This window comes from Sesamum indicum, linkage group LG6 (assembly GCF_026168435.1).
Source record: "Sesamum indicum cultivar Baizhima isolate 11 linkage group LG6, ASM2616843v1, whole genome shotgun sequence".
NCBI classification, from domain to species: domain Eukaryota; kingdom Viridiplantae; phylum Streptophyta; class Magnoliopsida; order Lamiales; family Pedaliaceae; genus Sesamum; species Sesamum indicum.
In genome coordinates this window covers 5473450-5596189 of record NC_142662.1, presented here as the reverse complement: position 1 = coordinate 5596189, position 122740 = coordinate 5473450, and the positions used below count along the sequence as shown (strand labels likewise).

General features: G+C 34.1%; 14 protein-coding genes and 3 long non-coding RNA genes across 27 annotated transcripts; 6 read left to right on the top strand and 11 right to left on the bottom strand.

Moving 5' to 3' along the window:
• The first annotated feature begins 3007 nt into the window (after window positions 1-3007).
• On the top strand, window positions 3008-5910 carry LOC105165091 (putative LRR receptor-like serine/threonine-protein kinase At4g31250). Its single transcript, XM_020694228.2, has 3 exons — window positions 3008-3763; window positions 4243-4801; window positions 5096-5910. The coding sequence occupies exons 1-3, from the start codon at window positions 3094-3096 to the stop codon at window positions 5763-5765; spliced, it is 1899 nt and encodes a 632-aa protein (XP_020549887.2). The 5' UTR covers window positions 3008-3093; the 3' UTR covers window positions 5766-5910.
• Window positions 5911-6043: 133 nt separating this feature from the next.
• Window positions 6044-11540, bottom strand: LOC105164947 (U-box domain-containing protein 34). Of its 3 annotated transcripts, none has more exons than XM_088881122.1 (10): window positions 11400-11540; window positions 9694-9791; window positions 9412-9533; window positions 9013-9227; window positions 8854-8929; window positions 8424-8709; window positions 8029-8130; window positions 7534-7962; window positions 6514-7269; window positions 6044-6346 (listed from the first exon to the last, which is right to left on the bottom strand). In XM_088881122.1, exons 1-10 carry the CDS (start codon window positions 11434-11436, stop codon window positions 6299-6301), a joined length of 2169 nt encoding a protein of 722 aa, XP_088737248.1. In that variant the 5' UTR covers window positions 11437-11540; the 3' UTR covers window positions 6044-6298. The 3 variants fall into 3 exon arrangements, with proteins under 3 accessions (XP_088737248.1, XP_011082095.1, XP_011082098.1); XM_011083793.3 differs by lacking the exon at window positions 11400-11540 and adding an exon at window positions 10120-10997; XM_011083796.3 differs by lacking the exons at window positions 9694-9791; window positions 11400-11540 and having other exon boundaries at window positions 9013-9243.
• Window positions 9494-12395, bottom strand: LOC105164946 (Nucleotide-diphospho-sugar transferases superfamily protein). Its single transcript, XM_020694524.2, has 3 exons — window positions 11400-12395; window positions 9694-9791; window positions 9494-9533 (listed from the first exon to the last, which is right to left on the bottom strand). The coding sequence occupies exons 1-2, from the start codon at window positions 12368-12370 to the stop codon at window positions 9785-9787; spliced, it is 978 nt and encodes a 325-aa protein (XP_020550183.1). The 5' UTR covers window positions 12371-12395; the 3' UTR covers window positions 9494-9533; window positions 9694-9784.
• A 9299-nt stretch (window positions 12396-21694) lies between these two features.
• LOC105164948 (uncharacterized) lies at window positions 21695-24251 on the top strand. Its single transcript, XM_011083797.3, has 2 exons — window positions 21695-22072; window positions 23598-24251. The coding sequence occupies exons 1-2, from the start codon at window positions 21905-21907 to the stop codon at window positions 24159-24161; spliced, it is 732 nt and encodes a 243-aa protein (XP_011082099.1). The 5' UTR covers window positions 21695-21904; the 3' UTR covers window positions 24162-24251.
• Window positions 24252-24779: 528 nt separating this feature from the next.
• Window positions 24780-27159, bottom strand: LOC105164949 (bZIP transcription factor RISBZ4). 2 transcript variants are annotated; one of them, XM_088881750.1, is made up of 6 exons: window positions 26962-27159; window positions 26136-26247; window positions 25831-26005; window positions 25675-25750; window positions 25443-25568; window positions 24780-25339 (listed from the first exon to the last, which is right to left on the bottom strand). In XM_088881750.1, the coding sequence occupies exons 1-6, from the start codon at window positions 27157-27159 to the stop codon at window positions 25103-25105; spliced, it is 924 nt and encodes a 307-aa protein (XP_088737876.1). In that variant the 3' UTR covers window positions 24780-25102. The 2 variants fall into 2 exon arrangements, with proteins under 2 accessions (XP_088737876.1, XP_088737877.1); XM_088881751.1 differs by having other exon boundaries at window positions 25831-25993.
• A 1644-nt stretch (window positions 27160-28803) lies between these two features.
• LOC105164950 (uncharacterized) lies at window positions 28804-32614 on the bottom strand. Of its 2 annotated transcripts, none has more exons than XM_011083800.3 (3): window positions 32123-32614; window positions 31989-32043; window positions 28804-29421 (listed from the first exon to the last, which is right to left on the bottom strand). In XM_011083800.3, exons 1-3 carry the CDS (start codon window positions 32464-32466, stop codon window positions 29395-29397), a joined length of 426 nt encoding a protein of 141 aa, XP_011082102.1. In that variant the 5' UTR covers window positions 32467-32614; the 3' UTR covers window positions 28804-29394. The 2 variants fall into 2 exon arrangements, with proteins under 2 accessions (XP_011082102.1, XP_011082103.1); XM_011083801.3 differs by having other exon boundaries at window positions 28804-29400; window positions 32123-32612.
• On the top strand, window positions 29404-31187 carry LOC110012202 (uncharacterized). The gene is made up of 2 exons (XR_002287373.2): window positions 29404-29543; window positions 30707-31187. It is a non-coding gene; the product is annotated as an uncharacterized LOC110012202 (long non-coding RNA).
• A 4138-nt stretch (window positions 32615-36752) lies between the features above and the next one.
• LOC148787659 (uncharacterized) lies at window positions 36753-39297 on the bottom strand. The gene is made up of 2 exons (XM_088881042.1): window positions 39285-39297; window positions 36753-38677 (listed from the first exon to the last, which is right to left on the bottom strand). The coding sequence occupies exons 1-2, from the start codon at window positions 39295-39297 to the stop codon at window positions 36753-36755; spliced, it is 1938 nt and encodes a 645-aa protein (XP_088737168.1).
• A 113-nt stretch (window positions 39298-39410) lies between these two features.
• Window positions 39411-41730, top strand: LOC148787658 (serine/threonine-protein phosphatase 7 long form homolog). The gene is made up of 4 exons (XM_088881041.1): window positions 39411-40175; window positions 40269-40475; window positions 40557-41000; window positions 41084-41730. The coding sequence occupies exons 1-3, from the start codon at window positions 39411-39413 to the stop codon at window positions 40791-40793; spliced, it is 1209 nt and encodes a 402-aa protein (XP_088737167.1). The 3' UTR covers window positions 40794-41000; window positions 41084-41730.
• Window positions 41731-44433: 2703 nt separating this feature from the next.
• Window positions 44434-47748, bottom strand: LOC105164951 (uncharacterized). The gene is made up of 3 exons (XM_011083802.3): window positions 47158-47748; window positions 47014-47071; window positions 44434-44705 (listed from the first exon to the last, which is right to left on the bottom strand). Exons 1-3 carry the CDS (start codon window positions 47607-47609, stop codon window positions 44643-44645), a joined length of 573 nt encoding a protein of 190 aa, XP_011082104.1. The 5' UTR covers window positions 47610-47748; the 3' UTR covers window positions 44434-44642.
• Window positions 47749-57910: 10162 nt separating this feature from the next.
• LOC148787657 (uncharacterized) lies at window positions 57911-59725 on the bottom strand. The gene is made up of 3 exons (XR_016066224.1): window positions 59632-59725; window positions 59056-59119; window positions 57911-58133 (listed from the first exon to the last, which is right to left on the bottom strand). It is a non-coding gene; the product is annotated as an uncharacterized LOC148787657 (long non-coding RNA).
• Window positions 59726-60593: 868 nt separating this feature from the next.
• LOC105164953 (uncharacterized) lies at window positions 60594-64005 on the bottom strand. Its single transcript, XM_011083803.3, has 3 exons — window positions 63358-64005; window positions 63214-63271; window positions 60594-60873 (listed from the first exon to the last, which is right to left on the bottom strand). Exons 1-3 carry the CDS (start codon window positions 63807-63809, stop codon window positions 60817-60819), a joined length of 567 nt encoding a protein of 188 aa, XP_011082105.1. The 5' UTR covers window positions 63810-64005; the 3' UTR covers window positions 60594-60816.
• Window positions 64006-64136: 131 nt separating this feature from the next.
• LOC148787656 (uncharacterized) lies at window positions 64137-73092 on the bottom strand. The gene is made up of 2 exons (XR_016065976.1): window positions 72253-73092; window positions 64137-69223 (listed from the first exon to the last, which is right to left on the bottom strand). It is a non-coding gene; the product is annotated as an uncharacterized LOC148787656 (long non-coding RNA).
• A 16023-nt stretch (window positions 73093-89115) lies between these two features.
• LOC105164954 (L-arabinokinase) lies at window positions 89116-97954 on the top strand. 2 transcript variants are annotated; one of them, XM_011083804.3, is made up of 29 exons: window positions 89116-89569; window positions 89697-89804; window positions 89909-89977; window positions 90076-90159; window positions 90401-90477; window positions 90873-90939; window positions 91445-91502; window positions 91593-91660; window positions 91757-91819; window positions 92313-92366; window positions 92467-92569; window positions 92654-92763; window positions 92893-93012; window positions 93587-93643; window positions 93813-93985; window positions 94079-94247; window positions 94337-94420; window positions 94670-94795; window positions 95012-95142; window positions 95219-95300; window positions 95446-95533; window positions 95715-95758; window positions 95835-95930; window positions 96019-96095; window positions 96174-96368; window positions 96614-96779; window positions 96936-97007; window positions 97163-97366; window positions 97511-97954. In XM_011083804.3, exons 1-29 carry the CDS (start codon window positions 89480-89482, stop codon window positions 97631-97633), a joined length of 2958 nt encoding a protein of 985 aa, XP_011082106.1. In that variant the 5' UTR covers window positions 89116-89479; the 3' UTR covers window positions 97634-97954. The 2 variants fall into 2 exon arrangements, with proteins under 2 accessions (XP_011082106.1, XP_088737777.1); XM_088881651.1 differs by lacking the exons at window positions 89116-89569; window positions 89697-89804 and having other exon boundaries at window positions 90089-90159.
• Window positions 97955-98299: 345 nt separating this feature from the next.
• Window positions 98300-100309, bottom strand: LOC105164955 (AIG2-like protein D). Its single transcript, XM_011083805.3, has 5 exons — window positions 100046-100309; window positions 99336-99408; window positions 99067-99159; window positions 98740-98823; window positions 98300-98647 (listed from the first exon to the last, which is right to left on the bottom strand). The coding sequence occupies exons 1-5, from the start codon at window positions 100180-100182 to the stop codon at window positions 98504-98506; spliced, it is 531 nt and encodes a 176-aa protein (XP_011082107.1). The 5' UTR covers window positions 100183-100309; the 3' UTR covers window positions 98300-98503.
• A 3224-nt stretch (window positions 100310-103533) lies between these two features.
• On the top strand, window positions 103534-107917 carry CRY3 (cryptochrome 3). 2 transcript variants are annotated; one of them, XM_088881519.1, is made up of 14 exons: window positions 103534-103963; window positions 104192-104331; window positions 104434-104658; window positions 104755-104880; window positions 104980-105054; window positions 105507-105623; window positions 105724-105770; window positions 106171-106247; window positions 106423-106498; window positions 106645-106714; window positions 106824-106947; window positions 107129-107178; window positions 107265-107521; window positions 107608-107917. In XM_088881519.1, exons 1-13 carry the CDS (start codon window positions 103564-103566, stop codon window positions 107490-107492), a joined length of 1755 nt encoding a protein of 584 aa, XP_088737645.1. In that variant the 5' UTR covers window positions 103534-103563; the 3' UTR covers window positions 107493-107521; window positions 107608-107917. The 2 variants fall into 2 exon arrangements, with proteins under 2 accessions (XP_088737645.1, XP_088737644.1); XM_088881518.1 differs by having other exon boundaries at window positions 107265-107917.
• Window positions 107918-108129: 212 nt separating this feature from the next.
• On the bottom strand, window positions 108130-120994 carry LOC105165093 (ABC1 family protein). 5 transcript variants are annotated; one of them, XM_088881515.1, is made up of 21 exons: window positions 120741-120994; window positions 120363-120552; window positions 120168-120265; window positions 119537-119650; window positions 119173-119400; window positions 117932-118018; window positions 117279-117368; window positions 117056-117182; window positions 116865-116962; window positions 115513-115681; window positions 115248-115369; window positions 113766-113894; window positions 113590-113688; window positions 113437-113494; window positions 113280-113355; window positions 113080-113209; window positions 112243-112400; window positions 110983-111058; window positions 110457-110651; window positions 109780-109873; window positions 108130-109122 (listed from the first exon to the last, which is right to left on the bottom strand). In XM_088881515.1, exons 4-21 carry the CDS (start codon window positions 119609-119611, stop codon window positions 108263-108265), a joined length of 2871 nt encoding a protein of 956 aa, XP_088737641.1. In that variant the 5' UTR covers window positions 119612-119650; window positions 120168-120265; window positions 120363-120552; window positions 120741-120994; the 3' UTR covers window positions 108130-108262. The 5 variants fall into 5 exon arrangements, with proteins under 5 accessions (XP_088737641.1, XP_088737642.1, XP_088737643.1 ...); XM_088881516.1 differs by lacking the exon at window positions 120168-120265; XM_088881517.1 differs by lacking the exon at window positions 120168-120265 and having other exon boundaries at window positions 120446-120552.
• Between the last annotated feature and the right edge of the window lie 1746 nt (window positions 120995-122740).

Sequence of the window (122740 nt, the reverse complement as noted above, 5' to 3'; positions counted from 1 at the left end):
AAAAGATGAAGAGACAAAAATTTAAAAACAAATAAAACTTGTATATAACCGTAAAATTTAAATTTAATAACTAATTAAATCATAATAAATTCACCGTCATGGGTTCTAATCATACTAGATATATGGGTATTTTGTCTTACTTTATACAAATTATTATAATTTATTTATGTTAGTCATATTTATATATTGATCGAATTAGGGTATTATTTAATGTATCAAAATGAATTATTAAAAATTATTTATCATTATTAATAAAAAAAATATATTACAAGTAATCTGAGTAATTAATATTTTGCTAGATACAATATTTTGCCTTTCGTATTCATTCACTGTTGTTTGCAGACTTAGTCGATAAATAAATTGATTTTTGCTTCAAAAAATTCAAATAAATAAATAAATTCTATTCTAATTATTTAAGCTTTAAAATGTGATAAACATTTAAAATGATATTAAAATCAAGAAAACATAACTTTTCGTATTTGAATTTCACACCGACTCAATAGGGAAAAAAATTATATACAAGATTTGACAAACAAGAATAATACTAATACGTGAGAGGGCATATCAATTGAAAACGTTATATTAAACTATATATTTTTAATAATTTTAATTTTTTTTAAAAAATGTGGTCGTTCAACATCGTATGTTAAATTAATTTAAAAAATTAAAAAGACCAATATATATATATATATATATATATATAATATGTAGTTTATGGATGGATGTATCCATGCATGGCCAACCAACACATCCCACAAGAGCTTGAAACACACGAATGTCAAGGTTCATTGAACCCGGACGTGTCTAAAAGCGTGTTTGATAACCTAGTAGGGATGTTGTTTACGGGGGACCGGCGATTAAAGCGTGTGGGGTGAACCTAAATGAAACAGTAAACAACTTACACACCGATGTAGGTATCTTTCACAAATTCCCTTATCATCCATTGAATCTAGACACTTTTTTTCCAGATTATTATTAATTAGGGTGGACTAATTAGCTCCATACCCATTTAAATTCTCAATATTTGATATTTTCAACCAATTTTTCACTTTTATTTTAGGAATAATTACACTCTGCTCTTATCGAATTTGGTACAAAATTACACTCAAATCCCTATAAATTCAAAAATTATATCTAGTACATTTTTTTATCTAACAAATCAATTAACCTGATAGAAAAATATACAAAAAATTTATTGATATTAAAAAATAACAAAAAATTTACATCGACATAATAACTTCGTTCTTGTAGACGAAATATGATCCGATGAAAATGCCCTTGAATATATTTATTTCTTCTTTGGTGCAATTCATAGTCAAATTCAATGTATAACAAAATTAAATATTTTAGTTGTTATGTCAATCAAAATTTTTCTATTTAAAAAATATGAAATTTTCACAATAATATTGTCTAGACCCACATAATTTGTTGTGAATTGAAATAATTTTGACCATTAATTTATAGTAATAGGTCTAGAATTAGTAATATACAGAGGTACCTGCCTAAATTTTGAATTGGGCGTCTAGGGCCAAGTTGGGTTGTCCATTGGGCTCAATTATTTGCTCACAATAAATCCCTACTCAACTTCGAGGGTATATGAATAATTAGTGTAGTGACCGGTCTTGTTGGTAAGATTTAAGTTCATAATTACAAAATTATGTGTTTGAGTCGAGTCGAGTTTCGTGAATGTGAATATATATTTATTTTATATAATAGTTTATTGTTTTTTTAATTTATTATTTAATTAAAAATTTTGATGCATCTGATCAATCTTTGAATCAGTCATATATTTGACCAACTTTTGAATATGACTGTATCGAATTAGATTGTTTTGTGCGCGTGTAACTTTTATTTTTTATAAGCACACACCCAATACATTTATGTACCTACCCAAATTTGATCGAGGACCTATATAGAAAATCTTGAATCCAACTCGCTGGTCTATCCCACAAGGAACATTGTTCTTTGTGTTTATTATAGCAATAATCCACTTTCGTCGAATTGGATGTTTGTATCGAAATTGTAATTAATTCAAAATTTAATTAAATATAAAGGACAATGACACCATCCTCTATTAAATTTTACGTACATTCTCTGTAATTTGAGAAAAATTATATTTACTATCTCCGACGCCTATTTTCGTCTAATAAATATATTCCTCCGTTAGTCACAACATATTAAATTTGCTGATATTAATAAATAATTTAATGAAAATCCATTTAATTGACTTATTCCAAGTCATTTTTTTTTTTTATCAAACTATTTTTATACATCTTCAGCTGTTAATACATATAAGAAGGTATATCTTCACCCTTATAAGGGTAGTTTGATTAAAAAAAAATATTTGGTTTACAATAAATCAGTTGTAAATAAATTAGAGGTAGATACGAACTTTCGTTCATTTTATTTTACTTGCATCAATAAATCTAATGAATTCTGACTGACGGAAGAAACTATTTATCAGACGAAAATAAATATTAGGGGTACTAAATATAATTTTTAAATTATATAGGGGTACATATAATTAAATCAAACATCAAAGGAGGGCAATGTAATTATTTTTAAATATAATTAATTCAGAAACTAATTAAATATATTGATAATTTCAAATCTGACAAAGAAAATAATGAATACGAAAAATTATAATAAGAATAGAAATTGCTATAGTTCAAGAACAAGCATATGAGTGACAATCAACAACACTATCCACATATAAAAAATTTCAAATTCCAACATATTATTGCCAAGTTAGCCCCCCCCCCCCCCCCCCCCAAACAAAAAAAAAGAAAAGAAAAGAAAAAAAGAAGAATTTCAATGATCTTCCACCAAAAATTAAAAATAAAAACATATCATTTAAAAATTAAAAAAAAAGGGAAGCCGGCCAAGAACAGCTAATCCAGAATTGTTCAATCCCACCACTCCATATCTTGCTTGATGATCTTCAACCACATCATGCCCTCCTCTCCCCTTTAGCATTTCATCATCTATCTCCTCCAAAAATCCTTCTCCTGTTTCTACATCACCTCCACTCTTCCAAAACACTCATGCAACACACCAAACCTCAAACTTCACAAAAATAAGCATCATACAGTGATGATCATGGCTACTAGCACTCAATACTCTTGGCTTCTCATCCTCTGTCTCTTGTCAGCATGCCTCGTATCAGCATCATCAGACGACACGGCCTATGCCAACTCCCTTCTCAAGTTCAAACAATCTCTGATTAATGCAACCATGCTAGATGATTGGAAAGAGCCAGTTGTTGACAAGTTGTGCTCATGGAACAAGCCTAACTGGACCGGCTGCTTGTGCTGGAACAGTTCATTTATAGGCCTAAGGCTAGAGGGGATGGGCCTAGGGGGCAAGATAGACGTCGAGTCTCTTTTAGACTTGCCATTGTTCAGCTTAAGTGTGATGAATAACAACTTTTCAGGGCCATTTCCAAGTGATATGAACAAGCTTGGGAAGCTGAGAAGTTTGTATTTGGCGAACAACGGCTTCAGTGGTGAAATTCCTGATGGTGCATTTTCAGGGATGAAGGCCATCAAGAAAGTGGCACTAGGCAACAATAAGTTTACAGGGAAAATTCCTGTTTCGTTGCTGGAATTGCCGAGGTTGGTGGATTTGCAGCTGCAGGATAATCAGTTTGGAGGGAGGATACCGGATTTTTGGCAGAAAAGTTTGAGAGTGAATTTCTCTTACAATAAGCTTGAGGGTGCCGTACCTGCTGCACTTAGCCACCTGAATGCAAGCTCATTCTTAGGTAAAGTGTTACAGTTATCTATATATTTTCCTGTTTTCCTTTCTTGGTCTTAAGTTTTCAGTTTTCAGTTTTAAGAAATTTGATTGAACTCGGAATCTTGATCAAGAAGTTCTTGAGTGATTTCATAAGTCCTATGAAATATTTGGGTTCTGATTTCCAAAAATTGCTTCAAAGTAAGTTCTCGGGAGAGATATGCAACTCGTAGGCACGTCCTTCCAATTTAATGCAAAGTCAAACAGTTGCTGAACAACAATATATAAATACCCTTCACCTCATGTATATTATTTAACTTGTACAAGTAATATATTTTTAGTGCTTTTCCCTTGATCTTCGGATATCACTTGTTTTAAAATATACCAATATCTGTACAGAATATTTTAGACAACTTACATTACTATGTTAGGTTAACATTTTGAAAAGTACTTGATTTCTTGCCCTTACACATGTAAAAGTTTATTCTTCTTTACTTTTTTTATCAGGAAATATTAACCTATGTGGTAAGCCTTTAGAGCCATGCAAACCGAGGAAATCCATCCCGAAAATAGCCTTCATTGTAGCCGTCGTCGTGGGAGTTGTATTAGCAGCCTTTATGATACTCCACCTCCTCTGCCGTAGGCGAGCAAAACCACTACAATACGAAAAATCAGTCGACAGTTTCCGCATGGAAGGTCCGGCTTACAAGAAGAGCAAAAAGGACAAGGAGACTGAACATGGAAGAAAGCTGTACTTTGTGAGGAATGAGTGGGAGAGATTTGAGTTGGAAGAGCTTCTTGGAGCATCTGCTGAGGTTTTGGGGAGTGGGAGCTTTGGCTCTTCTTACAAGGCAGTGGTCTTCAGTGGACAAGCCTATGTTGTGAGGAGATTCAGGCAAATGAACAATGTTGGTAAAAAAGATTTCTATGAGTACATGAGGAGGCTGGGGAGGTTGTCTCACCCCAATTTGCTGCCTCTTGTGGCTTTCTATTACAGGAAGGAAGAAAAGCTTTTGATCACTCAATATGTTGAAAATGGCAGCTTGGCAAATAAGCTCCATGGTAAGTTAAATCTTTTCATATATTCTTCTATTCCCTTTAAAAAGATAATTATATAAAGCCCTTTCGACATTTGGGATATTACAGAAGAGCGCCTCAGTTTTGAAAAATAATGCTGATACCGTGTAACGGTCCATGTTTTACATCTGCTGCATGGGGTGTCAGTGTAAATTTGCAACATTAAGGAGCTTTCTTTAATTTACCTAAGCTCCATTTTCAAGTTGCCAGAAGAGAATGTAAGAATGTTTGTCTTTCCTCATTTTGGTGATCTCAACACATTTGAATTGTCCTGTGCAGCTAGAAGATGTCCGAACGAACCTGTTCTTGACTGGCCTACCCGCTTAAGAATAATCAAAGGTGTTGCAAGAGGATTAGCCTATCTATACAAGGAACTGCCCACAGTAACTCTCCCTCATGGCCACCTGAAGTCATCAAACATTCTCTTAGACAGCAAATATGAACCTCTCCTATCTGATTATGGATTAGTACCAGTCATGAACAAGGATCATGCTCAGCAATTCATGGTAGCCTACAAGTCGCCCGAGTCCACTCAAAAGGACCGTGTAACGAGGAAGACAGACGTCTGGAGCCTCGGGATTCTCATACTTGAGTTACTGACAGGCCGGTTCCCAGCTAACTACCTCAAACAAGGCAAAGGCCCCAGTGCAGATTTGGCTACATGGGTTAACTCTGTTGTGAAGGAAGAGTGGACCGGTGAGGTGTTTGATAAGGACATGAATTCAGCAAGGCATGCTGAAGGGCAGATGTTTAGGCTTCTGAAAATCGGGATGTGCTGCTGCGAGTGGAATGTGGACATGAGGTGGGATTTGAGGGAGGCAGTCGAGAGAATTGTGGAGTTGAAAGAAAGGGACGACGATGATGATTATTACTCTTGTGCAAGTGAAGGAGACGTGTATTCTTCCAGAGCAATGATGGATGATGACCTCTCGTTTTCTAGCTTGAGAAGCTAGAAGCTCGTGGCAACCATTTTACAGTTGTTTACATGGTTTCTGCGGTAGTAGTAGAAAGGTAGATATGCAGTTGGTGTTTTGCTTATCCATCATTTTGATTATACTATTCGTTTGTTTATTGTTCTGAACAATGACACAGACTGTATCCATGACCCAGTGAAGCAAAATCATTTGTTTTGTGAAATACAGGAAATAGTTTTTACAGTACCAAAAAATTATTCAACTGTACCATGATCTTTTCCAGGACAACATATAAATAATAGAACTGGGAGGTGAAATAGGAGAAACGAAAATTCATAAATCCTCTTCATACTGTTTAGAGTCTTCAGACTGTCTATAGTGGCTTAAGAAATCAGTAACCATCAGAAAACATGCACAATTTTGCCTAGTGAACCTTAAATGTTTAGATCAAAGTACTTGGCTAGGTAAACAGAGCAGCATTCAGCTTACTATTAACAGTCAAAAATTGTCGCTTCCGTCTTTGTGTACAGCTAATACTATGTTTTCAGTCAACCGGTACTTGCTACCTTCTATCAGCCCCCAATGCTTGATTGTGTAGATGGCGGATAACTCATATCGTCCTGCAAAAGTTTGTAATAATTTATGTATTTCATGCATGAATTTGCCGAGATGGTTTACAAGTTTTTCAGAATAGTATGCCCACTTCTCGTAAATGTGAATTATTCCCTTTATTTATGTTAAGTTTTAAGAACAATGTAAAGATCACAGATCATAGGCATTGACTTACTTTAGACATGGAAACTTGACTATAGCAGGGTGAGAGAGGTGTGCAGCTTTGTGAAGAATTATATAAAGATTCTTCCGCTTGCTCTCTCAGTTTGTTCAAATATGGAAGCACGACTTTACCAAGATCGGGCCTGTCTTTCCTTCTGAGTTCAGAACACTTGAGTGCTAATTTGGCAAACTCTAAGGCTTCTTCAAGAGGCCAATCAGGAACAGATGGATCCAACATCTCACGAAAAGCCCCTCGTTCAATAGCTCTCTCAACGTGATGAGTCAGACCCATTGGTGGCTTGCCCGTTAGAATCTGTAAGAATATGATCCCTAGGGAGTATATATCAGATTTTACACCCAGCATACCAGTTTGCTGATATTCTGGATCAATGTAGCAGAAAGTTCCAGCTGTGGATGTCATCCGATATTGAGTAACATTGTCAGCCACGGATGGAGGGACGAGCCTAGCCAAGCCAACATCACTAATCTTACTGACATAGTTGCGGTCGAGCAGAATATTAGCGGGCTTCAAATCACGATGTACCAGTGGCTCTGGTTTTGTCTGGTGGAGGAAAAGTAGGCCGGTTCCGATTTCAGCTGCAATCCGAAACCTATGTTGCCAGGATAACGGTGGAGTCTTACCACGCTGGACTAGACAGTCCTCTAAGCTTCCATTCGACATATACTCATAAACTAAGCAACCATACTCAGGACAGGCACCTAGAAGCAGGACCATGTTTGGGTGCCGTATGCAACTTAAAATTTCTACCTGTCATGATATGATGAAATATTTTTTATAGGGTCAAATAACAGAATAGATGGGAATAGTTGCATGAAAATGGATCCTAGAAGTCTAGAATGCTAGGCCACGCCAGCAAAGCACCATCGTCAAAATAAGATGTGAGAAAATTTTACCCGCCACTTGATATCTAAACTTCACTACTGCACCGTATTTATCACTTGTTTTTTCTGGCTAACTTATGAAAAACCATGTTTGATCGCATGAAAAAGAGAGGTTATTCCTCTTACATACCTCTTGTTGAAACTGTGATCTACCATGAGTAGCATCAGGACGGAGGACCTTCACTGCGACTGGTGTATGGTCCAAATAACACTTGTATACCGGCCCATAACCCCCTTCTCCTATCTTTCTAGATTGTGCAAAATATTCGGTAGCAACTTCAATCTCCTCGATTGTGTACTTCCTGTACCTGCAATCTGGCTGAGACAGAGAGCTGAGCACCCGAGTCTTCTCTTCTGCCTCTTTTAGGGCCTTCATTTCCGCATTGATTCTCTTTTGCGCTTCCAGTTCTGCTATTCTTTGAGCTGCTTCAGCATGCTCAAGGGCTGCTCTAGACTTGGCCTTTTCTTTTTCCGCAAGAGCCAGTGCTGCTTCTTCTGCTAGTCGAGCCTCTTCTAGTCTCTTTTGTTCTTCCATTTTCCAACGCTGGAGCTCCTTTGCCTACAGTACCATAATATTAGAATAGGGATAGGAAAGTTAGTACAGAGCAAAAGAAAGTTCTCATGCCTTCTCTCGAGCTGAGAGTGCTTCCTTGCATGCTGTACTGTACATATCCATTGTTTGCTTGAGTTCCTGCTTCAACCTTCTCATTTCTGCTTCTACTTCGTCCTGTATTTCAGAGAATCAACTTTGATATATGAACCAATTATTTCACTGTGAGGATTGTCTATGGTGCATGTGCATAGCAGCAACGTGACATTTAAACTTCTGGTAGTTTTCTTTATTATTTGTGTTTTGGATAAACTTAAGACAGCAAAAACATTGTTTACATCATAATCCATGCTAATATCGTACATGCTTGTACAAGGGTTCGCAATTTACAACTTACTATGGCATTCATATAAGTGAAAAAAGTAAAAGCTGAATGTAAAGCTCATACTTAGAAAGACAGCAACCCTTACCATTGTTTGTCCACTGAATGCTTTATCAGGCTCGGGTGAAGCAGCAAGGTCTAGTGGTAATATGTCCAGGGATCTACGTCCAGTGGTCCAAGAGTCATATCCTTGAGAATCCACATCGGAGAATCCAGAAAGCCGAGGAGGGGTGAGACTTCCTTCAAAGCTCTCACTATATGTCGGATATACATCAACACTCCTCCTCCCGGAACTGACAAATGATATGTCAGTCTCCGGTGTAGAGAGTTCATATGCTTTTCCATTAGGAGCCCTCCGGTGAGTGAACGGAGACCTGTTTGCAGTGTAAAAGATAGAGGATTTAAGTGTCAATCTAATGGTAAACATCAACGTTAGAATTATCTTCTATCTGTGACCCCAAATACACTTGGATCTTAGTGAATATCACTGATGCTATCAGAAACCTAATATGACATACTTGATGAAATTTGAGTCATTTTGCCTTGCACGCGGAGATGGCTCAGATCCGGGCCTTGAGTGGCCTGTAACGGAACCTGCAAAGAAAGCATCCGAGAGCTCATGATTGGAGGAGCAGAAGAAAAACAACTTAGAATCGTACTTCAGAATAATGACTAACTTCTAGAATTGGCACTGGAGCCCATTGATTGGTCCATTCCATTATATTTGCTATTGGCTTGAAGCATTATCTGGTTGCGAAGCGGGCTGAGGATGGATGGGGCTGGGCGGCAGGCTGCCTTTGTGGATGAGATCTTTCCTTTATGGATGACATATACAGTACAAAAATCTGGCACACCTTTTAGTACAGTTCCAGCAATGTCTTTCATTTTAAATCTGCTCGTTTAAAGGGCTGCTCGATTTAGACTTTGCAGTTAACTTGGACCAATAATTTCTGAACTAGCTAATATTTCATGTTACAATTTGAAGAAAAACTTAGCTGGAAAATATCAATCTGGAAGTATAGAAAGAGAATTAATTAGTTGAATATTATTGCAAACTTCAATAGAGGAACGTGTACCTGAAGATGCTGCCTTTAGCTGTAGCCCCGACAACCAACATATCAATCGCAGATTGCTTAACGAACTCAATAAGAGATCTCGCTACATCCGTGTCATCCAGCACCACATCATAACATTGTATCTGACAAATGGAAAACAAGCAAATTAGCACGTTATAAGAATAAGCACTACCAGAGAACTGCTTTTCCATGTTGCCGCTTTTTCATATTCATTCCACACTGAGAACAGAATTTTCTCATGTACAGTATAAATTTGAATGTGATGGAATCTTGAATACCCACGTCTTTGCGTGTGCAATAGACACGGAAAGGAAGGAACAGCTCCTTTAATTGTGCATCATCTCCAATTTCGTCGGTGATATCAGAGTTATTGCTAGGCCCTGTGCGAAAGAAAGGAACAGAATCCACATGTTCAGCGCTATGGCAATTACAGGAATTGTTAGCTTGAGCAAATGAAGAGAAGAAAGGTGGAGAAAGACCACTGCAAATGCTTCATTCGACAAACCAAAACCAGTTTGAAATAGCAAGAACATTGGTGTCGGCATAATTCGGAAAGGAAAAATTGTATAGCAAATAATGAGAAATACAGAACAGAAACTCGGAATGAAATCATTTATTTCAACGTAAGCAATCCAAACCTCCATGCAAACACACATAACACATACCAAAGCATGCATAAAAACACATAAAACAGGGCTACATGATTACAGGAGCCAGGCAAAGACGGCGATGTGGTTAATCCTGTCATAGAATGTCTGAGTTTGACATGAACTAGAATGACAGTCTGGCCTTTGCCAAGAAGATTTTCGACGGCCCACTTGAGAGCTACTTGGCTGCCCTTATCCTTGTCTATTGCCACGGCGACCAACCTAGTCATTGGAGGCATCCTCTCCCCAGAATTCGGCTGTGGAGGCCACATTTCTTCTCAAATTGCTGACCTTTATTTCTCTTCTTAAATCAAAAACTGAATAATAACCGAATTGATATACTCTCTGTCTTGCATGAAATATGTGATCTGTTCGGAACTTGTTCCTTTCTTGATAATCTAGAAGTTCCAAAATCAAATGTTCTCGACACAAGAACTTCCAGATGTTTCACAAACAATATTTGGATTCCTTCTTGATTCAGACATGAAAGAAAATTTTCCAACAATTCAGAAACCTCTCTGCCTCTCACTCACACAGACACACACTCAAAAATCTCTCTCTCTCTCCTCCCTTGTTTTTTTCCACTCAGATGTGTAAGGGGAGGTCCATCTTTGGCGGGTGTTATTTGACTTCCCCCAACTTTTGTTGGGAGTGTTTTTCCTTGGTTATTGTTGCCTACAGTTGTGGCAAGACACATATCCTTAATAGTAAGGTTGTAAAACAGAAAGCCAAGGATTTATCTAAAAAATAGAATTAGAACTGAAGAAGCCAATATATGCAATTTTTCTTCTCTTTCCTTCGGACAGAACAACTTGAAAATGTTCAATTCTTTTAATATAGGAAAAATAGCCACAGCCCACCAATTTATATTCAGCTCCGCTCCACTACCACTGTCATGACTAATAATCTTTTGCTCTTGAACTTTTCCGTTTTGTTTGTACAATTAACTTATTACATTATGATTATGGGAAATGCAAAAACTTAGGATAAAGTTATTTGAGATTAAAATAAATAAACAAATAATTCCCGTAGGTTTTTTCTTCTGATTTAATAGAACTAGTCACAATAAAGATTGAAAAATGTATGTATTCTGCCAATACAGGCAGAACATAAACCAAGTTTTTCCTATAAAAAAACAACAAAATTATGCTTTTTTACTTTTTTTATATAAAATATTTACCAAAAACGTATTTGAAATCATTATTATTACAACAGCTGTATCTTGCAGGATAATAACCAAGCATAAAAATGAATTTTATTAAAAATAATTTACACTATAGTCACATTTGTGATCCAAACTACAGCAGGAAAAAGAAAAGGATGAAAGCTTGAATCTTTCACCTGAAATCCTGTTGATCACAGAGCACCAGCTTCCCATTCTTCTCACACAATCCCTGTTCCCCTACATCATCCACCATTTTCCCGTAACTATACTTCAATGGCATCCTCCCCAAAACCCTATGGAATTCCCTTATACACCCTCCTCTCCTCTTCCTGTGCTCCCTTCCTCTACTGCTCAGACCCACCTCCTTCACTCCCTCCGAGACGCCGTCGTTCCTTGCATCCCCATAGTCCCTTAAACCGCCGCCCTTCACCCCTACCATCACCGGCCCTTTCTGGGCTTCCTCCGCCACCACAAAATTCATCAAAATGTCTTCGCAATTATTCATATCCTCCACTATCCGTCTAGCCTCCCCGTATTCTTCATCGCACGAATATTTCTCAAGGTACTTGATGTTTAAGATCATGAATTTGGTCAGTATTATGGAGTATTTTTCCTTCTCCATGGCGTAGATCCAGGTCCTCGATGCGACATCGTACGCGTGCGACCTGGCGAAAAACCCGATTGCCCGATCCGGATCGGACTTCCAGACGGTGAAGGCGAAGGAGACGGAACTCGGGTCGGCTTCTATGTCGTCGTCGCAGATGAGTACGGCTTTAGTTTTGATGATTTCCCAGGGGTAGAATCTATAGTTGAGACTGGAGGAGGGCGTCCGGAGGACGGCAGCGGAGAGGTTCTGCGTGAGCTGCGAGAGCGTATGGGAAGAAGTTGAGGGGTTGCACCAGAGGAGGACGACGGCGGCGACAGATGGCGCGGCGGAGTAGGCGGCGGCAATCGAGTGGAGCAGCGGAATCCGGTGCTCCGAGTAGCCACTAATAACTACAGTCATTTGGTCGGAGCGGCGGGGTCTCGGGTCTGTGTTCCTGCATGGGGGCGGGTCGGGTGAGCGCGGGATTAATCGGGACGAAAAGACGAAAAGAGACAGATCAGTTGCTAAAATGACGGCTAGTAAGACGGCGCAGCTGCCCATTTTTGTTTCACTGTTTCATTACTCGCTTCTGCTGTCTTAAAAACGTCCAGAACCCGGTGGCAATTTCGTTATTAAGGAAACAAGGGCCATGGATGCGATTTAACGCTGAAAAATATATCAAAATTAATCGATATCTTATTGAAATCACTCGATAAAAATTCATTTAAATTCAATTTCTTAAAATTAATAAATAAAATTCAAACAAAAAATTTTGTGATATAAGTTTTCGAGCTCGACTTGAACTCGATTTTATTATAATAAATAATAAAATATATACTTAAAAATAGTAAAATACTTCATCTCAATTTATGTTTGTTCCAACTAAAATTTATTTGAATTGAGTAGATTAATACTCGAATCAAATTCAAATTTAATTTGTCACATTAGATAATAATTTAAATAAATTTGGACAATGATGTGTCCGATTTGACTTGAAACATTTACAATCCTGCTGTAATTATATATTAATTGATCAGATTAATTGGACCTCTAATCCACTCATTTTGGGTTTAATTTATGAATCTAGATGGCCCAACTTCAAACTGAAGCCCAAACATTTTAATCTTTAATGGGCCTAGTTGGGCCGACCCATTTAACTGCTTCATATTTTCCTTTTTACAAATAAAATAATAATATAACTTTTATTAGTTTTATTTTGAGAAATTTAAAATATATACGTCGATCAATGGCGTCGCTTGTTTTGGATGTACCTCGATTTGGAGTAATTAAGGATCTAAACCTAAAAGGATATCATTATTATTATTATTATTATATATAAAAAATTGATAAATATATTTGATGCGGGTAATTTTTAAAAGACCAAATTGCTCCTATTTCTTAAAGAAATTTACAGTAAAGTATAAGATCCGTGCATGAAGGCGGCCCGGCCCGATTCGCCTGACTCGAACCTACGGACTCGTCTGTTTTAACAGCCATTGGATCACCTGACACCAGGACACCCAGATGATGCCACGTGGCACCTTACCATGCAGTACCGTACGCTATAAATACCTGTATTTATGAATATTCATGGAAGTGCATTTATCACATTTTCTGATTTCACTACCTCTCCACTGATCGCTTTCGAACCCACTTTTCTAACTTAAGCATCGGAAGGCCTTAACTTGGGGTTATCCAACAAGCCTAACGTGCATTCTATTCTCACGATCCACTCGTTGGAAACTCGAAAAGGGATTCAGTGACCCAATCTCAGAATACCAGATTCAACGACCCGACACAAGTTGGGCGATCTGTAGTAATATTGATTTGATTAATAAATTAAATTGCAATAAATTGACATTTAGAAAGAAAAATACTCTTTACATTTATTAGAGATAAATATTCATATATTTGGTGGGATTTAAAATCATTAGTATTTGTTCCACTTTTGACTAACTTCACTGCTTAAAGTTAATATTTTTTCTTTATTGCAATTTCTGGTTGCAACGTATTTGTACCTCCACTTAATAGTGGAACTTTCCTTTTTGCTCAAAGTCGCTAATTGAAACGAGCCAATTAGTGGATTTCCACGTGCAAATCACGTTTCCATTAATCGTCTATCTATCTACAATATAAAGCGCTAGCCCAAAGATTTTGGCAGTCTCCATAAAAAAACGTTATGTTGTATATATATTCTAGGTCTTTTGTGTTTTAGCTCTACGTCGGCTGCTGTGATTAATTACTTAGTTAATTAAATTAAACAATAATTTTTTAATATTCACGATTTAATTCAAGTGGAAGGAACTGTATTTTTTTGTATGATACGTATCATGTCGAATCAACTTAAACATACACTCATGATAGACTCACGACACAGTAACTATGACGTAAACTGCGCTCTTCGCAACAACGCAAGACTCCTGTTGTGACTGCATGCAAAGAGAATTGCTATGCTGATCGTTCCTCTCAATTTTAAGCCCGTATTTAAAAAAAATTAATAATTCGACCCATGTGGATGTAACTTACATATTCATCAATGAATAAATTTCAATTCAAGTAATAGAATTAAAATCTGGCAATCAAATAATTAGGACCATAACTTCCACACTAAATCAAGACAAAAGGAAAGGGAAGGCCACGACAACATGAACTAATCAACTCACTTTTAGTACAACTAGTGCTCAAATAAAAATGTTAACATTGGGAAAAACACACACACAAAAGTGATAGTTAATGGATCTCCAATCAGACTCTATAACTGAAAAATTAAAGGGGTGTTAATCTTGAGCAAAAGTCTCCCCGCCCCCCCCCCCCTAATAATAATAAATAATTTAAATTAATAATTACCTTCAAACTAGATAGAAAAATAATATGAAAGATTCTAATTCGATTCGGGTTTGACCATACTGGAACTAATTATACGACAAGTGTAATACACTGATCGTGTGATACAGTTTAAGAAAAATTGAACAATCTCATGTCAAGTATGTCATACCTGGCATATAATTTGTTTGGTTCGACCAAATCCGATTTGATCAGTAAAATTTTCTGTAGACATATATATACACCTATATTTGTGTGATTCAAACTCACAATTTTTTTAGTATTACGAGACGTCAACCTTACCAATTAAGTGACGAGCAAAAGTCTCCATGAATACGTGTATATTTTTTTATTCTCTTTTTATTAGTAGTTTATTTTCAACACATAATGAAAATTGCCAATGACAATTTAATTGTACTTTTTAATAATATAATAAAATATAATGATGTGATAGATTGTCGAATAAAATTAAAAATACATTTGAAAGGTTAGCTTTAATAAATAATAAATAAGTTAAACACACGTGTATGTCACCATTTGCAAACCATAAATTAATGCAAGATTTAAAGAGGTTCAATACGTCACGTATTTTTTTTTTATAAGAATAATTCAAATAAATTAACTAACTACGTACTTTTCTTGATCAATATGTCTCGTTTTATATTTTGATTTGTATATTTGTAAATAAGTGTAATTAACCTTACAAATTATATATACTTAGGTAATGTTTTTATATATTTATTTTTTTAATAAGTAATAAGATGTAAATTAAATTGATGTAGAAAGAGGGGAGACAAGGACGTGTTTTTTTTTATTTTTTATTTTATTTTTTAAAAAAAGAGAGTTTTGAGTTGGGTAATGAGTCATGAGAAATTGCATGGTATTCTGTGTTGGCCACTTCTTAATTTGGTTTCTACATTTTTCCAAAAATTTCTCTTCTAATTGTTGACTCGGAATTTCACTCATGTCCATGTCCATTATTTGTCTACCAAAAATATCAAGAATTCTCATTCTTCTTCCTCTTCCACCCCAAACCCACTCACCCTAGCCATCATAAAAATAAAAGATATACCATATATGGAGAGAGAGATCTTAGGCGATTCGAGCATACTGAGCGGAACCCGAATATTGTAGCTAGCTTAATTGTGGAGGATGTTAGACAGCGTGTACTTGGCATTATCTTAGCTAGCTCTGTTAGTACACATGCACTTTATAAATTGTGGCGTATCCCTTGGCCTGTCGAAGGAAACACTACTTGATTCATGATTGTTGTACTATATCTTTTTCTATTTATGAAAATTACATTTACCGAAAAAAAATAAAAGATAGCGGAAATGTGATTAAAATTATAATTATTTTTGAGATTGTAATTATAATTACAAGAACATTCCTATTCACTGTCAAAAGTTTACAATAGTACCCCCCTAAGGAGATGTACCTATAAAAGTATTTGTGTGTTTAAACCTAACATTGATGAATGTCAATATAATTTACCATAAAGGACAATATGGGAAAAAACAGTACTACCATCATCAATAAATCCTCATAAGGGTTAATCTTTTTGATGCGTGGTATGAGTTCTTGTGGTGGAGTTTAGAATCTGTTCTGGTAATATGTGTGGTACATCCAAATGAGTATACACGATAAATAAAAAATACATGAAGTTGTGAGGGTGAGAAAATTGAAAATTAAGAAAAAAGATAGAAGAATACGCTAAAATATTTGATGAAATAGTTATTAAAAACTATCTTTTATAATAATAAAAAAAAAAGGAGTAATAGCAAACAAAAATTCATGAGATACCAAAAGAGTGTTCTCACAGATTAAGAAAATAGGGGTAAAATAAAAATTGAATTAATTTCATTTTGTCATTCAAATTATGACCGCTTTTACACTTTGGCATCTTTTTTTTTTATCAACTTATCATCTCAACTTTTACGAAATTTTGCACTTTTTCATTTATAACTATTTCTCCACCAAGTTTTTTTTTCAAAAAAAAATCACATACAATGCATATATAATATTTGGATTATATGATGTGATATTTTTCATATATGCACAGCATGTGATATTTTTCCTATAAAAAAATCAGCAAAAGTCAGTCATATATAATTAAGTGCAAATTTCACAAAATATTAACTTTCGAAACATAAAAACGGGTATAATTCTAATGGCAAAAAAAAAAAAATAATTTACCCATAAAAATTTTATGATACCTTAGGGGTGCCTTATGATATAAGTAGTTAATTGATGGTCTTCCATTATAATTCACATTAAATTATTCTATTAAATCGATCTTAAGCAAACATAAACGTAACACAATTTTATAAATCACGTAAATCTTGCGTCCTGCAATTATTTATATATATATATATTTTTTTTTTCTATACACATTTGAATTTATAAAAAAAATATTTCCTAACATTCTTGCCAAATTTAATTTTTTTTTTATTGTGCTATTTGTCTTTTCTTTTTTTTTTTTTTGTAATAAAGAAAAGGAAGACGTCATTAATAGTGAAAGACTAAATGGGTAGTCCAATCCCTTAATCATTGAGTTCTATCTTTGACTATTGCTTTCTTAAAGTTATTTTGGTAATAAATTGATGGCTAAAAATTTGGACACTGAAAGAAGCTTTTTTTTTTTTTTTTTTTGGGTCTTTTAATTTTATTTTTTTTTGTACTAAAAGTAACTTTTTCTTCACTACTTTTCTTAGACCTCTTTTCCAATTCACTTTATGATATGATAAATGTAATACCAAACAAAAATAAAATAAATGTATTTAGGATATACTCTTCAACAAATTAATGTAATATATGTTTTGAGCAAATTAATCATATATACAGTAAAATCTTTATAAATTAATAAACTCTCTAAAATAATAAAATCTTCCGGTCCCGACTTGGGCCTTTGTAAAAAATCATCAAATTCGATAAGATAATAAGATAATAATTTTTCGAAAAATTCCTTTATAAATATTAGGTCCCATTAAAACTCTAAATTAATAATTCATGAATATTACAATTATAAATATTATGGTAATTTGCTAAAATATGAAGTCTGTAATGCTTTACGCATTTGATCATTCATGGATGATTTTGCGATGCCTTTTAGATGAGAAGTCATGGTCGGGTGTTATGAATTATTTTATTTTCATATTGAGATTTATATATTATATGTTTCATTCATCATGCATGAATTTATTTTATTGGCTATAATAGTTATTCAAGTCCAATGCATTAATGTAAACATGTATATTTAAGTAATTTCAATGAATTAAACATGCGTTTATGAATATAATAGTTAATTGTATACAATGAATTGATATTATACATGAATATATTTAATTAGTTACAAAGAATTGATTGATGCATGAATACAATCAATGAAAACATATATGAATTCATTTATTTTCAATACATATGTACTAAATTTGCTGAATTTAAAAAGCCTATTTTTTAATTAATAAAATATTAATTTATCGATAAATTAATATCTTTATAAATTAATAAAATTTTATGGTCCCAAAATTATTAATTTATAAATGTTTTACTATATATATATATAATAATATTACACCATACATTTCAGTCATCAATAATTATAATAACTAGCGATTCAAAATACGCTAGATATGTGTGTATAATTTAAATTTTATTATATTTATTTTGATCGAATGAAGAAAAGAAACATAAAATAAGTACGCAACTGTTCATAACTAATAAAATAAATTAATTAACTTTAGAAGTGTACGAATATAAAATTATTACTGAAAACAAATAACAAAAAAGACAATTCGTGAGGAAGAAATAAGTAAGAGGGTGTTTGGCTAAGTTTTTTTTAAATATTTTATAAGCTCCCAAAATATCTTATAAGATATTTTAGGAGCTTATACGATATTGGATCTTATTTTAAAAATAAGCTCTTAAAGTGTTTGGATACAATAAGATATTAATGCTTACAAGATGTGAAAACGTCTTACACGATATTAGGGTGTGTGGCATAATAAGATTTTTTTATTGGTAAAATGATTAAAATGGGTATAGTACTGTTAGAATCAAATAAGTTGTTATTTATTGATATATTTAAAAAAATTTAAAACACTTTTAAAAATAATACACATTAGTTTAATTCAAAATAAAAATTTAGATAATCTTTTACAATAAAAAAATTGACGAATCATTATCTAATTTTTTCAATAAAAATAATATATATGTACATTCATGCTAGTAGAACATCAATATAGGTAGATAGTTTATATTTTCTTTGTTAATGCAATTATTATTTCTAGTCATATAATTTATAATGTCTTGAATTTATATTTTTCAGTAACTATGATATCAATACCAATCTTATTTTCATTTAATTATAATAATTTATTATAAATAATTGAATATTTTCTCTTTCTCGAATGTTAAAAAAATAAATAGTAATTTTTTTTTAAATTCTAAAGAGGAAAATTATGTGTGTGTGTGTGTGAGAGAGAGAGAGAGGGAGAGGAGAGTGTGTGAATGAGGATATTGTGTTATAACGTATTAATTTTATATAACTTATAAGAGTTTATAAAAAAAGTTATGAACGTTAACTTTTTTTTTAAAGTATTTATAAAATTCAAAATATTTTATTTTGAGATCTTATAAACTTTTTAAAAAAATTATTAAATACTTTATTTGAGCTTATAAACTATCTAACATCTTATAATATATTTTTTGGAGATTATAAATTTAGCGAAACATCCTCTAAGTTAAGAGGCAACTCACATTTGGCCAACCATAATAGCAGGGGCCTCGACTTTAATAAATAGTATTGATAGATACAACATTAAAGCTAATTATAAACAAGTATTACTAAAATAGCTATTTATATACGTCAAAAAAACCCCACTCATTAGTAGAATTCAAATTCATAAACTGATTTTTATTGTTACTTAAATATACACCAGCAACTGAAACATCGATGCGTGCCTGCCCATAATTTAAATTTTTATTATCTTTATTTAATTAAATAAAAAAAGATAAATAAATTATATTAAACACGTATAACGAATAAAAAAATTATTAATAAAACTAATTAATCAAAAAATATGATTAGACAACTCACAACTTACCAACCATGATAGATACTCTACATTCTTTTTTTTTTTTTCCCAGTTTTTTTTAATGTGAACTTATCGTCTTAACTTAAAATTTTGCACTTGTTTAACCTAAAGTTGAAAAAAGAAATTCAATACAAAAATATAAAAACAAGTAAATAGTAATTTACCCTTTTTTTTTTAGTAAATAGTATAGATATATGTTTGATATAATTAAATATAAATAATCTCTAATTAATGGGAGGAGATATTAATAAAGAAAGTGCAAAGCATGAGAGAATTATGCCTCCTTAAATTGGAACTTTCCTAATTGCATACACAATCATGATGATTTGAATCTAGCCACACATGATGCTGCACAAATGGGGTGTGTATCTCCATCCATGCCACATCATGTACCATTCTTTATCTTTTCTACCATATTTTTATATTATTATATTTTATATTTATTCACATGTATAATTCTTTTTTATATGTATATTTAGGAAAAATTATTATTTTAATTCGCTAAGTATGTCTAATTTTAATTTTAGTCCGATAACTATGTTCATTTTTGTTTAGATCCAGTAACTCATGAAATTGCTTATTTTTACTTCTCTGACAGATTTTCGGACAATTTTACCCTTATGAGTGCATATGGATTAAAACTGCCTTTCAAAAGTTGCATAAGGGTAAAATTGTCCGAAAATCTGTCAGAGGACTAAAAGTAAGCAATTTCGTAAGTTAATGGACCTAAACAAAAATGAACATAATTATTGGACTAAAATTAAAATTAGACATACTTAACGGACTAAAATAATACTTTTCCCTATATATTTAGAGTAAACATGAATATTTATGTGTAAAACGTACATATGATATGATACGAGATGTGATACTAATTCCTAAAGAAAAAAAAATCGATCTGTAATGTCGATTCATATTCGATGTTTGTAAAACTGACCATTTATAAAAATTTAATTATTTTTTTCAAAATTAATGAGAATAAAAAAAGAATATATGTACAAATGCATATGCATAAATATATGCTAATTCTATTGGAATAATAAATCGAATATTCTTATTTTAGCACTTCCATGAACCATACCACAAGTTTATTGCATAACACCCCACAACATAATTTAGATACACATCAAAATTCATCATTATTTTAGTCATTTACCACTTAGAATTATTCTTCTCGATTCCATTCGTATTTATTCTCTTCTCAAACTATATATAAATTAATATTCCCTAACCTCAAATTATATAAAATATAATTAATTACCACGGGGCTAAGAGTAAAAAATATTAATAAATACTAATCATATATCTACAGTTTCACAACAGCTATATAGACTGAAAAATTTAATTCAAATAGGATTTGATCGAACCTAAATAAATTATATGAAAAATACAGTACACTTGCGGTGTGGTTTACTAGAAAAAAAAGTTACTATTGGTTACAATATCAGTGGCTATAACTAAAAAATCATGGTAAATGACTACTATTAACTATGGTTAAATAAAACTGATGTAAAAAACTAGCTTTTCTATCATGGAAGAATTATTTGCCACGGCTAAGAGTCATGGTCAAAACATTTGCCTTGCACAAATCAAATTATCTATCGAGCCATGAAAAAAATTCAAGACTACAGCCGACAACCGTTGCGCGCCGTGGTCAATAACTATTTGCTATGGCTATTTATTATTAATTATAGAAATTAAGCGTGGAAAAATGACCAATCACATGATAAATGTACCATACTTACTTTATGATTAATTTGATTCGATGGTTTTGGATATAAAAATTTATATTAACTGTTGGTTTCAGCAGACAAGGTCAAAACATTAAAATACATAACTAAAAATTATGATAAATACATTTGAGCATAATTAAAAATCATAACAAATGCTGCCAAACAGGGGATAAAGGTAGATGCACTCATACCTAAAGGCACAAAGAAAGAAGGAAGCCAACAGAAACCCCCACATGATTAGACCAGCGTCTGTAGTTTATTTCCAAAGTGGGGATTTGCTTTTTTTCGCCTCCTTCGCTTGAATTTCGGACTTTGCGTTCAAACAAGTCTACGTTCATTTTTCTTGCATGCCTATATAAATACACATGACTCCACCCACTAACTTAGCATGAAAACACACACACACCCCAAGAACACGCACCAAAAACACACACACATCGATCATGGAGTGGAGGAAATGTTATCTAGACGTGATTCTTGTGCCATTGGGGTTTTTTATGTGCATGGGATATCATGTATGGTTATGGCATAAGGTTCGAACCCAACCCCTCACTACTATCATCGGAACCAACGCTCGTGGCCGTCGTTTTTGGGTCTCCGCTATGATGAAGGTATGTGTAGTCGTCATACTCGTATATTTTTTCATTATACTCTATTCTTGTATAGTATAAATTGTTACGTCGATCTTTTTATATTGTAACTAAAGTACGAGTCATTTGAAGTTTGTGATTATTTTTCATCGAGTCATTGGAGGTCGGGGTGGAATTCAAAAGGCATACGTGATAGAGATTATTAATTAATTTTTAAAAGAAAAATACAGTACGTTGACGCGTTTTGCATTTATTTTAAATGGTTTCAAGAAAAAGGAAAGAAATACATGTAATTAATGAAAAATAAAGCACACAAACATGATTCTGAAATACAATGAAAAATCATCTTCTCAAAAGAAGAAAAATAAAAACTCTCATTCCACATTGTATTACCCAAAACTTTGTAAACGTATGTACTGTATGATAGTGGAGACGAGTCTGATTTCCAATACGGGTATTAGGTGCTGTTTGGCGCCTATCGGGAACTTAAACTGAAACAACGTTGTAATAATATTCTCAAGAGCTATTATTGTTGTCTTTGTTTTTTTAGTGGAATTGACGTGTCCAATCTTTTTGTTAGCCAAAACAAACGACTCCCACATTCCAATTCAATTCTCCCTTTATATTTTCTGTACCCCAAAAGGTAAATACAATATCTTTTTATAGCTTTTAATCCCACTTAGTATACAGTTGCTCAAGTGCAAGCTACGTAACCCGCATGAAAATAACACCTCCCTCAATTTATTCATTAATAATTAAAAAATTATGATACGTGGACAGTTCAAAATTCGAATTTATAACTTTATATTTGTAATGTCTTTCGATTTTAATTCTAACGGATAAATTAAATTGTCTATTTAGTTAATATTTATTATTTATGAATATTTTTTTTAAAAATAAAAAGAATGGAATAAAGATGACAATGAATAGAGGTTGATGGGTCGGCATCCACCAACTACATAAATGTCTCTATTATCCTATCTGTTTAGTGTAAAGCTAAATGAAAGATTCAAGGTGGACCAATTAGACTTGAATCTTCTCTAGTGGGTTGTGCGTGTGTATACACGTGCAAATTCCTGTCCCCCTTTTTCCTTAAACAGTAGTGCTACATGTATTTTTGAAGGGGGAGTTTTAATCTGAATCGGGTTTGATCGAATTTTAATTAATTATATGATAAGTGTAATGTATTTATAGTATGATTGATGTATATATGATTCTTAATAAGTGATCAATCACACTTGCTACGTGAATAGTTTGATTTCACTAAACTATTGAGTGAAAATTTTCGTTTTAGTGGTGTCGGTAATAAATTTTCTTTTTATTGAATTTGGGTCTGATTAAGCTCGATCAATTAATAATATAGGCTATGATTGACTTTAGATATATATGGCTTTGTGTAAGACTATTAAAATTGAGGACGAACATGTTTGTATTTTATTAAATTAAAATTTTAATATTTAAAATTTTATGTTCATATTTAATTTCGAATTGAATTAAAATTGGCGAATTTGATCTGATTATTTCTCCAAATTATACTGTGAGACAGGACAATGAAAAGAAAAACATCCTGGCCGTCCAAACGCTGCGTAACACGATCATGGGGTCCACACTGATGGCAACCACCTCGATCCTTCTCTGCTCCGGCCTCGCCGCCGTGATCAGCAGCACGTACAGCATTAAGAAGCCACTGAACGACGCCGTCTACGGCGCGCACGGCGAGTTCATGGTGGCGCTGAAGTACGTAACTCTCCTCCTCGTCTTCCTCTTCTCATTCGTGTGCCACTCGCTGTCGATCCGGTTCACGAACCAGGTGAATTTCCTGATAAACTGCCCGCCGGACACGTCGAACGGCGTGGTGACGGCGGAGTACGTGTCGGAGCTTCTGGAGCGGGGGTTCACGCTGAACACGGTGGGGAACAGATTGTTCTACGCGGCGCTGCCGCTTCTGCTGTGGATATTCGGGCCGGTGCTGGTGTTTCTGTGCTCGGTTACAATGGTGCCGGTGCTCTACAATTTGGACTTCGTGTTTGCTGCTGAGAAGAAGAAACTGCGGAGTGAGAATGGGAATGGGCATGAGCATGAGCACGAGCATGACTGTGGATCTGTGTAATGCCGAAATCAATCTCATTTTCTTATAATTAATGTGAATGTGCTTCAATCTGTAATCAATTCTACATCAAATTTAGAATTATTTTCTCAACTCTTTGTCATAATTATTGATTCATATGGAAATTCTCTCTCTAACTAAGCTCAATCAGGTTTATGCTAATCAATAAATTCCACTTTTTATGATCTTGAATCCAAACTAATGAGGCGTTAGTCCCATGGATTGGATTTTTTATTGCAATTCGTATTTCATCTACTATAACTAATTACGAGAAATGCAATTGCATCCCATTAGATATTGATGGGATCAAGGTAGTGCTATCGGATTGATTCTCGAGTTAAAAAAAATAAACTTGAAATCCACAATTGTTAGAGGCGTTGGGATCGTTCCCATATGAAACAATCTACTCCAAATTCAATGGCAATTCATTCAACTTTGAAATAGATATATTTCGAGCCTATGGATAAAATAGTTACGTTGTTAATCCAACACCTAAAAATTTTAGCAACCACTCCACACTATATACAACCTAATTTATAATACAAGATAGGTAATCAAGTATATATAAATATAATACATTCATCCACGTAGCTAAAAAGAAAAAGGAAAAAAAAAACACAATTCGAAGGAATATTCTTATGCAAATTAAGTCTAATTGTATTTAACCAATCACACAATAAGTGTAAGAAAAATTCTTATCCGAACCAATCCAACTATACACCAATCATATGACAAGTGTATTGCACTTGCCATGTGATTGGTTTGGTTCCGAACAAAAATTTTCCACAGATGTAATCCACTTGCCACGTGATTAATCAATCTCCCGGAATATAATCCACTTGCCATATAACTAGTTAATCTCTCTGAACTATACTGGACTCTGTTTGGAGTCTTTGGGCACCAAAAGTATGTAGACTGAGAATTACAAAGAAAGCTACATTACTTCACTGAGCAATGTGAGATTGATCAGAAGTCCACATATCGGGCACGGGAGATGCTGCAGACATTCCAGTATACGGAGAGTTGTCGTCTCCACGAGCAGAGACTAATGGAGCGACGTTGTCGATGCGGTTTACGTTGTAATTCATGTAGTCTTGGGGCGTGTTCAAGTAATTTTGAAGAAGGTGGCTCAAACTTGAGGTCATCGAGCCGCGAGCAACCATGTCTTCAGCTAGTTTCACCTGCAGAGTATAGGATCAAAGTTCCGGTACATGCATCTTGATCACCTCTCTTTCAAGCAGGGAATTCAAACATAAACATATTGAAGAAAACGACGAGCGGTACCTTGGCTCTCAGAGCTTCGACGTCTGATTTAAGCACTCGATTGTTTGTCGTAGCATCTTTGAACTGCTGAGTAGCATCGGCCACTTGTTTGAACAAGGATGCATGCTCTCCTCGTAGTTGCTCAACCTGTACAAACACAATTTTGCCAGTTCTCAACAAGCACATTGGATAAAGTTCATGACTTTTCTAGGGAGTTTCAGTTCATCAAACAATGCTAGTTTTTATGAACTACCTGTTGTTCAAGATCGGCTAAATGTGCTTGTTTTCGCCTTCTTGAACGCCGGGCGGACTCCCTGTTGGAAACCATCCTGGAATCGTGCACATTCTTGATATTAGTTTTCTTGTGCTTGAGTTCCCAGCATTCTGTATCAAGTTTACTAACATTTACCTTTTGATGCGCTTCATATCTACTGGATTAGTGCTTTGATCACAAGAGCCGGCTTCCGTCTCTTGACCCTCTTCGTCTGATTGCTCGTGTGATGAACCACTGCTAGCTCCAACTGCTTGGTTATCCCAGCCCGTCTGATTCTTGGTCGACATCTGACCATCAACTGCATAACACGCTATACTTCAGGTGTCAGGTTGTAATTTTTATCACCCCCCATGATGAAAATAGATAAAAGAATAGAGATCACCTAATACTGTGAAGCAACCATGAATTAACTTGTACAAAAACTAGAGACATTTACTCACCGCGTATGGCTGATTGGGAGTCGATCACCTTGGACTGATTAGGATAAAGATTCGGTGACAAAAACGACATATCTACCAACGAGGCACTACTCGATAATTCTTTTAGAACTTGCTGAAATTCAAGAACAAAGTACAAAATAAGCAAGTCTATTCACATGCAAAATGCATCAACTTGATGCAGGTGAACACACAGGAAAAATCAAATACAAAATCCAGGATCATTTTAAGACATCAACAACCATAACAATTCACATGTATGTATCTCTCAATTCTTTCTTCCCTGTTTGTTTTTCATTTCATTTTAATTTATTTTCCAAGACAAGACTGATTGACACTTCCTGAGTTCCAGAAAAAGAGAAGGGCCATCTCATCACTCATGATCAGGTTACAATATATATCCTTTATTATGTCTTGTTCTTATTGGTAAGAATTTGATATGTGTAATGCAACTTTTGTTAGTGCGGCTTATGTGTATGAGCATTACAAGTTTCTGCTTTTCAATTGCCAAAGTATAAAACACACTCATCAATTCACAAAGCCAACTTCACTTTCAACAATTTGACCCAAAAACACAGAAATATTCCCATAATAACACTATATATCCCATAAACAACCTATAAAAGAATGATAATTGCAAAAAAGTAAAATGTCATCCACAACACAGGAACATACACCAAGTCTAATCATTTCAAAATTTCAAATTATAACATCAACTGCAACAACTATTCTTGGCAGTGTAAAGCATTAAGCCCAGATAAAATCCCTAGTTAAGATTCAATACACAAAAGAGATATTACTTTTTCTTTTTTCAAATTATAAAACTGACCGAGTTTTTGAACGAAAAATGCATGTGATCGCCGTTCCCCATGGGAAAGAGTGCATGATCAGACGCTTCAAAGATGTCAGCTTTATGATGACTTCTGTTATCATCATTGGAGGCAAAGAGCTCCTCAAGTGCCAATTCTGAAGGGCTTCTCTTCATATCACTGCAACCCAAGATTGAAAATGCTTTCTTGCTGCCCATTATTGTCCGTGAGAGAGAGAGAGAGAGGAAAGGAAAGAAGTGTTAAGGGGACTGATTATTATATAAAGATAAGTTAAAAGCTTTGACAAGTATGGAAAATAAGAAAGAGAAAGAGGAGGTAGGTGAATTGTGAAAGCCGCCAAGCCTGCTTTTCTCATCAAACATAAAAAGCTACGAGTCAGTTGCATGGAAACGGATCAAAATTCTTATTCAAATTAGATCTGATCGAGTTTAGTTAATCATGCAATAAATATAATATATTTATTATATACTTTACCATTCTTCTTGAACTGTAGTCTGTTGATCATTTCATGTCTATCTTTACACAAACTTTTACTTGGCCATTAGAATTTGACAAGTAAACTTTTTCTTAATTGAGCAGAAAATTATGTATGATAGCTTCTCCAAGAGACAGAATATCACGGGTTATTGAGTTGGAACGCTTTATTATTAAAAAAATAGTTAATTTAAAATATATAAATATAGATATTATTGTGCATAGGACAGATTTATCCTAGTACATAAATATATGCTAATTCTATTGGAATAATAAATCGAATATTCTCATTTTAGCACTTCCATGCACCATACCACAAGTTTATTGCATAACACCCCACACCATCATTTCACTTCTATAAATAAATATATGTATATAAAACACAAATTAAATTTAGATACACATCAAAATTCATCATTACTTTAGTAAATATTCGAGGTCTCATAATCTATATAACCACTTAGATTTAATTCTCTGTATTCGATTCATATTTATTCTCTTCTCAGATTAGAAATTATTTTTCCCCTAACCTCAAATTATATAAAACAAAAATCACATTTTTATATTTCGCTACAGGAAATATGATTGTTTGTTATAAGTAATTATTACGGGGCTAAGAATAAAAAAATTATAATAAATATTGATCATATATCCACAGTTTGCAATAGCTATATTAACTGAAAAAAATCTAACTCAAATCGGATTTGATCGAATCTAAATTAATTATACAAAAATTACAGTACACTTGTAGTATGGTTGGTGTATAATTTAAGAAAAATGACCAATTACATGACAAGTATATCACAATTACTCAGTGAATCATGTCGATAACTAGTCCAATCATATACATTGGCATCCGGAGGATGGGGAGGAGGCGCTGATGCAAAGGAGGAGCATGAGGTTGAGTCTGCATCTCATCCATTAGACTAACCCCTTGAAATATAAAGTACTGATTTGCTAGCCTGAAAACCTTAGCCTACACGTTCAAAATTTCTTGCTCTTTGTTCTTAATTTGATGACCCTCCGGACTCCCCCCCTTTCACGTGCAGAGAAAATATGAAAAAAAGTATAGTTGTAAGACATAAAATTTCGTGGTTTGATAAAAAGATTTATATCCACAAGACCGCAATCGCTCAAAGTTGATTTTTATTATAATTGTTGCAAGCGTCGTATTTGTTAGTTTAGAAAAATAAATGTTACCTTAAGAACTGTTGAAGAGAGTAATTACTAAAACAATTTATTTTGTATGAATTATCAAATCAAATATTCAATATTTTTATTTTTGATACAAATGTTGCTCGAGTTTCAAGGTAACTCACACCCAACAACTTTTTGTTGGAGAATGACTAGTTCTTTAGACTTCTAAAGACTTCTAAAATTATTTTTTATTTTTAAAATATTAAAATAAATCCATTGAATTTTTGTGGATGGGATAGAGTCCCATTTTTTCCAACTACTTAGGTATGGCTCTATAAATAAGGGTAAACTCATTTCATTCTACACAATAAAATTTGAGAGCTCTCCTCTTCTAGCTCATTTCTCTTCTTTCACTTCTGAGGTTTATATTTTGTTCGTTGTTCCAAGTTTTCTTTCACTAATGTATAATGAATGTGGAATACTGTTTGTACGTATGTTTGTATGGGAGATATCTATACATTACAAGGCTGGAAACTAATGTTTCAATTTTTGAGTGCTGAATTCAAGCTCAATTAATACTTTCACTTCATTAACTGAGCTTGGATTCAACACTTAAAAATTGAAACATTAGCTCCAGCCTTGTAATGTATAGATATCTCCCATACAAACATACGTACAAACAATACTCCACATTCATTAGCTATATGACCATAGATGCATTATTCAACTCAACTCAACCCAACTCTGCTTGACATTAACCAAGTGGAAGGATCTGCTGCGAATTTATTTCTCGACATCCAGCTCTCACTGCTCTATTTGAGTCACTCCTGATAAACAAGGATTTGCAACTGTCAAAGACTGAGTCAGATTAGATGGAGAAAAGTTAAGCAAAACAAAATGCATGATACCCACATCAAGACAAGAGACGGGAATTTAAGCGCAGTTACACAGCTGAAGCCAAATCACGCAGGTCATTCTATCTTTTTCTCTAATCCAAGGATTTTTTACAAGATTTTGATTATCCGACCAACAAACAGTAAATGAATCATGTTTGGCAATCATCTAATTCATAAAGCAAGCTGTCCCCAAGTTATTAAAATGAGTTCACACATATAGGCAATGAAATGAGGCAAAACAGACCCTTCTAATCAAATGCTCGAGTATCAATTCATGCTTTCCTCTCAACCACTGGTCATTCAATACTTTTAATTATATTAAAGCTTTGAGAAAATGTGCTATATTGTCAAACAGATACTTTTCAGGGACCGTATTGCAGCTTGCATCACTTAAATGAAATATCAATCATCACAAGGTTAACCTAATGAAGAAATCATAGTGTGGAACCCTACATCAAGCCAGCAACAAGAACACAGGGAAGAACCCTCATGTTCTTAGGATGATGAGTGATAGGAAATAGAATTCAGCATGTGAAAGTTTGCAGAAGACAGGAATGAGATGTCAAACAAGGTGACAAATGAGACAGCATTAGACATTGTCGTAGATTGAGGAGAATGGAAATGAACCAGAACTAATTTGCAACTTAGTCGACCTTTTCCATACCTTCTCATTACAATAACATCTTCATTGCAAAGTTTATATACTTCATACCAGAAACTAAGTGAGATAAAACAATGTTGTACTATTATACTTAACAGTAGAGTCCAAATAAAAATGGAATATATGCACACTGTACCCTACAATTAACTAAATATACTTGTCATCTTCACGACTAAGTAGAAGGGATTCGTTTGCCCTCAATGAGAAGAATTCACCAAGTCTTCTCAATCTATATCCAATCTACTTACCCCGAGCATTCAATCACATGCTATTTACTGCAATAAATCTCAACATAAAACAAGTTCAAATTGGAAACCTTCTCGGGATGCTACATGTCACGTAATAGTGAGCAACTAAGATTTCAAGGTCAGAACATGTGGCACTTGTGTTGTAAGCATATCTAAATGGTCTGTAGTTTCTTGACAAGCATGCTTCTAGTTAACTGAACCAGGTTTTCTAAATAGCATGAATGGCTCAATTATCTCATCTGCTTGCACTTACGGTCATTAAATAGTTTGACTACCCCACTTTATTCAAGTTTTGAAAGAATTACTATATATTGTGTCACCCAATCAGATCTTTTATCAGAAACCCCTAATTGCATCCAACTTCACTTAAGGGGAAAGATGTTGCAAAGTTGAGCTCATGAAGAAAACACATAAAGCAGGAAGTCTCAGTGCAGAGAAAGACCCTTCTGCTTGTGAATGATGAGTGACAAACGGAATCGACGCTGGAACATGAGAGATATACAATACTAAGAACAAGGCCTCAAATGAGAAGGCAAACGAGACAGTAATGTTCATCGTCATAGAACTTGAGCAGAATGTGGTGGGAAATGAATCAACACATATCCCAACTGTAACTTAGTCAATATTTACCATACCATCTCACTGTAGTAACAACTTCATTGGCGAAATAAGTATGTCATTGTTCGAGTTAAGTGCCTTTAGGCTATGCTCCATGTTTAATTTAAATACACTTGTTACATTCAGGACTGAGAAGAATTCTTTAGCTCTCTATCAGATGAAATCACCAAGTCTTCTCATTCTATACCCAATCTACATACTCTGGCCATTCAATTACATGCCAACCTGACTATCTACTGCAGATAAATCTTAGCACAAAACAGCTTCTGACAGGAAAAGTTACCCCATGTTGCGTGTTTGCGTAACAGGGTGCAACTACCATTTCAAAAGGACACAACATTGTGCTTATATTGTATTCAAAGCTTAACGGCGCATAGCGGCTTGACAAGCATATTTCCACATCTCTCAAGAGAAATATTCTAGCACAAATTTGAAAGTGAGGGAAAATGTGGAGAGATATCACATAGAGGCACATTGTAACTTGAATAAATGAAAGATAAGGAGGAAAGGTGTATATGAAAAACTTATCAAGCTTCATGGATGCAGTGATGCTACATTTTAGAACGCATGGTTTACTGGATGTATGTGGCCCACGGGCTTATCAGACAAAAGGAATATCACGAAACATGCACAGAAGTTTCCATGGTGAATTTCAGATCTCAAGGAAAAGAATCTTATAGGGCGAGAAAGCAACATACACAAATGGTTTCAGTCATATTGTCAATCAAAAAATCTACTTCATCCTAAATTCATTTGCAGCAGTGAAAGAACAGAGCGTGGCCCATCACATAATGAGGACAAACTAAGGAAACCCGAAAGCAATAAACCACCTATATCAAACGCAATATAAATGAATAAAATTATATATATATATATATAAACAAGTATATTCAAGAACGAAGTATGTATGAGCACAATGAAACTGTAATCAATCTACCCAAGCTTCTGTAGACCCAGGTGAGGCTTACACCGAGATCCAGCTAAATACGTACCCGTAACATCTCTCTCTCTCTAGTAGCTCCAGCTCCGTGAAAAGGAAGCATGCCCCTGAGAAGAATCAATATCAATTAATTTAATCAATCAATTTTAGGAGAGAAAGCGAGACAGAAAGAGAGCGGAAAAGCACCAGATGCGCTGAAAAAGGGTTATTGGACTTCTTCCAACAAACCTCGCACCCACGGTGCCCTCATCTTTCATCTCAAAGAACACCTCCTTCCCCGAGTTGTTTACAAAATCTTCACCAAGCCACACTTTGAGTGTTTCTTCACCACTCCTGAGATGAACCTCTTGAGGTTTCAAGTGCTTCAACACATTCTGAATGAAGACGGAGGTGGGAATAGTCATGTGGCCACGGGCGGGAACGGAGTACTCTAAGCCGCCGTAATAGCCCACATTTCGGGCCGCATCCTGTATGTAATAGTCCTCAATTATGAGGTCCAGATCGGTTGAGTTGTGAACGGTGATGCCCATTTTCTGCTGATGCACGGCCAGCGAGCCCCTCTCTCTCTAACTCTCTCTCTATCTCCCTCTCTCACTGTAATTGGTTTGCGTAGGGTAGTAGCTAGGTAGGTGAGGGAGGCGAAGTGGGTCTGGATGTGCGTCTGTGCTTGACACACGCCTTTAGCCAATCCGTGGAATCTAAATTTTAATGAATGAAATCATATTATTATATTTTGCGGTAATTACAATCTCTTTATTTGAGTTTTAGCATAATTACATATTGATCTTATATAATTTGAAGAATTGTATTTAGTATTTTGAAAATTTGCTTCAGTTTAATAAATAAATCTATATATTAGTTAAAATTTAGCAAATTTATTGATATTAAATAAAAAAAATTAGAAAAAAATCTATATTTACCCCCTATTGGCTTATTATTGATTTATTATAGGTTGAATAAATTTTTTTTTATGATTAAATTATTTTCATACATCTTCACGCATTAATAAATGTGGGGAGGTACATTTTCATTGTTATAAAGATAGTTTAGGCGGAAAAAAATTTGTTGACTTACAATAAACCAGTGATAAGGTAATTGAGGATAAATATCAATTTGCATTCAGTTTTTTTATTAATATCAATAAATTTAATGAAATTTACCTAACAAATGGACTTACTTGTTAGATGAAAGCAAACTTTAGAGATACTAGATGTAATTTCAAAAATTACAGGGAATTTACATGTAATTACAAAAAAATTCAGATGAAAGGAGTGTAATTATCCCTTATCTATCTATAATAAAACGGAACTATTGAGACTATCCACAAATAATAGGACATTTTTATCTACATTAAATAAGAAAAAAAAAAGTATTTTTTTACATGGTAAATAGAATCCAAAGAGACACCAGAAAATTAATGTGGTTTATAAAAGTTAATAAAATAAAAAATTACAAATAAATTGAATTTTTATTATAAAAAATTAATATGATAGTAATAAAAAATAAACAGATATTTGAAGATAGAGATAAGTTTGAATTTTATATTGTATCAATTCTTAACCAATTAATCTGAACAAATTTATAAATTTTTTAAATAAAATCAAATAATCTAACATTTATCTAAATTCTTTTACATGACAAAATAAAATCCGAAAAGGGTATATTTCTAAAAAAATTAATAAAGTAAAAAGTTATAAACCCATTAAATTTTATAACGTAGCAATGACTAATTGATAGTAAACTTAAAATTTAATATGATAATATGAAATTTATAAAAATAAATTTGATGTATGCTACTTATTAATTTATTTAAAAATTATAAATCTTTTAGGTAAAGATTAATTCTTATATATATAAATATATGCAAATTTAAATAAAACAAATTTAATATACACTTATTCAAATTATAAATAAAAAATAAATTAAAAATATATTAAATAAAAAATGAATTTAAAAATAAAAATATAAAAGTATGATTTAATATTAAAGTAAGTTCTAGAATGCATCCCTAACTATATACAGAGCTATTAGTCTCCACACCCACCATGGAGAATTCTCTCATTATTTACGTTGTTTTATTTTATTTATTGACTATGAAGAGGTATGCCACATTTATTTATTTATTTATTTATTTTTGTTTTGGTATTTTTCTTTCACTTGATGATTTAATGAGATAACATTTTTATTTCTTAGTTTGTGATTTTATTAATGGTGATTTTGTGATTTGTTCGAAAAGAAGGACAAATTGTATGTATGCGTAGCAACGCACTAGAAATTGACATGTATCAATGCTATTACCAACAATAACACGACTGGTAGATTCATTGTTGCTTCCTCTAAAGGACATCAAGTAAAACCATCAATAAAAAAATCGGACATTGAAGAGTTTAAAAAAAAATTAATTTTGAAATTTTTAGATATTCTGTATTTGCAACTAGAGAAACATCATGTAAGCAGCTCGCATCAAGGTATCAACAATCATAAAACACAAAATGAATAAAGTGAACCATAGGTATATTCCACCAACAATACTACAACATAAATAAATCATGATATAAATTAAAAAAATAAAAATCTACATTTTTCTAAATAATTATTGATAACTCATTCAATTCATAGAAACTAATATTTTATTTAATTTTTATTAGAACCACTACATAATGGTAGTTTATTATATTCAACCTTATAAGTGTCCATTATTTAATAAGAATATTTCTTATTATAGTCACGATAAAAAATAAAAATATTTTTCGCGCCTTGACATGGGTTTTGTACTAGTATTTAAAATGAAGACCAACAAATCATTCCATCTCTTTCCTATGTACGAGAATTTTTTAATATTAAATTTTTAAATTAAGTTTTTTTTTAACAATAATTAGCAAAATGATGATTTTTATAAAAATATGCCCTAATATTTACAACTTCTTTACAATATAGTACATTTAGTAAAAAAAAAATCATTTTTTGAAAATCAAATCATGGAAGTTGATCAGCCATATAATATTTTAATGCATAATTTTTAAATCACATGATGTTGTTTTCATGTATTATTAAAACTACTGTCTCGCTTTAATATTTATTTGTTTAACATGTTTTGGTTGTGTTTTTATTTTCTTTGTTAAACATAACCATTAAAAATTCATTTCATGGGTGAATTTTTTTTGTACCTTTAAATATGTTACCAAATGCGTCCTAAATATTTTATTTAATAATGGTTAGTTTTGTTTAATATAAATGAAGTTGGAAAAGGCTATCGCACTTTGATTACAACGGAAATGTTTGCAAAGACTTCTACTTTTAGAGAAAGTAATTTTGTAGAAAAAGTTAAAAATTGTAACAGAATTAAAAGTAGTAGCGTTTGTAAAAAAGAATTAAAAAATAAATAAAAGTTAAATTGGATAGTATTTGAAAAATAAAATAAATTTAATTGATTAAAGCCCGTTTGTCCTTATATGTTAAAAAATACTACTTTTTTGCTTATTACTACACTTACTGTTGTTGATAAATTATTTTTCCACTAAAAAAAATTATTTCAATTAGTATGCTTTATATTTAATTTTTAAAAAATATTAAAAAAATATATTTAATTTTTTAATACTCCCACTAAATAATATAATTAATTGTTGATTCATACAAATTATTAAACTTGCATGATTGCAAAGAAAAATATATATATTTTATTGATTAGTCAAGTAATAATATAAGAACGAAATAATAAAATTAGATTATGTGAATAATAAATATAAAAATTTTAAAATATTAAACATGTGAAAATGTAAATTTGATTATTTGTTAAATTATTCAATTTATATGAAAATTTCAATATCAACTTTGAATATATAATTTTAAAATTAATTAAATACGATAAAGTTGAATTAAAATTATTTTAATAAGGGTAACGTAGTCAAAAGTAAAGTTAAATTTATTTACGAAAAAGTCAAAGCAGCTAGAAGCACTCCCAAAGTCTAAAAGTGCTTTTTTTAGTTGTTTTAAAAGTAGAAGCTAACATTCGAATCATTTTAATAATCCTTCTTTTAAATCAAAAGTTGAAAAGCGTTTTTTGAAACGCTCGCAAATACTCATAAGATATCATTGCATCACGTGTTATGATCTTGTTCGTATATGAAAAATATAAAATAATTTAAAAAAATACAAATCCATGTAAAAATCATATTCAAAAAATAAAATAACATCTCTAACTTTATTTATCTATCTATCTATACTATATAAAAGAAAAAATCTACCACACACGCAAACAATAGTTATGACAACGGTCTACTAAGTGTTTTGTAAAGCTAAGGGAGGAGTTAATTATTTTTTAATTATAAAAAAAAAAAAAATTATTTTATCATAATTATTTTTAAATAAATAACAAAAACATGACGAGTCGCGATTTGAAATCGCGACTCGTCATTAAATAATGCCAGAAAAATGCAAAAGTTCCCAAGTCGGGAAACAAAATCCCGACTTCAAGTCGGGATTTTGAATCCCGACTTGGAGTCGGGATCCTGAATCCCGACTTCAAGTCGGGATCCTAAATCCCGACTTGAAGTCGGGATTTTCTTTCCCGACTTGGGAATTTTGCTTTTTTTTTTTTTTTTTTTCGTTCAAATTATTATTATATAATTTAATTTATATATAATTAATTTTAACAATATACTAAAATCCAAAATTAATAAAATTAACATTGTATTAATTTAAAAAATTACAATTAAAAGTACAAATGTAATAGTTATTTATTTTGTACAATTGTAAAAAATTACATTAAATACAAAAAATATTTTGTACAATTGTGAAAAAAACAAAAAATATACAATTAATCCTGGCTACCCGGTACTGGCACATCCGATTGTGTTGAAGAATTTCTTTGTTGTGCTTGTTGTCGTGCACGCCTTTGCGCCCACTCCATCTCATTGTGAATACGTGTTGTTTGATTTCGACCAGGGCGCGAAGAGATGCGAATAGTAGGATCGTGGACCAACTCAAATCCCGGTACATCCCAATAATCTTCGGAATGTACAGGTTCAAATGACTTAGAATATGTATTCTTATAAGTCATTATATCGTAATAATCCTTCACCATTGATGCAGCATTAATCATGAATGCAGCGCATACCTTTTGAGCGTGACTGCAAGGTATACCAAATTGACTCCATTTGCCGCAAGAACATTCTCGGTTCGCAATTTTGACAACATGGGTGTTGACTCCATGTCCACCGTGACGTCTTGTAACAACCGAGGCGGACTGTTGGAACTGATGGAATTTGGTGACGGTATGTTCAACAGAATTTTGATGCCAACGTGTGAACATCTTATATGCAAAATCCGTCCACAGTTGGTTGTTGGTCAACATTACAGTACTTCTTGCTAACCTCTCACGGAAATAATGGACACTTCGCTGAAACGTCATCTCAGCAATTGCTGTCAACGGTAGGCGGCGAGCCCCTTTCAATACTCCATTTATGCATTCCGACATATTTGTCGTCAGAATTCCGCATCGCCATCCACCGTCATGTGATGCTGTCCATTTTTCCTTGTCGATCCTATCTAACCACTGAAACGCCTCGAGGGACTGTTTCTTTATCTCCTCCATAGTGCGATTGAATTTTCTGATCTGATATTCAGAGCCAGCTCTCCAACAAAGATCCTTCAACACGACATTTTTGTATTTACTGTTGAAATTGGAACACACGTGCCGCAAGCAATATCGGTGCACGCCGTTAGGTGGCACGAAATCCGGACATTCACGTACAGCTCTTGTGATACCAGCATGGCGGTCAGAAATAAGGCAGATACCCCGTCGCCCTCGTATAATGTGTCTGCTCAATTGTCTAAGAAACCACTTCCAAGATAAAAGTGATTCTTCATCGACAACAGCAAAAGCAAGAGGAAGTACCTGTTGATTTCCATCCATGGCAGCAGCAATCAACATCTTGTGCTTGTACTTTGTGTATAGATGGGTCCCATCTACACTGATAAGGTTGCGACAGTGTTGGAACCCTTCAATGCACGGCTTGAACGCCCAGAATACGTACCCTATCACATATGCACCGGTTGATGTGTCGCGGGCTTTATGTTGCCATTCAACAATCGTTCCTGGATTATATTTTTGGAGAGCTCCCAAGTATTTGGGTAGCTTTTGAACGGAGCTCTCCCATGTGCCATAAACCATCTCACGTGCCATTTTCAAACTGTACCATGCCTTTTGATATGCTATATCGTATCCGGTATGGTCTTTCACAGTCTGGATGACATGCTTGATTCCGTACGACGGGTTGCATTTTACATGTCCTAACAATAAAGAAGCAACATATACTCTATCTAAATTACCGTGTTCGAGGGACATTTGATTCAATATACATGTATGGTCCCCTCCGTATTTTGTTATTTCAAAAAATGGTATGGACCGGTAAAATGTTTCCTGAGAAGTTCGTTGTGCCGTAACCGGCTGAGAGGATGTCGACGTACCTTGTGCAACATTTTCGGCGACAACATTTATGTCAACATCTTCGTTTCCATCCTCAGGTGGAATTGGATAATCCACTTCATCCGGTTCGGAAGCTGCATCTGATTCATTAGCCAGGCTGTCCGCAATAGGGTCTTCTGGCTCGGCAATGTGTTGTGCAGAAGTTGGTATAAAATTGGAGGTGGATGGAGTATGTGAGTGGGTGGGCTCTGTGTAATTAAGTTCAATATTATCGAGCCCTTGTGTGACAGACACCACATTCGGAGTATAACAATCTGTATCATAATGTGATGAGTTCAATATATATATGTATATATATTATATATTATATGTATATATTATATATATATTATATACATATTATATAATATATATATAATATATATATAATATAATATTATACATATTATTATATATATATATTATATAATATAATATAATATAATATATATATTATATAATATATAATATATAATATAATATATATATATTATATAATATATAATATATAATATAATATATATATAATATTATATAATATAATATATATATATATTATATTATGTATAATATAATATAATATATATATATTATATTATATATTATATATGTATATTATATTATATTATATAATATATATAATATAATATATATATATATATATTAAAGGGGGCTGGCCCGCGCGGGCCAGCCCCCTTTAATTGGAGGGCTGGCGCTGCCAGCCCTCATTAATGAGGGCTGGCAGCGGCCAGCCCTCTTTAAGGCTGGCAGCGCCAGCCTTTGACTAAGGCTGGCGCTGGCCAGCCTTAATCAAAGGCTGACCGCGGCCAGCCTTTAAATTTTTTAAAATTTTTTTTTTTTAAAATTAATATTTCCCCCCACCCTCATCCCCCATTATAAATTGGACGGATGAAGGTGGGTGGAAATTCACTTCATCCACCAGCAAGAATTTTCACCCACCTTCATCTTATACCGTGAGTTTGTCTTCAATTTTTTTTTTCCACAAAAATGGATAGACGATCAGTCTACGGTCCTCGTGATAGTACTGTATTATCTCAACAAGCCCAACATAGGTCTGACGATATTCCAGATGGTGACCTAGACGCCGTACTCATTTCACGGCGTGCGGATGGTACCTTTTGGAGCTACTTTAACCAAAATAATATGTCCGAGCGTGTCCAAGAAATCCTACATCAAATAGGATTTTATGGAGTCTATAGGTGCGGACGCCTTCAATTAAATCAACACCTCATCACTGCATTAGTGGAGAGGTGGCGATCGGAGACGCACACCTTCCATTTCCGTGTAGGGGAAGCCACAATTACCCTACAAGATGTACAAATAATTTGGGCACTCCCAATAGACGGCGAGCCGGTGACTGGAATTGATTTCGACCGCACAACACAACAATGGCAAGAATATTGCCTGACTTACATAGGCTTTAGCCCGGATGCAAATGTGTTGAAGGGCTCGAGATTACAGACATCGGCAATTACATCTCATTTGTCGGCGGTCGAAATTACATATAATACTCCCCAGGCTGTCGTCGTCCAGTACGCACGTGCCGTTGCATTACTTTTATTTGGGGGATTGATGTGCCCAGATTCCTCAGGTAACTATGTCTCATTACTATATCTTTCAAAATTAGAAGATATAGAAACCGCGAGGAACTACAGTTGGGGGAGTGCTGTGCTGGCATTTTTATATCGCGAATTGTGCAATGCCAGCACAAAAGGCAAAGCGGCAATTGGTGGAGCGCTGCAATTGCTACAGGTAATTTTGACTTAAAAAGTCCTACACGTTATTATTTTTTTTTTTTTTGCTATTGATATTCATTAATAACACATATTTGTATTGTTCGTGTAGATTTGGGCGTGGTCACGGATAACGCCACTTTGTCCTGGACTTGGTGCCCAACGACTATTTATGGGCCAAGTGCAAATGGACAATAATCGCTGGCTCCCAGCAGCACCATATGGTGCTACTTGGAATTGTCAGCACACTTTCACCACTACAGTTCGGGGAACTGTACGAGTAATACGAGAAATTTTGGATGAGATGCAGGCGGATCAGGTAACTAAATTTTAATATTATTCGTATATTTATACCGTTTCCTTAAATTCATATTAATTTACATCTTTGTTTTTATTACAGTTCATATGGCAGCCGTATGACATGGACTCGGATGTCATTATGGCTTACGCCGATGAATTGAACCCCCAGTTGTGGAGGTCATCTGTTCCGTTAATATTCTACGCAATAGTTGAAATGCATCGTCCCGAACGAGTTGTTCGCCAATTCGGGATGAGGCAGAATGTACCAGAATCGACGGATACCCGTGATATGAGCCTCCATCAGATTTCCCGTAAAAATCACGCGGGCGCAGATTGATCTCTGCAACACATACAATACATCAATAGATGGCAAAGACGATATGACACGGTTGTACATAGGCCACTCATTTCTAATAGAAGGGAAACAGAACGAGGTTATTGGGAGTGGTACTACAACATAACGAGAAATTTCGTGTCGTCATCTACTGATAGACGTGTGGAAAGCGGGTACCAACCTGGAGAAGCACCTATGTTGCAAGTTGTGGTACGTTATTATATACTATTACATGTTTTATTTTATATATATTTTTAACAACACAAGGCTAATTATTTTTCTACACTTTTCAGGCAAATGAGGTGAATGCCCTTGAAACTTTATGTCGATCTAGACCACCAAATATCGAAGGATATAGTCAATTGGTGGATATATTTGAACATGGGTTACATATTATCAGGGAGGCTATAACCCAACAGCCACAACAAATTGCTTCTCCATCCGATGATGCTCCCACAACATCCCACAGGCAAAGAAGAAGTTCGAGCCGAATGTCAACTGGTTCAGTTGAACGTCGTGATTTTGGGGTGGATATAGCTGGTCCTTCTACAGTATATCCACCTCAAGATTATTACGTACCTCAACCGCCTCAAGATTATTATATGCCTCAACCATCTCAAGGTGATTGGTTTCAATCGACTCCATATATGTCAAATCAAACACAAGATTTTTCTCTTGACCTTGGTCTTGGTTTTAATCAACCATATACACAAGGATATAATATTTCACCAGTTCCATTTCCATCATTTGGTGCATATCGTGACAATGTGGAGTCAAGTTCTGAAACATCAAGTCGGTTTGTTGGGGAAGAAAATGAGGCGCAAAATGAGCCAGTTCAAAATGTGGGCGAGGAAATTAGAAGACCACGACGTCAACGCCACAGACGACATTGTGGAACGGGTGGACATTTTTGATATTTGTAATTGTATAATTTAATGTAATTTTTTACAATTGTACAAAATAAATAACTATTACATTTGTACTTTTAATTGTAATTTTTTAAATTAATACAATGTTAATTTTATTAATTTTGGATTTTAGTATATTGTTAAAATTAATTATATATAAATTAAATTATATAATAATAATTTGAACGAAAAAAAAAAAAAAAAAAAAGCAAAATTCCCAAGTCGGGAAACAAAATCCCGACTTCAAGTCGGGATTTAGGATCCCGACTTGAAGTCGGGATTCAGGATCCCGACTCCAAGTCGGGATTCAAAATCCCGACTTGAAGTCGGGATTTTGTTTCCCGACTTGGGAAATTTTCCAATTTCTGGCATTTATTTAATGACGAGTCGCGATTTGAAATCGCGACTCGTCATGTTTTTGTTATATATTTAAAAATAATTATGATAAAATAATTTTTTTTTTTTTATAATTAAAAAATAATTAACTCGCTAAGGGAGTGTTTGCAAAAATTTTTGCTTTTAAAAAAGTAATTTTGTTAGAGAAAGTTAGAAGTTGTAGTAGAATTAAAAGTGGATGGTGTTACAAAAAATAAAATGAAAAGCAAATAAAAACTAAATTAGATAGTATTTAGAGAAAAATACTTCTAAAATAAATTTGATTAATGAAAAACTGTTTTGTCCCTTTATATTAAAAAGATACTATTTTTTTGCTTATTGTTTCACTTGTTATTTGTCACTAATAATTATTTTTCCAAAAATATCTTAAATTTTATTTTGATTAGTATTTTCTATTTGTATTTTAAAAATATTAAAAAATATATTTAATTTAATAATGATCACACTAAGTAATATAATTGTTAATTCATACACAATAATTAAACTTGTATGATTGCAAAAAATAATTATTTTATTAAATTATCAAATAATAAATTAGATTTATTTACAAAAAAATCAAAGCAGTTAAACCTACCTTTTGGTCTAAAAGCATCTTTTAGCAGTTTCAGAAGCAGAAGGTAGTATCCCAAACACTTTAAAAATACTTTTTTGGAGCCAAAAGTTGAAAAGCGCTTTTCTGAAGCACTCGCAAACACTCTCTAAAAATACCATTCAACCAAGAAAATAACTAACTTATTAATTTAACTTTTTGAATTTTATATTAATTGATAAATTATTTTTTGTTTTTTTTATTTATAATATAATATATTGATTTATATATGTTTTATTTATGATATTATTGTGAATATATTTTAAAATATATAAAAATATTATTTGTTATATGTATGTAAAAACGGTGTGCTACAACAAGTAGTACTAGTAAAAAGAAAACTCAATTTCTACACACAAATACCGCTTACTTACACTGCAATATCAATTTTTTAAATTACCAAAGATATCCCTTATGTATTTTTCAACCACCCCGCTCAAACTTTTTTCCATTTATACATACAAATATAAAAAAGTATATATATTTTTCATTCACAAAAGAACGTTGTGAACCGCAACACCAGAATTTTTTATATGCATATAATATATATAAGTTATTTTTTTATTTATTTTTTGAAATATGATATGTTGTTCAGATATTTTATTCTTATCTGTAATATATTTTAAAAAATTATTTATTATATACATATAGAAACGACATGTCATAATGACTAGTATTATCTATAGTATATATATAAATTCTATTTTCACTCACAAATTATGATTACTTATACAATTAAATATATCCAATTTAATCTTAATAATTTTAAATAGTTATAAAGGTGTGATAATTTTTTAATTTATCACACTTTCTAATTATTTAAAATAACTAAACACGTCCATCAAAATATGTACGTATAAGTGTATAAATATATACAATTAAATATATCCAAATTTAATTTTAATAATTATAAAAGTGTGATAATTTTTAATTTAAACTTATAATCTAGTAATTAGTTTTATTAATATATCAATATATGAATTGAATAATTTAATATTTTAATTATTAAAAGATATAATTTTATATAGAGATTTAATTTAAAAAATAATAAAATAATTTAAATTTAAATTAAAAATTAATACAAAATAATAAAAAAATTTATGCATCATATTACTCCTTCACATATACATTATTTTGACATTTCCTTTATTTTTTTGTAATTACATAAATATTCCTAAGGATATTTCTATTTTTAAAAAATTATATTGAAGTTTAGTCAGTTAAAAGAGTGGCATTTTAAAATTTTAAAAACTATTAGGGGTGGTTCATGTAGTAGTTTGTATAAAAGGGCATAAAAGTAATTAGCCCTTAAATTTTTTTGGGATCCAATCAAAACCCGACTCAATCCTCGATTGAAACCTGTTTCTAATCCTAATCGTTCAGTATTGACTAAGGTTGGTCATTGTTCGTTGATTGGAACGTCAAAAGTAGAGTGAGTAGGCATAAAAATACTATCCATAGGTTGTCTATAGAACATACTTCCAATACAAATATGATTGGACTGACAATTACTAGTACAAGTCTGACGCAAACCAAACCATATTGAATCTATGAATCTAATATACAAGTTGAAAAAGACAAGGATGGGAGGTGGGGTCCCCTTTTTATCAAGATTTTTACGCTAATGGGGTTGAATACATACATATTAAATTAGCATTTTTAAAAATAGAGAGCGCAGTTTAGTTAAGGCCTAAAAGCCATGTGAAGGTGAAATAAGACCCCCAGTAATGATGTAGAGGCACTGGAAAAGTGTGAGAATGAAAAATTACCACATAACCGATGATCATGGAGCATTTCATAAGAATTCTCAAATTCACAACCTTCACCCATCAACTCTTCTATTGCCACTGTCATTCAATATGAACCAACACCAAAAAGAACAACTCTCAAGTTGACATGCTACATATAACAGACAGGTTGCAATTCCCTACAACATAAGATTTTATACTACACATAGCACTAGCATAGTTCAGCTCCAGAAACAGCAATTCCAGCTTCCAGTGCACCAGCTGACATTAAACCCTGCCAAACAAGGATTTCAAATTGTCATTTTCAATTCTGAAAAAAGATCCTAGGTCTAAATTAGATGAAGGAATGACTTGAACAGAAGAACTTATACCACACCCACCCCTAGACAAGAAGAAGGGAAATCAAGTGCAGTTATACAACTGAAGCCTAATCATGCTCATTCAGTGCCAATCATCTAAAAACCAATTGGGCTTGCTTCCTACAAGCTATGAAGAAACTAATCTTTTACAGCCTCACAACCCCACAAAGAAATTACAGTCTCCCATGGAAATGACACCAGAACATACCATTCTTAACCAACCCAGCTTGCTAAACAGTGTAAAGGTTCAAATATCAAACCGTCCTCTCTTAACTATAGATCAGTAATTTTTTTTAACTATATTCGAGCTTTGAGAAATCACCAAATACTTTTCAGGTATCCAAATGCATCCAGCATCCCTTTAGAGGGAAACTCATTGGTTGCAACGTAGACCTCACAAGGAAAACATAGGGCCCATCAACTTCTTAAAAGTAATGAGTGAACAAGGGAATGGAGTTCAGCAATTAAGATAGAAGAGCACAGGAATGAAACCAAAACAAGATGAGAAAAGAGACAGGAAGAGACTTCTCCAATGTGTGCAGAATATGGCGTGAAATGAATCAATATATATAGCAACTAATTTGCAACTTAGTCAACCTTTCTCATACCATCTCATTATAATAGCATCTTCATTGGTAAAATGAATATACTTCATACTAGATATTAAGTTCCATAAATGACGCTGCATTATTATAATTGTGAGTCCAGTAAAAAATAAAATAGAATATATTTACATTGCGCTCTATGGTAACTAAATATACTTGTCATCTCCAGGTCTGAGCATAATCCCTTTGCACTCTATGAGATGATCCACCACAAGTCTCTCATTCTATGTCCAATCTAGGCACTCTTAACATTTGCTCGCATGCCAACTTGACTATTTACAACAGGTAAATACCACATAAAAGGTTCAAATTGGAAGGATTCTTGCCATCTACATGTCACAGAACATGGAGCAACTAAGATTTCAAGGTAACAACAAGCTGAGCTTATTTTGTATTCACAGCTGAATGGTCAAAGTTCCTTGACAAGCTTGCTTCGATGCCACTAGGGGGAAATAATTTTAGCACAAAATTTAGAGTGGAGGCAAGTATGAATATAGAAATGGAATGCACGGGCTATGTAACTTGAATAAATTAAAGATATGAAGCAGAGGCATATATGAAACTATTAAGCATCATGGACATAGGTGATTATGCATTTCAAATGATTGGTGTGCTGGTTCTACATGTCTCAACATGGCTCTAGGGTTATAAGAAAAAAAAAAATAAAGGAATTATCACAAAACATACACTGAAGTCTGGATGGTGGATTTTACTCTCAAAGAGCAGACTTTGTTATTGCGAGAAAGAAGCAAAGATATGAAATGGTTGCCTAATCTCCATAGTCAAAATAAGCTCCTTTATTCTAAGTCCATATATTCACAATTATCGTGTCAACCCAGTGAATATGCAAAAAACATTCTCCTTCACCCAACCAAAAACTCAATATTTCAGCAACTTCTGAAATGCAATTCATACTTATCCCAGTTCCAACCAAGAGTAGCAAACGGGTATATAATGGCACATAAAGATCCCTACGGCATAAAAGCATGCATTGGTAGCAAAAAAGAACAGTGACTGGTGTATCACATGAAGATGACAAAGCAACAAAATCTGAAACCAATAAACCATTTATACCAACAGAAACTAGCAAATCATAGATAGATCAGAAAATGTATATGAATAATTGAACATCATTCATCTAACCAAGATGAAAGAAACTATTTTTCTATTATGAATATTTTATATTTCTAAGCAGGGACACTCCTAAGAATGAGACACCTTACACCAGGCATTCATGTGCAAGCAATGTAGTGGCTAAGACCAGCAGTGAGGCAGCGTATAGTTTAAGAATTGACAGGATGACCCCACCTCCTCAGGATTGAGTGTAGATTGACTGAACCAATATTCAAATCCAATGCAACACCAACCAAATATTTAGAAATTGGATAAAAGTATGACAACAACAAAAAACAAATTCAATCCCTTCACACCGGGTGCTTCCCATGTACTATGCACGTAACTTGATCCAGACTTAAACCCTTGTAGACCCACGTGGAGTTTTCATCCCCATCCTGCCCGACACTACCCGCCTCCGTTCTGATCAAAGAGATTAGACGATATGCTCTCTCTTTTCGATTATCCGACCAAATAAAAAGGGAAAAAATACATAGAAATTTACCAGCTCAGCAACTGGAGATTCCACGTTAGCTCCAGCACTTGGAAAGGAAAATATGTTCCTGGAAAATCAATGTCAATTGGAATCAATCAATTTATCAAGTTCGCGGAGGAAAAGAAAAGCAGAGAGGGGGGAGCCATCAAGCACCTGATCCACTGAGGCATCGTTTTTTTTTCTGTTCGGAGAGCAGATATTCCTCCCGGTGCAACGAAGCTCGAATGCAGAACACCGTCACCTCCCATCTTCAAAATGACCTCCTTCCCCTCGTTGCTTATGAATTCTTCATGTTCCCAAACTAGGTGGGTCTCTCCACCAACATTGACATGAATCTCTTGAGGCTTCCGATTCCTCGCCGCCTTCTCAAGAAAGTCGTCAATAGGAATTTTCTTGATGTCACCGGCGGCGATGCTATAACGCAAGGCGCCATCATATCCCGACTTCGGAGTCGCAGTCAGGACGTAGTGATCTCTGATTGTGAGCGGCGACTTGGTGGAGTTATAAACTTTGATACACCCCATCTTACCACGAAACACCTTAGGTTGTCCGACGCACGCAACGGTCACAGATGCAGTAATTTTGGTGGGTATGCTATTCAGCATTTATCAAACGCAATCACGGCTAAGGCATTCATAACAGCGGTAGAGCTTTAGCAAGGGAACACATGAGTATCCGGCCAATGACTCCAAGTAAACAGCACGTTTTTATGGGTTTGGTCTGCTTGAATGGCCCAATTGAAATATCATCCGGCTATAATTGCATTGGGCATCTCATTTTATAATGATGAAAGACAGCTCTCTTGGGCTGCACCGACGACAAGTTCTCTGCCCATTCAGTATTAATAAATTACAACTAACTCCTTCAAGGTTCACTGTAATTATAAATATCTTTTTTACTATTTGTAAATATGTCAAATATGCCATGATGGCTCTTATAAATAAAATGTGTGTTTAAATTATTGATTTGTGACCTTTGATATATTTTAATGTTTCATAAATTAAGGTATAAAATTATTTTCTGGCTTTGGTTTGTTTGGTTTAATTAAGAAGAAAGGGAAATTAAAAGAGGAGATAAAGTGTAAAGTCAAAGGAGATGGAAAGAATAATAAAATTATTTGGTCCCATTGAAATCAGAGTAAACGATCAAATACTTTTTCTTGTTTAGTGTGAGAAAAAAAAAATCTTAATTTTTGTAATTGTACTATGATTAACTATTTTTCTTTTATACAATAGAAAATAAACAACTTAACGTGATACTAAAATAGTTTTATTATATAAAAAAATTAAAATCATATTAATAAAAATATTCATCAAATAAAATTTTTTTTTTATTTTAATAAAAAATATTTATTAAAATAAGTTTCGTGCATTTATTCTAAATCATTCAATTTAAATAAACAAAAAATTACTCCCAATAGTTCACAGTCATCTATTTTATATAGAATATGGCATATAGCTTGGGGCCTAATTTGGATTTGGTTGTATTTATTGTACACAGTCTTTATTTATATGCAATTTACATCTTCCCAAAAAAATAATTACTCTCAATGATCCACGACGTAGTTCCTTTCCCAATAAAAATTATGCACTAGCTATTAGTAGGAGGAAATTTTGATTGAAAAAAATTATATACATAAGTAAAAATTGTTATAAATTTAGAAAAAATATAAATTTATTGGCTTATCACTCCTAATATAATATAAAGAAAATAATACATGGATTTCCTCAAATCACTTTCTTATTCTCTTCAAAAGCTATTTACATATGAAATACATGGTGGTATTTATAGACCACCAAAATTGTGGTTACAAAATACACCATAGTTATTATAATTACAAATTATAATGGGGGATACAAAAGGGTATAACATATTGGGTATTAAAAATGAATATGAAGAGGTGTATGCATTCATATATACATATTATATATAATACTCCCCCTTGAATGCATATCTCTTTATCATATATACATCCTGCCTCGCTAAAAACCTTGCCTGAAAAAATCCAATGGGACAAAAATCAAGGCTAAGGAAAATAGTACAGTTGTATAATCTCCCCCTCAATTGAAGCAGATATCTTTCAGGTGTCGCATGCCAATATTACATACGAGTTATTTGAACACCTTTGTTGGTAATGCCTTCATAAACAAATCTGCTAAGTTTTGACTTGATGAAATTTGTTGATCATCAACTTTGCCTTCCACTTGAAGCTCGTGAGTGGAGAAAAATTTTGGTAATATGTGCTTGGTTCTCTCGCCTTTAATATAACCATCCTTGATTTGGGCGATGCATGCCGCATTGTCTTCATATATTACTGTGGGACTTTTCTCGATTGATTCCAGTCCATATGATTCATGCACATAATTATTAGTGATCTAAGCCATACACATTCACGCCCAGCCTCGTATAATGCAATTAATTCAGTATGATTTGATGAGGTGGCTACCAAAATTTGTTTGGTTGAACGCCATGAAATAGCAGTTCGACCATACATGAATACATATCCAGATTGAGATATAGCTTTATGTGGATCAGATAAATACTCCGCATCTGAATAACCAACTAATTTGGTAGTTTTGGCATCGTCATGCCGTTCAAAATATAGTCCCATGTCACTTGTTCCACGTAAATAACCTAGAATGTGTTTAGCACCATTCCAGTGCCTCTTTGTTGGTGTTGAACTATATCTTGCTAGTACATTAACTGAAAAGGCTATATCTGGTCGGGTATTATTAGTAAGATACATCAATGCACCAATTGCACTGAGATATGGTACTTCTTGACCCAAAATCTCATCATTATGTGCTGGAGGACGGAACGGATCTTTATTAACATCAAGCGATCGAACTACCATAGATGTACTCAATGGATGAGCTTTGTCCATATGAAAACGCTTAAGGAATTTTTCTATATAGTTCGATTGATGAATGAAAATTCCACCCTTAGTATGTTCGAACTGCAGGCCGAGACAATACTTTGTAGTACCCAAATCTTTCATCTCAAACTCACTTTTTAAGTAATCAGCTGTTTGTCGAATCTTTTCAGGAGATCCAATAATATTCAAATCGTCAACATACACAGCTATGTTTACAAATCCCGACTCTATCATCTTTATGAATAAACATGGACTTATTTGATTATGATAAAATTCTTTCTTTATTAAGTATTCACTAAGACGATTGTACCACATATGTCCTGATTGTTTAAGTCCGTACAAAGACCTTTTCAATTTGATGGAGTACATATGACGAGGCTTTGACTGTAATGCTTCAAGCATTTTTAATCCTTCTGGGATTCTCATATAGATATTTGTATCCAATGACCCATACAGATATGCAGTTACCACATCGATGAGCTGCATTTGCAGCTGTTTTCAATTACCGATAAACTAATCAAAAATCTAAGTGTGGTTGCATCCACTACAGGTGAATATGTTTCAGTATAATCAATTCCGGGCTTTTGAGTAAAGTCTTGGGCCACAAGTCTAGCTTTGTACCTTACAACTTCATTTCGTTCATTTCTCTTGCTTATAAACACCCACTTACAACCAACAGGTTTGACATCTTTTGGTGCTGGAATTATTGGTCCAAATACTTCTCGCTTATTTAGCAAGTCTAGCTCATCTTGTATGGCCTTTTTTCAACTTTTCCAATCATTTCGATGTTTACATTCCTCCATAGTTTGAGGATCATTTTCCTCTTCATCCATGATTTGGACGGCTACAGAATAGGCAAAAATATCATTCATTTCAATTTCTTTTCGATACCAGCATAAACTGTTATGAGCATAATTAATAGACATCTCGTAACTGTCCTCGAGATCTTGCTTATTACTTTTAGAGTTATCAGATAAAACCGTTTCAGGGACTTTATCCTTAGAGACACTAGTGGTCACATTAGTATCGTGATTAATTGAGACGATATGTTCCTTTCTCTTTCGAGGATTTGCATCTTTAGAGCCAAGTGGTCTACCATGCTTCCGGCGTATTTGTGACTCAGATGTATTTATTTATTAAGAATCACTTCAGGGACTTCTATTTGCAACACTTTGCAAATGTATGATTCGTTGAACTTCAAGTTCACTACCATTTGTCAGTGGATCCATAAAAGACATAGATGTTGCATTTCATGCAGTATCTTTCCTTTTAATCTCGTTATCTACTCCCCCTAATGCTGGGAATACTGTCTCATTAAATTGACAATCTAAGTACCTAGCAGTGAATTGATCACCGGTCATTGGCTCAAGGTACTTAATAATTGAGGGAGACTCAAAACCAACGTAAATTCCCAGTCTCCATTATGGCCCCATTTTAGTTCGTTGAGGAGGGGGTATCGGGACATACACCGCACAACCAAACACCTTTAAATGAGAAATATTTGGTTCTCTTTCAGAGATTAATTGTAATGGATAAAATTTATGGTAAGCGGTAGGTTTAAGACGAATTAGAGCCGTTGCATGCAAAATTGCATGCCCCCATGCCGATGAAGGCAATTTTGGCATCATTAATAAGGGTCTAGCTATTAATTGTAATCGCTTAATTAACGACTCTACCAGGCCGTTTTGAGTATGTACATGAGCAACTGGATGCTCTACAACTATCCCAATTGATTGACAATAATTATTGAAAGATTTATAAGTAAATTCTCTCGCATTATCTAACCTTATCCTTTTAATAGGATAATCAAAAAAATGAGCCATCAATTTAATAATTTGGGTTAACAGTCTTGCAAAAGCAAAATTTTGGTTGACACAAGCTTACATGTGACTAACGTGTTGATGCGTCAATCAACACCATAAAGTATTCAAATGGCCCACATGACGGTGTTATTGGCCCGCATATGTCTCCTTGAATTCGTTCAAGAAACATAGGAGATTCTATATTCACTTTTGTCATAAATAGCTTTGTAATTAATTTTCCAAGAGAACAAGCCGAACATATAAAATCACTTTTAACAAGGAACTACAGGTCCTTTAGTGGGTGTCCATGTGAATTTTCAATGATTCTATACATCATTGTTTTACCTGGGTGGCCAAGTATATCATGCCACAAAGTAAAAATACTTTGATCAACTAACTTCGAGTTAGTGATACTATCTGTTTCAACGGAGCTTATCAATGCGCCATATAAACCAGAACTATATGTTCTCATTCTTTCTAAAACTTGCTTCTGGCCAGTTTTATATATTGTAAGGTACATATATTGGATGCCATTTTCATTCATAGTTTCAATATGAAGACTATTTTGTCAAATATCCTTGAAACTCAATAAGTTCCTTTGTGATTTACTAGAATATAAGGCATCATTGATATGTAATCTTATTCCTTCAGGTAACAAAATAGTAGCTCTTCCGAAGCCTTCAATAAGATTACTAACTCCTGAAATAGTACTCACATTTGTTCTTGTCATTAACAAGTTTGAGAAAAATTTCTTGTTTCTCAGAATTGTATGCGTAGTGGCACTGTCAACAAGAAATGCTCCTTGTCATTGAGATTTTGTAATGGTCTGATCCATTTTATATAAATAAAATAGACATATAATAAGTAAAAGAACACTTCATTCATAGAATATAAAAATATTACAAGATTAAAAGAAATACCCTACAAATGAAAGTAAACATTTGAATAATAGAAACATACTGATAACATTTGGGATAAATCTAATCAACAAGTATGTAGAAATTCTCAGTAATGTCACCAAACTGTAAGGGCAGCTCAGGGAGATTTTTGTCATCGTTTTCAATAGACTGGAAAATATTTGATGCATCCATGTGGGTATTGTCTGAGATTCCAGCCTCAACAAGATTAGTCTCAACATCTTTACCCTTTGCTTTCACAAAAGCCTGGTATAATTTGACCAAATGTTGTACCGTACGACAAGTATGGGACCAATGTCCAGACATCCCACATCTATGGTAACGATCTCCATTTATAGTTTTCTCTTGTTGATTCTTTACCTTACTCCTATTGTTCTTCTGAATATTAGGATTAATTCATGTATTATGATGATTTCCACGACCACGATCGCCACGACCACGACCATAATGATGGCCCCGTGGTGAGCTATGGTAACGACCACGCCCCTTTCGTGAAGAAGTAGCATTTGCTTCAGGCAATGCTGCTGAATTTTCAGGAAGTGGTTTGGAACCAATGGGTAGAGTTTGATGGTTATTCAACAAAAGCTGATTATTTTCTTCAACAACAAGCAGACATGAAATCAACTCTGAATATGTTTCGAACCCACGTTCCCTGTACTGCTGCTAGAATACAAGGTTTGATGCATGAAAAGTAGAAAATATTTTTTTCAATATTTGTTCATCTGTCACATCTTTCCACATAACCTCAATTTTGATACAATTCGAAACATTTCAGAATTATATTCAACAATTATTTTGAAATCTTGTAGTCGCAATTGTATCCACTCAATCTTGCACGTGGTAATATTACAGTCTTTTGATGGTCAAATCAATCCTTTAAACTCTTCTAGAGTTGAAAAGGACTTTTGACTGTTAAATATTGAGATTTCAGGCTCTCATGAAGATGATGACGAAGCAAAATCATTGCTTTAGCACAGCCTTGCTTAGAAACAATAGTATTTTCTTTTATTATTTTTTCCAGTTTGCTACTTGCCAAATGTACATCGGCATCAAAAACCCATGATAGGTAGTTTTTTTCAAAAACATCAAGAGCAACGGAATCCAATTTTGTGAGATTGGCCATTAAGCTATAACAAGTTAATATGCACTTTTAGCATAGTATTCAATATATACATATAAGTAAAATGAAATGTATTACACATGATATAAAGTAGAAATGACATGAAACATTACTAACATTAAGTAACATATAAGTTACTATGTAATTAGTTTGAATTATTATGGCATGCATATATACATGGAATTCAATATATTTAAGTTTGGTTTAAAACTTATAATGTTACAAATAGCAATTAAAAGGTATTCATGCCAAAATTATTTTCTTAATAAATAAATTTTGTTGAACATGAATATATTAGCAAAACATGCAAAATACATACATGGGCATATGAAAGAAAACTATGTAGGTAAACTAAGTTAATAAAATTAACTTCAAGTTAGTCATATTTTAATAACAATAGCTATATATGTTATCGAAAAAATTATCACGTATCAAATAAACGAAGAAGCATCGAACTTCTTGATCAAGCCATTATCCAAACACACTTCAGGTGGTGAGAAAATCAAAATATTATACTTATCATCGCTTCAGGGATTATATTGCACATAATTGGTACAAAATATTTCACCTATTACTTGAGATGATTTTAACTCATTACTTACTTTAGGAAGCAATGAAATTTTATAGAACATATCCACTTCAGGGGATAAAATTAAGAATTGTATGCCTGCTTCTGGAGGCAATATCACATCCACTTCAGGGGATGAAATCGAGAATTTATATACATATATATGTCTACTTCAGGAGAAATTGAAATATATATAATATAATTACTAATATTTTATTATGAAGAATCAAGAATAAAAGTAACTATGATATTGTAGAGGTAAACAAACAAAGAATAAAAATTATACTAGAAAAATTAATATTCTACCTGGATCGATCGTAACGTCATGCTGATAACGTGTTATAAATTTAGAAAAAATATAAGTTTATTGGCCTATCACTCCTAATATAATATAAAGAAAACAATATATGAATTTCCTCAAATCACTTTCTTATTCTCTCCAAAAGGTATTACAAGTGAAATACATGGTGGTATTTATAGACCACCAAAGTTGTGGTTACAAAATATACCATAATTATTATAATTACAAATAATAATGGAGGATACAAAAGGATATAACATATTGGGTATTAAAAATGAATATGAAGAGGTGTATGCATTCATATATACATATTATATATAATAAAATATATATATATTTTTATCTTTTTGACCTTATACTTTTCCACAAAAGAAAAGTTGGACTTCACAAAAATTTCATATACATCTAATTTTACTTCTCTTCCAACTATTTTTAAGAATACATATTCTAAGTCATTTGAACCTGTGCATTCCGAAGATTATTGGGATGTATCGGGATTTGAATTGCTCCACGATCCTACTACACCCTGGTCGAAATCAAACAACACGTATTCACAACGAGATGGATTGGGCGCAAACACGTGCACGACAACAAGCCCAACAAAGAAATTTTTCAACACAATCAGATGTGCCGGTACCGGGTTGCTAGGAATAATTGTATACTTCTTGTATTTTTTATAATTGCACAAAAATATACATTATTACATTTGTACACTTAATTGTAATTTTTTAAATTAATACAATATTAATTTTATAACTTTTTAGATTTTAATATGTTGTTAAAATTAATTATATATAATTAAATTATACAAAATTATTTAAACAAAAAAATAAGAAAAATAGCCAAGTCGTGATTAGAGATCCGACTTGGTGTCGTGATCTCTAATCACGACATCAAGTCAGATCGCGATTTGTTCAGGAAATTTATTTTTACCAATTTTTTATTGTCTAGTCGTGATTTTAAAACACGACTAGACATATTATTATTACCATATTAAAAATAATTATATTAATATAATTTTTTTATTAATAAAAAATTAAATAACTCCTCGCCTTCACTACCCTCTTTCTCTCACACACACATATAAAAAATTGTCTTTCAATAAATATAGAAAATTTGGTTATATGGCTTGATGTTCATTCAAGATGAGCACTCAAATTGTTATGAATTATTTTTTGATAAAACGTAGGATTTTGTAGATTTTTAGTAAAATTTTTTACTTTATAATTTAGCAAATGAATTTTAATGTACATGGTCATTAGACAGAAATGACATGTGATATAAGTTTAGTTGTATTTCATTATAAGTAGCAATTACATTTTTCAATATTTCAAATATTATTCCTTTTTTCTTTCCATTGTGTGAAATTTTAAAATCTTTTGACTCAAATTAATAAAGTACTTGATACTAACTCGATCAAGTCCATTTGCAACCCGACCCGTTTTGAACTTTTCATTGCAACCCCACCCATTTTTAACCTATTCATTTAAACCTATTTGCAACCCCATCCATTTGACCTAATCAAACATCCAACCCGACCATTTACCGCCCCTTTATGTACCTAAACTAACCAAGGGGGCAGTTTGCAAGGTGGATACATTTGAAAGGGAAGTTTATGTAACCTCCATAGTAAGAGGAGGAATTTGTATAATTGTATATTTCCATAGTAGCAGTGGGAGTTCAGTGTAACTAATACTAAAAAAATAATTTTTTAATAATATTATTATATCATATTTATAAACTTTTTAATAGTATTATTTTCCTAATTTTTTTTAATGTTTTAAAATTATTAAACTGGTCCATTGGGTCCAACCCAACGAGTGACGGGTTCGAATCCACGAATTTCTTGAGAACCCGAGATTTTGCAAATCTACTCCAAACTCAACCCGTTACTATTCCTAAAACCTTTATATGAATAGTATGATTTTATATAAAATATTTTCTATAAAAAAAATCACAACAATATGTAGTTTTCAATTTCTAAAAAAAATTAGCTAAATATCTTTTTAACGGTATCAATCTAAACTGAATTTCCAACATACAACGTTTGTTAAGTGATAGGATCGTATTTTGTGCCTATTTCATGTAATATTTTGATCTATTTTGTGAATAAATGCTCCTAATTAAGTATTATTTTGCAGCATTAGGACAAATGAAATGGAAAATGAAGAAAAACACCAAAATGGAAATTCGGACAGGACTCAAACTTAATTTTTGGCAAGAATTTGGAGTTGTTTGGATTACCTTTTGATAAATGAGGAGTTTAACCAGAATTATAATTTTATTTCCATAAGTCTTTTAGTTCAATTAGGAATCTACTTTTAATTCTAGTAGAACTACGTATCTAGCTATTATAAATAGGTGATGTAATTCCACTTTAAAAGACAATTTCTAAACTCTTCTATTTCTCTAGTTTTTATGAGATTTTTTTACTTTGCTTTTCATGCGTTCTTCCATTAGCATGTCTAGCTAGTTCTCTCATTCCGGTTGAAGGGTTGAAGATTTGGTGAATGCTTAATTCCAACAAGTTGTGAGATCTAATTTATGCTTTCTACTTTTATTCTTATTGGTATTTGTGTTGTTCTTTGCGTTTTTATTACAAATAATCTGATTTATTGTCAAGAATATTTGCCTAGTCAATTGAACTTGCAAATCCGTAAGTGTTTGTTTAGTTCAATAACTAGTGGTAGCATAACATAATTGATTATATAGAAATTTTCGATTGTGTTGTGGGGAATGCACAATCTAACTTAAATAAATTTTCGTAGGAATTTATTGGTTAGAAATGGGTCTTTCTAATTCTTAATGTTGTTGGTAAATTAAATTTTGAGAATGTTTCCAAGGTTGTTTTCTGATTAGGGATTTAATCAATGGATGTTCCTTGACTATCCACAAGGTAAGGAAAGGTGAGGTCGTTAGGTCATACCAATGGCCATAACCAATTTATCTATCATGAATAATTGTTATCTTTGCATCTATGATCAACCGTGGAATTAAGCATGATACTGTCTGGAATACTCTTCTTATATTTAGCTCTTCTAATTTTATTAGCTTTTTAGTTTAATTTAGTTTTTTTTTATTCTTCTTCACAATCATAAACCCCCCAATTATTTTTATTTTTATTTTTATTTTTTTGAAGGAATTAATTTAAAATCAATTCCCGTGGATTCGATCCTACTCTCACTGTAGCACCCCCTACTCGCTACATCTAATTATTACTATTTCATCATTTCTTTAATCAAAACTCATTCTATAATTAATTCTCTTTCAACCCATAAAATAAATTCTAAGTTATTAGCATAATATATATATCACAAAAGGTATTAGATATCACTAAAAGTTTATATTTACCCTCACTAGATGTGCTCCTGTACAAAACCTCAAGAAAAATCATACCACAACTTTAAATACAAAACCCGATAAAAGACCAGAATATTTAACAACCCACAACCAAAAACTCTAGCTTCAGAAGTCACGGCTGACCCACCTAATAAAGACGACGGCACCGCTCAAAGTCCAATGTGGCTACTCAGTGTGACCTATCTCCTGAAAAGTACGTAGCAAGGAATGAGCTGCCTACTCAATAAGTATAGTTGATTAGTCTGTATATATATACACAGACAAAGATTCACGTACATGTAGTCACACCGACAACTGTCATTCGTCATATAGCAACATCAGATATAAGCAGTAATACATACTCACAACTGTAAATCAATCCACGACATAATGTTTATTCGTTATCATTTATTAGTTAAGGGCCCCACTTACTCTAACTGGAGTACATCAGTCAATGGTTTCGCCGGCCATCATCATATCATATACAGCATAGGATACCCGTTGTGTGATATCTCCACACTCTTTTACTCAAGCTATGTAGCAATATAGCACAGGACATCACAACAAACATGGTACCCCACACCACCCAGGTGTGTAGCTAACAGTACAGGATATTCCCTACTACCCCGGAATATCCCGGTACCCTACGCGCCATGGTACTTAGCTTAAATCATATATTTTTCATATCTCATTATCAATCACATTATCATCAATCACATTTTCATAAACCATTGACTGTGTTCCCAACTAGGTAAGCACCATCTTTTATTTCAACTCACAATCGTCATTCTATTCTTTATGATAATCACTTCCTCAATAACAACTCCCCATTTGATTTCAACAACTCCCAATTTGATTTCATCAACAATTAATTATATGATTATCACATAATCATATCCCACATATCTCTACATTACCATCACATATCACATAGTAACAATTTCACCAATATTATGGTAATCTAACAAATAATCCACAACTAATTATATAAACAATCAATATACGAAAGCCACACATAATAATATAAAGCCAAGTCCACGTTCGCATCCAAGAAACCAATATATATAATATATACAATACTACACACACATATATATATATATATATAAATCCAATTAGCTATACTTACCTTATATCCCAAAATGCTTCGATTTTATGAGGGACTGCTCAACCCTCTACCTTGTCGTCACGTCCTATAATAAAATACGTATAATCAATATATTTAATTTACCAAATAATTCATAAGAATTCACTTAATCAAACCCTTTATATATTTATAACTATTATTTTTAATAACATTCGTAAATTATATTACCACTGAAACCTCCTTTCCCTCATTAATAACATAATATTTCCAAAATATAACTTCCGAAGTATTTCTATGAATTTTCTGTCAATTTACCGTTGCTATACAATTTAATTAAGCAACAATACATAGAATTACATATTTCGTTAATTATTCTGATGAAATTGTGTAAATTAGCTATAGTAATAATTAAATCTAACAAATCTAATATTTTAATTACCCAACTATATCATTTTTATAGCAATTGTGATATTTAATTTGACACTAATTTAAATAGTCAAAAATCATAAAATACTCCGATTAAATAGTATATCGCTTAATATAATCATTATTTAATAAATGGAGTAATTAAATAATATAATTATATAAATTAATAAAATTAAAATTCAACATCCATACCTCTGTTTTCCGAAATGTGTGTGCGCGTTGCTGTGTGTGTACGAGTGTGTGTGAATCTGTAAATGTATGTATGTGTGCATATTAATATGGACAAGAGAGGCCCACCGCCTCATTCTACACTCTCTCTCTCTCCCCTCAATTTGTACAATATACTATTTATATATATAATATTATTATTTTATATATTTAATTAACTTTTTTTAAAATACCCATCACATCCATTTTTTTTAATTTTCTTAACTAATATAATTTACCTCCAAATATTATAACGAATTTCAATTTAATCCATTCAAATTTTATTATATCTTAAATTCAATCTATAATTTATTTACTAATTAAATTTAAATTTTTAATAATTATCAATTAATCTCCCAATTACATGAAAAATTCTACGAACGTTACGTTCACTTTTATAAAAATGTTCACAAAAATTATTTTTAATAGAATCTACATCCATCATTAAGTCAGGTTGGTCATAACTTTATGAATTAATAATGTGTGGGGTCGTGAGCCGTAGGGCCTTTATTAATTAATTTGTAGGTCAAAAGTGGAGGTAGAGGGAATATTCGGTGATTGTGGCTATACGAGATGAGAATCTATCTAAAACTTAAATTTGATTGGTCAACATGGATACTGCGCTCCACTCGCAATTGGTCAATACGGCAAGGGTAGGAGGTGGGTCCTAGCTCCTCCTAACTTATAAATTGCTCTTACCCCCAAGAACCAAGAACAGGGCAAGAAAAAGAAAGAAAGAGATGTGTCCACAGTTCAGGTGAAAAAACAGAATACCATATTGGTAAAGTCCCAGAGTACCATACAATATACCTTACCAGAAACACAACATTCCTATTGTATTAATTGAAGCACAAGCAAGTAGGGCACCAGAAACTATATTCGTTAAAGGCTTAAAGCCTTTTCAAGGTGAGGAAAATACCCAGTAATGGTGTAGGGGCACTGGAAAGTGTGAATGAAAAATTACCTCATAACCGCTCATGAAGCACAATTCTCAAATTGAGAACCTCGACCGAGGAACTCTTCTACATCACAACCAATACTCCGTAACAGTATTGCCAATCGCCATTCAATATGACCCAACACCAAAAAGAACAATTCTCAAGTTGACATGCTACACACAACAGATACATTGCAATTCCTTAAAGCAGAAGATTTTACAGTACACTAGTATTATTCAGCTACATCCACAGGAATTCCAGCTTTCGGTGAACCAGCTGACATTAAACCCTGCCAAACAAGGATTTCCAATTGTCATTCTCAATTCTGAAAAAAAATCTGGTCTAAATTGAGGGAGAATTACTTGAACAGAAAAACATATACCACACCCACCCCCCTAGACAAGAAGAAGGAAAATCAAGTGCACTCATACAACTGAAGCTTAATCATGCTCATTCAATGGCAATCATCTAAACCCATGGTGCTTGCTAGTTGCTTCCACAAGCTATGAAGAAACTCATCTTCTATAGCCTTACAACCTCTATTAGCAACTTCTAAGAAATTCCAGTCTCCCATCAAAATGCAACCAAACCATACCATTCTTAAAAGACACAGCTTGCAAAACAGCATAAAGGTTCAAATATCAAACCTTCCTCGCTTAACTACAGGTCAGTGAATTTTTAACTATATTCAAGCTTCACGAAAATGAGTTATCTTGTCACCACATACTTTTAAGGAATCCAAATGCATCCAACATCACTTTAGGGGAAAGCTAGTTGGTTGTAAGGTAGACCTCACAAGGAAAACACAGGGTGAAACCCTATATAATACAGACAACATACGACTGCAGGGAGAGACCTATCAACTTAAAATAATGAGTGAAGAAGGGAATAGAGAGCAATTAAATTGAAGAATTACAGGAACGAAACCTCAAACAAGATAAGAAAAGAGACAGGAACAGACTTGTCCAATGCGTGCAGAATATGGTGTCAAATGAATCAATATGTATAGCTCTAATCTGTAACTGAGTCAACCTTCCCAAAAACATCTCATTATAATAACATCTTCATTGGAAAAATAAATATACTTCATACTAGATATTAAGTTACATAAATGGCATTGTCATAATTGTGGTCAAGTAAAAAATTAAAATAGAATAATTTTACACTTTGCTCTACGATTAACTAAATATACTTGTCATCTTTAGGATTCAGTAGAATCCCTTTGCGGTCGATGAGATCATCAAATAGGTTTCTCATTCAATGACCAGTCTAGGCACACAACATTCAGTCACATGCCAACTTGACTATTTACAAAAGGTAAATGCGCAGATAAAAGGTTCAAATTCGAAGAATTCTTGCCATCTACATGTCACAGAACGTGGAGCAACTAAGATTTCAAGGTCACAACAAACCGAGCTTATTTTGTATTGACAGCCGAATGGTCTAAGTTTCTTAACAAGCTTGCTTCGATGCCACTCAAGGGAAATAATTTTAGCACAAAATTTAGAGTGGGGGCAATTATGGACACAGATATGGAATAGAGGGGGTTTTTAACTTGAATAAATTAAAGATAAGATGCAGTGGCATATATGCAACTATCGAGCATCATGGACGCAGGTCATTATGCATTTCAAATAATTGGTGTGCTGGTTCTACATGTCTCAACATGACTCTAGGGTTATAAGAAAAAAAGAATTACCACAAAACATTCATTGAGGTCCTGATGGTGGATTTCAACTCTCAAGGACCAGACTATGGCGAGAAAGAAGCAAAGATATGAAATGGTTGCCTAATCTCAACAGTCAAAATAAGCTCCTTCATTCTAAGTCCATATATTCACCTTGACGCGCGTCAAGCCCAGTGAATATGCAAAAACATTCTCCTTCACCCAACCAAAAACTCGATATTTCAACAACTTCTGAAATGCAATTCAAACTTATCCCAGTTCTAACCAAGAGTAGCTAAAGGGTATATAATGGCACATAAAGATCCCTACAGCATAAAAGCATGCATTCGTAGCAAAAAAAGAACAGTGACTGGTGTATCACATGAAGATGACAAAGCAACAAAATCTGAAACCAATAAACCATTAATACCAACAGAAACCAGCAAATCATAGATAGATCAGAAAATGTATATGAATAATTGAACATCATTCATCTAACCAATATGAAAGAAACTATTTTCTATTATGAACATTTTATATTTCTATGCAGGGACACCTCCTGAGAATGAGACACCTTACACCAGGCATTCATGTGCAAACAATGTAGTGGCTAAGACCTGCAGTAAGGCAGCGTATAGTTTAAGAATTGACAGGATGACTCCACCTTCTCAGGGTCGAGTGTAGATTGACTGAACCAATATTTAAATCCAATGCAACACCAACCAAATATTTAGAAATTGGATAAAAGTATGACAATAACAAAAAACAAATTCAATCCCTTCACACCGGGTGCTTCCCATGTACTATTCACATAACTTGATTCAGACTTAAACACTTGTAGACCCATGTGGAGTTTTCATCCCCATCCTGCCCAACACTACCCGCCTTAGTTCTGATCAGAGAGACCTCTCTCTTTGTGATTATCCTGCCAAATAAAAAGGGAAAAAACACATAGACATTTACCAGCTCAGCAACTGGAGATTCCACGTTAGCTCCAGCACTTGGAAAGGAAAATATCTTCCTGGAAAATCAATGTCAATTGGAATCAATCAATTTATCAAGTTCGTGGAGGAAAAGAAAAGCAGAGAGGGGGGAGCCATCAAGCACCTGATCCACTGAGGCATCGTTTTTTTCTCTGTTCGGAGAGCAGATATTCCTCCCGGTGCAACGAAGCTCGAATGCAGAACACCGTCACCTCCCATCTTCAAAATGACCTCCTTCCCCTCGTTGCTTATGAATTCTTCATGTTCCCAAATTAGGTGGGTCTCTTCACCAACATTGACATGAATCTCTTGAGGATTCCGATTCTTCGCCGCCTTCTCAAGAAAGTCGTCAGTAGGAGTTTTCTTGATGTCACCGGCGGCGATGCTATAACGCAAGGCGCCATCATATCCCGACTTCGGCGTCGCAGTCAGGACGTAGTGATCTCTGATTGTGAGCGGCGACTTGGTGGAGTTATAAACTTTGATACACCCCATCTTACCACGAAACACCTTAGGTTGTCCGACGCACGCAACGGTCACAGATGCAGTAATTTTGGTGGGTATGCTATTCAGCATTTATCAAAAGCAATCACGGCTAAGGCATTCATAACAGCGGTAGAGCTTTAGCAAGGGAACACATGAGTATCCGGCCAATGACTCCAAGTAAACAGCATATGGGTTTGGTCTGCTTGAATGGCCCAATGGAAATATTATCCGGCTATAATTGCATTGGGCATCTCATTTTATAATGATGAAAGACAGCTCTCTTGGGCTGCACCGAGGACAAGTTCTCGGTCCATTCAGTATTAGTAAATTACAACCAGATCCTTTAAGGTTTACTGTAATTATAAATAATTTTTTTTACTATTTGTAAATGTTAGGAGTGGATCGTTCTCCGACAGATTACAAAATCAGAGATTTACAAAAATTTAAATAATATACAGACCTTCCTATAACAAATTACAAGAGTTATAAGGAATATCAAAACTGATACAACAAATAACCCTGAAAATAATAATATGACAGAAACAGGAGACATAAACAAATGTGAAGGCTTAGGAGCCAAAAACCCAAGGCCTACTCAAGGCCAAAGGTTAAGAACCTCAACTGGTTGCTCAAATCACACAGGCCATAGAGGTTAAGAACCACAAAGGTTCTATCTCAAATCCACAAAGGAAAAATGCCACAAAGGCTTTTAATCGAACCACAAAGGTTCTGCCACTAAGGCTTTTTAGAGTTTTAGAGAATGATGGTAGAGAGAAGTCAGTTAGTTACCCAAGAGCCACAATGGACCAGCCATTTAAAGAGGCTGTCCATTGAAAGCTCATAAACGGCCATTTTTGGAGAATATTAGAGCACAGAAGACAAAGGGACTGGGGAGGACCCAAAGGGTCGTATTGGAGAAGAAGAAAGAGAAGAAGATGGCAGATTAGAGATTAGGGTTAAGAATGAGAGAGAAAGGTTTAAGTAGAATAGGAACCAGGTCAAACCTTCTTATGGGTCGAGTAAGTGGATCAGATGGCCCAGTGGGCCAAGTGTGATTTGGCCGTCCAGATTAAAGGCCTAGCTTTTGGTTTGGGCCAAATTATTCTAACAATTTCCACCTTGGTCCAAACCAAGATGGTGGCTTTAAGGCTATCATCATTGCCTTAAAGGTGGTACCTGCAAAACAGAAAACAATTTACAGGATAACAGTTCACATGTTAAGAATATCAAGATAAGTTTTGAATTTTTCCAAAGATAAGCATTTTGTACCCATATATGCAGGATTTTCTACAGATTTAATTTTTTCAAGATTTACTAACCCTTTGTTTATTACATCACGGATGAAATGATACCTTACATCTATATGCTTAGTCCTATAATGAAAGACTGGATTTTTGCAAAGTTGAATGCTTGACTGACTATCAGAGAAAACAATAAGTTTTTCTTTTAAGAAACCAATTTCAGAAAGTAATCCTTTCAACCAGATAGCTTCCTTTATTGCCTCAGTAGTGGCAATGTATTCAGCTTCAATTGTTGAAAGTGCTACGATGTTTTGAAGTTGAGACTTCCAGCTTATGCATGCATCACGTAGTGTAAAAATATAAGAAGTTGTAAATTTTCTATTGTCCCTATCATTTGCATAGTTAGAATCCACATATCCAACAAGTTTTTCACCGTTAGGGCTTTTTGAAAAAGTTATGCCAAGTTTCTTAGTACCATTAAAGTATCTTAAAAGGTATTTTAAGGCTTCCCAATGGGGAGAACCAGGGCTTGACATATACCTACTCAAGCAACTAACAGAGTAAGCTATATCAGGTCTAGTACTTACCATCAAATACATAACAGAACCAATAGCATTAGAATAAAGGCACATTTTTCATTTTATCCTTTTCAGTTTCAGTTTTTGGACACTGATCTTTACATAACTGAAAATGAGCAGCAAGGGGTACAGAAGAAGGTTTTGAATTTACCATTGAAAAATTTTTAAGAACACTTTGAATGTAAGATGTTTGATTCAAGAAAATGGTTGAACTAGTCCTATTTCTTTCAATGTTCATACCAAATATTTTTCTAACATCCCCTAGGTCTTTCATTTCAAAAGATTTGCATAGATTTTTCTATAAACTTTTAATCATACAAAGACTAGGACTAGCAATTAACATGTCATCTACATATAAGACAAGGAATAAAGGCACATTACTTTCATACTTGAAGTACAGACAAGGATCATATGCACTGTTTTTGAATTCTAAAGAATGCATAAATTGATCAAACTTTTTGTTCCATTGTCTAGGAGATTGCTTAAGACATATAAAGATTTTTTAAGCAAATAAACAAGATTAGGATTTTTCTTATCAACAAATCCATAAAGTTGAGACATATAAATTTGTTCATCAAGATTTCCATACAGAAAAGCAGTTTTTACATCCATCTGTTTAAGTTCCCAATTAAACCGAGCAACTAAAGCAAGTAAAATTCTTACAGTAGTAAACTTTACTATGGGAGAAAAGATTTCAGTATAATCAATTCCTTCTTTCTGTGTAAAACCTTTAGCTACAAGTCTTGCTTTAAACCTCTTATTATTATTTTCTTCTTTAACTTTGAAAACCCATTTGCAGTCTATGACAGAAGCATTTTTAGGTTTAGGGACTAAGACCCAAGTTTTATTTTCTTTTAAGGCTTTGAGTTCATCATGCATAGCAGATAATCATTCTTTTGAATTTGGACTTTCTATAGCTTCTTCATAGGAATTTGGTTCAAAGTTTTCAGCATTCAAAACTAAATGGTAGTCTCTATCTAGCAGGGATTCTACGTTCCCTAGGTTCCCTATCTCTTACTAGTTGATAAGTATTTTCAAAATTTTCTTCTTCTATTTCATTATAATCTACTTGATTTTTTTCTCTATCTTCTACTTCTACCCCTTGTTGGTTATCCAGATTATTAGATTCCACCTTATTAAAGGTATTTTCAATGTTATAGTTTTCAGTGGTTTTAGAAGTAGTGTTCAAACAAGGCATTTTAGATTCATTAAAAATGACATCTCTACTAATTACTACTTTAAAATCAGGTTGGTTTCTTAACCATAATCTATAACCTTTAACACCTATTGAATAACCAATAAATACACATTTTTGAGACCTAGGATCCAATTTATCACCATTGACAAGACAAAAAGCAGAACATTTAAAAATGTGAAGAGAAGAGAAATCAACATCAGAATTAGACCATAGCTTTTCAGGAATATTTCCAAACAAAGGCACAGAAGGTGATCTATTAATCAGATAAGCAGTTGTCAAAAGTGCCTCACCCCATAAAGTTTTAGGTAATCCTAAACTAATTAAAAGACACCTAACTTTTTTAAGCAAAGTTCTATTCATCCTTTCTGCTACACCATTTTGTTGGGGGTGTAGGGTGTAGTTTTATGTCTTTTAATACCATACCTATCACAGAGTTCGAAAAATTATTTATTGCAAAATTCTAAACCATTGTCAGTTCTTTAAGCTTTAAACTTATAACCAGTTGATTTTCAACTAGGTTTTTTCAGTTTTGAAACTTTTCAAAAACATCAGATTTTTGTTTCATAAGAAAAACAAACACTTTCCTAGAATAAGTATCTATTATAGAAAGGAAGTATTTATTGTCACCGTGTGTTTCAACATTTGCAGGACCCCATACATCTGCATGCACATAATCTAATATACATTTTGAAGAAGTGGGAATTGGGTATGAGGAAGAAGGAAAACTGACTTTATGTTGTTTTCCTAGAATGCAATTATCATAAAAATTTAAAGTGGCAGGTTTATCATGCAGAAAGCCATTTTTATGCAGCAATTCAAGACCTTTAAAACTAATGTGATCTAGTCTCTTATGCCACAAATCAGACTTATCATCTGTAGACACATTTCCAGAAAATAAATCATATTGTACTTTGCAGAGATATAAGTTTATTTTCTTTTCTGCTTTAAAAATGGTTAAGGACCCTTTAGTGATTCTCATGACCCCCTTGCCCCATCTCCCTTCTAACCCATCCTCTTCTAGGGCTGAACATGATAACAGATTATGGGCAAGGTCAGGGACATATCTAACACCTTTAAGGGTAATTTTAGAACTATTTTCAAATTTTAGAAAAACATCACCAAAACCAAGAACGCGACATAGTTTTTTTTTTCCATAGAGACAGACCCTAATTTTTCAGTTTTAAAGTTCATCAAAATTTCTTTATAAGGAGTCATATGAAATGTACATCCTGAATCAACAAGCCATTCAAACTTATTTGAATTATCAACAAAGTTAATATAAGAAACCATGTATACTTCATCAGAAGTTTCTTCAGAAACATTAGCAGAATCATTTTGATTATTTTTCTTTGGTTTCTTACAATCTTTTATAAAGTGTCCCGTTCCCCACAGTTATAACATTTGAAATCCTTTTTAGTGTTTTTATCATCATTCCTTTTATTGTTATAGTACTTTGTCCTAGAAGGACTTCTACCCCTGCTTTTACTTCGGCTTTTACTGTGTTTTCTAAACTTATAGTTTTTATTATTATAATTATTCTTAGACTTAGGTGTTCCACTTACAAAATTTACTTCATTATTACTATTACTAGGAGCATTTGTTTTTAAATCCATTTCTTTAGATTTTAAACCACTAATAACTGTTTTTAAAGTTACATTATCCCTACAATATTTGATAGCAGCTTTTACATCACCATAAGATTCAGGAATTGCATTTAATAAAACTATAGATGTATAATCATCAATATTTTTATCCCTAGTAAGCTTAATATCTTGTATTAATTTTGTAAAATCATCAATATTTTCTTCAATATTTTTAGAAAGATCAAGCTTATATCTGAAGAATTTTTCTAAAAGAAACAGTTTACAAGGAAGTGATGTTTCAGTATATAATTCTTCCAGTTTATTCCATAATTCCTTAGCAGTATTTTATTTTCCAACTTTTCTTATTACAGAATCAGATAAATTTAAAATGATAGAACTATAAGCATACTCATCATTTTCAAGCCGTTTTTCTTCAGAAACTGTTTCAAAATATTTACCATTAATAGCCTTAAAAACTTTTTGCTGTATTAAAATGCCTTTCATTTTTTGTTGCCAGATAGAGAAATCTGATTTTCCATCAAAAGGTTGCAAATAATAACCAGACATTTTAACAAAAAAAAAATAGCAAGTCACACAGTAAAATATGAACAAGTGACAGTATGAGAAAATAACAAGAATTCTTGAATCAACAGTATATATCAGAGAATAAGCACAGAGAGAATATTCAGCAGTTTATTAATGGCTGGGGCCTTAACTGCCCCTCCACCAGATACCCGACGGCTTCTCGAGCCCGGCCAAGGGAGGTCAACAACAAGGGTTCGTGGTTCTAGGACTAGAAAGTAAAAGAGTTTTAAGGGTTGAAGCTATATTACCGTAAATGGCTTTTTCAAGCCAGAGACTCAACCTGGTTGCTCTGATACCATTGTTAGGAGTGGATCGTTCTCTAGCAGATTACAAAATCAGAGATTTACAGAAATTTAAATAATATACAGACCTTCTTATAACAAATTACAAGAATTCTAAGGAATATCAAAACTGATACAACAAATAACCCTGGAAATATTAATATGACAGAAACAGGAGACATAAACAACTATGAAGGCTCAGGAACTAAAAACCCAAGACCTACTCAAGGCCAAAGGTTAAGAACCTCAACCGGTTGCTCAAATCACACAGGCCACATAGGTTGTAAGAACCACATAGGTTCTACCTCAGATCCACAAAGGAAAAATGCCACAAAGGCTTTTAATCGAACCACAAAGGTTCTGCCACTAAGGCTTTTCAGAGTTTCAGAGAATGATGGTAGAGAGAAGAAGAGAGAAGTCAGCTAGTTAACCAAGAGCCACAATGGACCAACCATTTAAAGAGGTTGTCCATTGAAGGCTCATAAAAGGTCATTTTTGGAGAATATCATAGCACAGAAGACAAATGGACTGGGAAGGACCCAAAGGGTTGTATTGGAGAAGAAGAAGGAGAAGAAGACGGCGGATTGGAGGTTAGGATTAAGAATGAGAAAGAAAGGTTTAAGTAGAATAGGAACCGGGTCAAACCTTCTTATAGGTCAGGTAAGTGGATCAGATGGCCCAGTGGGCCAAGTGTGATTTGGCCGTCCAGATTAAAGGCCCAGCCTTTGATTTAGGCTAAATTATTCTAACAGTAAATATGTCAAATATGCCATGATGGCTCTTATATATAAAATGTGTGTTTAAATTATTGATTTGTGTATTTCATAGCGCTAGCGTTGATATATTTTAATGATTCATAAATTATGGTATAAAATTATTTTATAACTTAGGTTTGTTTGGTTCAATTAAAAGAAAAGGGGAATTAAAAAAGGAGAGGAAGTGAAAAGTCAACGGAAATGGAAAGAATAATAGTTTTTCTTTAAATTGTTTGGTATTTTTGAAATGAGAGTAAATGTCGAATATTTTTCCTTATTTGGTATGAGAAATATAAATTGAGGGAAAACAAATCTTAATTTTTGTAATTTTACTATGATTAATCATTTCTCTTTTTTTCACAATAGAAAATAAACAACTTAACATGATACTAAAATAATTTTATTATATAAAAAAAAATTAAAATTATATTAGTAAAAAATTCATCAAATAAGAACAAAAATATTGTTTTATTTTAATAAAAAATATCTATTAAAATAATTTTTGTGCATTTATTCTAAATTACTCAATTTAAATATACTAAAAACTACTCCCAATAGTTCACACTCATCTATTTTATATAGAAGGTGGCATATAGCTTTGGCCTTCGATTTGGTTGTATTTATTGTACACATTCTTTATTTATAAGCAATTTACATTTTCAAAAAAAAAAAAAAAAAAGAAACTCTCAATGATCGTCAACGTAGTACCTTTTTCGATAAGTTAGTTATTTTTCCGAAAAATTATGCACTAGCTATTACCAGGACGGAAATTGTTTTTGAAAAAAATTATATACATAATAATAGAATAAATAAAACTAAAATATGAATTTTTTTTTTATCTTTTTAGCCTTATACTTTTATTTTTCCTTCTAATTTTGGACAAAAGAGAAGTTGGAGTTCAGAAGAATTTCATGTACATCTAATTTTACTTCTCCTCCAACTATTTTTTCTAATCAAACACCAATTTTTTTTTATTTCCACTTTTTTATACATTTATTTTTCATTTTAACCAAACAAATTTTAAGAAATCAATAAAAATCGCATAAAGGGCGCGGTCTGGACACTGCGTGGTCTATGCAACTTTTTTGCGTTAATTATTATAAAAATCATAGGGGGTTTGTCTATAAACAATTAATCTTGGAATAATTGGTGCAAGTTCAAACAATTAACAGTACAAACAAGTATTACAGAAAGACTTTACTTATTAGATTGTCTGCGTGCTGGTGGACTTAATGAGAATTAGTCAAATAATTAGGTAGATGTTGGCAAAATTATTACTTATTACCAATATTTTACTACAACAGGTTGATAATAAATCATATGGGTTTAGATTAGAAATCAGCCCCCAACAACACCTCCTTGCCCAACTGATAAAATTGAGACATCATAATAAAAAATAAAATAATTTTATGAATTCAAATTCCGCAAACGTATGTATAATATACTACTATAGTAGTTTATGTTTTATTTGAATATATATATATATATATATATATATATACACACACGTTTGTGTATGCGTATTAATTTGAAAAAATCAATGTGTTTTCAGTCAATTTTTTAAATTTGAATGGATTGAATAATGTGATGCATCGAATTTTATAGAAAAAAGTAAATTACAAAGAACTCTCATGAGGTTGACATAATTATAATTATTTATCGTTGTTTGAAATTTTATAAGTACCTTTATGATATTTGATAAAATTGTGTAAGAATATTTGAAATTATCAACTTTGCTCTTACTGTATTTTTTTAAAACGAAATTGTAAAAGCCATTATACAACGTGAATAAAAAAAAATTTAAAATAATTATTTACTTAATCTGTTAAAAAAATTCAAAAAATAAATAAAACTATAATTCAATCAACAAGAACATTTTTATCACTTCATCACAAAAAATAGATAAAATTCAATGAAAACTAACAAATAGTGAATGTATTGGTAAATATCCAATAATTAGAAAATATTTATAATTATGGTAACTTTAAAAAAATATATTGTAATTTATTCTAAAAAAATATTAAAAGAAATAGTCGACCAAACCAACCTTTCGATCTAATCGAGGCAACAATTTTTTATTATCAATACGAATAGTGGGTGTATTGAGAAACATGTAATATATATATATAATATGGATATTTGTGTAATTAGCACTTTTTTGTGGGTCCAGAAAACATGATTTTGGGTGAAAATTCCGGTGTTGGAAATGTTAAACCATAAGACACGCTTAGTTTGAAATAACAAATATAAACCGCACCTCCTCATGCTAAGAGGACTTGTATGTTTGTAGTAAACTAGGGATTAGAACTAACCTCTTCTCATGAATTCACAGTCACTAGAGGAGCTGAATTTCAATTTCAAGGAGTTGAGATCCTTGATTGAAAATTTGGAACAGAAAGCTCAGGACTCGAAAGCTAGGGCTGCTCAATTGGGGGGACTCTACGTGATCTTCCAACTTATCATGTATATTCAGGTAATTCTTCCCTCCGCCGCGTTGCGAGGAAATTGGCGGATTCCGTTCGGCCTCTCGGCTTCCGTTTCAACTGCCTTCTGGCTGACGCTCATCACCAACGTCAACGACTTCATGGAATCCAGAGAGCAGCAGGATCTTGCCTGCCTGGAGCAGCAAAGGACGTACCGGAAGATATACGCGATCAGAAATGGTGAGAAACAGAGTACCGGAGCCGCCGCCGGCACAGCTCAGCGGAGTTTAGCTAAGGAATTCGCGACAGTGCGGCGTAAACGGTATGCATATGTCGGGGCAGTGCTATCTGCCTTGTTTTCCTTCACTTTGCTGGTCTCCTACGCTGTATTCTCCATTCCCCCGACTCTGATCAGTTCGGAGGTCCGCCTGACCAAATTGAATTTGGATCAGAATTTCTGATCTGGGCGGTCTTGTTTTTCTTGATGTTATATATAGACTCAGTCATCAATTGTACTAATTTTCATTGATGCAGCCTTGAGAGTGGCGTACTGCATGTATGGATTGATATTTGTTCTTGTTCTCTTTAATTTTGTTTGTTTATACGTCTGAATCAAATGTTAGAGCCTTTTCCAGAAGAAACTATGTAGAGTGTTCGCGGTGCGGATGGATCTCACGTCATTTTATTTTGGCTCACCCCAAAAAAAAAAAAAAAATATATATATATATATATATATATATTTTTAGACTTCCTCCCTTTTTAGACTAGGTATTGTTTTTATAAAAAATATTATATATACAATATATTAATATTTATGATAATATATATTTAGTAAAAAGAAAATATTATTTTATATATATATGTATAATTTTATATTATATTATTATTTTTAATAACATATACTTTTATTAATTAAGAACCAACCCCCAACCTCTACTGCCGGCCCACCCTCGTGTCCGCCTCCTAGTTCTACCTTCGTCGCCAGCACCACCATCCTTCCCCAGGCCTCATCGCCCTCCTCGCCCTTCCCCACTCTCCCCTAGTCGTCGCCCTTCTTCCCCTTCCCCTTCTCCGTCTCGCACCCCGATGCCGCCCCCTTCCCTCTTCCCCAAGCTCCTGTCCCCATCACCGCTCCCCCTCTACATCCGCCCTATACCATTGTTGGCCTCTCCTTTCCATGTTTCAATCACCGGCCCTCTTCCTATAGGCCCTTGTTCTCAATAATATAAAATAAAAAGGAGAGACCGGGGCGAGGTTGGGACAAGCCTCGTACCCGGAATTGAGGCAGGTTCAAGAAGCCCCAAACCTGCCCTCGATCGGTTTTTTTTTTTAATTACAATTTTAATCTTGTCCTAACGAATTTAATTTTGAGCATCTCATATTTTGATACTTTTTCTTTTTTTTTTTGAATAAATTTATTTTTAAACATTTTATATTTAGTCATTTTTTAACAAATTTGATCCCCTTCATATTGAAATTGGAGTAATGATCACGTGACTTTTTCGCTAAAAATTGATTAAGAAAGTTACAAGAGACTAACATTGAATATTTTTTCAAATGTATAGGACGCAATATGATAAAAGTGTAGCAAACGGTACTGAATTTAAAATGATGTTAATGTATGAGAAGAAAAATGCAGTCGCAACCTTACTAATCAAATAAGATCGGACTGATAGTCATTTAATGTTTTAGTCGTGTAGGGGATACTTAGGGGTGAATTGAATCATATTTTTGTAAATTTAGCAGCAAATTGCTTAAGGTTAGGGTTTTGGAAGAGGGAAAATTTGATATGAGACAAAAGTACAGTCAATGTTGTTTCAACTCTGTAAATTTGTTTTACTCTTCAACTCCCATAAACCCCACCTTCTACCAGACGTGCATTTCATCTGGCATGAGCTCCAAAAAGTCAGATTTGTCAGATTTTCGTCCAAAAGTTAACACTAACTAGGAGGCCCATTTATATATTATTTATGATGTTTAAGAGTTGCATGGTACCAACTTAGTTTACAATGCATTAATTTTAATTTGGCATTGTAATTATGACATTTTGGTATTTTGGTCCTATAAGTTACTAATAAGATTAAATTTGTCATAAAAAATTAAATATGAGATATTCAAAACTAAATTCATAAAAAAAAAGAACTAAATACATAAATAGAGTAAATTATAGGACAAAAAATACTAACAACCTAAAGTTACGTAACAAAAGATATAATTTTGCCTTTTTGTTTTTAGTAATTTCTCCAATAACTTAGCCATCATGCCTCGATTCTTAACTGTAAGCTAATAAGGGAAAGTGACATTTAATAAGCAAATGTTAGGAAACTTATATTCCATATCGGATTTAATGGAATTTAAACTAATTATATGACAAGTGTAATATGAGATAAAAAAAGTATATCACATTTATTTTGTAATTGGTTCGAATAAGAATTTTTTTAAATATTATCACTCCAATACAAAATAAAATCGCAAAATGTAATTATATAGATACATAGAGGAAAAGAAATTCCAGCAACAATGGTACAGATCGATCTCCTTATCCCAGCTAGAGCCAGCCTCATGAACAATGAAACCATAAGATGGAGGGCTAATTGTCCGGACAGAAACACATATACATCGATCCTTCTGATCAAATGAGTTGATCAATCCCAAGGCAACTACTCACCTAGGTCATGCATGGAATAATCCATGCAGCAAGCAAGTTGAGGACCGCGAAAATGATAAGCAGAATCATGGACAACAACATCGCTAACTTTCTCCATTTTTTGCTCTTTAAGTGCTTTTTGTGCATCTGCTTGAATGTGTTCGGATACCTTTTTCGATAGTAGTCCTCATAGCGTACTTCGTCCTGATCGTCCAGTGACTCCTTGTACTTGTTTGCTATTATGAATAACGTGCTTAAATTGAGAATGGCTCCGACAAGGGACATAGAGAAGGGCAGCCAGAAATGTTTGCAGTTAAGGGAGGAAGAGGATCCCTTAATGATGGCCGTGAGAATCACGCCCTGAAAAACAAAGTAATAATTTGCTAGCTGGAAAACGCTCACTTCCATCTTCAGGGTTTTTTCCTCCCTTTTATCTATTTCCTCTTCTAACTTAGCTATTGATGTCGCATGGCCGGCATTATTCGTCTGGCTACCTTCTCCACCGGAACTCTCGCCCTCATCCCCTGCTGCCATATCAGCTAGATGATCAGTTCTATTGGGATTCAAGCGTTAAATAGGTTAGGCTACAATTGGAGGTTATTAGTTCAAATTATGAGTACGCTCTATCATTCCATTTAACATATATATAGGCACATATGTTTGTAAAATTATGTTACTTAAATATGTATTTAAAAAGATATAATACTCAAATACGCGGTTGATTTAATTTACTTTTCTGATCTTCAAACAATGTAAAACGATTCGTGTATATATTTCTTAATTAGATATTTCACATCATACATTAATCAATGGTAGTTGTTACTACATATAGTGACGACTTTAAGAATATAAATATATATATAGTTGAGGAACCTAGCTAATACGATATGGAAAGAAATTCGTAAAGAAAGACTTTGGCAATTGAATTGCAAAAATCAGAATACAATATTAAGGTTGGTAACCCGTCATACATATGTTTCTTTAATTTAATTTGGTCATGAGAAAAGCGTAAAAAAAAATATTTGTCTAACTTGTTATTTTCTTTTTCACCCCCTCCAAAAACCAAATCGATACAACGCATTGATCATATTAATGAATACATAATGATCGCGACATTTGATTTTTTTTTTCTTTTGAAAGATAAATTGCATTAAGAAACAAATATTATATAGACAAGAAATACAATATATGCCGTAACAAACGGACTTAAGTCCACGCTATTTTCCAAATTCTATATAGCACCGATTGCAGGCTGAACTTGCAGGTTTAGTTTGATGATATGAAGAGATACAAGGCTTCTAGCGCTCCTAATTATTATTATTATTATTATTGTTTTGGTATTGTGCTCTCATTATTTTTTCAATTTGAGCTTGTTAAAATTTGAAGTGTGAGGAACAGAGTACGATCATGGCAGTAAATTTAGAGAATGAAAAGAAAGAAAAACTAAGCTTTATTTATCTAAAAACTCAAGTACTTTATTCATCTAAAACTCTCAAGTTACTGAAGTTACAGAGATGTGAAACTTTATATAAAAAATAGAGTTCTAGTTAAAGAAAAAAACTAACTCACTTTGAACTCTAGTTGGCAACAGACTCAACAAAAATTAAATACTGAAATACTAATAAAAATAAATATTGAAAACAAAAGGATAAGTAAGAGCAGAACTTGATAAGTAAAAGCAAAACTTTCAACAGAGCTTGAACTAGCAAGCCAACTACTACAAGAAATAATATCTTTAGAAACAACACAGATTTCTTGTAAATTAGTGGAATTTGTTACTGATTTACATTGACAAAAAAATTAACAGTAAAAATATTTACTTAGTAATTATAGCTCGTTACTGATTTTAGTATCAATTTTTTTACAAGCATTATATTAAAAAACTTGGACGGCTTAATTTAATGTGTATTGTGGTGATACAAACCACTATTAATTTGTTAATGAAAAAAATTAATATTAATGAGGTTCTTGCATCAGAATCCTTCCAAAAAAATTGAAATATTAAGTCCTAAGACCAAACATAAAATCCCATAAAATGTGGGACAAAAGTTGAAAATGTTCAATTTTATAGGACCAATGTTGCAATTCTTCCTCCTGCGCTGTGGAAAGTTCCTGTAATACGTTGGAAGATATATATATATAAGAAACAAGCAGCAACTTTCATGGCAGATTCATTATGCAGTTTTCTGTGTCATTTAATTGTTAGGTCTTCTAGTTTATTAATTAATTAGTGTATACATAATTCGTGTTTACTTCAGTAATTAAATTTGATCATATAATAATTTAATTAAGCGTTTTATATTCGATCAGAATTTTCATTTTGGATTCTTCGGCAAGAAAATTATGTCAAAAAATTATTTAAGTATTAGCTCCGGACAAACTTAGTCCAGACTTGAATTTTACATAAAAAGGAAAAAAGTATTTACGATGGATCGAAAAAATTGCAGTTTTAGTCCAGTAAGAATGAAAGGTGGAAATAGCTAAAAAGTTGTCAATGATGCCTAATTCAATTGTTGAAGTTGAACTCCCATAACTTTAAGGTCATGTCGTTTCAATATATTTTACTTTTATTTTAGTCAATTTTATTTTCATATTTGATTATTAAGATTATGATGGTCCCGTTAGATAAGGCTGTTATTACTTCTAGTCCCACGCTTTTCATGGTCGACAGTTATGGTCCCCTGGTTTCTAGATTTCAACATTGTTGGTCCTTTAATCAACTCTCTTTGCAATTTTTAGAGAAACTACACCTTGTGCTCAGAAATAGGCCCAACATGCTTCCAAAATAAATTAAGACCCCATAAATTCATACTTTGCTTTGACCGTTTTGTTTTCGAGTATTCCAAGTTCTCGATTTTATGGACTTTTTTCAACTACACTACCGCAGCAGATAGTTCGCAAGAACTTGGCTCCTTCAGCAACAAACAACACAGCCCTATTTCGTTTCCTACCTTAGGGCGTAAAAGGGATTCTAGTATAGGGACTTAATAGAATTTTGAAAAAATTTTAGCCTCTCATGGTGTAGAGGACTTGGCTTGTTGGGGAAACCCCCATAAACTAAAAATTTAAAATATTACAGAAGATTAAAAGGACTCAGAACTCTAATGCTTTGAAGAGTAGGGGAAGTTTTTCTGATGATCCCCTCTGCTTCATTCAATCTTTATTTATAGGCATCCGCGGACTTCAAACTCGGACTCCAACTTGATTTTTTGATGATGTCATTGCTTCTGTCATCCTTTTGTCTTTTTCGAATGACATCACTGTGTTCGTCATTGCCTTGTCATTTCCAGCTATTGGTCATTATGGTTTGTCGGCCATGTGATTTCCAGCTGTCTTCCGTGTTTTACTGACTGTTGGTTTTTGTCATTTTCTACCGACAGTTTTCTCCTCTCGATTTTTTTTTACATCGTTTAACTTTTACTTCTCTTGATAAAAATTTTTTTCTTCCACTTGTCTTGGTCCGGTTCGAGTTTATTTTTCGTGATCCAAATCTTTGTGCCGAACAGGGGCTTTTCTCATTTTTCGCAGCAAGGGCGCAGATGGCTATACCATTGCCTAACATGCAACATGTTGCCCGTCTTCATTCTTGTGGCTTCGGTTGCTGGAAGCTTTTTTTCCCAAATTAACATCCTCTTTTTCTCGAATAAGCTTTCAGCGAACTCAGTGCTTTTTCCTATCATGGAATTTAATAGGAACGATCCATTCACTTTGTTTGAGAAGATTTGAACGGATACTTGACTTTGTCCATCTCCTTGAGACAGACCCATAATCCCCAAGCTCTCCTGGTAGAGATACTATCTTCACTAATGGCCGATACCAAGGGAGCTTCTCTTGAGGCAGCTTTGATCTTGTTGAAAGCCACCATATCTGGCCTCTGCAGCTTCATGGAATGGAATGCTGGACGAGACCCATTTCCTGCAGTTCCTGGAGCTACTGAAATGAATTTTATCTCCAGAAAGTCGCCTCTTTTCAGATGGAGGTTGTTTTGCCATGAATCAAAGACCGCCCCCACTTATCCATTCTGGAAGTTTTGAGATTTTCGGAAAATTGGGTGACATAGTATGAACTAGCTCCAAAATCATACCATTCTCGAACGTCTTCTAGTTTAGACCCTTCTAACATCCAAACTCTGTTATATTTTTCGGACATTTCGATAATGGTCTTGCCTGAGTTCACTTCTTTGAGGGAAATTAATTTTTCCCACATGCGCTGATAATCCTGCCAAGCAGAAGAAGATATTAATTCGCTAGTATTAGTCTTAGAGGTGTCTGTCATTGGCCTAAGACTAATCTCTCCCTCTTTAACCCAAGAGGTGTTGGGTTGACTTGAACCTACAGGAGTTTGCACTTCCTGTGATTTAATTGTTGTCGTTTCACTAGATTCTGGTGATGGCCTTATGCAATCGGTACTTGAATCCGACGCTACAGGTCTAGAGCCCTGTACTCTTTACATATTTTAGGTTCCCTCAACTCGTGAGTCATCCACGAAGGTGACGCCTTCTGAATTGGTTCTCATAAGTCATTCGATAGCGAGGTGGATGCTAATAAGGAACTCCTTATTGCGATCTGGACAGTGTCTAAATCAGCTCTTTGGATTTGTCCGGCAACTTGGGCATTAATCACTAGCTGTCCAAACTTTCTGTCAAGCTCCTCGAGGTTTTTTCGGAGGTGCTTGAGTCTCAACATGATGGAGATTACTTCAGATGCCTACATCTCTCGTCAGGAAATCTGCAATAATGTTTTCAACAATATTATAACAATAATATTGGCATTCAGCTTGTCATAAGATAATACGAGCTTTCTCTATTTTTTATTCTAATTTATTTTTTAAGAAAGCCTTGACATTAGTATTATCAACTTTTAAAGTGAATTCTTTTAGCAAGTAAAAACAAAGGTCATTTTTTGAAAGCCTTCCAAACCGCAAAGAATTTTTTCTCATTAATGTGCCAAACTTTGGCTTGTTGTTCTGAGAACAACCCTCCTATATATCTACAAGGTTCTTCCCCTGTAGTTGTCTTCTTCATCAGCACTGCTGCCCATCTATAATCATTTGTGTCTGTGTAGATTACCAATTCATTCCCGTCTTGTGGTATAGCAAACTTTGGGAGGTTACTGCAAACTTGTTTCAGCTCACGAACCCTTTTGGTGTGGATTTCTCCCCATTTCCACTTTGAACTCTCCGTTTCTTTCAAAAGTGGTCGGAAATCCTTTCTGTATCTTGCGAGATCCTTAATGAAGATTCCTGAAAAATTAACAACTCCCGAGAAGCTTTGCAATTGCTTCTTGTCTTTGAGTACATTTGGAAAATTGCGGATTTTTTCCACAATATGGTCCTACAACTCAATTCTTGTTTCGTCAATAGGGATTCCTAAAAATTCAATCTTATTGATTGCAATAGTAGCTTTCTTTTCAGAAAGTACTAAATCTTCTCTATATCATGCATCAGAAAATATTTCAAGATGTTTATATGTTCCTTCATATTTTTTGATACAATTAATATGTCGTCAATATAGACAAACATGAATTCTAAGTAATCTTTAAAAAGATTATCCATTTTTCTTTGGAATATCTGGGGTGCGTTAGCTAAACCCATTGGAAGCACATTCCAGATATATTGTCCATGTGGTTTGGAGAATGCAGTAAATTTCTTTGATTCACTTTCCATCTTAATCTGATAAAAATCATATTTGCAATCGAATTTAGAAAACACTTTTGCTCCTTTAATGCAATCAATTAAGTGTTCTCTACTAGGAATGTAATAACCATCAAACTCTAATATCTTGTTGATGCCTTGATAGTTAATTACCAACCTGGGTTTACCTCTCTTAATCTCGCCATGGTTTCTTACCAGAAATCCAGGGCTGCTGTAGGTAGAGATTCCAGGTTCGATGAGTCCAAGACTAGTATGCTCTTTGATGATCATCTGCATATCTTTCTTCTCTTCCATGTTCATCTGGATAGGTTTGTATCAAACGTACTCATACTTGCATTCTTTCTTGAGCTTTAGAGTAGCTTCGATCTTGTTCCTATCCCACCATGCAAGAGGGTTTTCATTGAAATTGCTCTGGATGAGCCTATTGACATTCTCAAAAGAAAGCTTGCTTTCCTTGCAAATATCTAGCGACTTCATTTCCAGTAGTGCTTCTTTAAGGTTCATAATTTTTTCTTCGGATTCATTATAGAAGCTATCGTTGTCTATGATTCCTTGTTGCCTGAACGACAAAAGAACCTTACCAAATTTTCTCTTATCCGATATTTTTGGATGAGTTAATCTGGCATCAAAATCACCATGTTTGCTGCGAAAATTTATTGGCATTATCTGTTAAATGCCTTTTCTCTTCGCAACACCTGTATCTCACTACCACAGTTAGTAGTAAAGATAACATATTCTTTTGATTATCCTGTATATATCTTGCAAATATTTGGATGAAATTGTTACCTAGCAAGATATCGGTCCCTGTATCATGAAAGTAAATAGAAGGTGTTTTTACCCTAAACCAGGGTGATCCGAATGCTCCTTCGATCATGATCTTTGCTTCTTGTACCCCCTTATTAAGTATCAGGATTTTTTGTGAAAAATCCCTTCCTGCAATAATGGGTAGGGTTTCCCTTGCTTCTTTAGGAAAAACTCCAGGTTTTGCCGTGCAAATTCCTGGTCCTGAATCAATATAAGCTGCGAAATATTTTGTCTTATATTGATCATAAAACATACCAACATATATGTATATGTCAATCCTTATGGTAACACCATCAAGACTGAATTTCATTCTGTTACCTTTTCTTCCCCATGGTTTATGATTTTCGAGGAAACTTAACCCCAAAGTCATACTCCCATTTTCTCGTCCTGCAACACATGACCTGCTATTTCTAACATGCCTTCATATTTTCCAACAACAGGTTGTTGCAAATGATATATGTCATCACAAGGGAAAAAATTTCTTTCTTAGTGATGTTAAATTTAACTTGTATTTCTTTCCATCCTTCAGTACATCTAAGTTTTACATTATCTACCCTAATCTTTTAGGGAGTTAAAGCTTTTAATAACTCTTTCTCCTTTCCTTTATAGCATGTAATCCTATCTTCCGAAAAGGACATCCGACTACTAAACTCAGTTCTAGAGCTAAGTGTTCTATCTAAACCTAGGTGATCTTTTATGATGATATCAACATCACCTATTCTAGGTATCATAATTGGATCTAGTGTCATGACCTTGGCGAACTCCTTGAAAATTTTAGGAATCTCAATATACTCTTTCCTAAGAAACAAATCTGAATTATGCGTATTGGAAAAGGTATATGCAATTCTATAGGTTATAGAATACGGTCTATTTCCCTCTTTCATTAGATCTTTTCTTTTAAAATCTTGATAAAGGATTAAAACTCTACTGAAATCTTGGTCCGCTAAGTTGTATGCAATCATAGGATGAATGTCAAACATCAATTTTCCTACATATAAATTTTCTATCATTGTTCCAAGACAACCATCTCTTAAGTTATTGATTCTTCTATCCATTATCGATAAATGTATTTCCGAATCAATTCCTTCCTTAAAAGTCGTTTTTATTACTACTTCAATAGTCCCTATGTGGGATCCATTTCATAGTAACAGTTACTTCTTCTCTAAGCTTACTTAATTCTTCAAGAATTTCTTCTTTAGGAATTAATTGCATCTCCATCACATTACCAGTAAGTTCCATAGGTATAGCAATCTCACCTGAGCTTACTTTGTAGATTATGTGATGTTTCCTTTGGTTTAGTCCTATCTAGTTCAGGACTTTCCCAATTCCTCCAATTTTAAATCCATCGTATGGGCTGAGGTTGGAATGTTGTCGCATGATTCTTTCCATAATTTTATTTGACACTATCATTCTGAAAAAGAATCCTGATAGACTTTCGAACGTTTGAAGCCTATGTCCCTCATTGTAATTATTCTGACTCGGTTGAAGATCCATCTGAATCAGTCTCTATTTCCTCCTCATAGGCGCTTTCGTCTGAAGGAAGATCTTCGAATTAGTATATGGGTACCAAATCGCCATAGTAAACTGCATCTAGGATATCATCCGTGGCTTCAAATTTTCTCACTTCACCACATTTTTGTGGGAAGTCGAGAGATATATGTCCTTTTCCTCCTCAAGTCCAGCAATTAGAGTCTTTGAAACTTTCATTGGCTCGGGTATGGGCCCCTCTGAAAGTTCTTCTTGTAGGGGTTCTTTCGGTGGATCTTGCATCTATTCGTCTAGATCCTTGAGATGAAGCCCTTGTTGGTCCTATTCTCTGTCCAGATTTGTATGTTCTGGCTTTGGACTTGGACTACCATGATCTTCACCGGGAAAAGGTTCTTCTGGAACTACTAGGGTGAGAGTCACTATTTTGCTTCCTCTTCTTCCTTGGCTCGCTTGGCTCTCTTATGATGGTTGAAAAATCATTGTTATCGCAACACAGAGGAGTTCGTTTAATTTTTCCTCTCAGTCTTTTCATGTTCTTCTATATGGATGCTTAATAAAATCAATTCTTGAGTTTGTCATTAAGGAAAGACATTATTCGTGCCACCGAATCCAGCTATCCTTCAGGTACTTTGTATGACTGGATCAACATTTCCCTCCATGGACTGCATATCTTTGCGAAGAACATTGGAGCTACTACTTCTATTGCTACTCCACTCTGGAAGAAGTACTTACGAAACCAATAGATGTATTCATCTACTGAGCAAATACTCCTTAGTTCAAGACTGAAGAGAGCTTGTGCATATTCTCTAGCCTTTTCTACTCTACTTCATTCGAAGTATCCATCTCCGATGAAGTGTATCTTGATAAGCCTTCTTAACCGGTTTGCTATCGCTCCTTTCGAGTCTCCGGCAAGGATGTTGGCTTTGGTATCTTCTGGGATATTATCCCATCTGATCTTCACGATCCCTCCAAGCTCAACTTCACAAGCGTTATGAAATTTTTTTTGTCGAGATCTAGGGTAGTTGCTGCTATTTTGGTTGCTGCAACCCATTCGTCTATCAATTTTTCAATATTTTGAAAATCGATAATATCCAGGTTCAGTATAGCGCCATATGGATGTAAGGGCTTGAGCATGATTCTCGTCCAATGTGTATTCTCCAGCACTCTTTTTGGATTTCTTACTGGATTTTCCTTTAGCCTGGTCGCCACAAACGTTGGAGTGGCATTAGTATGGAAATCCGCACTTTCTCTAATCGATTGATCCTGTAGAGGATCATTAGAACATGTACTTCCCTCCAGCGGTGGTAGTGCTGGAGTGATCTCATTTATTTGGATATTGACTAAATCCACGATCCCGTGTTGGGAAAAGAATTCCGCCAATTCTTGTAGAACTGATAGATCCGCTCTCGTTACCTTCATTATTTTATAGATATGATAGATGCAATAATCAGATCTTCTCTTAACTTTCGCTTTGGAATCTCTGTAGCCTTCCCCTTCTAGTGTAAAAGAGATACTGTTTCGAGGGCGTTCTTGATTCGCTCCTATCTGGATTTAGATGTCTCAGGGCTCTCCCTTTGGTTTCTCTTCAGATCTGTAATTTCTGTCTTCAGACACGTAAGACCCTTGTGTAGATCGAGAAGGATCTTAAGGGTCTCGTCCACCTTTTGGCTCAAAAATTCTATTTTTTTATAGTTATATGTATTAACCTATGTCCATAGTCTTGAACCGTCTTTTGTATCTCCCTCAAATCTTGAGAGATCTTTGATGTATCTGGCTCGAGTTCTTTCCAATCAATCATAATTTTTAGAACTGAAATTATGTAGGAATTTACCCGTTTCGTTTCTCCTGGCTGGAATTCTACCATGGACTTTCAGTGGAGTGTAGACGTCTCACTGCATTTTCTGGTAGTACTTGTCGAACTTCAAAATTTCTCAGCCACTCTTGTTTTTCTTCCGGCGTGAGAAGTTTTGGATCAATCCTCTTGGGACCGTTGTCACACTTGTCAAGAATTTTCATGAGAAATTCTCTTTTTTGTATTTCCAAAATTTGAAAATATTCCTTGTTTTCAGAGTAACTTGAACTTTCATTCGGTTCTATTTTCTTGAAAAGTCTCATCCATTAGTAGACAAATAATATCAAAATATAATATTATTATATATTTTTTTAATAAACTTGGGCTCTGATACCATTTTGGGTGAGCTGGGTGTTATCATGCCATTTAGAGATGAAATGGGACTAAATGTGTCAATTTCATAAAACTAAGGACTAAAACTGTTGACCCCCAAAAGTAAGAGACCGAAAGTGAGAACTACCTTATCCTACGGAACTAAATCTGTCATTTTCCCTTTTATTCTTATTTTATTTTCTGTTATCTTTATTATTCAATATTTACAAAAAAAAACTCTTAAATACTTGTATTAATCACCAAATCCACTCAAGATAAATAGATTTAAAAAGTAGTATATATTTGTTCTAACATAATAATTAAAGACCTACAACATATACAAGGTTTAAAAAGGTATTTGTTTGCACGTAATAGATATATTAAATTAAATTACAAAAACTTCGATTTAAATTCAGAAATTGAAACTTAATTTCAGCTTCATTAATTAATCGCACACTTCAGTCATACTTACATGGATAGTCATTCTTTAATTTGCATGAACGCATTTGTTGTGTTTAATATTAAAGTTTGCATTAGTAATGAAAAAACTCGCGTTAGGTGCAACTACTAAATTGCTTGATTACTCGCCGATGAATTAAGAGATGATATATACGATTTTATCGAACTAAATATTCTAAATCCGTAAATTGTAAGACCCAAAATACAATACATGCTATGTGTAAGACTAAAAAGTATAAATTTCTCTAATATATATATATACATATACATATATAAAATCCAAATTAAGAAATTAAACTACCAAATTAATAGCCCCCACAAGAAATTAAATTTTAACTTATTATATATTTGTCATCCTTTTCATACATGATCACTATAATGCACTTTAATTTATTGAAACAATCAATCAATATGACGAAATTTCGTGCCCATACAAAAACTGCGCACATAAATTATACAGAAAAAAAAAAAAAAACTTATATATAATTAGTGTGTGACTCTGTGTTTGTTGACTTCTAAAGCAGTTCTATTATTAAAAAGCAAAAAAGATTGATGAGTATTTGATAATCATGTCAGCAATTAGGTAAAGATTAGGAAAATCGTTGCTTAAAAAATACCGTTGTTTTAGAGTAAAAGTATGCTCAATCAATGGACTAGACATTTTATAATATATATAATACTGTATATGGTTGGCGTATGCACAGAGATGACGCGTTTTAATTAGTCGTCTGAACAGTGATGAGATCGCAACATTTCTTGTCAAGAACTGCTAGGACAATCATTCTGTTGGAGATCGCTATGATTTGATCACTATTTGTATACAAGTTATTTGTGAAGCAGAGATTACGTACCTGGAGTTGAGCTAGCTATTGATGGATTCGGAATCATTGGAGGACCTGAACGTGAAGTTCGAGGAGTTGAGGTCCTCGATTGAAAATCAGGAACGAGAATTCCAGAGGTTGAAAGCTTGGGCTGCTCAATTGGCGGGACTGTACGTGATCTTCCAAGGAATCATGTATGCTCAAGCAATTATCCCCTCCGCCGCGTTGATAGGAACGCGACCGATTGCCATCGGCCTTTCCGGTTTCGTTTCAGTTTCCTTCTGGCTGACGCTCATCTCCACCGTCAACGACTTGTTGAGTTATAGACAGCAGCAAGATCTCATCTTCCTGGAGCAGCAGAGCACGTACCGGAAGATATTCTCAATCCAAAATGGTAGGAAACTGAATTCCGGCAGCAGCGGCGCTCAGCAGCGCTTAGCTAAGGCTTTCGCGACCGCACGGCATCAACGGTATGCATATATCAGCGTGGTGCTATCTGCCTTGTTATCCTTCACCATGCTGGTCACCTATGCCCTAGTTTCCGTTCCCCGACTCTGATCAGTTGAGTGGTATATTCGACTACACCAATTTCGTTCCATGATAGAATTTCTGTTATTCTGTCAGTTCATTTTTTCACTTTTCTTTTAAGTAATGTATGTATAAAAACAGCACTTTGGTTCGTTTGATTTGTGTGATAGAATTATGCAATGGAATTGGATGAAAGGAAAAATAAAACAATAATTAATCTCACCATCCATTACATAATATTTGATTTGATGTATTATATGTATGAAATCCGATGTCATAATATAATATATTGTTTGGTTGAAGGAATTACAAATTACGATTAAATGTGAAAAAACCATTAAATATTTCATATTTTAAGTTATTTTCATTTTAATATTGTTGCAGCTCGTGAGTAGTCACAAAAGATAGAAAATAAGAAAAATCTCTCAATATTTATTGAAATACAATTTTTGAAATAATAATTCTTGTCGAATAGTTTCTTCCCCCCTCCCCCCTACATTCTTATGAAATAGAAGTTCAAAATAGACATTCAATAATAATTATTTAATAAAAAAACAAAGGTTTTAATTTTCTTAAAAAAGTTGTGAAAGCATGACAAAAATTCTACAATAACTAATCGAAATTCAAATATTTTTTAAAGTGTAAAAAAATTAAAATTAATAATTTTTATTATATATTTTATTATTCAATTATTATAATTTGAAGTGTATTATATATTTTATTATTAAATTATTATAATTTGGGTATATTCATTTAAGCTGGCGTGTAAATTTTCACAAGTAAAGAAAAAACCAAAGTGAAAAAAGTGATTTACATCTTATTATCGTGAAAAAAAAATATGGTTTGATGTAAATTTCGTAAAGTGGAGATGGTACATTGACACAAAAAAAGTTTAGATAACAAAGTGTAAAAATGGGTGAGACATCTTGTCCGTTCTTTTAAAAAAAAATTAATTCTTTCTTAAAAGAGAAAATAACATATTAAAAGGCAAAGTTGGTAATAAAAAGTCTTTATCTAAGATTTATATAATTTTATTAAATATTAAAGAATATACGTAAGTTCCCAAATAACAAAGAGAGACACGTAATTATACTAAATCTCGAGAGTTGCTCTTTTTTATATCTTCAAAAACCTGAAAAGAGCAAATAAAAGTCAGAAGAAAGGACAAAATATCTTTTGCAAGTTGTTAGGGCTGCATTAAATATTCGTAAGCCCAAATGTAAGTCCCGTTAGGCCCAATTGATCAATTAATGGCCCCCTTTTGCTGGGTCCTCTTTACTTACTAAAATTGGGTCGGATAGTCAGCTCAATATAGATCAGCGACATGTTTATTTTCTTTACTACAAGCCCGGGACAAAATTCGAACTCCGAGTTATTTACCTATTTGTCCTTAATATTAACTAAATTAACAGAAACAGCCTCACCATACATGTCTTTGTAATATGATTTTTAAAAAAATATTTAGATCGTTAAACATTATTTCTTAAATAAAAAGATTAAAATGTAAAAAAGTTTGCGGGATTTTTTATGACACAATATATTTGGGGAGCGAAATAAAAGGTATGAAAGTAAGTAAAGACAGTATTTTTATTCTATTAATGTTAAATTATTTTATTATGAAATTCTAATTATCTTTGTTAGTTTAGGTATGAATACAATTACAGATTTTAAGGTGCAAAATGTATATAACCTGAAAAAAACTCTAAAACTTCAAAATTAACACAAAAGGTGATGACGAAATTGGGGGAGCCAAAAACATGTGGCAGGAGGTGCATAAAGATGGCATGCATAAGGGTATTCATGTAAATTATCAAAAAGTGTATACTCTTTATTGTCTTTTCAGCTTATATCATATCCATCAACTTATCCATAATTTTAACTAATAGGAGAAAATTATACATAAAAAAATCAAATTAAAAAAAGAAATATTGAGAAACAAATTTAGTGAAGATGGACGAAAACTTCTTAGCTAATACAAGTTTGATGAATTAAATTAATTATAGAATAAATACAACATATTTATTATGTGTTCTTGAATTGTATATAAATTTTATCATAAATATAATTATTTCAAATACTCACAAATTCAATTCGATTTAAAATTTAGCAAGATGGACATAAAATGAGCATGTGGATCCCAACCTAGGGGAAAAACCCAACAAAAATTCAGTCCACAGTGAGCAAGAGGAGCATGTGATCATCGAGCTTAATTAGAACTAATGCTGCAACTCTGAAGATAATTCAGCAAGAAAGATGGAAAGAGAAAATGTCAGAATCCTGGTGTGATACGCAATCATCACTCCATCATCATCATCATCATCAACTCCCTCGAAACATCAAATTCCTCGAGACAAACAAGCCAAAGATAAGGAGTGACACCTTAATCTGACGTCAGAACCAGCACACCTTCAAACCAGTATTACTTCAACTTAATCTCAACAAATTAACCAATTGTCGTCGGAGCCCATCACTCTCAACTCCCCCATTCCCCGTTTCTTGAATCTTTATCAGACCCCAGTAGAGGAGAATTCTCCGTTTTTCTTGTAAGCAGAGATGGGGGAAGAACACCTGATAAAGCGTCCGTTGATCTTCGCCTACTATGTTACCGGCCATGGGTTTGGTCATGCCACCCGGGTTGTCGAGGTCCATCTCTATCTCCCTCTGTTTGTTTGATTCTCGTGTGAAAATTCCCAAGTTTTTGGGAGTTGATATCCCAATTCTCTCTGTACTATATTGTGATCGATTGCAGTTGCTTTTGATGTTTGCTTAGGTTGCTCGGCACCTGATTCTTGCCGGGCACGATGTTCATGTGGTCACTGGTGCACCGGATTATGTTTTCACAACAGAGATAGAGTCTCCTCGCCTTTTCCTTCGCAAGGTCCGTTTGCTCTTGCCTTTGGCATTTTTCACGATATAGTTGTGAAATTCTTGAAGAGTATATAATTCTAATGTAACAGTTGAATTGTCTGTCTGCAATTATAGGTGCTCTTGGATTGTGGAGCAGTTCAAGCAGATGCCTTGACAGTTGATCGTCTTGCATCTTTGGAGAAGGTAACGTGATCACCAATTTACGTTGCATATGTGTTGGAGCACATGTCATTTGTTTTTTGCTCCTCATCGACAGTTTATGTTATACCAATTTGGTTTAGTATTCGGAGACAGCTGTTGTACCTCGTGACACTATTTTGGCGACGGAAGTAGAGTGGCTTAAATCCATCAAGGCTGATTTAGTGGTAAAAATTTGTCCTTTTGGTGCCATTTCAATTAAAATGCAGTACTGTTTTGATACTTCCTTTTTGATTTTAGACATTAAATTTCCGTACTTTTCCTTGGATTGCAACAGAGAGAGTCATGGAGAATGTAATTATAACAAAATCTAAATTATCCTCTGTTTCCCTGTTTTTATCTTTCTCTATAATGATTTGGCAATTAGCTTTATTTATCTGCTTTTCTCTAAAATCTGCTTAAGTGTAGGTGTCAGATGTCGTTCCAGTTGCTTGTAGAGCTGCAGCTGATGCTGGGATTCGCTCTGTTTGTGTCACCAATTTCAGGTACTTTCTCTGTCCATCTCTCTAGTGCATGTGTACTGCTTCATTCCTGCTATACCCTCAAATACCACAAAAATGTGATGGGAAGCAGAAAGTACTAAAGTGAAAGATGATTGATCTTTGACATCTTATTTTGGATGTGATTTGGCATATTATGAAGAGCTATTGACCCTTTCCAATGCATAAAGTTTCTAGGGCATATTCTTCTCCTGAAGTTAGAGAGATTGCCTTGTACAAAACAAAACAAGGACATCAGTGAATTGTCTGTTATGACTTAGGAATTTTTATCTTCACAAATATCTTTTTCAGTGAACCACATTTTCAGCAAGATTTTCTCCGTGTCATGTTCATTTCTTGGACTTCAGATAAATTTTGATCATTTAAAATTTGATTGGCAGTTGGGACTTCATCTATGCTGAATATGTAATGGCTGCTGGTCATCATCACCGGTCTATAGTTTGGCAGGTTAGTGCAGTAAACCGGTTATTATTGTCTTAATACATGCTTCGCTTGATTATTCCTGATCCTTTCTATATTATTCTAGGCATCTCCCATTCTTTCTTCAAATAAGATGCATTAGACTGAATTGACCAAAGCAGCAGTCTGCCCCTTGTTCACTGATATTTAAATTCATATCCGGTTTGTAGATGTAACTCTGTTTGGAGCAAGTATGCTTTTTATTGGATATATCTCTAGCTTGTTTATATTTACCATCTGGGATTGCACCTGATTCATTTTTCAAAGCTATCCTACAGATATAGATTTTTTAGTCCCATGGATGTGAATACTCAGTGTTACTGGGAATTTACCTTTTGGTTTCACTATATTATTTTTGGTTTTTGTCCTCAATCACAAGTAGGAAACTGGGCATGTGAACAATGTTTCCTTTTTGTTTTAAAGTTTATCTTAATCATTATGCTTCCTGGTACTCAATTTTATTTCACTTTAAAGTGGTGTTTGAATGATGCAGATCGCTGAGGATTATTCGCATTGTGAATTCCTTATCCGCCTGCCAGGATACTGTCCAAGTACACCAACAAGAAACTTTAATTGGAGATCTTCTTTTATGTTCTTCCCTTTACTATAAATATAAGTGCTGACTATTTATGTTACTGCAGTGCCCGCATTCCGTGATGCAATTGATGTGCCCTTGGTAGTGAGGAGGCTGCACAAGACACGTGATGAGGTATGCAAAAGAAATATATTTTAAACTTGTTAGTGATATAACTATTGGTAGATAGACCACTTTCACATATATCATAAATGTTGCTTATAATTCCAGGTGAGGAGAGAACTTGGAATTCCAGATCATGTGAAGATTGTTATTCTCAACTTTGGAGGACAGGTAAATAAGGGACTTTGTGAAGATTCTGTTAGGTGGACTACGGACAGGAGTTTGTGCTAGTTAATCCGTGGTTCTGTCTCATTTTGTCTGATTAGTTACTGGCTAAATGAAATTTATCATGCTGAGAGGAAGGGTTTAATTTATGAGCTTCTCTTTGAGCATGTAGAGATGGTGCTGAGCCTAGTAGCTGGGTCACTGTTAAGTTTTGTCATTATTAAGTGGTCAAAAGAAGGTTCAGCATGTTGCACTCTAGAGTTACCCCGAAAATGGAAAAAGCCTAAGCTATTCCTTTCTCTATATATTAGGTCTCTAGAGAGCTTAGTTCTGTAGAGTAATGTGGAAAATGAAAAAAGACATGGTAGAATTTTTAAGCATTTTAAGTTTCTGTACGACCTGGTTCTTTTGCATATTATCATTGCAGTTGAATAAGTATTCTTATTTCATGATATTGGGCTGCATTTCTCCCAACCGTATAACATGGTCTGATCTGCAGCCATCAGGTTGGACTTTAAAGGAGGAGTACCTGCCTCATGGTTGGCTTTGTCTGGTATGCTATTCAGGCTGTTGTCGTGCATTTTATGGGCTTGTTTAATGTACATGGGATTCCAATGACGAGGTTTAAAATGATGCTTTAATTCTTGGTTCAGGTCTGTGGTGCTTCTGAAAGTTTGGAGCTTCCTGCAAATTTCATGAAGTTGGCAAAAGATGCATACACTCCCGATATGATAGCTGCGTCTGACTGCATGCTTGGTCTGTCATGTCACTTTTGTGCATAACTGAGTGTTTTTTTGAAGTGAAGCAGTATGGGAGCCTGTAATTCTTTTAAAATTTCAGGGAAAATTGGATATGGGACGGTTAGTGAGGCCCTGGCATACAAGATACCGTTTGTATTTGTGCGTAGGGACTACTTCAATGAAGAACCTTTTTTAAGAAATATGCTTGAGGTAATCTTGCGTAGTTTATAGATGTCTTGTGCTGTATGAACAAAATTTAATAAAATAATCTGGTTCTCTCCCTATTCTTGAAACATTATTGCTTCACAGAGTTTGATGAGAACATAATCCTTTTTTCAGTTTTATCAAGGTGGTGTTGAGATGATACGAAGAGATTTACTAACTGGACACTGGAGGCCTTACCTAGAACGTGCAATTAGCTTAAAACCGTGCTATGAGGGGGGCATAAACGGTGGTGAGGTATCTGCATGGTCCTTTCTATTCTTGGAAATCTTGTTTCTGCAAATTTCATGCATTAACACAATTTCTTTTCAAGATATGGTGGTTTTCTCATCTCCACCGTCAAAAAGAAATTATACCATCTGTATGGGACTATGATGATTCTAATAATTTGCATTGTTTGTCTCCTGTAGCTTGTTTATGTTACTTTCTCTTGTACTATATCTTTAAGTTACTCAGTATACCAGGTTTACCTAGGGTTCTCTCCTATATTGCCACAACTTAAATAGCTCGCATACTGGAGACTGTTGTTGTGTTTCTCTTTGTGAAGTTGATTTCTAAAAATGAAGCAACATAATCAATGCAGATTTACATGTAGTCAGAGGTCAAATAATATGGCCACTATAAGTGAAAAATGCCTGATAGTAGCATGCTTGACAATCCCCTGATAAGAAGTCAAATTTATCTATTGTACTTTATATTCTCGTATGTGGATCAGCATGTATTTCTCTTTGTTGAAAGCAAGCTGTGGTCTTGCTGCTGAATCACTCTTTTTGGTTGATAAAATATGGTTTGGTTCATTGTAAAATTCCAGGTTGCAGCTCGTATTTTGCAGGATACGGCCACTGGAAAAAATTATACATCTGATAAGGTAATACTAAGGTTATGTGCTGACAATGCATAATAAATTTGCAATATCACCTGAGCCACTTTATCACCTCCACCAAGTGCAAAATCTTACATGACCGTTTCTACAGACATTGATATTTGATGTGATTGGCTCGCTAAGTGGCTTGTATCTCTTTTGTTTTGAGTTCTAGCATAGTGGGGCTAGGAGATTGCGTGATGCTATTGTTCTTGGATATCAATTGCAAAGGGTTCCAGGAAGAGATCTCAGCATCCCAGAATGGTATGCAAATGCTGAAAACGAACTTGGTCTCCGTACAGGATCTGCTACTGCTACTATGAATAACGATAGTTTTACCATGGCCTCGTGAGTGAATTCTTTCTCTCATGCTCCTTACTAGTCTTTGCCAATTAACTGCTGATGGCATCTCAAATCACCATTTTCACATATTTTCACTAGGTGCCCTGAGGACTTTGAGATTCTTCATGGAGATGTAATGGGTCTTTCTGATACCGTGAATTTCTTGAAGAGCCTATCAGAACTTGACGCTGTTCTTGATTCTGGAAAAAGTACCGAGAAGCGCCAGATAAGGGAGCGAAAAGCTGCTGCTAACCTCTTTAACTGGGAGGTATCTTTTTTTACAGTTTAAAATATCTCCTGTACTGTGTTGCTTTCTAGTTCTGGTTTAATAATATGTTCAGATGATGCTTGATATAGGAAGACATTTTTGTGGCAAGAGCACCTGGAAGGTTGGATGTCATGGGTGGAATTGCTGACTACTCTGGAAGTCTTGTACTCCAGGTATTGTAGCCCACTTCAACTCTGTTCCCCCTCTAAGGGAAATATAGAAAATATGTCACAGAAGGGGAAGTGTAAATATCCTCCAGTCTCAATACGTGTTCTGGATCAGATAGCTGTAAGGCACATCTGCTGAAATGATCTGTTTGATTCTTTCGTTCTTAAAACATGCATTTATTATTATAGCGTTGTGAGAATGTTTAGTCACAAGCATTCTAGCATTATGATTGTGTTTCTATAAATTATCTACAGATGCCAACCAGAGAAGCTTGCCATGTTGCTGTGCAAAAGATTCATCCAACTAAACAGAGACTGTGGAAGCATGCTCTGGCTCGACAGAATGCTAAAGGGCAGGGACCAACTCCGGTTCTGCAAATTGTATGCGGTTTCCTTTAGACTGGACTTTTTTATGGCAGAGGTTCCATAACTTGAATACTTAACAATTCGTGGAAGAATGCCTGAGTGTGTCAGGCTAGTATATTGTGGAAAGATGTAAAGTTAGGGCTCATTTTAGATGTATGACCGATCCTAGAGGATATATATCTTTTTTTGTTTAATATCAGTAACTGTTTGTTTATGCTCCTGTTATTTCAGGTATCATATGGATCTGAATTGAGCAATCGTGGTCCAACCTTTGACATGGATCTGTCAGATTTCATGGATGGAGAACAACCAATGTCATATGAAAAGGCAAGAAGTTACTTTGCTCGGGATCCATCACAAAGGTCTGTGTATATTATATCCTGTTGTCTGCTTTTAAATGGTCTCCTATATAGTACACTAACTAGATTCTGATCCTAGATGGGCCGCATATATTGCTGGGACGATTCTCGTCCTGATGAAAGAACTTGGCATATGCTTTGAGGATAGTATTAGTATGCTGGTACGATTTGCTGTATTACTTGAGTATTGTTTTTCTTGCAACCTTTTTTGCTTTCGTTTGGTGGTAGTCCTTTCAAATGACTTGACTATTTTAACTTATGGATGGGCAAGATCATACTTTGATTATAATGCTCGCAAACCTGTAGGTTTCGTCTGCCGTGCCTGAAGGCAAAGGTGTCTCTTCTTCTGCCGCCGTGGAGGTTGCTACCATGTCTGCAATTGCTGCTGCTCATGGTGCGCATAGTACTCCTTTGACTTTCTTTTCCTTAGCTTAGCTTGTTCCACTTGATCGATAGGTCATTATTCATTACTTACTTTCTCATACAGATTTACTTACGTTTATATTTATGATTGCTACTATACTTAATAACGGATCTGTAGCTTGTGATAATTGTGCTGCCATCTGCCGTTTCAGGATTAAACATCAAACCGCGAGAGCTTGCCTTGCTCTGCCAAAAGGTTAGATTCTTGTTTCTCTTGTAAGTTTGAAAATTTTAGTGATGTCTCACCACTGACGATATTTGCATTGAGGAAGGTGGAGAATCATGTAGTTGGAGCACCGTGTGGTGTAATGGATCAGATGACTTCTGCATGTGGCGAAGCTAACAAACTGCTTGCAATGGTTTGTCAGGTACTTGACACAATTCATTGTGAAGAACGGATTTTCTCCTCGATAATTTAGGGAGAAAATCATTTTGATATTCTTTTCTTCTGTGCAGCCTGCCGAGGTATTGGGTCTGGTTGACATTCCTAGTCATGTAAGATTTTGGGGAATTGATTCAGGGATTCGACATAGGTTCGCATCTCTCTTCTTCTTCTTCTTCTTCTTCTTCTTCTCCTCTCTCTCTCTCTTAGACAATGAATCATTTTGCAGTGTCGGCGGAGCTGATTATGGATCTGTGAGGATAGGAGCCTTCATGGGTCGCAAAATTATAAAGTCCGTTGCATCGGACTTGTTATCTGAGTCTTGTGCTAATGGAGTGACTTCTGATGATCTGGAAGAGGATGGAGTTGAACTACTTGAGAAGGAGGCTTCCTTGGATTACTTGTGCAACTTGTCACCACACAGGTAAAAACTAGGCATATCCTTCTGCTCACCATTTTGGAATATGTCTTTTTCGTTCTTTCACACTCTCTGGTTTATCATTTGGCGCTCTTCTAAGAAAAGGAGCAGAACCAAAAGAAGTATATAGTCGGATTTCGTCTGTATAATTTTCTTTCTTTTTTTCACTTTTGGTTCTCAATTTCTGATGATACGGTCATTTGCTTCAAATTCTATACCAATTTGGCATCTTTCTGATGCTCTGATATCAGATACGAAGCTCTTTATGTTAAGCGGCTGCCTGAAACTTTGCTTGGGGAGACATTCTTGGAGAAATATGAGGACCATAATGATCCAGTCACTGTAATAGATAAGAAGAGGAATTATGGACTCAGGGCAGCAACAAGACATCCTATATATGAAAATTTCCGAGTCAAGGTAACACAAATTCAGGAAAGAATTAGACCTTTAATGATTACCCACTGTTGTTAAAAGAGTAACAAGATAATAACATGCCAAGAAATATATTGGAAAATGATGCTCGTATTTGTCCTCTGGATTTATGTATATCATACTGGTTTTATATGATCACAGGCCTTCAAGGCGCTTCTAACATCTGCAACTTCAGACGATCAACTCACTGCTCTAGGAGAATTGATGTATCAGGTTTGCTCTTGTTGACTGAAAACGCATGTATTTTTTCTTCCACCATTCAGCAGTTGGAAAAGAGACACCAGATGATACCTCCATTCCGATAAGAACTATTTTCCCAAGTACTAAAGTTCCATTTGTTTTCTCTAACGTTCTGATTTGCCCCACAGTGCCACTACAGTTACAGTGCTTGTGGGCTTGGCTCTGATGGGACAGACCGGCTGATCCAGTTGGTGCAAGAAATGCAGCATGGTAAGAGTTTTAGGTCAGCTGAAGGAACTCTGTACGGTGCAAAGATTACCGGTGGAGGATCAGGTGGAACGGTTTGTGTTGTTGGCAGAAATTGTTTGCGGAGCAGTGAGCAAATTCTTCAGGTACAAATATTAACATTTTAGTGATAGATTACCCCCCCATCGGTAGGTTTTGTCGCTGAATTTTTTAAGGGAAGAGCTCCAAAAAGCTATGGGGACAGAAACAGGGGTGTTTTCGAACTTAATGTTCTCAATTTGAATGTGCAGATTCAGCAGAGATACAAAAATGCAACAGGTCATTTACCTATTATTTTTGAGGGGTCATCCCCAGGAGCAGGCAAATTTGGCCATCTCAGAATTCGTCGCAGGCTGCAACCGGAGCAAAATTGACGTGTTAGGTAGCAAAGATTAATGGATAACATTATTAGTAGGAGCAAACTCTTGTGACAAACTAGGTCACAAGACAATAATGGATGCTATTAATTAGAAGCACCTATGCCATTTTGAGACTACATCTAGGGGTGTAAATAAACGGAATAGTGCCGGACACATTGATTATTTAAGCTTGTCTGAATTAATATCAAGCTTGGGAATCATTGTTTGAGCTTGATGTGATTATTAATTTAGCGAGCTAGCTTTAATTTAATACATGTAATTTGATACTTTAAATGTTATTTCCTTCTCTTTTATAGTAATTGAGTTGAACTCAAATCAGACATTGCAAGATTATGGAACAAAATTTTTTATTCAAGTTTGGCTTAGATTAAATGAATTAAGTTACTGTATCCTCGAACAATTTAATTTATCTATCAACCCTAGGTACATCCCATCTCCGACAAATTCAAATTCAGAACAAAATCGTAGTATTATCTTTCGTAGTAGGTGGAACATTTTCCGAACTACATTCCATCTCCGATAAATTCACAATAAAATTGTAATATTTCAACATAATCCTGTGTAGTAGTTGGAACATTTTCCGGTGGCCACACCAGTGGATGAGAAAACGCAACCAACATACTATCTTGATTATTATCAATATGCCAAGCAAACAAAATATACTGTAAAACAAAATGATTATACATTTTGATGAATGGGAAGGAAACAACTTTGGAATTCTGTTCTTCAATCTCTTTCAAAGTCAATGATAGACAGAACCCCAACAGTTGGACTAGAAAATCAGAGTTCCAGGAGATCATATATACTTATTACAGCAAGCATGCTAGCTCCTATGAAGAGTCATTATAAATTAAAAAATGAATATTAAGAATGGGGAGGACCACTATCTTTCCCTTCATAAAAGGATTCGTAGGTTGCAACTCTTGTGTTTGAATCAGGTAGCTTCATCTCTTCCTTAAAACCCTTTGTCATTTTCAGGAAATAATCCTTGTGCAGTATTTTCCACTCCTATCATGATAACATTAAATGACAGAAGGACCATGAAGTTAATTGAGAAACTTGAATTACTGCACACTTAGAATAAAGCTTTTAACACTCACCTCAAAATCCCATTCACCGTGTAAGTTTGGATCAGTCTTGTTTTCCCAGACATATGTGTAGGCTTGTAACTTCTCAGCAGTGTCCTGTCAGAATTCAAGAGAATAGTAGAGCATTAAAAGCTCACTGCTAAACCGTATCATCTCACAACATTTACATCAACGTACAATCCTCCCAATGGACCGGTTAAAATTATTTAGCATTAAGTTAAAATTTCTTTCAAACATGATTTCCTCCGTAGGATTATGTCCTCATGCCAACTGGTGCACCTAAGGTCTCTGAGATGCTGAAACATGAGCAACTTAGAGATACAAACTAAATTGACATGCCTGTAAAAAGACATTGACAGTCTTCCTTTCATACTCATTGTCCTCAAACTCATCCAGAATATGAAGTTCGGGAGGAGTGATGCCGATGAGTACCTGTAATAAAATGGTCACTATTAGTCAGGAAAAAGTCCATGATGATCAAATAAGCTTGATTGTTTTCATTTCAAAATAAAAGGATACTAGCTGATGATCTCAATCCATAAGCAGTCATTGTGACCACAACGATTTTGAGTCATGCGAATGCATAAAATGCTCAGTGCTGAACACACCCTCCCAATAACTTTCTTGTTTTCTGCAGGCAAAATGGCAGGATAAACGCGCCCTTTGATGCTAAACCTTTGGCTACAAAACAAAAAACAAAATAAAAACAAACTATCAGTGTTGGCCAAACAACATGATAAGGTGAAAATGAATAACTATATAGTCATCAGTACTAACACAGCTACGCATTCAACCGAAATAATGTGTGATTAATACATGATCATAAAGGCAGCAAACAAGAAGTGGACGCTGATTTTGAGTTTCTCTGGCGGAATAAAGCAATAAATACACAATTCTACTCATCATAGAAACTCTCAAACTCAATAGTAGATAGCATGCGTTTCCGACTTACAGTCATAAAAACTTAACAATGAAAAAATCTGTAACAACAGGAGCTGTTTTCCAGCGCAGGCAGTTCAATCTCAAATACAGAAGATTCGCGTATCACAGAAACATCACATCTTTCATTGCATAAAAATCACATCTTTGATGACATTTCTCAACTCTTTTCCCCGTTATTAATTAATATTATCACTTGAAGAATCAGAAGCAGAGCCGTCCCACATTTCAACTCCGATTTTAGCTCCAGAAAATTCAAAGAACCCAAATTGAAAAAACAAAAAAAAAAAAAAAAGAGAATTCCGACCAAGAATCAAACACATATATATATTAATACATCCCGCGCTGGTGATGTATCGAGAGAAAGAGAAAGACTGACTAATCATGCAGGATGGCGGAGGAAGAAGGGGGTACGCGGTTCAAGAGGACACGAACAACGTCGTCAGCAAGGAGGCTGCCGTACACGAACACAGTGGAAATGGCGGCGGCTGGATTTGCAGCAGAGGCGGACCCCATTCTTGCTGAATTTATGATGGGAAGAGATTCTGATTCTCTTTGTTCTCCCTCTCAATACCCACAAACCGCAAGTTGCAGCTGCTAATGATGATGGGACTGCCACTGCCCCAACCCTTTTTAAGTTGTTACTATCTATCCTACGCTATCTTATTAGGAAATGCAATTTTAGTTATGTAATAATAAAGGCGTGCCATTCTTTATTCCTACAAATTACATTTAATTTATTTTTACAATTTTAATTTGTTCAAAAATTATACTTCACTTGTACACGAATCGAAAATTACATCCGATCAAAATTATAATTTATTCGGATCACGGTACACTATTAAAAAAATTAGATTATGTGTAAGTCATATAATATTTCTGACCAAATTAGTTGAAAAAAAGATTAAAATTATAAAAATCAATTTATTAATGATTTTTTTTGTCAACTCTCTTAAAATATAGTATTAAAATTATATTTTTTTATGTTGTTTCCCCACACGCATCCCTATGTATATACATAAATATAGGAATTAATTGTACCCATAGTCCAACCTATTTTTCTCATTTTTAATAAAAGAAAATATTTTATTAAGTCGTGCATGATCACAATTGAAATATAAAAACAACCCATGTTTTTCTAAATTTATATTTAGAAAAACACCTTAAAATAGAGTACATATATATAAATAATAAAATCCACCAAAAAGCTCTAGTTTAAAAAGATGTTGCACCAACTTTTTGTTAGCAATCTCAAACATTTAATTATAAATATTGTTAACATTTAATTTTTTTAAACTTACCTTTAACTCTTAAGATAAAAAAAATTACTAACTTAATTTTTTTTTATTAAATTTTCAAATTAGATAAGTTTTATAAGTTTCTTTTTCTGATTTTGATTTTTTTAACTATAAAAAAATAAAAATATTTAATTATTTTAACTATAAAAAAATAAAAATATTTAATTATTTTATGTTAAGCAATATGTCATTATTATGTTCACACAAACTCAAAGTGTTCTTTATTCACATAAGATAGTTAATAACATTTTTTATCATACAAAATTTTTTTCTACTTAAAAAGGACGAATTTTATAATATTATAAATTTTTAAGGGACTAAAATGAGGAAATCAAACTGAAATTGACCATTTTACTCTCCGAAAAGTCAAAGTTCAGCCACATCTTTGCCAGAAGATGGTCAATGGGAGCAATCTGAGATAAAAATTAAAACTTAGAGATGCTAAAAATCAAGAAATGAACTTGAAAGACTAAAATGATTCTAAATGAAAACTTAAGGAACTAAATGTAGCATTTACCGTAAATTTATTCAAAGAATCCCATCTATTTTATTTAAGGTGCCCAATTGATCAAACCAACTCAATCTGTAGTCCAGATTAGATTGGACCAAATATTGATTCTTGCAACTGGCCTACGACCAAACTGATCCTAAATATCAATAACTAGGACCAACCTAAAATAATCTATCTATTGCCAATCCCAGGCTAGGCTAGCCCAAATTCATGTGCATCTTGATTAGGAGGACTCAAAATTTTTTACATCTTTTTATTCGTTAAGAGAAAAAAAAAAAAGAGGAACCATCATTATATATATATATATATATTATAACTCTAATTTTTCAGAATATTTATGTAGTTATATCATTGCATCTTAAGATAATTATAAAAATTCTACTACACTCTTTAAAATGATATCACGAGTCATTTTATTTGTGTCAAAGATCAAACACTTTTTTGTAACATATAGAAAAATAAAATAAAATAATTAAATTGTTTTTTCTTCTATTAAAGTATTAAATATGAATAAAAAATATTTAATAACTTCAATATTAAATTTAATTAGGTTGTAGCAATGTATCAAGTAGGGTGGGCTACCTTGCTAGCTAATAAATTTAGGAACGCAAATGTATTGCTACATTTATCACCCTTAATTAAATATTGTTTCTTTCATTTATTTGATTTCGAAAAGTGAAACCAAGAAATTAATTTGATCAATGAATCAATGATAAAAAAAAAAAAACCCTATTTTGGATCATTCAAAATTGACACATTTATTCAGAATTCCTCCCCTAAATGTTTTTGCCAGGAAAAAATATATGGGGTCTATCTAGAAATTCATAGAAAATCAAAAAGTAAGAAAGTTATATAAAAGGGTTTCGAATTTGAATCAATTAGTTTCAATACTTTTAGTAACGAAAGATTTTTTATCGGACTTTCTGTAGAGAAAAAGTCGATCTATAGAAAAAAAAAACCTTATATTATTATAACAATAGGTTGATGGGGAAAATAATACTCCCCACATTGGAAATGATAAAATATACTAAAAGGACTAATTTGAAAATTTACAGACTTAAGGGATTAAAATGAGAAAATTAAATTTAAATTACCATTTTATCTTTCGAAAAGTCAAAATTTAACTATATTTTCATCCAAAAATGGTCAAAATGGACCAAATTGAGATAAAAACTAAATTTTAGAGATGCTAAAATCAAAAAATAAATTTGAGAAATTAAAGTAATTTTAAATGAAAATTTAAGAAACAAACCTAACATTAACCCATAAATTTAATGTGTTTAACAATGAATTCAATCCGATTGAGGTTAGGTGGTTGATATACTATCCTCCATAACTATAGGCAATAAATTTAAAACCAACACAAATATTAAAAATGTTGGAGTTAGGTTTTTTTATTATATAAAGGAAAAATTACAATTGGTTCTCTTGTAATTTATTATAATTATTATTACATTCTTATTATTTAAAAAATTATAAATAATTTTTAGTATTAACAGTTATCTAATAATACTTTTTATAATAAGCTGTCATGAGTGAATATTTGTTAGATAACCGTTAATTTTAAAATGCATTTATAATTTTTTAATAATAATAAAATATTTATAATTATACCAAACTTTATAAGATGGTGCTGTACTTTTTCTTTATAAAATCTTAGTGTAAGATTGCAATGTTCGGAACAAACTTTACCAAGTCAAACAAAATTACTATGTTGTCCCTGCAAGCAAGGGCATAGTTGTTAATGCACGATTACGTTTTCTAATAAAATGAAAATTTCTACGACAGTATCACCAACCTATCTACTTGCACTAAAAACTTGAAACAAACTGTCGAGGTGACTGTTTATCCTTTTATATTGTATTTTATTAATGTACTACTATTTATTTAATAAAATTTATATTTATCACGAAAAAAAAAACACTTGAAACAAAGTTGCCAAACGCAAGCTTAGACCTCCCTGGCTACCAAGCCGCCACGTCAGCTTACAAATCCAGCACTCACGTGGCAACTTCCCAACTGCTAATAACGACCAACCCCTCTTAACTGTAACGTCTACAAACAAAGTACGAAGAAATCGAAAGCGCCATGATCCAAAATTTCACCGTAATTTCACGTCCCACGATAAACCCTCTTCTTTCCTTGACAAAACACTCACTGTGTCCTAAATTTCTGCTCTCTTTTCCCGGAAAGATGCAGTCTTCCAATGCAGCTAGAGCTGCGCAGACAGTGACCCGAGTTCCGGGTTCCGGGTCCGAGGAAATGGAGCGGGTAGCAGAGGAGACGTTGACGAGGTACACTTTTGATGGGGTGCCTCAGAGGAAAGGGAAAGGGGTCGGCATTGTTTGGTTCAGGAATGATTTAAGGATCTTGGATAACGAGGTTTTGTTCAAGGCTTGGGCTTCATCCGAGGCTGTCTTGCCCGTGTATTGTGTCGATCCAAGACTCTTTGGGACTACCCATTACTTTGGTTTCCCTAAAACTGGAGGTATATTACTAGATTTTCATTGTTTTTTTTCCAAGAATTAGTTCATGATTGTACTTCTGTGGTCTGCTCTTTTCCTGTCTTTCCTCGAAATTAGACTATGTTTGTAGTGTAAGTGGGGCTGGGCCTGTAATTTTAATATATTTTGGGCTCTAGTTAAATTCTGTGGAGTTTGATGTGGATGTTCATCTGTATTGATGTGGAATCCTTCTGCACTTTCTTGCATGGCAGCACTGAGAGCGCAGTTTCTGATAGAGTGTTTGATCGACTTAAAAAAAAGTTTGATGAAGAGAGGTCTCAACCTTTTAATTCAGCATGGGAAACCAGAGCAAATTCTCCCTTCTCTTGCAAAAGCATACGGCGTCCACACTGTTAAGAAACTTTAATTTGAATTTGTTTCTTCTGCTATCAGTTGATTCTTGTAGCATTTTTGGAGTTAGCTATAAGCAGGAATTTTCTGGTCTAAACAACAGGTTTATGCCCAGAAAGAAACGTGCAGCGAGGAGCTGAATGTTGAGAGATTAGTTTCCAAGAATTTGCAGAAAGTTATTTTGTCATCAGCAGAAGGTGTGTCCACTAAGTCCAATCCCACTAACAGTTCTAAATTGGAATTGATTTGGGGATGTAGTATGTACCATATCGATGACCTCCCGTTCAGTTGCATGTCCTTACCGGATGTTTATACTCAATTTCGTAAGGTACTTTTGGTTCTTGGATGTTTGATTTGTCCAAATATATTTGCTTATTTGAATAACTTTCTCATATACCAGCTCTCTGATGATCAAATATAACAGTCAGTAGAGTCGAAGTCTGTGATACGAAGTTGCTTCAAGGTCCCAGCATCACTTGGTCCTGCTCCAGATGTTAAAGACTGGGGACATGTTCCAGAGATTTCTTCGCTTGGTCTTCAGCAGGAAAATGCACGTTCTTGCATATGTCTAAATATAAGTAAATTAAGTGCAGATTCCACTCGGTTAATGGGGCAAGAAGTTTGCTCATGCTCGTGTCTTTTGGTGCAGGTCAGCAAAGGAATGGCATTTGTGGGGGGTGAAAGTGCAGCACTGAGTAGAGTACATGAGTATTTCTGGAAGAAGGCAAGAACCTTTTCTTGTGCTTTCTTTTTTCAGTTACCGAAAATTTGAAACTCGTGAATGACCATTTCCATATTTAAGTGCATAAGAATTTTAGAAAGCTGCTCTAAAATATTCACAGGGTGGAATAAAAGAATATATGGATGCATGTATTCTGTAGTAGAAGTATTTTGATACAGTTTTGTTATGGAATGAGAAGTTGGGGACTTCATTCTTTTTCATCTATTCTTCCTAACTAGTAAAATTTGCTGATAGGATCATAAAGAAAAGAAACAACAAATCGCATTCCTTTCTTGGATGTGGAGATACAGATTAAAGCAACGAGAAATAACAATAACAATAATAATAATAATAATAATAGCAATTTGGTTTCGAGGATATAAGTTTAGAATTATTTAGAAATCTTGAGAAATGAATCATTTTTTACGACTTTTTTTGTTTTTGTACATCTGTAGGATCTCTTGAGGACATATAAAGTGACCCGAAATGGTATGTTAGGACCCAACTACTCAACAAAATTTTCTCCTTGGCTTGCCTCTGGAAGCCTTTCACCTCGTTTCATTTATCAAGAGGTATAATGCTACTTAATTTCACATTTTTCCTCCTTATGCAACACCAAATCGCATTAGCGCAGTGAAATATTGAGTGTTGGCAATATGACTACTTGTTTAGGTTAAGAGATATGAAAAACAGAGAGAAGCCAATGATTCTACATACTGGTACTTTTCTCTCTACCTCAATTTGCATATGTGGTGTGTGTATTTTGCCTTGGAATGCAGTTCAAATGCACATAACTTAGGTTATACCTCTGCTTCTGTGCTGGGTTGTACATACTTTAAACAAGTAACGAAAAGTTACAATAAACCAAATTGTAGAAGTTCGTGTTGGCCGCGAGGATGAAGTCGAGCTGCATTTCTTGATTCCCATTTGAGAAATGGAAAGCGTCTGATTTTTAAAATGGGATTCCTTTCTGTCAAGTGCAATTGCAAATTCTTGCATTCCGAATTTCTAAGTTTGTAATGGCCCGAAATCTTTCCGAAGTCACTAGTTCGTAAGGCCATAAAGTTTACCAAACTATATATGAAAACCTATCCCTGAAAAGCTACTATTGTAATGCAGGGTGTTGTTTGAACTTATATGGAGGGACTACTTCAAATTCCTATCAATCAAGCAAGGGAACTCTCTTTTTCATGCAGGTGAATTTATTGATATAAACTATTCCAAAGGACGTAACTTGGCTGACCAACTTAAAATGCAACACATGGATTAAAGCAAACTCTGACAAAGATGTCCTAACAATTCCCATTTTTGTACATATCAGATACTTTTAGACATGTACTTTCCTTAAAAACAATATCTTTGTCCTTTCAGGAGGTCCTCGAAAAGTAAAGACTAATTGGAGCCAAGACCAAGCACTCTTTGATGCCTGGAGAGATGGACGGACTGGGTAAAGTGTTGGGGGCTTTTAATTTCATGAAATATCTCATGTATCCTTGATCTTGCATTTATCATCCAATTCCTTCTAAAGAGAGGAAACAAGAATATCAACCTTTAAGGTCTCTGTTGATTGATTTAGTACTTACCTCCTTTCAGGTACCCTTTAGTTGATGCGAATATGAAAGAATTATTGACTACAGGCTTCATGTCAAATCGTGGGAGACAGGTGAAATTAAAGTTTTTGTCTGCCATCTCCAAACATATGAAAGCTAAATGAGATCAATCAAGCTTATTATTGTTTTTCAGTTAAGTATATTTAGTATTGTTCTTGACAGATCGTATGCTCATTTCTTGTTCGAGATTTGGGGATTGACTGGCGAATGGGAGCTGAGTGGTTTGAGACATGTCTTTTGGATTATGATCCTTGTTCCAATTATGGGAATTGGACCTATGGAGCAGGTGATTCCCTAGAGGCATTTTGAGCACATATTTATTCGAATGAATGTCTTTGCTTCTGTTTGCTCATACACCCTGTTACTTATAGCGTGACAGCCTTGTGGCTTTGAGTAATGATACACTTTTAGTTAGGAGGGAAGATCTATGATTCACACCATTAACATGGTTCTTCTTCTTTTCCTAGGTGTTGGGAATGACCCGAGAGAGGACCGTTATTTCAGCATTCCAAAGCAAGTATGTCAGCTTCTACTATCTTCATTCATATTTAGATTAAAACGTTCACCTACCTTACTATGTTAACCCTTTGTGAGTGAATTCAGGCTCAAAACTATGATCCTGATGGCGAGTTCGTGGCATACTGGTTGCCTCAGTTAAGAGCACTGCCGAAAGAGAAACGACATTTTCCTGGAATGTCATACATCAAGCCGATTATGGCCCTCAAGTTTGGAAATACTAAACCAGTGAGTAACAGGATGACGGCCCCAGGAAATAGAAGAAATGCAACAGAAGAGAAATGGATGAGTCGTAAAGGGAATAGGTTTCAGTAGCTTGCTGCACGACAACTAGTTTCCGACAGGTGAATAACGAATTAGTTACTTTCTTTGGAGTAATTCTGGCAGAGGATTTCTGAATTTTCTCTTGTTTTGCTACGGTTTCTGTAAGATGGCAGCTCGAAAGGTTCGATTCAGCCTGTGCAGCTTAGCTGCATCACCTGAAAGTGTTATACCGATCCACAAGCAACACAGAAGATGAAAATGACTTGGATGCAGAGGGAAAGGATTTAACATTATAGTTTCCTGGAGAAGATTGATTTAGATTTTTTGACAATGTGGGAATCCTAATCAATAACAATCCAGATAGGGAGATAGTTGGAGTTGTTTTTCTGGGCATTGTAATTCCAGTATGAGAGAAATAAATCCATGGTTGTAAGAATGAATTGAGTGCAGAAGAATTGGTCATCTTTAGGTAAAAACCTCTGTATAGAGAAAGCCCACAAAAGTATCAGAAACTTCTAATCTTATTGAAACATCCAGACTAACCCTGAGAACAATGCAAGACGCCTGTGGTGAAATTATGTTCTGGGGTTAAAAATCTAAATTAGTACATAATTTCAGTTCCTCCGTAAACATGCAATGCTGAAACCAAAAAAGAAAACGGAAACAAGACGAAAAAATAACAGATCAATTGGAAAACTATTTCTGAATTATTGCTTAAATATACAAGTAATTCAAGAGACTATATAGTTGGAGAGCATGTATCAAATTACTATTGTGTGTTACAAAGCCAAAAAGGACAGGAAAAAATTCAAGGTTTCGTATCAATTAATCAAAGGCCCAACTATGTTTGACTCATTATCATTAATCCTCTCTGTAAATCTGTAAAAATCTGCTGGCAATGGAATATTGAGTTCTGAGCAGACTAGCTGTATCACCTTTGCAGTCACACCTCCAAAGTTCATCTTGTTCAGAGTCACAGCAATGGCAAATCTGTGGTTTATGTCGCAGTATCCGGTCGAGCCGCCCATGCCCGAATGCCCAAACCCAACCAAGTTACCATCCTCCGAGTAAGATCTCTTAAAGCCGAGCCCAAACTGCCCTCCTGGAAGTGTCAAATTCTCATATTCTCCAACTCCCATGAAGGCATCGTGAATTTTGCTGTTTGAAAAAAGTTTAACAGTTTTCCGGTCATTACCAAATCCATCTATAGCTACGGAAATGGTGCCATTGCAGTTACTATCATCGGTTGGAATTTCAGTGTAGGTCTTGCCGCTATCCTCTCTGCTTAAGTTAGTACTTTTGGAACTGTCAGTATTATGTGCATGCTTGGAACCTTTTCGTTTCTTGGTGGGCTTCTGAGATGAAAACTCAGGGATGTGCGGATGGCTTCCCAACCGGGGCTGGGTGGAAGAAGAATGTGGGGGTGGAATGGCACCTTGATCCACTAGAGCTGCATAATAGCGGGCAAGAGCACGGGCCGAGCAATGTGCATTAGCAGCAGGTATTATGGCACGACGGGCATGAAGTGTGTTAAATAAGGCAGGAAGGGTAGATGCCATTTGGGAGAGATCTTGGAGCTGGAACTGGAAGCTGGATGGTAGGCCTGGGCGGTCACTGACCTCAGAGAGTTTCTTAATGTCATCCAAATCGGATGTGAGAGTTGCAAGCCGAGATTCCACACCTAGGAGAAATAAATGACACAGTCAGGCCATATCAAAAGAACGATGAACGAGTGAAACTTCAAAGAATATCAAGATAGTCGTGATTTTGGAAAAAGAGGTATTACTAACATCTCCCCACTGGAAAAAGGTTTGAGAAAGCCACAGATGATTGCGATGAAGAGGAAAAATGATAATCATTACAAAAGCAGTGGTATAAGAATATAGAACCAATTAACTAAATTTACTGACAAGATCATAATAGGTTGGCTATAATGCCAAAGATATTATCTTAACCCCTCGCTAAATATCACAAATCAACCTATAATTCCTTTACAGTGAAGAAACCAGCTTGGATAGAAGCTCAAAATCTTACCTTATTAGACAGAATTGTGGAACTACCTAATAGCAAAACATGTGATTCCTACTTGGTTCAGGCATCTTTGTTACATTTTTATCATCAATCTAGACTGTAACATGGTGAAGAACTCAGTTGTCAGCCCAAGTTAAAGAATTTTGAAGCGATGATAATCTTTTTCTTTTACTTCCTTTTCACGATTTGCCAAAAAACAATAACTTAACTGAAATAAATGGATGAATGATGTCTAGCATAAATTCAATAAAGCAGCATAAATGATATCATGCGTGGAAAAGCTAATTAACGAAGAGTTAAAACATGCCTGGAGGGATTCCAATGTATAGTTCGCCATCTATATTAAGAGGGCGAACGAATGCTTCTTCAAGGATCTCCTGAAACTTCTTCCTTGATGCATGCTGTTGTACAACAAAAGAACATGAGACTACTAAGGATCAAAACTTGCATAGTGGCTGAATTACGTTAAAGTGTCAAACTTCCTAACTGCGCATGTAAAAACAAGCAAGCAAAGGTTTCTTCCTTGAGTGGCTTAGCTTCTTTAAGAGGGAACATTTGCAGTGCAAATTGATTGATTCATTCTAGTCATGCAGGATTCCCATTTCCAGAACATCAAATTCTTTAGTTTCTCTACAGATAAGGATGAACCTTAAACAGACATAATAAAAGAACAACTTTCAGAAGAAGAGAAAATCGTCACCTGGAGCAAATTGTTTTCTAATCTTCTAACACTTTATCTATTTGAGCCTTTTGGTTTGCACAAAAGTCAAAGAAACACCAAAGTGTAGAATTGTTTTAACAGGAACATTTCTGTGCTTTACCATTATAACTTAAACAAACATATCAAAAAGAAAAAGACGAAAGAAAATAAAGAAACATCACATGCTTTAAGTAATCTCCAAACCAAACATACCAGAAACATTTCTCAGTTTGATCCTCAACCTAAACCATTTCTATCATTATGAAGAGCAGAATATTTGATACCTCAATAATACCGCCACACAACCAACCAAAGGATAGATAATGGTATAGCTGTTCATGGCCAGGTTCAGTCTCTGGCGTCATCTCCGCGATGAAATTTAAACATGCATCCCAATCAGTCATAAGTAGAGGGTTTTCACGTGTAAGGCTGGCCAAGGCATTGTGCAAACCAGATGTGTGATTAAGCACGTGATGAACCTAGAACAGAATAAATGAATAAAAGATGGCATAATGGGAGAGTTAGATAATAGCATAAATTAGCTAATTGCTTCAGTTGGGAACTTGGGATTACTTAGATAATTTGCACTGAACTTCAATATAATCTCTTGGATTTATGAAACTGCAACTTCCAGCATATATTCTTGTCAATAAACAGATTTAAGTACTTCAAAAATAGCTACAGCTTTCTCGTAAATATCTCCTTTCTGGTGTGGTCTAAACTACTACAGATTTTGCCAAAAAGGATAAACAGTTTCTACAGCAACAAAATTGGAAAAATTATCTGAGACTTGGGAGCCCAAAATATTACCCTTATTTTGTCTTTCCCATTGGATCCAAATTCTGGCCAAATATTTGCAACTTTGTCCTCAAGCTTCAGCTTCCTGCTACAAAATTCAGACAGTTAACATTAAAGCTCCATTTTAAACTGAGTAACTTATAAGGACTGAATTAATCTTCTGGAATAGCTACTAAAGGCAACTTCCTACCATGTTATCCAGTCATCTTTAGATGATAAAACCTCATTCTACATATAGTGACAATCAAAGATGGAAACTAATTGAAACATAATGATGGTAATTGACAGTTTTTTATTGCAGAAAAAGAATTTACAGAATATCATAGAATTTTAGCTTTCTCAAATAAAATCAGCAAAACTGGGGCAATAGAAATGGTACTTGTCGACAGAGAAGCAGCATTCAAAATGAACCAGTGATACAGGCAAATGCATCAGGACTGGTGAATCCTAGCAAGAAATATGTGAATGTGCTGACCACCGACCAGGCAAATAAAACCTATGCCTGTTTTCATTCTCCACATTTTTGCTTTTCCAGTCCTCGATGTATTTGTTTTGTTGATTTTCTAAAATTGTTTTAAGAAAATAGGTCTAAAGATGATCCTTGGAACTTGCACCCTATTTCTCAACCATATTACAAAGAATACAGCTTATTTTTTAAAGCGTACTCACTACTTCAAGAAAACACTTTAACACCTGAAAAACGTAAACTTAGCATCTTTTATCAAAATAACAACTTAGCATGTTTTATCAAAAAGAAATGTCTATCAAACTGTCAGATCAATTTAACTCAAGTGACTAACTTTGCAACACCCTAATCCAAATATATTTTTGTTTTCACGCATTCCCTGAAGGGATCTTCTATTGTCCAAAAAATTTTCAACCAAATAAAAATGAACTGGTCATATAAAACAATTTTTTTTTGGGAAAAAAAAAATAATCAAATAGTAGTTGTAATTATATAGTTGCAGGCCATATAAAACCAACCAAAAGCATCTTGGTATATTACATGAGAAATCTATTTTTTCAACTAACAAAATGGTTAGTCTTCTATTAAGATCTAATTACTTGTTGAGAAACTCTAACCTTCTCGAGAATTAACCATTCTTTAATACAGGGACTATATGCTGTGTCTAGTATTTCGTAAGATTAAATCATTATCAAACTTGATCAATAATGTCAACATAATTGTGATGATTCAATAGAGGTGAAAAATGACAAATCTCTAACAGCACCAATCACTTGAAAAATGGGAACACTAACGATTTCACGTACCCTTTATCAGCCAGCCAGTGAACCATTCCTGCTGTAATTCCTTTTGATACAGAAAAAACAGGGAATAAACTATCAGGCAGAACAGGTCTAGGATCATATCTGCCAAGCACCCCAGCAGCAGTGTCAATAATTACTTCTCCGTCTTTATATGCACATACCTAAGAGAAAAAAGGACGAGATTTGTCAAAGTAACAACATAAATTCAAATAAAGTAAAAGACAAATAGCTCTGTGATGAAGAAAATAAAGGACAGGAGTTATATGATTTATGCTTTTTTTTCTTTTGATGATTAATATGCACAGTAAAAACTTCCAAAAGAAGTTGGTATTCATTTGTTAGTAAATAACACAACTTTCAAAGATAAGCACTAGCATGGCCTTACTGCTACTAAAGATGACAGTAATATCTTCTAGAATGCATTCCAAAAAGTCCCAAGGGATTAGAATACAAACGGCACTGCCTTGTAATATTGTTTGAGAAAGGATGGGATACATTTAAAGATTATCCAGAATATATCCATTCATGTATTTGCCTTTGCTTAAAATATTCTTTTTATCTTCAGTAACCAAAATCCACAGAAAAACGACTAAGCAAGAACAATAGGAAGTTTTCCAAGAGCACATATCACAATAAGAAGGAGCCTTCTGGGGCAAGATGAATCTTTCTTCTGTCTCCCATCAACTCTTTAACATAGAAGGGCCAAAACAATGGAGAAGAAACGAAATACCAGCAGTTCTTTCCATGGCAAAATAACAATCATATCATGTCCTTTTAGATTAATGAAGCAAAAAAAACTTACAAGTATAGTAGCTTTCATATATGTTAAGTTGTGTGTACCTGGATTCCAAGTACTTTATCAGTATTCCCAAGCTCAATTAAGAGCTTCCGCAGCTTGTCTTCAACATCAGAAAGAACAGGAGTGTCATGAATCCAGTTTGCATTAAATGCTGGACCCCTGTTCACATTGCTGAAACAACACAAGACAAAATGAGGCAAGCATCCCTGCAGCAAAAGGAAATTATAACAGCAAATCTTACCATTGTAAAACAGATTCAGCAAATGGCCTCATGATATCCACATAAACTATGCGTACATCCATTGTTGATGAAAGACCTGCAACCCATGTTACTTGTTAGTTCACTGAAAATTATACACCAAAATGAAAGAACGTGAGTCTATAAAATTATTGGATACCTCTGAGAAGATTAATAACTCTGCTAAATATAATGATATCACCTGGAAAAGCATCAACCTGAAGAATATACTTTTAAGTATTCTTTGAAAACAAGAAAGAAGTGTCCACTAATGGTCGATGACATAATATTGGAGAGTACAGTATGGACTTACAGGATTAAAACGTTTTACTTCCTTTTCGTTTAGCTTCATCTTCTCTTGCAGGACTTTCAGATTTTTAGTCCTTCGCTCAGCAAAAGATTTCATGGTTTGCTTCACCATATAATAGAATCAGTTCAATACTAGAAGGAAGATTCATGACATGACACAAACAAGATCTGCCTACTCACATAAGCTTCACTTGCTGGTGTTGAATTGCGGAAGAACACACTTGATATTTCCATCACTTGCTCAGGAATGTCCAAGCGCAGCTTAAGTCCCATTTCTGCGAAGGAAGATAAAAGTGCCACATGATCACCCTGCAAAGAGTAGGGTGTGACTTTACTTGAATACAAGTAGAAATAAAAATGCAATGAACTTTAACGAAAAAAATTTAAGAAAAACGGCTGTGTCATAATCAATTAAAAAAAAGGGGTAAATACAACTACCAGAGGTCTGTCATAATTACGAATACCCCCTTGTTTGAAAAAATTACAAATACCCCAATCAAATTGAAATTAATTACGTAGCCCCTAGATGATGAAGTGGACACTGTTATTTTACCTTTGGTGATTTTTTTTTTTAAATATATATATTTTTGAAAAATTCTAAAAAAATATAAGGGAGGGTAAAATAAATAATCCATTGGGAATATTAGTCCATAAAATATTTTTGAAAATTATAAAATATGTATAAAATTATAATTTATATTCCAAAAGTGCATTTTAGTCAGTTCACCGCAAAATTAGATGAAAACCTAACAGGATAACGAATAGGCTCATTATCAGTCAGACAGTAAAATCAGGGGGTATTTCTAATTTCTCAAACAACAAAGAGGTACTTGTGATTATGCCAAATCTCAGAGGAGATTTGTAATTTACCTAAAAATTTGTCAAACCTGTCAGACATAGGCAAAAATTGTGGAACAAGTCCATAGATATTGTTATATTCACATGTGACATAAAGTCCCATGGTGAAAGAATAAGGAAAAAGGTGTGAGCTTGACCCAACACTCATTGGCTGGGAGAAAATTGGGCTGCAACACATATAGTAGACACATGCCAGTGATGACATCCAGAGCTAGATCCCTAATAATTAGTATTAGAGCTGTAAAACCCAAGCACTTTCTAAGCTAGCAGATCAAAATACAGGCCGGTTTAGGCCAAGGGCATAACATGCAGGTTTTTGGTACTGTGGGTCCGTGGAGACAGAAAGAACAAGAACACAAAGATGGCCCTATAAGAGTAGCTGAAGCACAAAAGCAAAGTATAAGAAGATGTAGGTAATGCTGGGAAGTAGTTGGTTGGTGTTGCTCAGGCTTGTTGAGAGGGAGCCTTTTATCATGGGGAAGTTTTAGGTGATGTGGATGCACACTTGTGAAAGGGGAGTTTATTAAGTTCACAAGTGAGCTAAAGTCATGGAAAAGTAAGGAAACACTGGGCTTTTATACTCATTGCCTTATGGTCTTTGTTCAAAAGTGGATTCTGAACATGTAACAAAGAGTCACTTTGCAATGAATTCCAAGGTCGAGTGATACCGAACTGGAGTTTCAGATAGCATAGGCTAATGGAAAGCTAACCACATCACTCATTAATATTTGTGCTTGCAGATCATCTATCATATTTTAAGCATCAGTTACTATAAGGAACCAAATATAATGAAATTGTACAAACCTCCGCAGATGCTAGAAACATTTTTGCTAAAGCTTGTTTCATAGGAAACGATAGCTTCTTTGTGAGCCCAAAATCTAGCAAAATTGGACGATGTGGAGGAGCCTTGCTCACAAGGAAATTTCCTGCATTAAATCAATAGATTATCCAGGAGAAAACAAAATGAATAGTCTAATACACAAAACCAGACAGGACTTGTAAAGTAACTGCAAAAGCAATGAAATCAAGCCACACAAACACAATAAAAATATAAAGAGAGAAGGGATACCAGGGTGAGGGTCACCATTGAAGAATCCATCAACATAAATTTGGTGTGCATATGCCCGTGTAATTTCCTCGACCAGTTTTTGTTTGTCGACACCCAGCGCTTGCAGAGATTCTGAGTCATTTAGTCGCACTCCATCCATGTATTCTAAAATGAGGACTTTCTCAGTTGACTGCAGCATAAATTGTGAAATAATTTAGTTAACTATTATAATAAGAAACTCCAAATGGCAATGGAGAAAAAGGCCAAAAGATGTAGGAATTTAGCTATAATTAGTCAAAAAGAAATTCCAACATCTGTCTACAAGTTAGTTATCACAAATAAATTCTACTTCAATTATGGACGGAAGCTTTAGACAATATCCACACAGAAGTTGGACCCTCACGATATACATTTTCTGTTTCAGAAGAACCTCACGACTAGGCAGCAAGATACCATTATCCTCTGGTACACATGCAATCACATAAAGAAGACTAATATGTTCTGACTCTTTGCCAATGAAAGCATGGAAAAGCAAAATTCGTAGAGATACCTACGGAGTTTTATGTTAACGCCAAGGTGCTGAGAATAGAGAGAAGAAGTGAAAACTTCAGATATGCTTAAATTCATTTTCAGGTAGTGAGAGACTAAGGTGCAAACATAAATGGAAAGAAGATGAAACATAGGCCAGATGTAAAGGACTCAAGATATGCATACTTCTAAAGAAATACCACTCCTGGGCCACCTTATCAAAGTAAATCCCAGGTTAGCTGTATCTTTTAACTATCTTGCCTCTTAATCAAGCTAAAAGAAATAAAATATCTTTTATCACAAGTCTCTTAAAAACCCATTGAAATTGCACTTGAGGACAGCTCAGAACCACCACAGTATATGCATATCTTTATGTTTAATTAGGTCATGAATTCAACTCAGTTGGTAACTTGGTATGATCAAACAAGTTTTCAAATATTGCAAGTCAGCATTATTCTTTTTTACTTCTTGTGTATCTCTTTCTTCATGCTCATACAAAGATACGTAAATTCATGGTAACATCACACCCATAGGTAGGATGCTTTCTTTGCTGGTTAGATGAAGGGAATATCTTTTCCCTTCTGGCAGTGAAGAAAGGGTAGAGATGGTAAGTCATGGGCAGAGTTAGTCTAGTTAAATAAGAAGCATCATGATGCTATGCTGTCACGGTTAACAAGAAAATTGATGAAGAAAGTCGTGAGAAAACCCATGAATCTATATTCTAAAGAGGATAAAAATATAATAATACAGCATCAGGTCTTCATTGTGATTTTGAGAAACTGAGATCATTGGTAAACTATTAATACCGACCAGTCGTAGCTGGAAGATTTAGAAAAGGATAATACCGTAATAACTTCTGGAATTAAGACGTCCACACGATTTATGTTGTTATCATCAGAATTACTTTTGCAGCCAAGATTTCTAGAAACTTTCCGAGTATTTTCTACAGAAACCAAAAGAAGAATCTTAAAAGTTGACCAACAAATTTAAGGAACAAAATAGAAATGACCAACAAATTTAATGATCGAAAGCATACCAGCCTCATGATTAAAGTCGAGTTCCTTGGGTGCTTCTTTGCACCATTCATCTATCATGGGATTGAAGTCATATTGTGGTTCTGCCCATGCAATCCAATCAACAATGGATTTAGCATTTTTCAGATCCTGCGAGGAACAAAATATCATAAGAATGAAATGATAGCATGCATCACATCCAAAAGAAATTCTCAAGGCCTCAAGAAGCAAAAGTCAAAAAACAACCTCCAGTATGATTTCCTTTATGCCCTCATGTTGAACTTTAACAACAACTTCCTGCCCATCAGCCAGAGTGGCCCTATGAACTTGAGCTATCTGCGTAAAGATGGATGGAGAACACTCGAATCATCAAGGAAATATTTTGTATAGCCACAGAAAAAAGGAAATAATAACCTATTGTGTTCAGTAGATAGTGCTACAAAAGTAATGACAGAATAATCAGTGTCCTGTATCTGGCAAAAAACATATTATTTTTTTTTATCTTTGTCATTAATGTTGAGAAAAGCACAAGGATAATTTCAATTGATCATGGCAGTTCTTGTCTAAAAATCTCCACCATGGAATTCCACAGAAATTAAACTATAATACTTCCAGAATTATAGATCACATCTGTTGGCTTCTGATGATGTACATTGCAGAACGATGATTATAACAACAAATATAACTACAGGTTGCTGGGATAAAATATTTATTATTATTTCTGCAAATATGTTCTCAAAATCCTGATCTGCATTGTCCAAAAATGTATTAAGGAATTACGTTTATCATCCGATTCATTTATATGACACAAGTACGCATGATCCAATGTGGACTCAACAATTGGAAATCAAAGGTTCTCTTCTTATTCTCCTTCAACTAAATTCTTCATAGGATCTTACTGATGCCGTAGCCAGTGGTGTGTCATCAAAATTCAGGAAGAGATCAGTCATTGATTTCCCCAATTCTACGGTGATAGTCTGGCAAACCTGTGAAGAAAAAGATTGTTAATGTTAATAAAAAGTGACCAGCAGTAATAAATATACCGAAAGCAACGAACACACATTAAAACATAAAAATATGTGTTTTCATATGTGTAAAGCAGATTTGGTTGCACAACTTCCCAACTCACAAGATTAGCATGTCCTATAATATCTAAACTTGCAACAGAACTAGCCTAACCGGTTCGGTTGTTTGGTATTTCAGCTAAGAGGAATTTGCTTAGCCCAGCTTTTCAAACCATAGTCAGTCTTAAATGATATTCTCCACCATTACCATTTTAGGGATAGTAATAATTTAGCTAAAAACTATAATTCATTACCAATAATAGATATCCATTACACCAGAGGAAATGTTAAGAATCAAAACTGATACTTGTGAAATATATAAGATTGTAAGAATGTAAATAATTAACTGGTGATATTTTTTTATTTCATATGATTTGATTTAGGAGTAATTTTCTCATCTTTTGTTCGTTCATGTGTAATTCACTATGTAAAATATGTGGTTATTGAAATGTCATAGTAAGTTAGACCAATGGAAGTTTCCCCTAGGGCATTTTATCTGTACACAAGTTGAATGGGAGGACCATGTTGCATCTTTCTGTCTTCAATCTTCTTTAGGACTCAGATATTAACAGAAGAAATCCAAAGGTCATGATGGATGTGGAAACTGTTCCATCTCCTCTGAGAGAAACCCAATAGAAGCATTTTAATTGCTCGATCACATGTAAGTTTAGGACATTAGAGGTGGTATTGTCCTGAAATCAAAACATTCTGCAACTATGTTCCACATATCAAAATCTGTTGCGCCATTAAGAATTAAATCAGAGCGGGACAACAAGGGCCTTGGTCGATAGTGTACTTAATCATATTCATGCTAACACAATGCTGAGGTAGATACATTCATGGTGCAGCCTAAAAAAGATTTTAATTGCTGAATCACATGTGAGTTTGGGACATCAGAGGTGGTATTATCGGCATAATAGCAATTGCAAGATTTTGCTCCATGCCTTTGATGTAATCATTGACAAACTAAAGTAGACTTTTTGGAAATTTTTACCGGTAAATAAGTGAAGTTACAAGAACCATGCAACTTCCATTTTTAATTTTCTTACCATGATTGTTATAATAAGTGAAGTTACCTCTTCCAGTGGGCGAGGGGGGAGAGAGTCCTGTAGCTGTTTTAGAAGGCGTATATAGGCTGGGGGAAGCACATCAGCACGTGTAGATAGGTACTGTCCTAGTTTCACCCATAAGCCTTCCAGCTGTACTATCAATTTGAGAACACGCCTAGCATTACGTTCATGAGCTTTATCCCAAAGATCGGCCCTCTTTGAATTCTTTGTCCATTTTTCTCTATGTTGCAGTACCTGCACACATGAAATCATTCGAAAGACCAGAATAAATGGGCTTCATGATTATGGCACAGGAAAAGGGAACAGCATATTGTGGTCATCATAATAGATGGCAATCATCAAATAACAGCAAGCAAGAAGCATAACATACCTTATAATCGATGTAGATTAAAATAGCTAATGTGAAAACTTTCACTCGCCTCTTGTAGATGTTTCCCCATCCCATTTGAATCAGCTTTCTAGCAAATTGTATATTTAGAAGGTACTGCAATCATACATGGTACTGATCAGACAAGAAAATGCACTGGCCAAAGATGGAGAGGAACCATTATAAACATGTTCAGTTGTACATACTTGTTTTGAAACAAGAACAAAGTAATACAATATAATACCCTTTTTGTAAGGAAATGATCCAATATATCATCAAAAATTCATGAAGAGTAGAAAATCTTGTTAAAGATACATGACGAACGCGGCAGATCAACAAACAGTGGCAAAAACTAAAACATGCAGGTAATAGACTGGAATTGATTGGGCAAGGAGAGTTGACGCCAAAAGATTGTTAGAAAATGTTGATGAAATTAGGTCAACTCTTTACATGTTTCGTCTTGAGCATGAAATAAAATATTTCAAAAAGAACATTTTGGACGAGGATCCTAAGTCCTAAAATTTTCACTAAGACAGCACCAGCAAATTATTAGCAACTTATTTCCAGTATTCCTTCCCCTAAAACCACAATACTCTTAGACAAAGGCATCAAAAAGGCCGCGTGAAATAAGCACCTGGGATGGCTCTTGTTTTGATGAGTTACTCTCCCATCCATGGTTACTTGCTCATTTCATACTTCTTTTCAATGTTTTTGACTTGGTGCACCACCAATCTTGGTATTCATAACAGTGATGAACCATTTAGCAAATGAAAGCACTTGAGCATGCGGAAAAGTTCCTCATTGTTGTTTATTCAATTCCTCCACTTACATTATAATTCGTTTTAAGCTCTGGTCAAGATCATAAGTCTTCCCAAGTAATTGGAATCCTCAACGTTATGCACCCTCACTTACAAAAAGACAAATCACATAGAACGTCGCCCCCAAGCTTTGAGCCAGCAACTCGTGCTTTCCTTTTCGTGTGTGCGTGCGTGTTCCTACTTCCTCTGCACTAAAATTAGCTGCACCCATGAAGATAATCAAACTGAACATCATCAATAACCCTTTAACCCAATCAACAAATAAACTCAACCCAATAACGTAATCAAACAGAAAATGCCACCACCATCCACACTCAATACACGTATTCCACAAAATAAATCAATATAATCAGTGCATGATCAAGGGGGAAATTTACGATAAAATTCACCTGGATAATTGAGTGAAAAAAGGCCCAGAATGATGGACGGCGTCGGAAGGGACGAGAGCGTTGTGGGATGAACAAAGGCATAAATGCGACAAACCTTGAAATGATCGGTGGTTGATGTACGACGACGTCGTCCTAAGTAGTAGATGTTGAAATTTGGACTGCGCCTATGGCCGACGTTTTTGGTGGGTTTCTCTCCTAATTTGCTGATAGCGATCTGCAGACGTCACCCCTTCCGCGTAACGGCTTTTCAAACCTTTCTTTTCCACTTTACTCTATATTTTTTTCCTCGAATCTTCTATTTTACTACCACACACATATTATATTTTATTAAGTTACACTTTTCAATGTCTATGGTTATATTTTCAAATAAAATGTCATTATAACGTTATTTCATAAAATAGGAATAATAACAATTACGCCCTTACTCTATAATTTATTTACACGAACATGTCCTGTCTTTTGTATAAAAAATATCCCTGATAACTAAAATATAAAGATAGTTTGTATAGCAATAAAAAGAAGTAATTTTTATAAATGATATTGATGTTCCTGATGGTATATGTAATTTTCGAAAGACAATATAGTTATAGGTCAGAGGATATAAACGTAATTATCCCTTTACAATAAATAATCCGAAATCATTTACTTTCTTTATTTCAAACTTACATTTAAATATATTTTTATAAAATTAGAATTAATTACTCGAACTCGAAAATTTTCATTAGTAACAATTATCTTCATCTTACTATTATTTTAAATTATTAAGTGACACTAATAGTAAAAAGGTACATTGAATTATTCAAACACAAAAAGTATATTGAGAATAAATTTTAGAATTGAAAAAAAAAGATTTAATTAAAAAGAAAAAATCGAATATCTTACACATGTTGTCCTAAAACAAGTGATAGGTATAAGTGTGAAAAGTACAGAATAATTAAAATTTTATTTGAAATACATACACGTAGTCAAAAGTACAGAATAGTTATTTTTGAATTGTCAAAAATTATAAATGTGATGGCTGACTAAAACAAAATGTGGAAATGCCATAGCCACTAATTAAGATGTGATGCGCAAGAAAGAATGGTGCGTGTGTGTTGGGATTTTTCATTTTCTTTTTTTCCATATGGTAATACATTGCACCTTTCCGATAAACTTTTATTTATACTTTACATTCTTAAATTATATTTTTGACAATTTACATTCATAAAATATAGAAGCCTCGACAACTTGCATCCTCGGACCAATTTACGATGAAAATTTCCATGTATATGGGTGGAATTTGTTCAAGTCGTGTTCAATATCATTTGTATTGGTCAAGTACGAGACTGACATGTAACTCTTCATGGCCTTGGCCATATATATAATACCCGATGAGCCATTACAGTTCGATTTTCTCACATTCTCAGAGAAGGTAATCAGTTAGCGGACTACTTCACAAAATTTGCTACTCTAGGACAAGGTTTCTGTGAATGGACCAAACATGAGCTTCGAGGTCATTAGTTATGACTAGCTAGATTAGACAAGATGGGCATTCCCAACATTAGGATTCATTAACATTTAAATCTTGTAATTTAACATTCTTTATTTGAAAATTAGTGAAGGGTAGGAGTCCAAGTTTAATTTCCCATCTAGACACAATCGACTTTACAAAAATAAAAGTCAAAAGAAACAAATCAACCGGTTGATTTGTATTTTGAAAAAATATTGGTTTGAATCTATAATTTATCCACTCAATTACATTGTAAAAATTAGGAACTCACAACATAGAATCTCCCTCTTCAAAGTTGAGAGCAATGGGATGGAGTTCAATGACATCATTGATGTACATAGTTCGACTTGGATATAATTTGAAAGATGGAAGTTTATACAAGTGAATATTATTATTTAAGAAAAAAATTATTTGTTTTAATTTTTATTGCACCTCAATTTACCTATACTCCCTGTAGTATTTGGATGACAAGACGAGACGAGTAAAAGGTAAATTTAGAGAGTGAGATTCT

Bases quoted from the DNA above. Each gene is read 5' to 3' on its own strand.
- LOC105164954 (XM_011083804.3), top strand. From the start codon at position 89,480: ATGGGGGAAGAACACCTGATAAAGCGTCCGTTGATCTTCGCCTACTAT. The intron at 94,796-95,011 runs GTATGCGGTTTC...CTGTTATTTCAG, and splicing joins CAACTCCGGTTCTGCAAATT to GTATCATATGGATCTGAATT. The intron at 95,143-95,218 runs GTCTGTGTATAT...TTCTGATCCTAG, and splicing joins GCTCGGGATCCATCACAAAG to ATGGGCCGCATATATTGCTG.
- LOC105164951 (XM_011083802.3), bottom strand. From the start codon at position 47,609: ATGCTGAATAGCATACCCACCAAAATTACTGCATCTGTGACCGTTGCG. The intron at 47,072-47,157 runs GTGCTTGATGGC...TTGATTTTCCAG, and splicing joins ACGATGCCTCAGTGGATCAG to GAACATATTTTCCTTTCCAA. The intron at 44,706-47,013 runs GTAAATTTCTAT...CTTGTTTGGCAG, and splicing joins AATCTCCAGTTGCTGAGCTG to GGTTTAATGTCAGCTGGTGC.
- LOC105164948 (XM_011083797.3), top strand. From the start codon at position 21,905: ATGGAGTGGAGGAAATGTTATCTAGACGTGATTCTTGTGCCATTGGGG. The intron at 22,073-23,597 runs GTATGTGTAGTC...ACTGTGAGACAG, and splicing joins GGGTCTCCGCTATGATGAAG to GACAATGAAAAGAAAAACAT.
- LOC105165091 (XM_020694228.2), top strand. From the start codon at position 3,094: ATGATCATGGCTACTAGCACTCAATACTCTTGGCTTCTCATCCTCTGT. The intron at 3,764-4,242 runs GTAAAGTGTTAC...TTTTTTTATCAG, and splicing joins GAATGCAAGCTCATTCTTAG to GAAATATTAACCTATGTGGT. The intron at 4,802-5,095 runs GTTAAATCTTTT...CTGTGCAGCTAG, and splicing joins GCAAATAAGCTCCATGGTAA to AAGATGTCCGAACGAACCTG.
- CRY3 (XM_088881519.1), top strand. From the start codon at position 103,564: ATGATCCAAAATTTCACCGTAATTTCACGTCCCACGATAAACCCTCTT. The intron at 106,715-106,823 runs GTGAAATTAAAG...TGTTCTTGACAG, and splicing joins TGTCAAATCGTGGGAGACAG to ATCGTATGCTCATTTCTTGT. The intron at 106,948-107,128 runs GTGATTCCCTAG...TTCTTTTCCTAG, and splicing joins GAATTGGACCTATGGAGCAG to GTGTTGGGAATGACCCGAGA.
- LOC105164955 (XM_011083805.3), bottom strand. From the start codon at position 100,182: ATGGGGTCCGCCTCTGCTGCAAATCCAGCCGCCGCCATTTCCACTGTG. The intron at 99,409-100,045 runs GTCAGTCTTTCT...TTTGTTTTGTAG, and splicing joins TCCGCCATCCTGCATGATTA to CCAAAGGTTTAGCATCAAAG. The intron at 99,160-99,335 runs GTGTGTTCAGCA...ATTTTATTACAG, and splicing joins ACAAGAAAGTTATTGGGAGG to GTACTCATCGGCATCACTCC.
- LOC148787658 (XM_088881041.1), top strand. From the start codon at position 39,411: ATGGATAGACGATCAGTCTACGGTCCTCGTGATAGTACTGTATTATCT. The intron at 40,176-40,268 runs GTAATTTTGACT...TTGTTCGTGTAG, and splicing joins GAGCGCTGCAATTGCTACAG to ATTTGGGCGTGGTCACGGAT. The intron at 40,476-40,556 runs GTAACTAAATTT...TTTTTATTACAG, and splicing joins ATGAGATGCAGGCGGATCAG to TTCATATGGCAGCCGTATGA.
- LOC105165093 (XM_088881513.1), bottom strand. From the start codon at position 120,821: ATGCCTTTGTTCATCCCACAACGCTCTCGTCCCTTCCGACGCCGTCCA. The intron at 119,401-119,536 runs GTATGTTATGCT...TCATGTGTGCAG, and splicing joins TAATCTACATCGATTATAAG to GTACTGCAACATAGAGAAAA. The intron at 113,495-113,589 runs GTAAGTCCATAC...TATATTCTTCAG, and splicing joins AAGTAAAACGTTTTAATCCT to GTTGATGCTTTTCCAGGTGA.
- LOC105164949 (XM_088881750.1), bottom strand. From the start codon at position 27,159: ATGGGCAGCAAGAAAGCATTTTCAATCTTGGGTTGCAGTGATATGAAG. The intron at 26,248-26,961 runs GTCAGTTTTATA...CTTGAATTTCAG, and splicing joins ATTTTTCGTTCAAAAACTCG to CAAGTTCTAAAAGAATTATC. The intron at 25,569-25,674 runs GTAGTTCATAAA...GTGTTTGTACAG, and splicing joins TAGCCGATCTTGAACAACAG to GTTGAGCAACTACGAGGAGA.
- LOC105164946 (XM_020694524.2), bottom strand. From the start codon at position 12,370: ATGGGCAGCTGCGCCGTCTTACTAGCCGTCATTTTAGCAACTGATCTG.
- LOC105164953 (XM_011083803.3), bottom strand. From the start codon at position 63,809: ATGCTGAATAGCATACCCACCAAAATTACTGCATCTGTGACCGTTGCG. The intron at 63,272-63,357 runs GTGCTTGATGGC...TTGATTTTCCAG, and splicing joins ACGATGCCTCAGTGGATCAG to GAAGATATTTTCCTTTCCAA. The intron at 60,874-63,213 runs GTAAATGTCTAT...CTTGTTTGGCAG, and splicing joins AATCTCCAGTTGCTGAGCTG to GGTTTAATGTCAGCTGGTTC.
- LOC105164947 (XM_011083793.3), bottom strand. From the start codon at position 10,330: ATGTGGCCTCCACAGCCGAATTCTGGGGAGAGGATGCCTCCAATGACT. The intron at 9,792-10,119 runs GTAATCATGTAG...TCTTTCGCACAG, and splicing joins GCCGTCTTTGCCTGGCTCCT to GGCCTAGCAATAACTCTGAT. The intron at 9,534-9,693 runs GTGGGTATTCAA...TCCATTTGTCAG, and splicing joins TCTATTGCACACGCAAAGAC to ATACAATGTTATGATGTGGT.
- LOC105164950 (XM_011083800.3), bottom strand. From the start codon at position 32,466: ATGGGCATCACCGTTCACAACTCAACCGATCTGGACCTCATAATTGAG. The intron at 32,044-32,122 runs GTGCTTTTCCGC...GATTCTTCTCAG, and splicing joins ACCCTTTTTCAGCGCATCTG to GGGCATGCTTCCTTTTCACG. The intron at 29,422-31,988 runs GTACGTATTTAG...AGTCTTTGACAG, and splicing joins GAGAGAGAGAGATGTTACGG to TTGCAAATCCTTGTTTATCA.